Raw genomic sequence first — 116,749 nt, forward strand, 5'->3', positions numbered from 1 at the left:
CATTCTTCACTCAGCTGGAACTGTGTGTTCCTCTCACCTGCCTGGCAAAGCAGAAGTTGGGGTGGCTAATTGGCTCAAAATTTTTGACAGAAAGAGCCCACCAGGTGAGGAAAAGAATCACAGCACATTCTTGGCTGGGTTGGAATTCTTTGGCGTTTTGTCTTTGATTTGGGTTTTTTGTGTTTTTTTTTCTTTTCCAGAAGAACAGATTAAAAAAAAAAAAAGTAGTATCACATCATCAAAGCCTGTTGCACAGACATAAGAAATCTTGATCAAAGTATTTTACTCTCAGATTTTCTAAGTGCTGAGTACAAGCTTGCAGTTTGAATTATGATTTTTTGTAATTGTCTTATGTTTTAAAGAAGCAAATGAAAATAACATTGAAATTCTGTACCTACAGCAACACAGGCAAAAACTAAAGATGAAATTGTTAGATGGACTTGGCCATCTCCAGAATTTCCAGCTCTGTGAACAGCTGCCAGCAGCAACAGGCTGTGATCCTGCAGAGAGGTGAGCTAGAGGGGCTAACTGGCACTAAAGGCAGGTGAAACTCCTTGCCAGCTGTTTTTACAGACAGCTCCTGACAGCAAAGGAGCAACGTGTGTTTGGACAAATTCTGGAATCTTGAGCTTTGCTCTGGCCTGTGAAGTGTATTGTCAAGACCAAGCCTTTCCTCCCATCTCCTTTCCTTTAGTCTTGCATTGTGTCTGTTCTCTGCTGTGGCATTGCTCTCCTTTATGATCCATTTCAACAATACCTTTCAAAATTTTCCATGGTTCATCACAGCCTTTGTGTAGCAACTCAAAAATTCACTTTTTGAAAGTGAAGGACAGAAAAATTTTAATTTATGTGGTATTCAGACTCCATACTAGCAAGACTGAATCAACAATGGCCAGACCTCTGCGAATTGCAGAATATCACTGTTGTTACTCTAAAATATTCAAGTGCTGAAGCAGACCATGCTGTTCTGCATGTCTTTTTTTTTTTTTAATAAAAAAAAACCTAAACAAAACAAAATTAAAAAAAGAGGAATTCTGGCATAAAGCATGTACAGGCTGTTTTAGGACTCTCACCATTTTTTTGAGATTGAAAGGACGAAAAGCTTTGGAAACCATAGTTTGTGATTCAGTCATTCAGGCAGCTGTTCAGAGGGCTAACATTCCTTGCCATGGACCAGAGCAGTTCCAGAGATAAAGAGCCATTCAGAAAAGCTTACCATATCAGAAACCCTACTGTTAGATCCAGGTAAAAAAGCTTCTTTTACTAGGAATTAGTGAAAATGAAGAAATAGAACATTTAAGTGCATACATCCATCACAGCATTTTTAATCTACAAGACAAATAGAGACTCTTGTCCAACAAAATATCAGTCTAAGATTTTTATTCCAGCAGCTTGGTCTACAGAGATTGCTTTCAATCACAGAGGCTTTACCCTTTAAGCAGAAGGCTGTCGTTTGTCTCCTTGAAGCTCGGGAGCCTGCTTTTGCCTCTGCATTATTCCAGTTATCCCTAAGCAGGTCCAGGAGGAACAGGCTATATCTTTGGTGGAACACTACTGTAATTTGCTTTATGGTGGGGGAAGGAGCACGGGTTGCTTTGTGCCATGTGTAGGAGGATGCTGTTGTTTCTCTTTCAACACTTTCCAAACTTGTACTTGAAGAGAAGAGTCAGACAGGCCTTATGAAACACGCTTTCTATACAAATAGTACCTAATATACCTTATTTGGCTGTGGTTTAGAGCCATTGCCGTTCTGTGATGGCTGCAATGGGCTCTCAGATGCACACTCATGCACGTAGCACGGTGGAGGGCTGGGAGCACAGTGGCATCCACACCTGCTATTCATAATAATTGTATTTTTTAATGAAGCAAATGCTGAGAAAACAAGGTTATTTAGCTATTTGGTTCTTTCTTAGTCCCTAAGAATGCCTGTCCATTTGAGCACCTGCTGCATGGCCCTTCGCAGGGATTTTGCTCTCTGCGTGCAAGTGCTTAGAGACAGGCAGACAGGCTGTGCCATGGCCTAAGGGGCTGGTGGTTTGTGCCAGCTGGAAGGTTTATAGCAAACTTTTATGTTGTTACACTGCCACTACGTGCCACTGCCAAGACAGGGCAGCACAGAGAGACCACAGCAAGCTGCATGAGATGTGGGAGGAGCAGAGCCAGCACACCCAAGGCAGGAGACAGCCACCACTTTGATACATCATGACAATGCCCATCAGTGCTATTTTGATTGCCAGGCTATCAAGTACCTACAGCTACTGCTTGCAAACAGGTTTTCTTCCCAAAGCAGGAGCCTTAAAGTGTTTACTCCTGGATGTTACTGTGCAAGGAATGGGAGCATCTGGAATGTTTATGCAGGGGGAAAATTAGGTCATGTGCAGCCAGATGTCCTATGCTTACAATCACAAATCAAAACTCAGGAGCAAACACGTTGTTATTTTCCCTGTGATCTAATTTTAAAATGCTAACAGGTACTTTTATAATATTTTGGCTTGATTTTAAAACCTTTTGCTTGCATTTTAGCACGGAATGTTACAAACGTATAACTATGCACAACAGTTTGGACCAAAAGTAAGAAATCAATGTACACATCAGGAGGACAATGACACAGAGGGAGTTCATCTGGCATCACACTGCTTCTCTTAGCACATGTGTTTAGGACATGCTGAGTGGCTTGGCTGGATGCTACTCTCTACAGCAGAGGTGTCAGTCACAGAAGCGTTTCTCTAGGCAGCACAATGCACCTCTTGCAGCCCTGAATAGTGGCCACAATGACCAATGTGTGCCAGGACAAACTGCACAGTTTCTTTTATGCCTTCAAGGAAGAGTAAGAGGTTTCACACAGGAATCAGCTGGTCGATTGCCACAAATATTTGCATTAAACTTTCCAAAGGCGTCCACACTGTTTACTGGGGAAAAAGAAAAAAAAAATCTGATTTAGAGGAAAGAACAGTAAATGGTGTTTAGCAACAGACACCATTCAGCAGGTGATTTTCTTTGCAAACATTCAAAGCACACTGTGAATTTGACTGCAGGTTACAGTTAATGGAGTACAGAGTTCACGTTCATCCACATTGCTCAGGCATAAGTGAATTCCCCTGCATGCTGGACTTCTACAAATTGTTACAGGCTTGAATTTAAGCCCAAGGTAAACCAGTTGTATGTGCTGAGATTACTGACACAAGTAGTTCCACAGCAGCATCAATAGGGGCCCAATAGCCACACTCAGTAGAATGGCTGAACATCTTTACTCAGGCATGCTCTGAGCATCAGTTTAGGGCTTTATCTGAGGATGCAATCCACTACTACTCCCTCTATCCCTTCACCAAATAATCAGTTGGTTTTTTTTCAAAGTCGTTTTTTTTCACTAGATAGTGATTTGATTCTCATGTCAACATTCTTTTAATTTCATTTTCTTTGCCTTGAATTCATTAAAAAGTACGATGTGTTTTAATGCAAAGTCAGAGTTGAGCTTCATACTCCAAAGTGTTTACAATCAAAACACCAAAAAAAACCCCCCCCAAAAAAAAAAACAAACCAAAAACCCCATAAAATTATTTCCTGACTAGGAATGCAGTGTGGTTTGAGACTTGCAAACTGGTCAAATGACCAGTAATCTTCCAGCATCAAATAGTAAAATATTTCATCAATCATTTTCCCCCTGCCAACAAGATCAAATTGAAACTCAGTGAGAGGCCCTTTTGTAAACTTGTGTTGCTATACGCATAAAAAGTAATCTTTTTGTCAAAAGGAGTCCAAGCAGTTTAAGCAGAATTGAGTGAACCTGTACACTAGTAGGAGATTAATCTATTTTTTCATCTATTTTCAATTTGTTACATCAGAGATGTTTCCTACAGCTTGCCTTCCCTGCCACCCCCACCCTTTTCAGTTACCGTCTCAGCCTTCATTAATTGAGTTGGCTATAGATGGTATTTGTTGTCTAAATCAAAATCTGGAAGAGCAACAATTTGTAGGGTTTGTCAGATGTTTACAAGGAAAAACAAAGATACCTAACTCAATTGCCTTCTCTTTACCACAGCATTTATGTGTTCCAGAGTAGAAAGAATTTCTTGGTTATTTGGTTTTCTGATGTGGTACCCTCAGGTACTCTTAGCTTTCAATTTGAGCAAAAATAAAAACATTGAGAGGCACACGCTTGCAACTTTTCTGACAATAAAATAATAAATAAAGCCACATGAGAAAGACACTAGCAAAATAGAAAGAATATTTAGAATTTTTCATTAGCACAAATTGCAAGTGCAGAGAGACTAATAATGAAAAAATTTATTTAAAATAAAACAGTCCAGGGGGCTATTGCTTTATTGTATAGAACAATAATCCAGAAGTCCAGTAGCCACACATAATTTAAACCAAATATCCAAAGGATGCTTTTTGCTTGGAAGAAAGCTACAACTCTCAGGTCTTTATCCAGTTTGCATGGGACTAAGATAAAGCTGTAAATAAACACACACTGTGACAATTTATATAGGGTTTGCTCCCTAGCCCCTTGAAGATGCCGGCAGTGGTTCCCAAAAAATAAGAAATACTTCAATAAAGTTATTTTTTGTTGAGAGCAGAAATACAAATTCACCAAAACAGTGCATGTCCATTTACCACATCCTGCAACTGGCACTAAGTTAGAACAAAAGATAGGTGAAGAGCAGAAAACCACATGCTGCAACTGTACTGTGTACCTTTAGGGCTCTTCAGCAACTTCTTCAGCTGTCTTCTCTTCCTCAGAAACTGCAAATGGAGACAGAACACCCATGAGAAACACTGGAAATTATTTCTTCAATGGCAAATAGTCAACTGAGTTGGTTCCCTTAGTCCAAAATATCCTTGGACTAAAGGGGTAGAATTTACAAAGCTATATTAGGTATGCAGGCATTTTTCTTTTTATCTTTTTAATTCTAATTTTAAAAGAGTTTAGAGGCCAGACCTTCTAAACTCCTGCTTAAAATCTCAACAGTGATGATTCTAACACACATTTTTCTTTGCATTCAATTACATCATTCAGCTTCAAAAGCAATAACAGATTGTTTATAGTTGCATCAAAGCACTGCAAGCTTTATCCATACCACATGCACTATATTTTTCTTTACACCGATGCCATTTAGGAAAATTCTGTCTTTCAAATCAAGACAGATGTTGATAAAATGTGTTATATGCAGCACAAGGGGAATTTTTTGTTCTTGATGAAGTTCACATCCAGCCACTCACTGAGCAGGGCGCTGAGCTCACCACACTGCCACGACCAAATTTAGCAACCTACTTCTACTGCACCACAGATAATTTGAAAACTGGATTTTCTGCTAAGGCTGTGATGCCCAACACAGCCATCACGGGCAGCCACACAGCATCACTCGAGTTCTGCATGCTCTTGCAGCTGCTTCAGTGCACACAGCTGCCAGCACTTCAGACACCAACACTTCAGAGCCAGCTGGACTCTGGCACCCCCTGAGGCTCACCACAGCTCCTCAGCATCCTTGTCCTGGCTCTCTGAGTGTGTACCAGAAAGCTCTGGGGCTGCTGGGGCTACTCCTTCCTTGTCATTAAGTTTTCCTCGTGGGCAGAAGAAGGTGCAACACCCAAGACTCTACTTAAAAGATCCTTGTCTTCTCTTTCCATTCACAATCGTAAATGAGGGTGAGCAACCAAGGCTCACAAAGCATGAAGTACCTGCCCAGCATATATGCTTGAAGTGGCTGAACACAACAGGATCTAGCAGATGATTAAATTTTGTCATGCAAATAAAACTTTGGAATTCCAGGGAAAGTCTGCCTCTTTCCAGCCCTGGAGCAGAAACCTATAAACTGGAACTCTTTTCATGTATATAGACATAGGCAAATATTCTCTAATGTATAAATTATCTCTTGTAGATACTGTTGCTTTGTTTTCTGATTTCTGTCTAATTCATAGGACATTACATCTACACTCCAGATACCCTTGGAAACACATCATGGGTAGTTTTAATGTAAAAATATTCTAGCATCAGGCTGAAGATTCAGGCTGCAATTCAGGCTGCAGTGGCCAACTGGCCATTTTCCAATACTCCTTGAAGCAGAAAGCAGTCTGTCTCTATAAAAAGCCTCTAACAGGTAATATTTACTAGTAGGCAGTCTCTATAGAGAGAACCCATCACCCAGCAGCTGCATGTTAAATTTTACTGGAGTAAATTCTCTCGTGTCCTGTTCTTCTTCCTGTCAGAGATCTCCATCATCACACGCTTTAACTGCTCCGTCAGAGGTTTGTCTCTGTCTTGTTTCATCCTACACCAAGCTACATGTCCATTAAACAGCTTCTTTAGGAGTTTTATAGAGCTAGCATCCCATATATTCCCCCAAATATCACCTTACAGCTAGTTCAATACAGTATATTCTGAACATCAATTATTTCACTTTACTTTTCAGAATGCTTTCTGGATTTTGAAGAAGCAACAGGAAAAGAAAGGCTCAGGAATTGGCACTTTTGCCTTTATAGGGAAAAGCCATGCAATAGAAATAGTACATTTGAAATGTGGAACTTTGGATATTTTACAGCAAGCAATACTTGATGTAATGCCATATATTCACTATGGTAACAAGCTTCTGGGTTTCAGTTTGTAACATCAAACATTCAGCTTATATTACCAAAAGTTCTTTCTCTGGCTGATAGTATTTATTTTTTTTTCCTTGTGAGTATTCTAATTTCTTTTGCACTAAGAAGAGTAGATCAGTAGGCAACTAGAGGGAGCACCATGGTCTTTTCTGCTTTTTAATAAAACCTCATTTCCTTTGGATGGGAATTGTGTTTATTTGTCTTCTACATGAATACCTGCCTTAAAACCAAACATTAACCACTTGTACTGAAAAAATTGTCTCTGGTCTGAATTATTCTTTATGGCAATCAGAAAGGCAATCTAATGCAAAAAATGTGGATTCCTCCCAAGGTGTTCATCCATGTCTCTGTGGAGTAGCTGTCACTGCCTGAAACACAAAGGGTCTTGTGGCAGGCATTGCATTTTGGATACCTGTGTTTGTCTGTAGAATGGGTGCAGTATGTTCATGCACAGAATTGCCCTCGGTTAGGGCACACATCTTGTACTGGAGTGCCTTTGAGCACTTTGTTCCTTGAGCAGTGTGACTGGAGCCCCCTTCCAGGTGCCACAGGTGTTTAGGGGGAGAACGGTGGCAGCAGCTGCTGGTGCCATGTCCACGCTCACGGCAGCTCGCACTGGGTCCCTCTCCTTCAGGCCTTGTCTCCAGCAAAGTCTCAGCCTGCCTGGTGAAGATCATCTTTGCTCTTTGCCATACTGCATACTGTCCGAGTGTCCTCTAGTGTTTTGGATTAGGGAGCAGTCTCTGGCCTCCCGATGGCTGCCCTGAGCGTTCACCTGACACCAGCACCAATCTCGGCCTGTTTCTGGGTGCCTTGGACACGTCCTGGAACAAACGCTCTGCGTCCCATCCCAAGGCCAGCACATCTTTCTCTGTCCAAGGGAACTGCTGCCATCCCAGGGCAAAGCCAGATGAACGACGCCCCGGCAGGCTGAGAATGAACCCCCTGCCCATCTCAGATGTGGGGCTGTCCCGCAGGGTCCTTCTGCACGAGGAACATCAGACAAACCGCCCGAGGCCTCACTGATGAGCTGGTGGCACAAAGTGTGACAAAATAGGGCATTTCTCCTTTGTGTTTCCCTGTTTCCCAGTGCTATTCACACCCTCTATCTTTTGTTTTTTAATCTGCATGCATTTCATATTTTTTCAATCCAGTTTAATCTCTTGCAATTGCTCCATGTAAAATCCTGCAGTAACACCCTATTTCATACAAGATACTTTAATCTCTGCCTGGTACAATGGTGACTCATTTTCCATAATCCTTGGATGAAGGATTTTCTGTCTGTTAAATCATTGTTAATAAGCCTTTCATGAACTCTGCAGCAAATAACGGATATAACTAAAATCACTCCTAACTTTTGTTAGTTCAAATACTAAAATATTAAGCTTCTTTATTTTTTCAAAATATTTGCAGAGGAGTTACAGCATCTTCACTTGGTTCTGTGTTGTTTCCTGAATGATGATTAGTTTGAAAACCTGGAGTCCCTGCATTTTTTCATGCAGTGATGATTATGACCCATTTTGTCTGTTTATGCCAGATTTCTTACAATTTCCACAGGCTGTAAGTGAACAAAACAATCTGAATTGTGCAACTGCTTCTCTGCAATGAGGACACATGGTGTTTAATGTTATGCTTTCCACTGAATGCCCAGCTGCTGTATTATCCTTATAGAACAATACCACTCCAGCTCCTTGACATCTTTACCAAAACACCCACTTGCAGCATTCCTGCCAAATAGATCTCAGTCAAGGGATAATTCCATCCTGACCCATACAATTTAAAGCCTGCCAAAAAATTATTTTGTTTCCCTTCATATCCACAAAAGTGGGGCTCACTGGGCTCCTTCTTAATTCTCTGGGGGAAACTTGCCCCTGCACACACATATCCTCCATCAAAAGCTCTGGAGTGAAATGGCTTCACAATTTTCCTGCTTCGTTTGGTGTGCTGTGATTCCCCCCATCCTAGCAGGGTCTATTACTCTACAGAATACACAGAATATTACTCTACCCTGTACAGAAGGATTACTTCACAGTTTCATACAAAGTGTTATATTGGCAGCAAAAAACCTCACCCTCTGTGTATATTTTTTTTCTTTCTGAAAGTTTATTTTTTTTCTCTTCCAGGTCTGAATTAGGACCTTAACTTGGCTGTGATTTCAACAAAAGGCAATATAAAAGAACCGAAAGCCTCAGAGGAATCAAAGTGATCACATTTGCTAACTGTAGCCACGGGACTGTGCATGTTGCATCAACAGCTGGTGCCAAAGCACTCAGGATTTGGACACAGCAGGGATTCTGAGGGCAAGCATGCCCAAGGTTAGGCAGAGCCACAACATACACACACTGCCCAACCAGTAGTGCAGAACATCTGTGCAGTGCCCACTGCTGATGTCTCACAGGGAATCCCAACCCAAACATGTCCTGCTCCTGCCCAGGGGGGCTGCAGGCACTCCCAGGCAGCCCTTAGCTCCTCTGCTTTAGGGGATAACCATTTGGAGAAGAAATGCAGCCTCCCAAATTGCACCTGCAGAACAGAACGTGGCTGGGCAACATTACACATCCACCAAACGCAATATCAAACCACTTGTGTGCTGGAAACAAATCTGGCTTGAGTTGAACAAATACAGAACAGGAAATTGATTTTACAGACAAAAGAAAATTGTGGATTTGTTCTGAAAGCTTGCATTTAATTGGGTTTTTTTTGGGGTCTTGTGGGTTTGTTTTTTTTTTTTTAAATAAGGCATCAGATTTAGGAAGCTCCAGTAGCTTATTAGCACAATATCCAACATTTCACCTAGAAATGTCACTTTTAGAAAACTACCCCTATCATTTCAGTGAAAAAAAACCCACCAAAACCTGCCTCCTCTGTAAAGCAGTAATTCCTGCAGTCTTTAAGGACGATTTCTACAAGCACTGAACTTGCAGCCCTGAGAGTGAGTGCAGAGCTATACACTTCTGTGCAGTTAGAGCAGAAAACAGCCCAAATGCAGAGGGATTCTGCATGCTCATGATGGTCACTTTGAACTGTGTGAATATTTGTGAGCTCAGCAGAACAGAGTGACAAGATAAGCAGGGACTTGTGTGCCCTGTGTGACTGACTCATCCCTGCTGCAGCTGATAATAAAAAATAGCATGCCCAGGCTGACTTTCTCCTGCTAATAATAAAGGAAACCCCAGGCAAGTGCATTGGCTTCCAGAGCCCAGATCCTACTGCTCGCACAGCCTCTTCCCCAAAAGCCTTCAAGCTTTTAAACCAAGCTTTCCAGCTTTCCTGGGGCAGTTTCCATGCAGAAACAGCCTGGAGTTCTGTCTGGGGTGTAAAGCCCTAGTGCAAAATTTGGCCAGCTTACAATGGCAGTCATGTCCTACAATCTAGCAGAAAACATGGTATAAGATGACCTTGAAACAAGGAAGAGATAGAAACTGATTTGTATATTATTTTTTTAATCTTACTGGATCTTAAACTTCTACCTTGCATTTTTAAGTGGTTTTCTAAGTACGTTTTCCTGATTTACAATAGAGAATAAGAAGATAGCTGTTCCAGATTTTAAAATGAAAGCTGTATTCAGTCTTTTCCTTGCCTGGGGAGAGGTGGGGATTCCTTCCAGCAGGACAGAAGTTTTATAACGAGGTTATACAAGATAACCCAGCCTGCTCAGGAGTTCAGCCTGTATTTCTTCCCTCAGTTTTGCATTTCCTTACCAACCCATTTAAAGCTAACATATTTTGATTCTAATCCTAATTCTTTGATTAATTTAAAAGTGATCTTTCCATTTAGAAACAACAACAACAACAAATTAAACAGGCACTGGTATCCTGCAATTTTTAAAGATATTTAAAAATACACCTTTCTGAGTGAATTACTTTACTTGAAGCAGTATCCTTCATATGATCAATTTTTTTTTCTAGGCAGTCAAGATGAGGCTGGTACCTGTAATGCCAAACACCAGGTTCAATTACTTTAAAAATACTCTTTGCAGAACAATTTGGTTTTATAATGCTAAAATAACACAAGTTAGCCAGCATCATACAAATGGAATCCACCTGGAACACGCAAACCAAAGCTGGAGTGCAAAACAAGGCTTTGATAACTCAAGCTGCCTGCAACATATCCAGTGTCACACACTAATTCCAAAGGTGGGCAGGGAGAAGGGGGAAAGTCAACTTTAATTGTGAAATTAGAAACAGTATTTAATTTACAGTCTTTTAGGGACCATCTTACATTAGAATGTGATGCTTCTGTTTAGAGAAAGCTTCCTCAGTTAGGTACATTGAAGGTCTCAGGATGCCCCCTGAAATGTTAAGATAAGCAGAGCAGAATATTCCTGGTTCATTTTAATAGTTTAAAGACCTGCTAATGGAAAACTGGCAGTGAAGTAGAATTGACTTTTAAAGAGTCAAATTCTGTCACGTTGGAAAAGTAATTCAAGAATTTGAGAAGACCTGCAAAACAGAGCACAGGAAGCAGGGGTACCTGGCTCACTCAGATCTAATCCAGGGGAGAGCACAGCAGTAGCAGCAAGAAGCTGTCATTCCCTTTAAGAGGAACTCCACGTATTTTGGTTCCATCAGCCTGAGGGGAAATGGAAAGGTAAATTGTTCCAAATCCTGAGGTGGTGATGGCAGCCCATGGGCATCAGGAGTTTAGTCCCTGTGGCATTCCAGCTATTGCACAGGATGAACACAAACCAAAGGCTCAGAGCCCAAGGTCTTTGGGAAACTGATGAGCAAAGGAAAGCTGGGCTGTCTAATAAACCTGCCACCACACAAATATGACATATTCTCCTTTTTGCAAACCATCCCAAGCAATCCAGATAAAGATCACGAGGTCCAGCTGAGGGCCTAAACCATGGCATTATGAAGCCCATTGTGAAGAATAAAAATTGTCACCACTCCATAGAGAAAGAGAAACGTGTTCAATGAGCCAAGCACATCTCAGGTTGTTTGTGTCTGATGTAGGTCATCAGTTCCCAAGAAAAGCCTCATTAGTTCCTACTAATGACCAGAAGATTCCCTTGAGGAGAGTTTACTCTGCAGTCGATGATTAGAAAAAGATTCCGAGATGCCTATTATGGTCACAATAAAAGCATAACAGTGCGTGTCACATTAATCCAGAATAGTTTATAATACCTCACAAATTTCAGGAATATTGATTTATATTCTGTAGCATGGAACTGTAGCAATGAGAAGCAACTCACATTGCTTGTTTGTTTGTTTGTTTTAAACACTGAACAATCTTTAGTTACTGATGGGAATGGATCACAAGGAAAACTAGCATAAGTTAATATGCACCGTGTGTATGAAAAACACCCCAATAATTTGATGTATTAAATCCTTTGGGAATTCTAAAAACACTTCTAATCAAGACATTTTCTTGAACATTGCTCATACAAAGTAATGCACCAAGTTTTATCCACTTTATCCACAATTTTTAAAGGAGCAAAGTTGTTGTTCGCAAAGGATGTTTTTCTCTGCTACAGGAAACATTGCCCAAAAATTAACTTCAAAATCCCCATCGTTGCCATTCTGGTTTGAACTGCCACCATGGGAAAACAGCAAGGGGTCCCTGTTGCCATCTTTTCTCTAAATGAGGAGACCAGCAGTATTCCTGTGATTGTTGTATTTACAGGAAAATTTCAAACACAGGTGATACTATGTACAGTACATTAAATGCTAACAGATTTTGTTGTAAAAAGTGAGTTGTTGCTTTGCAATTTAAATACATAAAGTTATTTTAAGGGTTTTTTTAAGTCTTGACAATGAGCTATGAATACTAGTAAAAGCAGTACATCTATTTTCTCATTAACAGTGACATTCATTTGGGCATTATTATTCACTGCATGTCCTTCCACCATTTTTGAGAAGCCACTTGCCCCCTTGTTCTAGAACAGACAAATAGGAAGACAGTTATTTTAGGCACTTCTCTCCCACTTATTTGTTTGCACTCAGCTGGGAACTTCCAGGGGTTTTTCCATTTTACCAAAATCTTCCTCCCCAGCCCAGTGCACACTGTAAGATTCTTTTTGGCTAAGCTGATCAAAACTGAACAGACTCTCCATGGACCGGCTGGGGTCTTCAACTCTGAACTCTTGTGAGCTCTTCAATGTTCACAGCTTTTACAGAATTTTTTTCCTAAATATTGCTCACTTTCTTCCAACAGAGATTTTCCAGTTATGTTATGATGACTCATCTAAAACTCAGTTTTATGAAGGAAAATCAGGAGGAAGAAGAAGAGACTAGTGGCCAATGGATGGCAATCAGGTAAGTGCAGCAGCCCAAGAGACAGATAAAAGAAAGCGATGAATGTCAAACAGAACTACCCAACACATGTTCCAGATACAGATGCTTCCCCCATATGATAATATTTACATAATTCAACTTCTTAGGTCCTAATTTAGTTAGATCAGCCAATCACAATCAGTAAAAAGTCCTCATTCCTCCACCTCACACAAACAGATGCCTAGAATGGTGTGCCTGTTCTACTGAGCAACATCATTCTGAAAGCCTCTGAATAATTATGAGCAATTGCAGACCACCCTGAGGACTCCTCAGTAATTTTCTAAGTACTAACAGTGTCAGCACACCCAGAATTTGGGAGCACTGACTGTATCAGGTGCTTTTGTGTGCTTGGCATCACTGTATGATGGGCTCAGCACAAGTCCTGTCCTGAGAGCAGCAGCTCCTGTGCAGAGCAGCCTCCAGTTGTTTCTCTAGGCTGCAGACAGCTGCCATGGCAGTGTGTTTGGAGCTCAGCATGGAAAACACTGGCACATTCACACACTAATCCTCCCAGACCCAGGCACTCACTCAAATGGCCTTGGGAATAACAAACACAGACCGTGCCCTGCAATACTTTAAAGAATAAAAAAAAAAAACCTGTTAGAGAAGTCAGGAAGAAATCTGGAAAAGCACAGTTTGGGGCTAATTGCTTCTCTTATTTCAGTTGATAATGCCAAAACCTCAAGCCTCAATACCAGAGTTGGAGAAGAATTTATGGTGGCAACCCAAACACCAGAAGTCACAGATCCCTAATCCAAATAGCACTTGGCCAATCAGTGAATTTTACAGCATTCGGATTGTCTGAAGAAAAATTTAATTTATGGTCCCACACACAGACTACACTGTGAAAGGAGAACAACAGGAATTTAACCAGTAACCAAGAACGACAGCTCAAGCAATAAAAAGGTAGAGAGAATTAGAGGAAGTTAAAACCTCGGGAACAGAGTAACATAGTTCAGTACTTTTTCTGGTAACAGTATTTCACAGAACTCCAGATTGGAATTGTGGATTGTAAATTGCTTAACTTGAGGCAAGGAGAACATTCCGGGCAGGTACCATTGTTAGCTGTCTGAAATGGAAATGATCCTGATTCAGTATTAAGCATCCGCCTCCAAGGTTGGGTTGGTTTTTTGTTTGTTTGTTTGTTTGTTTGTTTGGTATCTGTTTTGGTTTAGGTGGGGGGTTTTCTGCACATCCATGTAAAATAACACATTTACATGTTCTGTATACAGGAGCTGGAGACAAGCATCCCTTCACAGCTTGCACCTCCAAACATTAGAGAAAGCTTTATGGATTAAAAGCTTTATAGATTAGAAGAAACAAAGGCATTTGAAAAAGCAGAGGTTCACTGGTAACAATAAAAATACTTACACCTTCATCTGTAGAAGTAACACCAAGTTGCCAACAAAACTAGTTAAAGTTACTTAAATATATACTTTTTTTCCAAAGTTCTGAAAGAAAAATCTTCTCTACCTCAGTACAAGTAGAGCTATGCTACTTTTTCCCTCTAAATGGAGATAACATGAATGATAAAGATGGTTAAGTCCAAAACTGAAAGTTACATCCAGAAGGATTTTCATTAGAATTTTTTTAAGCCCAATAGCTGTTGGCTGCAAGTAGACACTGAACTGAGTGGCAGAGAGAAAGCAGAGACCTTTTGAAACAAACCCTCACCTTGTTGTGAGCATGATGCCAATGGAACCTTGTTCTAATGCAGCTTAGAGGAAAGGGACGCTGGTTTGGGCCGGTGTGTCAGGCCATGTGCTGCTGGTGGCCTCCCTTCCATGGGCAGGAGCTCAGGAAGAGCTGCCCTGGGCCGCTGCTGCTCTCCTGCAGGCAGGAGCAGGGCCAGGGGAGCTGGGCCAGGGAGCAGGGAGTGCTGAGCCTGTCCAGCCTCCCGGGCCAGGACCTGGGTCACACGGGGGTCACCTCGTGTGAGCCACGGGGAGGGCCCCAGGGTCACCACCTGGTCACACCCGTCACCAGCAGCTGCTCACAGCCATGGGCACTGGGCTCCATGGCACAGGACAGCTGGGCTCAGGAGTAAGCTCTAACATCCCAGGAGCACCCAAGAGATCAGGCAAGGAGAGCGCCCCTTGGCTTCAACTTCTTGACCATTTTACATCCCAAAGCTTTGTTTCTGCTGGCTTTACCACCCAGCCCAGAAAAACCACAGCAGCAAGGTTTGGTAGGAGGCACCTGGGATGACCCTCAGGCTCCCTAACAACTTCCAGCATAACACAAATCTGGACTAGGTCTTAGAAATCAGTAATTTCTAAAGAGCTGCTCCACTTGCAGGAAATACCAGCAGGAACTAACAATTACAAGGCATATTCCTTCTTATCAAATAGTGATCACAAAGTACATGACATCAACATGTCCAGAATGAGATCCTCAGACTTAATCACAGAATCACCACAGAGTGATTTGGGTTGGAAAGGACCTTAAATGAAATCTCATTCCAACCATCTGCCATGGGCAGGGACACCTTCCACTAAACCAGGTTCTTCAGAGCCCCATGCAACCTGGCCTTGAGCACTTCCAACAGTGGGGCATCCACAGCTGCTCTGGGAAACCGTTCCAATGCCTCACTACCCTCACAAGAAATACTTTATGCCTAATATCTAATCAATTTATACACCATGTTTCACAGGGAAGATCCCAGCTGCCCTTTCTCAGGGAAGAGCCTCTTCAATAAAATGGCAGAAGTATTTACCATACAGAAGATCCTACCTTATCCAACAATGGACAGTTATTCATAGATAAGCACTGTCAAAGGAATACACAACCACCTCCAGACACAAGCAAGTGCTTAGGAAATTAAAGGGAAATTTTGCAATTGCTCTCTAGAGCAAAAAATGCTGTAATACATTTTTAAACATATCTCTTAATGGCTCTAATTCACCAAATTTAACATAAAACAGACTACTTCCTTTCAAAATGAAGTGGTCTACATATTCCATAGAAATGGAAATTTTTAGGGCTCTAGGTATTTTAACTTCTACCTTATAAATATTTCTATATGTAAGCAGTAATAATCACAGCCAAGGTACTCACTTCTACTTTCTATAAACTGTATTACAGCAGATCAGACTAAGAATTGTTTTAAAATGTTATTTGTAATAGATGGTTTCAGAGACAAGCACAGGAACTAATCACATTTGAATTAAAATCAAATTCATACACAGACCTTGCATAAAACTCAGCAACTAGAAGTGCTGCACTATCTCTCAAGTTTGTTAAAAAGGCAATTAAGATGCATCCATTCCTCACTGGAGTCACCAAGAAAAAAGTGAGAATCATTCCAAATCTGCTAATGCCATTGATGGTACTGTGATAAACGCCCATGGATTAGCAGTCAAAATATTTTTAATCTCAGTTTGATCTGTGTTTTAGACATATCCAGATATATTCAGAACCCACAACACACACACACTCAAAAACTACATTCATAAATTAACCTTGAACTGCAGCAGCTTCTGAATTATCAGCAAGTTCCAAATTAGCATCAGCTTCTGAATTAGCAGCAGCTTCCTGCTGTGCTTCCTCCATGGCATGGGATTCCTCTGGAGGCAGTAAGTCATCCTCCCCTCCAGCTCCTGGGGGTACCCCAGCAGTCTCCTCCTGTGCTGTGGGTGCAGCACTCTCCTCCTGTGCTGCAGGTTCCACAGCAGCTGCTGCCTCAGCTTCCCCCGTGGTCTTCTCTGCTCCAGTGACTTCCTCCACCTCTTCTGCATCACCTTCTAAGGATTTATTCAATACAGTAAAGAGAGTAAAATGCATGCATGCAACAAAAAAATTCACCAAATACTTTTTATCATCATCATCCTCATTTAAATTTGAAGTGGAAAGCTAAGATTTGGGATCAGAATTGACGAAAAGATCAATAATGAATCCCCCATATTGTCTAATGTGGCATAAAAAAGCTATGTTTATAAGATGAGGAAACCATATTCTTAATTACTGATTTCATTACACGTTTCAGTGCAGTAAGAAAATAAACTTAAAGCAGGTGTTGGGGGTGCAGTGAAGGATAAAAAGGACAGTGTCAAGTGTTGCTTCCAAGCCCTCTGCTGAAGGGCCAGTGATGGTACACACACAGGTGCCAGAGGGAGCATGGCTCTGTGGAATTACCACGTGGGGAACAAGACATTTGGTCTTACATAGGTAAGAAAATAACTTGCTAATTTCCAGTGGTCAGAGCTCGCTTTTTTAGATATATGACCACTTATGACTGACTATTTTCTTTTTATAACTCACAACTCCCTTTTAAAGACTTGTTTACACCACTATGGGTCCAACTCCTTAGAACCTGAAAAACAGTGTTTTCCAGTCATGCATCACTTCAAATTCAGCTGAGACAAGTCATGAAAAACTAACAGCACAAAGCAACAGAGATGCTAAACCACCATGCAAACATGCACTAACATCAAGTTCACAAAGGAAAAGTTATACACCAACTGTTCATCACAAGTTCACCACTAGAACCAACTCACCATGCAAAAAAAAAAAAAAAAAAAAGAACTGGAAATAAATTTGTAACCAAGTGTAAACCATGTGAGAATTTAAACAAAAGAGCTTAAAGAGACATAGTCAGAGTTTGTTTGATTCTTTTGTATCTGTTTAAAAACCAAACAGATCAGTTTCATTTCTATGCCAGTGAAAGCCTATAATTTGGTGCTCAGGTTTCAAGACAAGTCCATTCATTGCTCGGTAAATATCAAAACTTTGCATTATGCAACCTGACCATGTCCCTTTAAGGAAACATTGTTTTAAAAACCCCCTTAATTCATTACACAAAGAACAGGCTAACAGCCAAGATCAGCATTCAGTACACTTTATTGGACAGTCAAATATAGAGTGCATTCACTCAGAGCAGCCAGCTTCTCCATCTCAGAACTGCCTCCTACAAAGCAGATTCAGTAATAAGCTCAATATGGTTTGGCCTTGCAAACATAGGTAGCTCTTTAAAAGTCTCACACAAAAGGAGTTTTACAATAGAAGGTACAAAGTCATCCCAAGGTAGGCTGCAATGTACTCAATGGTACACGATTGTCCTTTGTTTGTATTTAACTTCCTCAGGTTTGCAAAGAGATTTCCCTTGTGTCTGGAAAGTGTAAAAGCAGAGCATACATTAGAAAGTCTGGAAAGTGTGAAAGCAGAGTATAGATTAGAAAGATTGAATCAGCTTACAACAAGTTAAAAAGAAAAGTCATAGCTAAAAAAAAAAGAAATCAGGAACAATCTTAAAGGACACAAACAACAAACGGAAGACAAAACTCACTAAATAAGCAAGGAGAACATCCTGCAAGCCAAACATCATTTTACATTTGAAATGATGTCCCAGATTTTCTACTGCTACTTTGAGTCAGGCCTCTTCCAGGGGCTTTTTAAATCCCTCCCTAATTTGAGAGTAGCTTTCAGTTAAAACGAGCCACAGAAAATCTGCTATCAGATCTCTTTCTAAATGTCTGTTATCATTAATTAAATATTAATTAAATATTAATAAATTCGACCCTCTAATAAACAAAGAACCCTAGTATGATTCTTTCTCTTGTTTTGACAGACATGTTTGCTTTGTGCAGTTCTCTGTAACAGACATTTTGGGTTCGGGCATAAGGGGAGAATTTTCTCCCACATGAGAAATCACAAAAATCCTATCAAAGAAATCTCTGATCAGCTGCTCTCTAGCATTAAGTTCTTCCACCTAGGAAGTTCTTTCACCAGAGGCAGCAAATATGCCATGAACATGCTGCTTGGCATACTGCTTTTCTATCCATCGCTTCATAGGGTTACCAGCTCTGCTTTAGAGCTTATTTTAAGCTTGATTTAATGTGCCCCTAAAAAAGTATCAGGATACTTTGAGAACAGAATTTTTAACTGCTCTCATCAGCAATGCTTACTGGTAAAAAGTATTAAGGACTGACTCTAAAGAATGCACAGGGAAAGAAACTGCAATGGCACTTGTGGGAAAAGCAATACTATTCCAACACTCTGTGACAAGATAAACACACAAATATGGCTCTGCAGGGAACAGGAGAAAAAAGGGCAGGAAGAGGGATGTTAACTCTTTTGAGAATGCACACAGAGGATTCCGTAGGAAAAGTAAGAACAGAACTGATGCTCATTCTTTATGTTCTGTTCTCTTGGGTGCACACAGCTGGGAATGAAGAAGGGTTTAAAAAAGGAGCTGATTCAACGGTGGTTTTGTACTGTGAATTGGAATGAACTACTCAGAAGTCCAACTAAAAACTCTGGGTTGAGCATTTATTCAGAAGTCAAATATTGAAAATAATACAGGAAACAAGTTTCAACTGTATTCACTGAATGGCCTTAGAAGCATTTTGGACTTGTTACTATCAGTAAAAAGGGAGGCAGCAATCATCTGCCACTGGTTGTGACATTTATGTGACTTATTAAGCAGCAGGTGATGGGATGTCTGCAGAGTACCCAAGATCAGCTGCTGAGCACTCAGTGCTGTGGGTATTTCACTCCAGCATGTGGAGAGGCCAGGGCCAAAACTCAGTGCACCTTAGGAGAAAAGAGACATCACTGGGAATATGTGGGAAGGTGTGCTTAATGCTCCCCCATTCTCCCACTGTGGCAGTCAGAACGTAATGAGGGTAATCCTCACTTGTGTCCTGAACAGCAGGACACCAGGTCCCTGGAGAGATCTGCTTTGGTCCTCATTACATTTTCTATTTTAGGGACAAGGAACGATTGCAAATTGTGGCTGAATTCTCAGCATTTATTTTAACAATTGAGTTTTAAAACTAAACTGCTTTCTTTTTTTGGAAATTAAGATATTTTACTACTTTAAATCTTAAGGTCTGTAGTTTTAATGTTCTGAAACTAAAGCATGTGTTGTAGAAGTTCAAGGCTAACAACCTCTAAAGGAATAATTATAGAGGCAGACAATTTAAACCATGCTCTCACACTGAAGACAAAATTTAAACTCCTGATACTTTAATCAAATGTATTCTTTGTGTGCATGCAAATATATTAAAGCAGTTCTTAGAAGTCAACAGTATAAAAAAGAAAGGAAGAGCTTCAAGTGCTCTGGCTTCAATGCTTAATTCTTTTAAATAACAACCAAAAAAATATTTAAATATCCTTAAGAAATTTTCCTAACTGTTTTCCTAGCAAGGCCATGCTTGCCAAAGTTCTACCTTTTACATTAATGTGAACTTAACATCAATTAACACTAATTGATGTAGACAGGGACAACATTCCCTTACAAGTATTTGAACTAACACAGTCTAATTATTCAAGCATGAAGAGCTAAGTAAGGATTTGCTATACATTTAGGTAATGCCTGCATTTCATCTAACCCCAAATGGGAAAAGACAAAATCAAAGCTGTAGGACAAAAAATTGATGCAAGCTAATTTTTTAATGTAGGTTATTTTCCTCTATTGAACTGTATTTCCTGATGGCATGTGGCCTGAAGCCAACCTGTTGACTAAGAAAAGATATTATCTTCTCCCCCCACTGAAAACAAAAGAACAAAATTGATTTTGACAGCATTATGTATTCAGTCAAGTTTCATTAAGCTTCCAGTAAATCAAATAGCCATTATACAATTAATGGTATTCACACATCAACTCTTCCCATTCAAAGAGGCTCCACAGGTGGATCAAAGACCAGATTAATGCCTGAACGCTAAGGCCACGACCAAAATCCGTGCAGCAGCAGCAGCTTTGTAACAGAGCAATACTGTACAAGCAGCCCTGCCTTCAGTCCCACTCACACAGTTCAGACAAGGACGTGGACAGTGCTAAAGCCTGATTAGACAATACAGAAATCTGTTCCAAATCCTCATGTACCCAGGGAACAAGAGAAAGCAGCTCAACTCACCCTTTCTTGACCAAGGATTGCTTTTCTGCTCCTCGGCTCTCTCAGGAAGAATATTTGTATTTTCAACAAACTTGCTGCGGGGTGAACTGACTACTCTGTAGGCCTGAAAGGGAATTATACCTGAGTTTACAGCTACATCCCTACAAATTAGCCAAACACAAAGAGGGAAGAGGGAGAGAAGGGATTTTCAGCAAGTGCTACTGCCCATCTTAAAATGTATATAAAATTTATCCAAAGCAAGGTTTAAAAAATTAATAATCTGCTAAACTAATATCTTTATGTATTTCATATTTCTCCATTGTTAGAAAGCAAATACAATATACCATGCAGCTTTTGAAGTGCTGCAGGGTTTCAGGAACTGAAAACAGCATTTTAAAAGATAATTACATTAAGATTTCTATGTTTGTAATGTGGCAAAAATGTGACAGGAAGAGACTATGCTATTCATCCAGAAATGCAATCATATGCGTTTGATATTTTGAACAAATAGCTACTTACCATTCAAGAGGATTATTTTGTGGGACAGGGGAATATGTACATCTCTGGGGTGTGCTAGGCACTATCTCAGATCTTGGGGGAGAGGGACAGAGGTGAGCTATAGAACGGAGGATTTAGGGATGTGAAGCACAGAATCACATACATTTAGAAGCAGGGAGGAGAATGGTTACTGAAAAGCTTAACAAGACCAGGTGCTTACAAAACTTTAACACGCTTCCCTGAAGTAACTAATGCTGTTATCTTCCTTTTTTGTGCCCAAATTAACAAGGCTCGTATCTTCCCCTTGCAGCTGCAGATTGCTTATTTCACATCTGCCTCGCCCCCTTTGAAACACTGCTCATGTTTCTGGTGGACAAGACAAGGCGAGGGCTTAGAGACAGGTGCCTCACTCAGTCTTTGGACACGTTCATTTCACATAGTTTTAAACATGCTTTCCACCAGGAGTGACCCAGCACTACTTCTCAGAGTAACAGTAAACCAGGCAAGCAATAGGCTTTCACCTTCACTAAATCCTCCTAAGCTGATTTCTAAGTTAGGCTGCACTTAGCTACGATATCTGCGCTCTTTGATGGTTTGCATCTTGACCATACTCTAACCCATCACACACCTTCCACCACGCCAGCTCAGAAAGCACAAACAGCTCCGTCCCCAAACACTTACATAAAATAAACCACCAAAAGCAGCAACACCAGCAAGGAGATAGATCATCATGCTGTCTCTGGAAGAGCCAGGAACACTCCCAGATGACATCTGCCGAGGAGGCGCTACAAAAACCATCAGGTAAAGTGATGTAAAGTGCTGCTAAAATACGATCACAAAAAACAATTATGGAACCTGAACTCTGTATGGGAAAGGATGATTGAAAAAGGTTATAAAAACAGATGTTGATGCATATTAATGTATCCTATGACTGAGTAACACAGGGTGTGGTGCTCCATGGCTGAGCTCTTCCTAAGAGGTGTTTTTCTGTGAACAATGCTGTCTACCATCAGCTTCCCAGTACTGGGCACAGTCTATATAGACTAAGGAATGTTTAAAAAAAAAAGAAGGAATGTAAAAAGCTCCTGACTAAGTTAGGTAAAGTAATTATCAGTCCTGATTCCTTATGATCAGCAGAAGTAATGAATTCTCTCTTCAGGGCAATAACAGGGAATCTTTTAAAAAGCTTTTTCATTTGAATTCGTGTTCTTTCACTCTCAGACTGCTGACACTTTGATCCATACCCTTCACCTCGTGAATTGGCCAACAGAGCAGAGAGGCAGAACTACAGAGTTTTTCACCTGACTCGATACATATTAACTGTAACAGCAGTGCTACCCATTCATTTGTTATGAACTGATTCTTACTACAGTCTTGGATTCATCTGTACACCTCAAAAAGAGAACCATGAAAAACACACGTAATTCTCTTGGTCAACAATGCTTTCTGCGGAATTTTGTGACTCGATCCCAGATGAGAAATGTCTCATTGAAAAAGTGCTAATGAAAAATAAAATAGCTCTGAGCATTGCAATTGACAGCTGCAAAAACCATCGCAATGTCAAAACATTGCCATCGTGTGCTAGGTTATGTTTAGCATCATCTGTCTCATGACACAATTCTCAGACTCCAATAGCCGGGCATCCTCATGGATTTGCATACATTTATATTTTCGTTCAGCAGCAGTGTGTCTTTAACCCTCCGCCCTGGGGCAGGCAGCTATAGGACAGTGATCAGCAAGCTGCCATCGCCCAACGCGGCTGGCAGAGGGTTTTTTTGCCAGTGGTTACACAACCCCTGATGCGCCAAAAGCCATGGTTGTGGCGCACCGGGTCTGCTCCCGCTCCCTGCCGCGGCCCCGCCGCTCCGGCTGCCCCACCGGGGGGGTGCACCCCGCTATTTTATAAGGAAGGGAAGGCAGCAGCGGCCAGCGCTTTGCCATGGGGCGGAGGGTCCCGGCCCGGCTCGGCTGCTCGGCGGAGGGCTGCAGAGGGCAGCGCCGGAGCCCCGGGTGACCGAGCAGCCGTGCCCGGCTGCCGCCCGCCCCCGCCGCACCTGTCCCGGCCCCGCGTCGCCCCCGCCCGCGACCTGGGCGCATCCCCCGCGCCGCCGCCACCCGGAGGGCGCCCCGTCCCGGCACCCCGGGCCCGCTCCCCGGCCCCGCGTACCACGCTGCTGGAGGCGGCTGGCGGCGGCAGGAGCCCTGCTCAGGCGGGCGGCCAGCGCCTGCGAGGCGGCCCTGCACAGGGACATGGTGGCGGAGCAGAGCGCTCGAAGCCGGCTCTCAGCTGCCCGTGGCGGCGGGGATGCGGCGGCGGAGCCCGGTCCCGCCTCGGGTGCCGGGGGCGGGCCGAGCCGCAGCCCCGCCCCGCGCACCTGGGCGCCGCTGCCGGCCGGCGCTGCCGCGGGCACGGCGGGGACGGAGCGGAGACCCGGCTGCGGCGGGAGGGGAAAGCGGAGCGCACATGGGCCGGGGCCGCGGCTGCCCACAGCCACCTGCCCCGCGGCAAGCAAGCGGCGTTCGGTACCGACCGCAACAAATGACCCGCGATCATAGGGATGGCACGGAGCAAGGACAGGGACGATAGGGAGCAACTGCTGTTTTACTTAAAAAGGAATTTCTCCAGGAGAAAAAACCCCAAAAACAAATCAAAGAAGAAATGAAGTAAATTGACGGCGGCGAAGGGCACTGGGGTTAAGCACGGTGCCAAAGGCGGTCGGGGCTGGCAGTGAATCGCTGCTCTGGGACCATGGCCTCTGCCACAGTGAAGGGGGGGTCTCCGGGTCAAACCTGCGCAGCTCCCCTTGTCCCAGCTACATTGCTAGGCAGGAGCCCTGTTTGTCCTCCTTTCTCTGTACAGAGCTTCCCTAATGATCATCTAATGCCATCGCAGTCTGCCATGATGGCCTCTTTCCAGCCTTTGTCCTTCACTGACCTTGATGCACAGAGAGAAGGCACAAGTGTTCAAAGGCAGTGCTCACACCCAACACTGACATGGGCTGTGCAGTCCTGCCCCTTTCAGGCATGGCCAGTCCCCAAAAGGCTCACAGGAAAATGCATATTGTAGCATTTATACAGATCCTATTCTTATATTTGCTTATTTAACAGTGAAAACGACGGCAGAGCAAGACTACACTTCTGGAATATTTACTGAGCTTCATCTGAACTGATGTTTAATTTTACAATATACCTTCCAGAACAGCAAAGACAGTTTGGAAAATAAGACTGATAAACTATGAAATGGAAATGGAAACATAAAACAACTTCAACCAGCAGAATGAAATATTAATGGTAAAGAAAGTAGTTTCAGGTTTCTTCTAGACTTGATAATTTATTTTTAATTATGCACATGAAATGTATGAACACACATGTAATTAGATAACTTTATACTTCTTCTGTGCTCATTTATTCATAGGACAACAACCATATACACTTGGCTCCGTAGTGCACATCTCTTTGTGACCATGTCATCAGCCTAAAAAAAGAAAAGAAAAAATTCTTGGCAATAAGAAAAATAGATGTGATCAAAGTGGCAAGAAACATCTCATAACATCCTGCATTTTTATCTGGAGAGGAATGTTTGTGGGGAAAAACAACCACAGCACCACACGTTTTTCTATAGTATAAGGACTTTTATCATGTTAATTCATTCCTCTGAGGCCATAATCCCCCAAGACTTCTTAGCTGGCAGAAATACAAATTACGTTTCTTTTACTGGAAAGGGACAATGACCACACACACTTTGCCCTATAGTGCACATCTACAGGCACAGACCCCACTGTACACATGTTAAAAGGAAAACCAAGGTGAAAAGAGAAGCTATCATTAGTCACTCTTGTTTCCTTGCCACTGAGCCATTTATAAGGCATTCAATTTACAACCTTTATTTATTGCAGACACTCTAAGAGATCTGTTATTTTCGAAGAGTTTGCATGTTCAAGATGGAAAGCTAAGAGGGAATACACACACAAGTGAATATATGAAAATACAGATCAGCCACCTTATCATTTTAAAGCTGGGAATGATTTAAAAGAATAGCAAAATCCAAAATGCAAAGTACTGAGGAAAAAAGAAGACTAGAAGTCAGCTGAGTATCTTGACTCGTAAAAGATGTCAAAGATGCTCAGAATTTGTGTTCAGCTAAGTCAGAAGCATTGGTATGTGTGTACTTACTATGAACATTGTTTACACTTATGTGCTGTGGCTTTTCTTCTTTCATACTCCATGACATCTTCATTATGCTGCTTGATAAGCTATAAAAGAGCAGAATATGACAAACAACTATACCATTCACAGCTGGATCCAGACATTACAGAATATCAAACACCTGGTATCAGCATGCAAACCAGTACGTAACTGGGACAGTCCAGAACACAACACACCTAAATTAACAACTGAAAAAGCTGTGAGAACAAGGCCTCACAGGACAAACGTTTCCTCTTGACCACAGGGCGGGGGGATCCCACTGCCAATTAATTCACCACCCCCAACAAAGGGGGAAACCCTGAAGGGACTCCATCCCAGCCTGAAAACACTGTCACCGTGGGGAGTGCTGGTGGTCCTGCACGGTTCTTCCTGAGGGCTACTGCACCCTGCTTTAACACCATCAAGTCCGTGAGCTCCCTGAAACAGAGAGGATCTTACAGCTGCACTCTGCTCAGGAAAAAGGGGTCCTAATCTACTGAATTTAGCTAAAACCACCTTAACCAGCTGAAAAGTGAGAAGAGAATGCATTGGTAGTCTGATAAACACAACATTATCTGGGCACATCCCTAAGTCCTCTCTCTTTTTGGAAAGACCATGGGGAAAATAATGCCAAAGCATTAATCCAACAGGCTTGAAGAAGTAATTCTGTTGCAGCTGTTTTCAGTTTGCAACAGAGAGAAGCTTAAGAAGTTTTTTATTTCTTAAAATAAGAGCACAACATAAAGCTGGGAAAACATAAATAATGAACATAATCATGCTTCATACTTGACACCTGCTATGACCATCCATTACCTCAGTAAACTCAGTAGTTTGCAGTCACTGCATTCGTGTCACTATTATGATTTTTAAGGAATAGTTAAGTTCAACAAAACCAAATGAAAACACTTACGAAAGCCCACAAAGCAGCACTGGTGCCAAACGCCAAGCCAACCCCCAGCCAGTTCGGCTGGGCATTATTCGCTTTTCTCACAACAAATGCAGAACGAGTGAAAGCTAAAAAGGCACAAGAATACAAATACATTAACATTCCTCAGGGTTAAACTACCAGGCTCTTACTGACATCCGTGCAATCAGGGAACACAACCAGACCACAACAATAAACCCCGGACGAACGCAATGATGAAGTGGTGTCCATGACACTGCTAGAGCCGACCCGCTCATAGGATCCCCGCAGCACACGCTCCCTGACCCGCCACAGAGGGGACGGGGGGGCTGCCAACAACTCGAAAGCAGCGCTTTTTTGCCCGATCCGCACCCACAATAACAATTTCCCCCCGCCTCTCCTGCTCTATAAAGATGCCTCTCAATGTCCCCTGCCCAAAGCCCCCAGCCTTCCCCACCTGCGATCCCCGCTAACCAAGCGCGCTACGGGCACAGCCTGCCAGGGAAAGGCCGGCACCACCATCGCGGCGAGACATGGTGAGCCCTCCCCCCGGCCTGCAAGCAACACCAACTTAAAACAGATAAATAAACGATTTGAAAATAACTAATGAGCTTCGATTAAAAACAGTAAAAGGAGAGAAGCTACCACCGCAGCTTCCTCTAACGCCAGACGCGAACTGGCTGGGGGGACGCCCCCGCCTGCCCAGGCAGCAGAGCTCCCGCGGCCCTAGGTCAGAGGGCCGGGGCGAGGCAAAGCCCACCAGCCTGCCCGCCCCGAAGGGGATCTCCTCCCGCCGCTGCCGCCGCCGCTCACCAAGGCTGGGCGGTGCCGCCACCAGCCCCCAACGCCTCACCGCCCTCAGGCCCGCCGCCATCTTGTCGACCGGACCCGGCTCCGCCCGCGGGGGTGGGACTACCCCGCCCCGCCCGTGCCCCGGCACCCGGGTAGGCGAGCTCCGCCGCGCGAGACCCGGCGGGCCCTGCGCAGCCAGATGGCTCTCCGCTCTTTCCCGCCCGCCGCCGGCACCGGGCGGTGGCGCCGCCGCTCCGGAACCACGCCGGGCCGGCCGCGGCTCCGCGGCGGAGCCCGCACAATCGGCGGGGCGGGGCCGGCGCGGGGCCGCGGCGCATGCGCGGGGCCGCCGTGACCCGGCTGGGGAAGCGCCGCGCTGCCATTTTGGCGGCGGCTCGGCGGCCGCTCGGGACCACGTGAGCGCGCCCGGGGCTGGCGCGGGGAGCCCGGCGCGCGCGGCGGCCGGAGGGGCCGGGAAGGACCGGGAAGGGCCGGGCCCGCGGGCGGCAGGCGGCGGGAGCGGCCGAATTCCAGCGGGGAGGCTCGCGGCGGCCGCGGCCGAGCGGCGGAGACGGGACGTAGCCCGCCCGCCCGCCCACTCAGTCTCCTCCTCGGAACCCCTCGGCGGCGCCGGAGCCGGCGGCGGGGAGGATGCCGTCCGTGAGCCTGCCGCCCAAGGAAAACGCGCTCTTCAAGCGCATCCTGGTGAGTGGTGGAGCGGGAGGCCCGGGCTCGGCGGCGGGGAGCGGAGGGTTGAGGAGGCCCCGGCTCGTAGCCCGAGCCGGCGGGGAGCGGAGTCCCGGCGCCACCGCCCCGGCCGCGGCTCCCTCCGGCCGGGGCGGGCCGGGGCAGGGCCGCCCGCCACCCGCGCCCTGTCCCGCCCGGCCGGGCAGCGCCGGGGCCGCCGCGTCCGCCCGCTCGCCCGGCGGGTCCCGGCGCTGGCCGCAGTGAGGCACCCCGGGCTCCGGGAAATGCCCCGCGGCCGCTTCATTCATCGCAGAGCCGCTGTCCTGCCGAACACCCACCCTGGGTTCGCTTTATTTTTTAGTGTTTTTTCTTTTATAACTCACTGTTTTGCTGTAGGTGATAACCAGGTTTGTTGGTCGGTGAGAAGATGGCTTTCGGAGGAGGAAGTGGAGAATGATGAAGGTTTTCAAGTCTTCTTGAAGTTTAATTAGCAGCCAACTCCTATGGAAATTTGTCAATCGATTTTGCTGGGTAGCGGCTGGCATATGGCTGAGACAACATTTAGTGTAATTTAGGCAAGAAGCCTGGTTTTCAGAATGAGGTTAAGATTGTCTACAGTCCTAATACCAGCAAAGTGGGCCCAATTCAGCTACATCTTAAGGAACTTGTTTCAGCTTTCATGCGGTGTTGCTGGGACATTATCTTTCTAAGGACTGGGGTTGAATTGGAAGTGTCTTAAGTTTGTTAGTGAGCGGCTTCGGTGGATTTATTTATGAGATTCCGTATCTAGATCAAGCTGTTTTCTCTCAGAAGAAGTCAGTTTTGTCTAAAAATCTCATGTTGTCTTTCAGAAGGACTTAGACTACTATTTTGAGTCATTCCCAAGATCAGAAGTAAGATGAGTACTGTTGTCCTGTTGGAGGAACAGCATTCTTAAGGTTCTGTAAACTTCTGCCACTTAAGTGGGAGGGATGTGTACAGTCTTCTGTCACTTCTGTTTCCAAAATATTTTGTGGAAACTGAGCATGTAGAGCTAGAAAGCCCTGTGCACAGGCGTGTGGCCATGAGACATGCAGTTTCTGTTAGGGTGAAGAAGTAAATATGAGCTATAAATCTTTGAAAAGATTCAGTCGTGCTTTCGAGTTGGTATGACCTTGTACCGAGTGTGTAGTTTTTCATGTGTTATGGGCTGGCTCAGTGATCCATCCTCCTTTGCATTGAGGATGGTTTGTGTGATTACAGGGTACACTGAATCAAGGAGCTTCTCCCTCTTTATATCTGAGCGGGTTTGGTTGGTTTTTTGTTCCTTCCCTTTTTTTTTTTTCTTTAATTTTTCCCTTTGCTTGGATGTCTCTGAGGATATGTGTGGAGGGCAGGAACAAATAAGGAAAAAGAGTGTCTTTGGAGAAAGTGCTGGCTCAGCAGCCTGGCATTCATAACTTGATTCAGACCAGAAAAGGTGTGCCCCAGTGCAAGCAGGTTTCTGTGCCCTTTTTTTTTAACTGCAGATCTTGAAGGAAAATCGTGGAGTTTGAGGTATCTGGATAGGTTAAAGCTGTTGTGCCATTGTGATCTTTTCCTGTGTCTCACAGGGATGAGCCTGGGAGACAGATGTGTAGTCTGCTATTTAAGGCTGCCTTGTGATGTGGTATCTTCATAACACATGGTGAATAGAAGAGGCTCAAAGCTGGTTTTCATCACACTGAGAGTTTTGCTGATGAACTACTTGTATGTCCTACTACGGATGTTTTAGTTTTGTGTTTGACTTGAATTAGTGAGACATCTTTTAGGAAGTCCTAAGTGCAGGCCATAACAAAAATTACTTCTCTTCTGTGCCTTCACTCTTCCCTTCACACGTCGGTCATCCTGCAGCCTCTCCTCGTTCTGCACATCTTTTCTGGAGACTGTAGCACTTGTATTTCTGCCTCACCTTGCAGTGTTCCGTGGGAAGGTGGGCAGCAGCAGGAGGAGCTGCCTGTGCAGCTCTGAGCCCCCTGCCAGGAAGGGTAAAGCCGTGCTGCCTCCTGGCCCCTACAGGCCGTGTGTCCTGCTCAGCATGCCTGCGTGAGGTTCTTCAGCAGGTGCTTTGGGCACTGGCCCAAGTGTTACTGACAGGATGCAATACCTTACAGATAGGTGATTGCTGGTACACAGGCTGTTAATGCAAGTATAAACCCTTTCCCATTCTGAATTTCGTGGAGATAATAAACTCAGGAGCTAAGTGGATAAGTGCCTTGTATTTTTGCAAGTGAAACATAAAGTTGGAGTGTTTTTCAATCTGTTTTGCGTGTGTTTTCAATTCCTGAGGCCCCTTTTTTTTTAAGATATATACCTGTAACACAAATGTTACCAACCTGGCCAGCTTTGCATAGCAAAGGGCAATAGTTAGCTTTTAGAGTTTGGTTGGTTCAGTAGCGAGCATCTTGCATGGTCAGTACCTTTCTCATGTGTATGGGTTTGCTCACAAGCCAGCATTTCCACTTCCCTGACAAATTCTGAGTTCAGAAGTGTGTACGCTTTGTCTCTGCGTGTTCAACACACTGTAACTAGACTAACCTCTTCTAGTCACTTTACTGGCATGTGGAGTTTCTAATAGAAACGTTTTTCCATTTGAAAGACATTTTACAATTCAGAGTTCCTGTAGTACAGCAGGAAAGAGATCTGCATAATTAGCTTGAATAAAAAAAAACACCCACAGGATTAGCAATCACTGTTCTCCTTAAACCTGCACTTTCATTTAAAAAAAAGTGTCTAGCTCATATAGTTTTTATAGTTTTAACTATTTGCTGGTTTGTCTACAAGTAGATGTTCTATTGCTCAGAGATTCTGAGGAATTTAGAGCAAAAGTGGATCTCAACATTTGAACATCTAAAACAATTGAGTCTTTATGGTTCTTTTGAACACACATAATTTCTAGCCAGTCCAGGAATTACTGGAGAATAATTCAGGTGGAGGCAGGGGAAAGGGTAGAATAGCAGAGAGAGCACAGTAATGGTTAAGTTGGCGTTTTGGTGCACAGAAGGCTGGATGCACTATGAAGTAATGGAAAAAGAGATGTATTCCATTTCCTTCTCCCCCCATGCCCCTTAGCATCAACTGTAGAACTAGTAGTTGTAGGATGTAAGATTGACTGATTTTTAATTAAATAGCACTGATGAACATTCCTTAGCCCTTCCTGGAATTTTGCCAAATTATTCATCCGCTTTGTCTGGTCAGGTAGAGTTAATCAATGATGTTCAGTTCTTTTCACAAATCCCAAAGATAATACTCAATTAAGTTTTCTTTGGACGCAAAAGTTATATATATTTACTGAAAAGGTGTTGAAGAAAAATTAAATATAGAGCTGTTATATAGATAGTATAGAGCTGGGTGCCATCTATTTTGTAGAAGAGTTTTTTCAGTCTCTTGAAAGATCAGGATGAAGTTCTTGGAGTTGTGGCAGGCTAAGGTGGTGTGAGTATTTTTCACCCTGCATAGTGAGCTTAGCTTTTAGTGAGCAAAGAGGAGAAAAGTGCAGGTACTTCAGAAGTGAAACAAGGTTGTGTTTTATGTTGGAAACAGGCAGTTGAGCTGTGTGAGTGTGTGCAGCCCTGGTTCAAACAGTCCCTCTGGCTCACAGCTCTGTTTGGTGCCCTCGAAGCCATGGACTAAGGCAGGAGATGCCGTGCTGCTCTGAGCTGGCGTGTGTTGCATTGTGTGAGGATCAGTTTCCCTGTTCAGGACTGGGGATCAGCCATGGCCATTCTGCCATGTGGAAGCTGTTCCTCTTGCCTCTCTGTCCTTTCCCTAGGGGCAGTGCAGGCTCGATGGGCATGGCCAGAAGGCATGTGCTGCTGCAGTGCAGTGAGCAGAGTGTCTGCTGTGGGACAGGGACACAGTTTGCTCTTCACTGGTCATTTGTACCTTCACACTGCAGTGGTTCGGGGCACTGACTCTGAGCTGGTGGGCCTCCTTTCCATGCTGGCTTTGACAGGTGCTCTACCAAGTGATGTAGGGACTTCCTGGTGATAAAAAGCCTGTTGAACAACCTCTCTTCCGTGCCTCTGCTGTAAAGATGCCAAGGCCCTCGTGCTGGGCCACCTTCCTGTTTCTTCATTCCAGAATCTACTCCCTGTCCCTGCACTTTGAAACTAGACAGACCAGTGCTTCTTCTTTACTAACACTTGCATCAGCATGAATCCTTTGAAAATTGCTTCTGTCATAGCAATTCAGGTGCTGATTTTAAGATTGCTGAGGTGACAAGACTTGGAAATCTCTTCTTAAGTCATCTTAATTCAAGATTTAAGACTTGATTTCCAGAATTTCACTTTTATCAGTAACCAAGTAAATTAGTTTGTTTGCAATCATTGCTGCATTTGCATGGCTGTTCAGTAATCAAGTATGCACACCACTGGAATTTTATCATATATTGTCTTTCTGTTGAGATATGGAATTACTAACATGGCTCTTCCAGTAGCTTGTCTGTTGAGATGTCAATTACTTCATTTTTCCTTGCCAAGAGGAATACCCTGCTTGGTCAGTAGCAGTAGGAAGAGAAATGGTGTCATGGCAGAAACACTGGAATGGAAGTACAGCATAGGCTTGCTGCTTTAAGGAGAATCACTGATCTTATTTTTCAGAACTATTTCTCAGAGCTGCTCAAGAAATTAATTACTGTTTGAGACTTTAGGATGCCATGGAGGATTCACTTGAGCAATGCATGTTACTAAAGCCCGTTCATGAAATTAGGCCATTTTTTGTCACTGGAGCTGTCAGAAATTGTAGAAACATGATCCACTGCTGTAAATTTCCAAGGAGCAGCATAATTTTATCTGTTTTGCTGGTGAAAATAAAAGACTCATTAACAAAAGCATTGTCAGTTGTAAGATTATAGCCAGTCTTACATTGTTAAGGCTATAGATACTCTTAATCGAACCCAAAGTGGTTTCAGCTGGGGCAAGGGAGTTAATTATTTATATGCTACTACCCTTTATTTTGCTTAGAATTTGCTGCAGCTGTGTTGATTACTGTTTTTGAAAGGTTTTGGTAATGAGATTTTGTTGACTGGACTTTATCTGGATGTCTCAGGTTTGAATCTCTTGTCTGCCACAGCACTGTGTCAGTGCAGCCGGAGCGGGCGTACGGAATTATGCATTTTCTGATTTTGCTGATAGGGGATTTAGGGAAAATTAACAATTATTCACTGCCACCCTTAAAAGTGAGGTCAGTGGGACTTGCTGCAGGGGTTTCTGTTGGCTTTTGTGATAGCACAGAATCAAGTTAGGTTGTTCTTTAACGTTGCAAGGTTTGCTTTCTTATCTTAATAGACCCATTTAACTATTTCTCAATGCTCAGTGCTGCCAGACCTCATCTTGCATATCTCAGTGCTAAGGGTGAGGAGTACTCTAGGTGTAATACATGGGTAGGAAATGCTGGTAGCCTTGCCATCTTGGATCATTTGGTATCTTGGATTCTTTTGCGATATACATGGATACTGCAGCTCAGGTCTCGGTCCAGAACAGCCGAGGCTCCTTGAGACATTTTTATGCCACATCTTGGAATTGGAATTGGTACGCTTTGTTGTTTCAGATGATCATTAAAAACCAAATGTGTCCTATGCATCCTGGATCTCTTGTGAGGCCCAGTCAGTTTCTTGATGAGTTCAGGGATGAAACCTGAATGTGGGGGCTCCAGGGTTGTGAACAGAAATCAGTGTACTTTAGTTGACAGGGCCAAATTCATGGTCCTTCTCCCCAGGAAGAGATTAATGTAAGCAAGTACAGGCCAACAGAACTGATTTTGAATAATGGATTTTTTCAGCAAGTCTGTCTTCAGTGAGGATGTCTAGTCTTCTAGAAGAACTGTAGTTATCTATTTATCAGCTCCTGTTTCCAGCTGAATTTTCTGAAATAAAGGAATAAGACCAATTCACAAGCATAGACATAGCATAGGGTTTTTTTCTGCCTTAGTATTAAATGAAAAGGTACACATATTTCTTAGATTCTTCCTAACTAATTTGAATTTCAACTTTTTCTATTCCTCTCGTTGTATGCTACCAAGCACTGCTAGTTAGGAATATATCAGTGACTTACAAAAGGTAAAGCATGCTGTGCAGAGGAGGATTTATTAATCCCTTGAACCAGGCAATTGTTGAAGCTGTTTGTTACACTGAACAGTTCAATTAATTAACACTTCAGAGCAGTGAAAGAGGATAGTTTGTTTCGATTTGACAGCAGAAAACGATGCCAGTTTGCTCCAGAGCTTTTCAGCGTTAACACGGCTGCAAGATTTGTGTGGTTTCCTCAGTCCTTGGGTTTATGTATCTCGTGTTTGTCATGAAATTGAATCGGTGTGGAGTATCTTTGGCCTGGAGCTGCTGAGCTGTTTGATATGGTTACTGCTCAAAGAACCCGCTAATTCATGGTGAGTAGTAGCTCCTAATGCTTCAGCATCTTCTTGACTGCATTTGGCTTGAATTAGTGCACTTCAGTGACTTGACCTGGTCTCGTCTACCTGTAGAGAGGAATTGTGCTGGAAAACAGCCTTGAGCTGCCCAGCACCTGGGTTTACTGTCTGCTAAGTGCTGTCTCTGGACCGTGCTGGAAGAAATAGATGGAATCAGAGTGGCAGATGTGCACCTACAGTGCAGGATATGCACACCTTGGGTAGTTCCAAGGCCAGGGATTCCAGTGCTGCCTGCTGCCAGAGATCTCACAGCATCGTAGTTGCCAGCGTTGCCATGGGATGCCCCAAGTGTACATCCATGACTGCCACTGGGAGAAACTGTCGGGTCCCCTGAGAGCACACTGCTGTAGTTGGAAGGCTTTGTTGTGCAATCATAGAATAATTGGGGGACCAGTAATTTGGTTGGAAGAGGCCTTTGAAGGTCGTCTAGTCCAACTCTTCTTCCATCAGGGATCAGCTCAAGCCTCAGAACCCTGGGGAAGAGGACAGCAGTGCCAAATCTGTGAGTTGCTTTGTTTGAGCAGCTCCTGCTTCGTTGTACTTCTTCCTGGGGCCTTGCAGGTAAGATGTTCACCTGTGCCCATGTGTAGATCAGCTGTGCTGGTAACTCTTGTACATGATGGGGAATAGTCTGCAATGTGCTTCCACTGGTGGTGACACTGGCTGTGTCACTTGCTGAAGGAGAGGGGCTGAGTACAGTCAACTCCAGGGAAGTTCAGTTTGCAGCTTTGATGTCTTCTGGGGTTTAATCTCAAGGAGATCATGTTCTTCAGCTGGTCTGTCACAGCACTGACTAAATTAGGATGCTTCTTCTGCAGCATTATTTCTCGGTGAGAAGAGATTTCCTGTGGGGGTTTTGGTGGGGCTTTTTGGTTGGTTGGTTTGGGTTGATTGTTTTGAAGTATTGGGGCATTAGGTAGTTTACATTCGTTTTACTTCTGTTAAATTGCAGATGTGCTGTGTTAGGTTGGAGTAAAAAGTGTGACCTGGTAAAACACGGAGTCTTAGAAAACAGTTATAAGTTCTTTATGCTGTTTTTTCTAAAATCCTGTCTCTTTAATGGAAATTACACACTATTTTTGGTTTCTGTTCGATTTCAAAGGGCATAACAATTGGTAATGTGATCCCATTCCACCCACCTGGTTCTGCTATATTGATTTAATTCTCACACTGCTCTTTCTTGTGCTGATTCAAGTAAGAATAAAAAGAAAGCAGTCAATAATGCCCCAGTGCTCCCACTTGTGAGCTTGGAGAATAGATGGTACCTTCTTGTCTTTGATAATTACTCTTGAGGAAAAACCTCTCGTCTTGCTTGCTTGCAGGTGAGATGACAAAGGTGGTTTCTCCTTTATGTTGGCCTTGTGTGACTGTCTTCATCTTGCTCATGAAACACTTCTGGGTCTGCTTCTCACCTGTTTAATCAGCTGCAAAATCCAGGCTGGGTAGACTCCTGTGAGGGTTTTTTGTTTTCTTTCACTGCTGCAAATGAGTTTTAAAACACTCTTGAATCAGTTAGGTTGTACCTGTGCATTGAGTCTCGAGTGTCCCTGCTTGAAAGGGAGTTTTCTACTTTATATTATGATTGAGGTGATTCTTTGTGTAGCTTGAGTGGTGCTTGGTGCCACTGTAGATTCACTGTGAAGCTTCTAATCAGGCTCATGGTAACACCTGGTGTTGTGCTGAGCTAGAGCTGTGAGCTGATCTTAACTCTTGGTGTTACTGAACATACAACACACTCCAGTCTGCAGTGTAGTTTTTATAAAAGTTCTTATAAATAGCACGTTTAAGTCTGGATGGCTATTAAATAATTTACCTTAGTCTTCAAATGTTTGGAGGATGTGAAGACTGCTTTGTGATAAAAGGATTTGCACTCCTGGGTGTGAATATGTGCAAAATATTTCATGTATACAATGGCAGAGTTCAGTCTGCTCTGTGCTATGTCCCCTGAGGGACATATCTGCTTGTCAGAATGCTTCACTTGACTAATATCCTTTAGTTTTGGTTGGGAGCACATGTGTTTGACCATTAAAATGTCCAGTTTGAGAGGGAAGAATTGCTTGGGAGGTACAATACACTGCTTGCTCATAGGTAGCTGTTGTGGGTTTGATGCTGGCCAAATGCCAGTGCACCCACAAAAAATCATTCACTCATTCTCCTCTGGTACAGTTGAGCAGAGGAGGGGGAAAGAACAATTTAAAAGAGGTCATGAGCTGAGGTAAGGATTGGGAAGAAGCATTTTAAGGGCAAAACAGTCATAAAACTTACAAAGGTATAAATAAACAAAATATCTGTTAACAGACCTAAAAGAGTATAATGAGAAGTAAAACCTTTAGAATACCTTTTCTCTCCTCCAGCCCTTCTTTCCTTTCTCTCTGTTCAGACCTCTCAGCAGACCCCAGCTTTTCAGCATCTGCATGCTCCAGTGCAGGCACCTTTTCTGCACAGGCTGCCAGTGAGTTCTGCATCCCCCCATGCAATTAATGAATTACAGGGAAACGATGTGTTCTATTCCAGTCCTCATCGTGGCTTGCAGAAGAATCTCAGCTCTGATGTCCAGAGCACCTCCCCCTGCCCATCCCTCTTTTGCACCAACCTTCGTGTCACCATGTTGTTATCTTCATGTGTTTTCACCTTTTCCTTTCCTCCAGCTCAAGGGAGAATTGGTATTCAGTCATCAGAGCCTTTAGGAATTGGCTCTGCTGCTGGGCATAGGACAAGTTTTTTGGGTTTGTTTTTTTTTTTCAGAAGTAGGCTCTGTGGCTTCCTCTGCCACCACTAAAAGCCAGGTTGTGTTAACCTAACACAGTAGCAAACAGTTACAGAGCCTAGTTGTGTAAATTTCAAAAACATAAAGTCTCTGAAATGCTCTGGTGACAGTGTATTTGCTTATATGGTATATAAAGAAAACAGTGCTGAATTAAGTTTGGATGCAAGTCATTTCTGCTGTTGTAAGCACCTCTGAGTGTTGCTGTAATCAGTAGCATGGCCCTTGTATAACAACCTTGTGGTTACCTTGTTCAGGAATCCATGTCAGTGTTCACTGCCTGTGGGTTTGGCAGCAAAGTTTAGAGAGTAGATGGGAGAAGATTCAAAAGTGGAAAACTGGGGCAAGGAGGGAACAAACTCCATGCAGCCATGAGCTGTGTGACTCGATGTGGATAAGCTGTAAATAGTAGGAGTCTGTTCACCTTTCCTCATGGCAGCCCCCAAAGGAGGATTGGGGAGAAATTTATTCACATTTGACACAGTGAGCCGTGTGTGTGTGTAAGGCACCTGCTGGCCAGAGACTGAGTCTGCACAGGTGCCTTCATGCAGTTTAGGGAACATCAGAATACAAGCCCTCCTTCCACCTCAGACTTGGAATTCTAGAGAATATGGGCCATCTTTTTCTTGCAATTTCCATGGCAGTCTGTCTAGTAATGGCTGTGCATTCTGATCCATGGAATAAATACGTGGTGCTGGGGGAAGCAATGGAAATGCAAATTGTCACTTACCTCCTGTAGTCTTGCATGATTTTGAAGGAATCAGACTTTGCCTGCCTCATCTTAGTAATTCTTTGTGCAGTTGTATTAAAGCAGCTGTTATTTCCTTCCTATAAAGATAGAAAATTAGGTAAGGGATATAAAAAGCATCTTGGTGTGTTTAGAATAGGTTTTAATTCTGGCCACAGCATGTATACAAAAGTTTGTCAGATGTCTTAAAAGATCTGGTAACTTGCTAAACGAAAAGCTTTGAAGGGCAGGAAATGTGTAATAGATTGAGCACTGATGTAGAGTCAGGTTCTGTTCTTCTGAAGCATTAGCCTTCTTACCCTTACTCTTTTCAAGTTTAGCTTTTATCTTTTCTCATGGCATGATGTCACAGGCTGTAGCTGCAGCCCTTGTCTGTCAGGCATCACAAGCACGCTCTCCCTGTTGGCTTTCAAGTTTATATGTGCAGGAATTGAGCCTAGTGCAGGCAGCTGTGCTCTTCCAGCCATCTCTGGAGCAGAGAAATGTGTCACTTCTGCAGAACATCTGTCCTGAAGCAAGGGCTGCAGCTCTGGGAATCACTGCTACAAGCTATTCATCTGGGAGGAAGCAAGCTACCCAGATGGATAAAATTCCTGTTTCCAGGAAGCCTCTATCTTCATGTCCCAAGAACACTTGACATGTCACCATTCCTACTTCTGTGATGTTTTCTTTTTTTTTTTTTTTAATTTATTTGCTTGTTCTTTTTTCCTCTCTCACTCAGAAACTACTTACTTGCTTAAGGATCTTCTTTCCCAGGCTGTGTGTATATTTTCTGTCTCCTTTTTGTTAAAAGATTTTTGTTTGAATTGTCTGTTCCTTGAAACTATAGGTTCACTGATGTTTGTAACAGCCATGGTTGCAAATGCTTCTATCCTGTCTTCCTTGTGTCTCATTCCCAGCTTAATTTAAGCTTGCAGGTCCATGATCTCTCTGGAGGATGAGTTAAGTATGTGCACAGCTTGAGGCAGGGGAATCTCCATTTGCTGTTGGGCCCACTATGAGGAAACAGTCTCTTCTTTTTTGGAGAGCTAAATGTGACCTCAGTTTCATTTGTTCCCTTCCTTCCATTGTCAAAACATACAGTATGCTCATAGAACACATACACAGAATAAGGAAACTCATAAAAAGCCACAGTTTCAAGTGTTGGCATTAACAGAATGAAATAACCTTGAAAGTATTAACAAGAAAACTTGGTGAAATTGTATACAGGAAACCATTCCAACTTGTCTTGATCTAGAACTGACTTGTCAAAGGAGACCTTTGATGCTTCACTGGGGACTATACACAGCTCTGTCTATGTACAGAGCTATATTCTGGAGATAAAAGTATATCCAGATTGTTTCCTGATCATTTGTTGGCCTATCCAGGTAGTTTCTGGGTTATGAGATGCAAGTGGATATAAACTTGTAAATCTTTGCTCCATGAAGCCTAAAGGAAGAATTTGTTACAATTCTCAGCGACTTTGCTCTGTTCCAAACTACCTTGCATTATAAGCTCTGTATCACCCTAGAAAATTTCATGTGCAAATATTTCCAGTCTTTAGCATATATCCCATGTGACTTTGCCTAAACCTCAAGGTGAGAGCCTGGTTGTTAGAATAGATGAAGTGGAACCATTTGGCGATGAGCTGCCACGTTCACAGGCAGCATCTGAGCAAGCCGTGCTCAGGGCCAGCGTGCAGAAACCCGGCGTGCCCCATCTGCCTGTGTCAGTGCAGGCCCGTTCTGCAGCTCCCGTGGCTGCTCCCCTTCTGTGACAGGTTCTGCTGCTTTGCACAGCTGCCTGGGTGGGGGCACCTGGCCGCTCTGCTTTTCAGGGAGGAGGCCTGCCTCCAACATTTATGACTGATGGTTTCAATTAAAAAAAAAAAAAAAAGAAAAAGTCTGTCAGCTCTGACTAGTTGGCTGATTATAGTGACTCAGCCAGCTGCTTGAAAGCTGATAATGACTGGAAGGTGTAAGTAACACCCAGTCAAGTTTAATAGGAAAAAAATGAAGTTGCCTGTACAGATTTCCTCTTCCCTAACCCTTACAATGTTCCTTTGCAGTGCTGGCTTGTGCTGTCCTTGGCGAACAGAGGGAGTTGTCTTTGGGCAGTGTTCACAGCCAGGGTTGGATGGGGCTTTGAACAGCGTGGTGTGGGGTGTTTCTGCCCCTGGGGGTGGGTGGAACTAGGTGGCCTTTGAAGGTCTGCTCGAGTTCAAACCATCTCTGTTCCTCTTTGAGTGCATCTTGCTTGCTCTCTCTGGGCTCTTCTGCTCCTTCTGTTTCCTTGTGAGCAATTCCCTTTCTCCAAAGGGTGACAGTGTCGGGGGAGCCAGACAGGTGGTTAGTGATGCATCTTGGTCTGCAGTCATAGTACTTCACCTGTATGGCTTTAATACTAGAAAGTAATGCATGTGCTTAGTGTTCTGCCACTTTTTATACCTTTGAAATTTATTGTGGGTATTTCCAAGGGAAAACTAGACACTAGACATCATCTTTCATTATGAAGAGCAGCATAAAACACAGAAGTTGTAAATATGCCATTTTCTTTTTTAAGCATTTCCCCTAACATTCATGTAACTTTTTACAGTTTTATTTTTAGAACTGTCTGATTGAAGGGAAGACCTCTTGGGTCTGCCTTTCCTAAATAATTGTGTTGAGAGTGGTTTGAGGACACATGGTGTCCATATGTGCTTATGAATGCCCTTGGATAATTACTTTGGAGCAGTGTGAGGAAAGATGGAATCCTGAGCAACAACTTATTTAGAAGGACCTGAAAACTGAGCTGTACCCGATTTTTACAGCCCTGCCCACCACCCTGCTACCAGAACGGATCAACCAGAGTCAGGGAGATCCTGTTAGGAATGACTTTGTAATTAATAACAGGATTAATAGGATTTGGGCTGGTGCTCAGTCAGTGTGTACTCCTGGGCTCTTAAATGTTTATTTCATTAAAAAAAATTCAATGTAAGAGGTTCCAAGCATTTGCTGAAGTGACCTAAAGTATATGAATTGGTGTTTGTAATGTTACTTCTTCTGCCTTATATTTAAATATGAGCACAAGAAGTATATTTACATAAATAAAACACTAAAAGTGGTTTTAAAAGGTCGTGCTGTGTTCTGCAGTGCATTGTGGTCACCTTGCATAAGCAGTGAGGCTCAGACAAAACAGTTGGACTAAGAAAACAGTAGAGGAATGTTTCAATTCCCAGTATGGCAAGATATTGTTACTGTGCACTAGTTTTGAGAGTTGGGGGGTGTGAGATACATGTTGTAATCAAGCTCATCCCTAGAGCTTGCTTTCAGAGGTAGTTTAAGCCGAGTTCCAATGGTTTCTGTCTTTCCAGCCTGTGTGCTTGTTGGAGGTTGTCTCGTGGGTTTCTGTTCAGGGTAATTGGCCAAAGTGGGTTCAGTGCTTATCAGTGTTCAAACTTAAGGTTTGCTTTTGTGCTAAGGGAGAGTTGAATCTCTTCAGGCACTTGAGCTTCCTGTGGTGTCTCACTTGTGAATCTGCTGTATGATAATATGTCTCCACTTGTACATTTTAACTCATGGTGTTGCTAACACCTTTTTTTTTTTCCTGTCAATGGAAAGAATTTTTAAACACAGGAAGCTCAATGAACAGGATTCATTAAAATATTAGTACATTTTCTAACATCTGTAGCTGTACTGATGCTTCATTTCAGGCATGCATCAACACTTCCACTCTATAAATTTTTTGAAAAAACTTATTTTGTTTTTCAACAGAGGTGTTATGAACATAAGCAGTATAGAAATGGGCTGAAGTTCTGTAAGCAGATCCTTTCCAATCCCAAGTTTGCAGAACATGGAGGTAAGTGTTCAAATGGCATGTGCTCTCTTTTTCACTGTACTTTACAGTAATTATTTTAGTTTTTTAACCCTTCACTGTTAAGTTTTTGCCCATAAAGCAGTTAGAGCATCCAGAAACGTGTATTAAGCACTTAGTGTTGGTAAGATTTGTCATTTTAAAGACTGGTCTTACCAGTAGTCAGAGCTTCCCATTCTTTATCATTCAAGTCTAAGATTCACGGAGCAAGTTTCCTAATACAAGTACGCATTAATAAAATCACTTATCGTGGGAAATGGATATTCACTCACATAAAAGTGAAAAACAAAAGGAAGAGGCTGAATATTGTTCAGTGTTCTGTCAGCTGCGGGCTGCTACTTTTCTGAAGGAATAGTCGTACTTTAAAAAAAGAAAAAGGTATTTATTCCTTCACTGTATTTTTAGTCAGCTCTTGCTACTTAGTGAAAGTCTCTTTGCACTGTTCAGAAATGCTTTGTAGGTTTTTTGCAACTACTTTGGTATGGGTGGATGTGTAGAAATATCAGAGTTGTGAATAAAAACATCTCCCAAAGCTTGTAGAACAGACAGGTTTAAAATATAGCATTACTTCATCTTTTCATGGAAGTAATATAAAAGGTTTATTGCTGTGTATGATATACTTAAGTGAATAATTTGACAGTAGAATTTTCTGTGTGAGAAAAGAATGAAATCTTGGTAGTGAGAACTGAATCTAAATTTGCATTTATACTATGTTTAGGGTTGCTATATGGAGCTTAAAACCCATGAAATGAATAAAAAATTAAATAATCTTTTTCTTTCTTTCTTTCCTTGTTAGAAACCTTGGCAATGAAAGGACTAACCCTGAACTGTCTAGGGAAGAAGGAGGAAGCTTATGAACTTGTGCGCAGAGGCTTGAGGAATGACCTCAAGAGTCATGTCTGTATCCTTTTTGAAACAGGGCTTTTGATGATGAGTTGAAAAATTGAAAAGCTTCATTTCTGCATATGCTTGATTCATAGAATAGCAATACAAACCAGTTTAAACTTCAAACTGGAAGTTCAGGGTTTTCAATTTCCACTAATTTTTTTGTCTAAGCTATCCAAAGGGCAAATGCTTTGCAGTCACAGTTTTACACTCCCAGTTAGCTTACATATTATTCTGGCATGAAGTGTGTGTTTTTTATCATTAATCTGCAACTGTAAACCCATGGTGGGCATTTAAGCATGTGATGTGCTTTGGAAGCATGAGTGGCTGCCATTACATTGTTAAAAGAATGCTCATACACGTAGAGTTCAGGAAATATCAGCACTTCAGGTGTCTAAAGTTGTGTTTGAGTAAGCCTAAGAGTGTTTTCAGAGATCCTGTTACTTTATTTCTTCCCCCAGTGTGTGAAAAGTAACCTTTACATGCTAGTAGCATATTATACAGATTGTATACATATAACTGGCAAAGTCCTGACAAAAGGAGTTGTACTGTTCCTGCCCATTTGTAAAACAGCTTGAGAGCTTGTTGCCAGCTGTTCTGTCACTGCCATGTTGGAGCTCATTTGTCCCTGCTCAAATTCAGAGGAAGCCTTAATAGAGTTTTCCAGGTTGGCATGTCTATGGCCTTCTTCAGAGGTCAGACAAGAAATATGATGAAGCTATCAAATGCTATAGAAATGCACTGAAATGGGACAAAGACAATCTTCAAATCCTGAGAGACCTTTCTCTGCTGCAGATTCAAATGAGGGATCTTGAAGGGTACAGGGTGAGTATGCATACTGCGTTTCATGAGCAGCTGGGGAACTGCAGCACAGGGGGCACACTGATTAATGACACTTGAGGAAAAAATAGTCAGCTCCAGAGGGTTAAAACTGTCTGCCACTCTTTCACTTCATGGAAGTAAAAGCACATGTGCTACTGAGCAATTTCTATAAAATACAAAGATGTAATGGCAAATTAAATTATGCATTTTCAGCTCAGTGCAGAATTGTTTACTTTACTGAGGTTTTGTTTTTGGTGCTGTATAACCCAGGTGTAGACAATCTCCAATCTTGTTCTTTTCTTGAAAGGATTCCTGTAGGTAAGAGGCAATGTGTTCAGAATTTGCCTTTTATTCAGGCAAAGGAGTTTGTATTTTTTAGTAACTTTGTACCATATATCCCTGCACCTTTATATCAGTGACCCCTGTTTGCTCTTAGCAGTAGGTGCTAACTGAAAAAGCAGTGTGCTGCTTGAAAGATCATACCTGGTTCCTTGCCAGCTTGGGCATTAGTGAGCGACAGCTCAATTTTTTTGTCAGGTTTTCATCTTTTTAGGTTTCCCTTGCACCTCTAAAGTCGTGTTGTTTAAAACACTTTAGTTGGTCTCTTCATGTAATGCTTCCTTTTCAAATTAGGGTAACGTTAGTTACAGCCAGGAGAAAATCAGAGTTGTGTGGAACCATCAGCTAGCAAAGGTCCTCAGAGAACTTACTCCTGACTCAGGACAATTCTTAATCACTGATTGTTTCACCTTAATTTCTTTCATTTAGGAATTTGGTTCCGCTCTTGCCAAGACAAGATAGCTAAAACTTAGTGTAGGTGCCAAAATGCACATTTGCAAAATGTGTTTGCAAATTTCTATTTTCTTGGCTTCCGGATAAATGTGAATGCAAATTCTGTAATCTCTAAACATACAAGTAACACATGGTTGCCAAATGCATTAAGGATTAAATGTTAGGATGCTTAGAAGTCAGTAGTTCATGGCTACTCATATGCTGGTCTCTGAAGAATGTGAATTTGCTCTCAAAATTGGGAATTAGATTGTGTTTTGGTTGATTTTTTTTTTCCTTTGCTTAAATTCCAGCCTTCACTACGTGAAAATATCTTGAGTGCTCATCATTCTATTCAACCAGCTGTAACTAGTTTTTGTTCTTTGTTACTCCCTACTTTTGACAGTTGAGGCATTTTTCAATAGGAAGTAACTTTTTTCCTTTAAGTTACTTGAAAATGCCTTTCAGCAGTCTATAACAAAACAAGTTATGGCATTGAAATTGCGTGATACCAAGGAAATCTGTTGTCTTTTCCAGCTGTAATTATCCTCTTGCCAAAGAGTAGCAATGTGTTTGCGTGACCTGTGTTGCCTAAGAACACTTCCAATTATTTAAATACATATGTACTTTCAAGGTTAATTTGAAACACCAGTCCATGTTCCTGCAATTCAGGCCAAGTATCCTTAATTATGTTCTGTTCATAGGTGGTTAGACAGGAAAAGCATGTGTGTCATGCATTAACAAAGTTAGTCTGACTCATCAGGATTTGGTTGGACGTGTTATTTTGTGAAGGCTTACTTTTTTTTCAGTGAACACCATTGCAATTCCAAGTTTATTCTTTCTCTGGTGAATAAAATGCATATACAAAACTATTTCGCAGTGACTCCTTAAATAGTAGAATATTGAAGACAGAGTCTTGCCTAATGGATTCTAGAGAGTATCAGAGTAAAATCAGCAGCTACTGTTTTGCAGGAAACAAGATACCAGTTGCTTCAGCTGCGACCTGCACAGCGAGCATCATGGATCGGCTATGCCATCGCTTACCATTTGCTGGAAGACTATGAAATGGCAGCAAAAATTCTAGAGGAGTTTAGGAAGACACAGCAGGTAAGAGGAGAACATGAAATTGCTATATGGAGTGCTGCTAAAGCCAAAAATAAAACATGCCTTTCGTGATGAGAAAACTTCATGCATGACTCAACTTTGTTTAGTCAAATGAATTTGTTCCCCAATTTTCCAATGACAAGGCTGATCTGTGTGCTGTGCCTGGCTTTCCTATGCAGACATCACCTGACAAAGTGGACTATGAGTACAGTGAACTGCTGCTCTATCAAAACCAAGTCCTCCGGGAAGCAGGGCTCTTTAAGGAAGCCTTGGAGCATCTCTGTACCTATGAAAAGCAGATCTGTGATAAACTGGCAGTTGAAGAAACTAAAGGTAATCACTTGCTCAAGATACATTGAAACACGTAGTGTACAATGGGATTCTGTACTGTCAACTTTTCCCATCTTTTGGAACCCAGATTTGGTTTTAGCTTAATTTATTTAATTTTGCTGCTATAAATGACTGCTTGTCTCACAGCTTATTCAGTCCTGTCATGCTCTTGTCCCAAGCTGGTAACTCATCAGTGAGGTACAGGCATGCTGTTCTGAAACTTGTAAGCAACTGGGTGTTTCAGGCAGGAGATGCTGAACTGATGTCCTGAAGTCTGTCTGAGCAGTGTCCCCTGTGCTGTTACAGCTTTGATAGTGGCCCTGACAAGGACAGCACGTGCTGCCAAGGAACAGTCAGCTTTGGGGCAGCAGAAGGCTTTTCAGTGTCCTCAGTCACCCTTGCAGCATGTAGGAATTGACCACTCAGTGAGGCTGGGGGAGCTTCTGCTGCACTGTTACAAACCTGGAGTATAATACTGTAGCAGATCAATACAGCAGTGTAGCTTATATTGCACAGATGGAATTGCACAGTGATACAAGTTCATTCCAGCAGCTCCATTAACAGGTGCACTTGGTTAAAGCATGCTTTGTTCCTCTCCTACTTGATGCTTGTACAGTCTTGCTGTGAAACTGCCAATCTGCTGAGGTACTGCTTGTTCTCGGCTCACACTGGAATCTGTTTGGATGGTTGCTTAAAGAGAAGAAATCCTTCTACTCTAGTTTAGTTTGTTCATGTAGATGTTGCAGCCAGTTCCTATTTCTGCTAATAGTAACCTCAGTGTCTTGCAGAAGGAGCCTAGGAATGGAGTAGTGACAGTCATGGTAGGTGTGATGTTTCCTCAAGGAGATGGATGGCAGATGACTCTCCGTGGTAGCTGAATATCTTACTTGGTTTGCGTATGAAAGGAGATGGATATAGAGACTGCAATATCACAGATCATTTTGGAAACACAATAGTGGCACTTTTGGGGGTAGGAGGGGTTTTTTTGTGACTTTATTTTTCTATCTGAAGGATCTTGTGATGTACTTGATGTTCTGTGATGATGTATTATGTGACATACTTAGTGTTTGAAGGTCCAAAGTCTGGGATGAAAATGAGTTTTGCAAATAGGACTTCATGAAAAATAAACCTGAGACCAAAACACAAAACCTCCTTAGGAAGTTACCGGACAAAAGGATGGGAATACTCTTGGCAGTCTGTGTGCTTTCAGCAGGGTACAAGTCATTAATTTTTTGGGCACAGCTCCCATTGTGTTGTTTGGACTGGCTTGGCTGCTGTGTATTCTCTGTTGGAATAAATGAGTGTGTGCAAGTTTTAAACACACATGCAAAAGCCTCTGTGGATGAAGTACAACTGAAAAACACTGAAACTTGTGCTGGCATTTGCTGCTCTTAGATAGGAAAAAAATTAACTTTCACCTCAGAGAAAGAATTTAAGGTTTGTTTTCCCAATTCTGTCATTCTCAGTGAGTGAACTTTTTCCTGGGCACTAGATTCAGTGTGTAGTCCTCAAGTTACTCTTAACTGTGGAAAGCAGCATCTCTTGACAAAACTGCATGTTAATTGTGTGACATAGGGAAGAAGAAAGGTAAATTTGCATTTTCCTCTTTTAAATTGGGTAAAAAAATCTTGCTTTAGTCTAGACAAATATTGTTCACCTCTGGTGTGTCATCTGTTCTTGCCTAGCATTTCCCAATAGCAAAGCTTTGTTAAATAGTTTTCCATTGTGAAATAGGAAATCTACTCCTGTTGCAGTTCCAGCATTAACAAAGATGCTTATACAATTGTTAGAGCTGATCTTTATCAATTTTCATTTGTATTGAAGTATCATGAAAAGGAAACTTGTTGGCATAATCGTGAAAATTCATCCATCTAATCAATGGCTTGATTAAAAACACTGAAGTTAGTTTCATGAAATACCAGATTGAAGAACCATTCTCTTGCTTGCAGTTCTGCAGTTTGTTTGGTTTTCAAGATGCTCTATACATCAAGTACCATGTGCTGCTTTTAATTGCCTTCTGCAGTAAAAACTGCACTTAAAGTAACCAGTCCCTTCAGGAAGTGAGGAAAAAAGCCCAAATCATATGCATTTTGCATTAAATTTTCAAGTAAGTTTCGGGAATAATGGGCCGAGTTGTAAAATAATCTTACTTTAACTGCAGCTATTGTCCAAGTAAAGCATATCTGTCAACTAGTTTGTAGTGCTCTATGTAGTGCTTATGTTTTCTATGAAATGAGACTGTGGATGGAGCTAAGGATTATCCAGCCTTTTAGTGTAGAGGGATAAATGTTACCCTGCTTTAGTACCTTGTTACCTGAATTTAAGCCATCCTGTGTTTCACACAGGAGAACTGCTGCTGCAGCTTGGCAGACTTGAAGAAGCAGTTGAAGTCTACAAGGGACTGCAAGAAAGAAATCCTGAAAACTGGGCTTACTACAAAGGCTTGGAAAAGGCACTTAAGCCAGGTAATGATTTGATATCTTTTAGTCAATAAGCTTTTTCTATATATTTAAAATTACTACGTGTATGAAAAGCTTGTATTGCTTTAAATACTAAAACTATTATTTTAAAAATCCCCATTTAAATTTTGCTTTTCAGTCAGAGTGTGTACATACTGTCATAATGTTGGGGTTTCTTAAGAAAGACAGGAAATGTTTCTTGCATTGTTGTTACCCTGTCTTATCTAAAATCATAGAATCATAAAATTGCAATTCTCTTTGTGTGTGGTTGAAAGAATAGAATTATTTCTTAGATGACAGTTTTAATTTTGACTTTTTCCTTTACTGCTTCTGTTATCTTAATCTTGTGTTGTAGCTAATACACCTGACTGGCCTTGTTTGAAGGTTTTAGACAGCAATAAGGCAGGAGCTGTTTTTAAGAGGAGAGATAAGCAGTTAGTGTTCTAGTGCTGGAAGAGGAATTAGCAGATACTGTGTACCTTGGAGTCATTCCATTCATTGCTTTTAATAAGGAGGAAATTCTTTTCTTTAGGAAGCCATTATATTTATATTATATTACAGTTGTTATATATTCTGATTCTTTTTTTAGTCAGGTATAAATCACTTTCCCCTTTTCCTTCTTGCCAGAGTGGAAGGGGAAAGTAAACTGTAACATTCTCTTCCAGCTAATATGATGGAGAGACTAAAGATCTATGAGGAGGCCTGGACTAAATACCCCAGGGGACTAGTTCCAAGGAGATTACCATTAAACTTTCTGTCTGGTAAGTGCATGTTCTGCTGAGCAGGTAGTGATCAACACTTGTGCTTCTTAGATTCTGATTGCAAGGTAGAAACAATTGCAATTGATGAGTAATGTCTGGTAAAACAAAATCAACAGGTCTTTTTCCTCTCAAGGTGAAAAGTTTAAGGAATGTCTGGACAAGTTCTTAAGGATGAATTTCAGCAAAGGTTGCCCACCAGTCTTCAATACTTTGAGGTCATTATATAAAGACAAAGAGAAGGTGAGTGTTCTAACCAGTTTTTATGTGTCCATGCCTGCATTGGAGAGATGAGGGAAACCATTGTTCTGCAGTGTTCTCCCCATGAGCACTGCTTTAGGCGACCTGATACGGTGGAGAGAAGAAAGAAGTACAAATGTGGGCATGCATGTGCCAAGTTGGTAAATGTAAAAAAACTTAAGATTTAGTCATTTTAAGCTGTGCAAGTGTTCACCAAGGGAGGCCTGGTTTTAATTTGTTAAAAACAAAGTGAGGTTGAGTACATTTTCAAATGTAATGTAATTCAGGATATTGCAAGGTTTTCTTAGCAGAATAACTAGTTTGGGTCACACCAAGTAGCTCAAGTGGAAATAAAATCCTATCTGGCCTACAGATTGTTTTTTCTGTGTCTCATCTTGTCTGTGTAGGTGGCCATCATAGAAGAGCTGGTGATAGGTTATGAGACCTCTCTAAGAAGCTGCAGGTTATTTAACCCAAATGGTGAGTGCTGAGACTGTTGGGCTTCATGGAAGCAGTGCCTGCTTAGAAGTGCTGTGTGTCCATTCAGAGGTGGGGAAATGGGGAGGGAAGAAACAGAGGTGATGGGTGGTTTGTGTTTTTCCCCTAATGCAGAACTGAACCTCAGCTGTCAAATAGAAAGTCTGTATTCAAAATACAGTCACTTGCTCCAAATTGCTTTCCTGGATCCATGAATTTAGTCATGTCTTTGCAGTTTTGAGTTCAAGTATGCTATTTTCAAGATTTGAGTTGATCACTGTTCAGAAAACTGAAGTTTGACAGCTGTGTGAAATCTATAACTACAGAAATGCCAAACAAAAGGCAATATACTGGTAGTACAATCTTCAAGGAAAAGTGGAGTTTTGGAGCTTTTGTTGGGGACTGTGTTTTGTGTTCTTGGAGGTTTTGCCTATCTGACTGCCATAAGCAAATGGTTGGAACAGAGTGCATCTGCTTTTGACCCAGCAACTCCCTTTTCCTTAAAACCACAGAGGGAGAAGGACATGCCTGGGTCTTGGATGGACTTAAAAGCTGGTGTACGTACCCAGGGCCAGTAGTTTGAAAGCTCTGCTAGGTGTGATAGAGAGACAGAATTAATTTCAGTGGCTGTGCTTAGAGCGTTTTGCTCCTGGTATGTTGTTCTAGTAATTAAGTGAACCAACAACCCCTCTCCATTTTGCTCCTGGCAGATGATGGTAAAGAAGAACCTCCAACCACTTTACTCTGGGTCCAGTATTACTTGGCTCAGCACTATGATAAAATTGGACTGCCATCGCTGGCTCTAGAATATATAAATGCTGCTATAGAAAGTACTCCCACTTTGATAGAACTCTTCCTTGTGAAGGCAAAAATCTATAAGGTAAGTTTGGCTTTATTCTTAGTGACCAAATGTTATTTGTTTGTTAGGAACTCTAGCGAGTTTCTAGGTAAGGGTATTGTTAAGCTATTTGACATGGGGTTTTCTGCTGCATATGAAAAAGCCACTCTGTAGGTTTCTAACTCAGTAAAGAAGAAATGTGAATTCTTTGTTTAAAAATCACACTGATAAATTAAATTGAGTCTTTCATTTGTTCTTACCCCCTGTTTTTGTAGCTGCTTAAAACAATTTCTCAGGCTGCACTATGATACTGTATCAGAATGGGATTATCTAAACTGGTTCTTTAAGCATTTTCAGGACAAACATTCAGTGCTAAAAGACCAGTAATTCCATAATGAGGAAAGGTATTTAACTGCTTTTTTTTTTTTTTTTTTTCTTCAAGGTCTCTTGCTTTTGAAGTAAGCTATTTATTTTTTTAAGAGTCTAAAGAAAAACCTATTTATATCAAGCAGCGAGTAGATAAAACATTCGTGTTTTACAGTTACTCAATCCAACTTAAATTTCTATCTTTATAGCATGCTGGAAATATTAAAGAAGCTGCAAGGTGGATGGATGAAGCTCAGGCTTTGGACACGGCAGACAGATTTATCAACTCCAAATGTGCAAAATATATGTTGAAAGCAAACTCCATTAAAGAAGCCGAAGAAATGTGTTCTAAGTTTACACGGGTTTGTTGCACTTTACTAGAAGTCTTTGGAATAATGTGGGCCTAATCCCTTGTGGAATAACTTTTTTTTTTTTTTTAACTTTGTAGTCTGCTTCACTATCATATTTAAATTCTGTTTCAGAGCAGCTATGGTTGCTTGCTTCAGTTATAGTAGTCCATAGCAGGGTTTGAATTAATCGTGGATAAGCACAATGCCACAGGAATAAGTGAAAACTCTATAAAGCTTGGGTTTGGTTAGTTTTGCTAGGTAGGAAAAATACAGCATGCCTGTTTTAGAGAGAACATGTGAGAAAATAATTTTTGCACAATAATCTTTGGGTTTAATGTTGGTTCTGTAGGATACTTGAAAGACCTGGTCAAGTTGTCCATGACTCTTTTTTTCTAATGGTAGTAAGTTAGAGATTTCAGATGTCTCTTGGAACATGATTTTTGTGTGGCTAACAGCTGAGAGCCTTTGTGAGGTGTCTTCCTTGTGTGAACAACATTTCATCCCCCAGTCTGTGTTTATCAGTGATGAAGGAAAGCTGCATGTTACACCTTGTTTCTTTTATTTTTCCATTTTCTTGCCCATGGCCAGTTACCTGGAGTTGAAATGTTGTGTTATGGGAATTGCATGATTGCATGTGTCACTTTCTGTCCCTGCTGTAGCCCCATTTTGATAGGTCTGATGGTCACACATAGTTACTTTTTGTAATGTACTACTTTGGTACTATCCTTTCATAACTGCAAGCCAAAACAGCTCAGTGAAGTCTCTCCAGACTATTTGTCCAATTACAGTTTGGGAATGCTGGCAGTGTCATTTGTGTGTTGTCTGTGGGAGACAGGCAGCAAGCCTTTGGGATCTACCTGCTGAAGTAAAGCCTTGTCTGTTTGTTTGTCCCATTTTGTCCTCTCTTAAAGAGCAGGGGAAACCTGCAATGTCAGGTAGGTTGAATGGAGAGAAGGGGGAATGGTGTTTATAAAGGAAGCCTGAAGGACCTTGTGAAATGAAGGCTGTGTGCAGGCCGGCATGAGGGGAGAGTGAGTTCTGTTTTATGTATGCTCAGTAGCTCAGTGTGGGAGTTGTGATGCAAACCCACTATGAATTTAGGTTAATTTGACCTCCCTCAATGCCTTAAGCAGCTCTAAGATGATGTTAAAAGGAAGCATGCCAGTTACCCAAAACTGAACTTGAAAAATACTGAAAAATTTTGATCAACTTGCTCTTTACATTCTTAATTATTTCTATTTGATGTTATGTCTAGTGCTCAAATACAGGCTTCTTAATTAAAAACCCCAATAATTAGAGGAGTCCTAGGTTAAGCATAATGAAAATAGAACTGATGCTTTTCCTCATTTTCAGTTGCCTAAGTCAGGCTGTTTTGAGCACTGCCTTTCTCTGTCATTGCCAAGTTCTGTGGATCTGTGCAAGTATATATCAGATTTGAAAGACAACTGTAATCCCATTTTTTGAACCAGAAGGTGTCAAACTGAAGTGTGTTCCTTTTGCCTTGCCTTACTCTCTAGTACTGACTGCATTGGAAATAATCATCTACTGCTGCTCTGAGGATGCTTAGCTCAATCAGCAGTTCTCTGAGAGATGCACATGGCAGTGTTAGTTGAGGGGGAAAAAATCCTGCAGCATTTCTTGCAGGTGTCAGTGTCTTGTTGTGGGCTGGAACCTTTCTTTTGTCGTTTTTTCCTTGTTGCCATGTGTTCCTTACATGCACACAGTATTAAAAACACTGAATGAAGGGCTCTCCTAACCTAAAGATTAGCAGCTGTCACAGTGAAATGGTCACTGCCTGGCTCTTCCTTGTGTCTTTCTGACTCTTCCAGTGGGTGTAACCAAGATTTTTATATTTGTATTTTATATTAATCAACAAAGCTAGTCAGTTTTAACTGTGGCATTTTCCACTTTCAAGACTCCAGTTCTAAGATTGAACATTCATTTTCTTTAACTGTGCTTTTAATTAGGACAAGATAAAAGAAGTAGCAGCTGATGACTCCAATGAGATTTATTTTTTGTATAATGCTGTTTTTGTTTTTAGGAAGGAACCTCGGCAGTAGAGAACCTTAATGAAATGCAGTGCATGTGGTTTCAGACAGAATGTGCACAAGCCTACAAAGCAATGAACAAATTTGGAGAAGCACTTAAGAAATGCCATGAAATTGAGAGAGTACGTATTCAGCTCAATGGCTTACATTGGAAATCATTGGTTTGAGTTTACCTTGCTGATGTGTCACTTTTCTGAGCAGTAAGGGTGCATTTCATGGTGGATACTGGCAAGCTGATATAGTTGCATTTCCTCCTAAAAGTGCCATTGTAAACTGTGTTTTATGAAAAGATTTTACAAAGTTAGTTAAAGATCCAGATGAGAGGCGAGAACTGTCAAAAATAATCTCAGTTCTGGCAGTGTACATAAGAAATGGGTATTTAGATACAAATGAAGAGTATGTGCACTTGAAGTCCAAAAATAAGTGGATGAGCTGACAAGCCCATCCTTAAGTAAAGGACAGATATCAGTTACTATTGAGGCACTGTTTTAGAGGTACACAATAAATGTTTAAAATATTACCAAAAATATTAACTATCTTCTCCTTTTAAAAAAAGCTACAGTTTAAAAGAAGCTATTGCCAAGTAGCAATGGCTTCTTCTTGAAGTTAGTTTTATTTCAAAGGGGGAACACTTGCACATTAAATGTAGATATCCATAGTGAGGTAAACAACAAAATTTGGATGCACAGCTTTAAAAAGAAGCAGGTATGAATTAGGGTTTTTTTTTAAGCACATTCAAGTCTAGAGGAGAGACCAGACAGCTGAGGGTGTAAAAGAAGTGCTGAAAGAGCAGAACTTGGTAGGAAGCTGTGCCTCTTTGCACCTAGAGAGGCATTAGGGGATTTCAGCACTGCTGCTCTTCTGCAGGGAGGACTCAGCTCTGGAATATTCTGATTTGAAGAAAGTGATGTAAAATTTCCCAAGTAACCTGGTCTAGTGAAAGGTGTCCCTGCCCATGGCAGAGGATTGGAAACAGATGACCTTGAAGGTCCCTTCCAATCCACACCGGTTTGTGGTTTACCAGGATTGTGTTTTGTTTGCACAAATCCTTTAAATCAATTAGTGAAAGATTTTATTGTAGAAGAAACTATTGGTCTTACAAATTGTCTTAGGCACCAGAAGAGGTCAGCAAATGAAGTGATAACTTAAGCCACCACCACAAAGAGTATTTCTAAGCATTTAAGTCACTGTGTTTAATTTATTTATTGGATGAATTGAAGGTGTAGCAAAGTTCAACAATAAGATAATCAAATGTGTTGAATTCAGAAGCCATCAACAAAGCTTTTGTAAGGAAAAGCAGTGCCTTCTAGATCTTTTAGAGGGACCAGTTATGCAAAGGGGGCAGTCTGGTTGATGAAATGTGTTCTGGTTTTCAGAAGCACTTTTTATCTGATACTTTAGCACCGTAAAGGATCTAAAGTGTCTCAGGAAAAGTGGGGAATCTGATCTCATGGATGTAATAGCTGATTGATGGCTGGGGAAACAGAGTGGGAGCAAATAATCAGCTTTTGCAAGAAAAGGAGTTTATCGTGGAGATTATGAAGGCATCTCTATAGAGTCTACATTATTTCATCAATATGTGATCACAGGAACAGACTGAAAGCTGCAAGGACAGCACCTGCTCTGTCTCAGTACTAAATGATTAAGCAGCCCATGAAATACCATGTTCACAGTGTAGTCAGTGACAAATTCTCTGCCTCTGCATAAGTAGTAAAAGGTCCTACAATATTGCTGCTCAGGAATCCTAAAAACTATTAAAGATGATGCTGCAGAACCTTCTGTGCAGGTGTGGAGCAGCAGTCCAAAGGACACGTGGGGAATTAAAACTCAAAGTAGTGCTTTCCTTCCATTATGTACATCTGTCACAGGGTTCACATCTGAGTGTCACATCTCAAACATGTGCCAGTACATCACCAGCTGGGCTAACTTCCAAAGGAGGAGACCACAACTAGCTTGTTGGGCTTACTCTTCTATCCTGAGCTTTGGCAAACAAAGCTGAGTTTAGGGTAAAGTTACATCAGATCCTAAGTACTTGGAGAAGTTCAACAGGGGAATGACTTTTTTACTGCCTCTTAAACAAAGACAAAGGGACATCAGATGGTGTGGAAAGCAGAGCTTGAACAAAAGCAAGTGCTTTCTCACGTCTGATTAAGAGTGAGATTCAATATTGCCATAGTATTAGTAGAAATCAGAATTAATTTTTTTGAATAAAAAAAAATAGAGCAGTTCATAGAAGAAAAACTCCTTGAATGATGTTTAAGTGCAATGACTTCAGGACATTTATCTGTTAAACTGGAGATTCTCTGAGGTAGTTACTTGTGAGATCCTGAAATTGATGTATTTTCGTTCTGGGCTAAGATACCTTCCATTGTTTTCACTGTGACTTTATTGCTGGAGGGTTTTGCTAATGTTTGTAATAGTTAGGTTGTATTTGTCAAACAGTAGGCTGTTATTGAATTATTATTTTGAGTCCAGGTTGGTATCTCGTGGTTAATACTTGCTAACTGATGTTCTGTTACCCTGTGACAGCATTTTGTAGAGATCACGGATGACCAGTTTGACTTCCACACGTACTGTATGAGGAAGATCACCCTTAGGTCTTACGTGGATTTGTTAAAACTAGAGGATGTGCTTCGACAGCATCCCTTCTACTTCAAGGCAGCACGCATTGCCATAGAGATCTACCTGAAACTGCATGATAATCCCCTGACAGATGAAAATAAAGAGCACGAGGCTGATACAGGTACGCAACCCTCAGCATTCATTCATCACAGTGCAGGTTCACTAATTACTGGGGACTTTTGGTAGGTCTGTGATAGCAAAAAACAGAGTTCTGCACAACTCACAGTAGGCAAATGGCAGCTTGGACTGCATGGTCAAGTACATCTTCTGCTGGAAATTAAACTAATGCATGCTTTTATGGTGGTTATTACAAAACAATGACGGGTTTGTAGTGAGAGTTGCAATTCTTAAGTAAAAATATTTGTGGTACAGAATGACTGCAAAAACATGAATTCTTGTGTTGGTTGGTCCATGGAATAGGAGATGGAAGCAGATGTGCTTGGTACTAACTTTTCTAAGCATTTTATCAGTGTGCAGAAAATTCACTTGGTAGCAACGTAAATTTTACCATCTCTTGCTTCTGATGTAAAAATCATGTTTAAATCATCTATTTTTTCCCCTCACATTTCTGATTTGAGAGCAGCTTAAGCAGTTATGGCTTGGGGCATCTCAAATGGTACAAATAGAGGATCCTTCATGAGAGAATCCTTTGAGAGGAATTTGTCAAGTTTTAGTACTTTTCATCTCATTATACTGTTATTTTAGTTTCTGTCCCTTGATTCCACTTAGGAATTTGAGGATTATGAAGCATCAGTATAGACTACAAAACAATTTATCCATAGTAAATAAGCTTTTACAAAGGTAATGAGAGCACTGCTTGTCAGTAGATACAGTTTAAAAAAGGCGGTGCTGTCTGACATCTGCGTGATGCTGTTAATTATGAGACATCAGTGTTGCGTGTGTCCTTTGTGTGTGTACAGCAAATATGTCTGACAAGGAGCTAAAGAAGCTACGAAATAAGCAGAGAAGGGCCCAGAAGAAAGCACAACTGGAGGAGGAGAAGAAAAATGCTGAGAAGGAGAAGCAACAGAGGAATCAGAAAAAGAAGAAAGATGATGATGATGAAGAAATTGGAGGACCGAAAGAGGAACTGATCCCTGAGAAACTGGCAAAGGTGCTTACCAATGTAATAATAAAGGCTTAGAAATTTCTAGAAAAGTTGCAGGAAGCACACATAAGACTTCAAAGCCATTCAAATAACTTGTACATTTTTTTGGGTGGCATCTCTTCACAGGCAGTGTTTAAAAAATAATTCCTTTCTAGGGCTAGTTGGTTAGATACAGTGTCAGTAGTGTGGAAATCACAGTTTTTGTGCCTAGTTCTCAAAGGCAATAATTGAAGTCATAAACTTTTGCTACATGTGGAATTATCTCCATATGTCTGCTGCACTACCTTGTTGATTGTACCCTATTTCTAGCTGGTGGTGTGCAAGTCTTTCTGTCCTGTATGGAAGGTCATTATTATTCATTCTTTCATGCCCCCTGATGTTCTTGTTTGTTTTATTTCTTTATTCTCTTCACATAGTCAGTCTGTCCAAGAGGAGACACTGAAGCACTGAATGCTTTAACGAGATTTGTTTGCACATGTTTTGAATGGGGGGAAAAGGAATCAAGAAGCTGCAGTAGTAAATAGTAGACTAGACTGAGATGGATTTAGAGATCTGGATTAAGAGCTATAGAGAGATATAAAACGGAGGTGAGTCAGAAGACTCTTCCTTTAGCAGAAGTTATACCTGTAAGGAGCAGGAAAACACTCAAAAATGTAAGGGCAAGATAAGGAAATTACAGAGACTGGAAAACTAATTTATAGCAATAGTAGTGTAGATGGCAAGTCTTAATAGATCCAGTATTCTGGATCTATATTCCTACTTTTCACACTGCAGTGAGTTGTGTTTGCTCTTGAAGGGATATTTGCAAGTTGAGCCAGTGAACTTCACTCTGTAGCCAAGAAACAAGTGACTTGAACTTGAGTAGTTATTAAGAATATTGCTGGTATTTCCATTGTGTAGTTCACTGGCTGCAAGAAGCAGAACTAACTGCAATGCTGACCAAGATGGAAATGCAGCAGCATTTATTGAAATGGAGTTCTGTAGTAGAGGAATGTCGTGGGGTACCCGTGAAAAATCTAGCCAGTCCCCAAGATTGTAAGGAACAGCTGCAGCTGTATAATGCATTTCCTTGGCAAATCTAGTTATGTCTGTAATATACAGATGTGAATATAATATAATTCCAAATTCAATACCACAATCATGATATATATAGCGGTTTCCAAATGCGGCTGGTGCCCCAAGACCATTTTTCACAGTTAGGCACTTGGAAATAGTTGTCCTGAAACAGCTGCCCCTAGACTTGTTTGGATATGTATCTTCAGTACTGGAGGCATGGCTTTGAAATGGGGTTTTAGAGGTTCCAAATAGTTGATGTGCACACTGTGTATGTAAAATCAGCAGCAGCACACGGAAGTGATGTGAGTGTTTTAAAGATGCTGTAGTTAGATTTAACCGGAGGGTGTCTATTGCAATCTTCAACTCAAGTTACTTGCAACTAAGTCTATCACTTCAGCATTGCTGAATTGGTATTGGCACACAACAACATTTGTATTTGCTTCTTAGAGAGTAGTTTCTGTTAATAAAAAAAAATTAAGGACAGCAGACAGTTCTTGTTTGAGTAATGCCAAACCTCTGTGTGCAAGACACTTGTCTGTAAAGAACCTGCACAGAATTAATTTCTGTGAAAGCTGTCCATTTGCTGGATTACACTAGCTAAGATCAGGAGACCTTTTTCAATATCTAACTACTTCCAGCTTGCTGTTGGTGTTTTGGCTGGGACTGTCACTGTGATCTGGCAGCTTGTAGGAGCCTGTCTGAAGCTCACGTGAGCAGAATTTTTTGTCAGTCATTTCCCTCAGGCCCAGGTACGCAGGTGGGTGTGGGCAGCCACACTGCCCTTTCCAGGGCAGGTCCAGCTCCAGGTGTGTTCATGCTGGTGTATGACAGAAGGAAAAGAATTGGATCTCTCTAGCAGAACGTGACTTGTAGCCATCAGAAAGCAAATACTTTTGACTTGTTAGTCTGTGTTTAGACATTGAGTGAAGGTTGCAGAATTTGTAACAGAAGAGGTTCTAAGCATCTTCTGCACTGCCTTAGGAGAGTAACTCTCTGATGTGACTCAGCAATTGCTGGTTTTTGTTGTTGTAGTCACTAGGTTTCAACTTTGACTTGGTTGTGTGTCACTCCCTTGAATCTGTAGGTTGAAGCACCTTTGGAAGAAGCCATTAAATTTTTAACACCCTTGAAGAATTTAGTGAAGAACAAAATAGAGACTCATCTTTTTGCCTTTGAGATATATTTTCGAAAAGGTAAGTGAGGACACTTAATGAAAGCAGGCAATATGTGAATTGTAAAGGTGTATATTGGAACTTAAGCAGCAATTACTGATGAAGTGTGAGGAGCCCATCCCTGTCACGGCACAGAACTTCTCACTGGGCCAACACTCCAGCAATGAGCAGTATGTGCAAACCAAAGCTGGAACATTTGGTGATTATGCACTTAATTCACTGGTTAAATAGATGCGTGTTATTAAAAATGGCTTTTGCCACAAACTCAGCTGTGAATTCTTCTGATCATTCTAATTTCAAACACTAAATACTCCTGTAACACAATGCAGTGATTTCCTGCCACAGGTTTTTGAGCACTTGTCCACACTTGGTTTTTCTTTCCAGAGAAGTTCCTTCTGATGCTGCAGTCTGTGAAGAGAGCCTTTGCTATTGATTCCAGTCATCCTTGGCTCCACGAGTGTATGATTCATCTCTTCAGCAGTGGTATGTGTCTGTTGGGTAGGACTCCTTCTGTGCACACTGCCAGGTGATGCCCCTAGCCTTGCAGTCATCGATCTTTAGCACAATCAATTCCAAATATTTGAAGCATGTATCAGAAAACTGATTGATGCTGAAATTAATTATGGTTATTATGGTTGCATCTGGATTTAGGAGTCATTCCAGTATTGTTAAGAGTTTTTAAGACTGTGAGCAGTATGTGAGGCCTGAAAGAGAGAGGCAGTGAAGAAATGGGAATTGCAGAGTGAGGAGTGGGGCTTTTCTGCTGACAGCCTGTGTAAGCATGCACGGAGAGGGCTTAGAATTCTGTCCTTGCTGGTAAAAGTTGGGAGAATTCTCTCCCTTCCCCTGCCCCAGAGGTCACCCTTTCTGATGGGGGCTACAGAGTAGACTCACTTAAAAACAGACCTATATGATATTAACCTCTGAGCCTAATAGGTTTTAATTAGTAAGGGGGAGAGTATATTAATGTAAAAAAGCTCTGACTTTTTCTAAGCATCAGGTAAGTGCCACAGTTAAGCTTCTTCTAACCACATCCAGTATTATCTGATCAAATTTCATGCATCTTCCTTTGAGATACTTTCCAATTATATTAATGATGTAAACATGAAAAATACTAAAATAAATACATAAATCATATTTTACTATTACTACCTGTGCTCACCTCAACTTCTTTTTTCCAACAGTATCTGAAAGTAAGGATCTGCCTGATGCTGTTAGAACAGTGTTAAACCAAGAAATGAATCGGCTTTTTGGAGCAACTAATCCAAAGAACTTCAATGAAGCTTTCCTTAAAAGGAACTATGACTCACTGCCACATAGGTTATCAGGTATTTTGTCTTTTTCCTTGTTCTGCCTTTGTTGTACATGTTCTGTGCTTCTCTGGCACTGGTATCTCAGTACCAGCCCCAGTGATGTGGCAATCACTCCTTTCCTCTGGAGTGCCTTTCTTCTCTGGTTGTGTTTTACTGACAACATGATCGCCAGGTTGTCTGTGGTTTCCCTTAATTTTCTCTTTGTGCTGCTGGAGTGGAAATGTGGGGACCTCTGCCCCATTGTTTCTGATGTGTGCGGAATGTTTGTTTTAATGCTCTGTTTGGAGCTTCCCTTTGACCTGCTTAGGTATCAGGCTTTATGCTCCAAGTTGGTTCCATGTGGAACTACTGCTGGAGAGTTCAGTCCACCCCTCTTCCTCATATCATCCCTGTTTTCTGTTTGTGTATAAGATGACTTTGGCCATCCACTGGGTGATGACTCTTCCTTTTCCTCCTGTAGCTGCCAAAATGATGTACTATTTAGATCCTTCCAGTCAGAAAAGGGCAGTGGAACTGGCAATGACCCTGGATGAATCCCTTATTAACAGAAATCTTCAGGTAAAGTATTTATAAATTGTAGACACCTTCTGTTTTATCTGTGGAAGCTTTAAGCGAAATTTGGAGGTAAGAGGAAGCTGAAATCATTGCTGTGCCTTATCATAACACACAAAAAGGTTGAGTTGTGAAAGAAAGGGATGTCAGGTTCATCTGAACTGAAATATTTAATATCCTTTTTGCACATTTAAATTATTTAGTTTTGTGCTAATAGGAAAATAGCAGCAGTGGAAGCCATATTATTGCTGCAGGTAATGGGGAAACGTATTAAACTTGAGAGCATTCACAGGGCAGAAGAAAAGGTGCTAGTTTGTCTGAGCCTTGGCTGCCACACAGGCAGCTGTTCACAAAAAGAGGAGTGGCACAGACTCTGGGAAGGCTTTCCATGGTCAGCTTCCTGCAAGCTGTGGGGATTCCCACAGGTTCAATAAAAGCTGCATATGCCCAGTTCTGCCCTAGCATGTAGTTAAGTGAAGAGCTCACCAATGAGTCTTTGAGTTTTTCAAAAAACATCTCTTAGGAGATGTAGTGGCTTCAATAGAACTTTATTTGTGAAGGATTTTAAGTTATAGCAGAATTTTTGGATCAGATAGAGGTGGGGAGAAAGAGACAATAAAGGACAATTTGCCTTGGTTTGACTGGTTTAGGATGGTAAAGATTCAGAACCTTTATCTATTCTAGCTGTTGTGGTCTGGGACACAAACTCATGTCTTTTATATTCTAAGTACATATTTAGCATTTTTCATCAACTTGTCTTGTTTGGGTGTTGGTTTTTGGGTGATTTGGTTTCTTTCTGTTTGAGTGGTCTCAAAGAGTTTAATCTAGATTATAAGTAGATTTAGAAAACAAAAATTAATTTGCCTTCTATTTGCTGGTTTTTGCCTGTGAGTGGAATTCTGGGAATTGGCCTGGGGAAAGATGAAGTGTAACCAATGAAGTGTATTGGTTGTTCTGGAGGTGCAGAGTTGCTAAGACTAGAAGAAGCTTTTTCCAACTCAGCAGTGCATAAATGCACTCCTGTACACTGAAAATGTTGACTTAAAGCATGTTTGATGCCAGCATGAAGGAAGAGTTGGACTTCCACTGAACTTGTAGATGAGAAATTAAAAGTGCCCTAAAAATGGAGGAGGATCTAAAGGAGTCTAGGTGTTGTTGAAGGGCATTTTTGTATGCAAAGAGGTCAAATTTATTACATTTCATTGCATAAAGAGCCGGTGTCTCAGGGAACACTGCAGCTGTAAAACCCGATCTATTTGACCTTTGGAGGATGCCAGTGTTACCAAGAGCAGATGTGAGGAAAAGGGGTCCTTGAGGAGGGCTCCATAACCCCTCAGCAGGAGGACAGAGCAGTTGATCCCAGGCCACAGGAGAAACCAAAACTGTACTCAATGTCAGAGGGGCAGGAGAAGACTGCCTGGCTCTGCTAATGCCTGCACACAGCCACGGGCAGGTGTGAAATGCTGCCAGGCTTTAGTGGAGCTCACTAGGTTGGCTTCTCATGCTTGGAATGCAGGCTGAAAAAAATTGCACAGGAAATGCCCTTTTTCTCTTCTAAATCGTGAGCAAAAATCTGAAAAATGTGGTAATATCAGTCATTTGGTGTGATTGAAAGGTATGTTATGTGTTGCTGAAATGGTCAGTGTGTCCCAAGAATGGGGGGGGTCTTAGGAAAAAGAAACAGGTGGCAAATGACTATTTCATTTTACAGTCAATATTTCTAGCTGTGTTTGAGATCCCTTTTTCAAGTGCATTCTTTCAAATCAGACTACATTGGTATTTCATGCTGTGCTTAGTTAGAATGTCACTGGATCTTGAAAGGTGTGTGGCCTTTGGAGCAGGTCTGTGTCAGAAATACTGTTTTCAGTGTGTCTTGGGAAATTATTCTTACCTCAGACAGCACAGCTGCTGTGTGAAACCTGCGTTGTGCGTGTTCAGCTGAAGGTTGAAGAAACCCTAACCCTTGTTTATTTTTCTCTTTCATTAGACTTGTATGGAGGTATTAGAAGCTTTATGTGATGGTAGCCTTGGAGACTGTAAAGAAGCATCTGAAACTTACAGAGCAAATTGTCATAAGCTTTTCCCTTATGCTTTGGCTTTCATGCCCCCTGGATATGAAGAGGATATGAAGATCACAGTTAATGGAGATAGTTCTGCAGAACCTGAAGAACTGGCCAATGAAATATGAACAACTTGATTGCAAAAATATGACGTTGGACCATATCTGGTGTATAATATTTTTGTCACGCACCTGCTGAATTGTTCTAACTTACACAAAGAACAGAAGGAAAAAAAATCCCGTTGCCTTCAAATAGTTTTACTTTTTTTTTATCCTGCTGACAAAGTATATATATAAAATATCTAACATATTAGTGGTTATAGGTTGTTTGGTTTCTTAAAAATTAAAAGCTGCTAAAATTGAAAAAAAGGAAAAAATAAACAACCCTCTTCCTCACCTACCCACCCATGTTTTTAAACTAATTTATATGAGACCTGGAGGTGTAGAGCCCTCAGAGCAGGTGTGTGGCAGAAATATTAAATTTAAATTTGTCTTGTGAGATTACTGTTATCTCAGACAGCAAAACTGCTGTTTTAGCACTGGATTCTTTCACTGAGCACAAAGAGTTGATGGGGCTTTAGCATCTGACTGATTTTGATACGGGGGATGATTGTGTCCATAGGAAGTATGCAATGTGAATCAGACTATAGAGAGGAACCTGCGACGTGCTTGTTGCGTTGGGGTGCTTGGACATACGGCTGTCAACCGGAATTAAGAAACATAGTGTGTTCAACAAGCTTGTTGTGTCTCTGAAATTCACTGTACACCATCAGTTCGGTGTTCTTGCACCACAGTTTTTACCTGAAGGAACCAGTTCAAGTGGTCTCTCTTGGAATTGACCTTGGGGTGGGGAGGGGAGAATCAGCACTGCTGTTCTGGAGATGAACCTATCGGTGCAGGTTGGCCAAACTTTTTAAAACTGTAATGCAAGAACCAAATAAAATTATGCACTGTGATGTGGCACCAATTAGAAAGATCGCATGCATTTTTCACGTAGAGTGAAAACAAAATGAGAACATACTATGGCTTGAAGTTGCAAAGAGGAAAACTCCTGACTACCATTTTGACTGATCAAGAGACTAATAGATTAAAACCTCAGCAGGCCTTGTTCACGTTATGCAGAAAAAAAAAAAAGTGCTGCAGTTTAGATACCTCTGGAACTTTTCCACAGTGTCACAGGTTTGTAATACTTGAAGCCCTACATTTATAAGAATATATTTCTTGCTCAGTTGTTTCAGGCAAGCCCAAGACTTTGTAACTTTTAAGGGGCCCAAGATTTTTTTTTCAATAACAGACCAGCTTCTTATTCCTGCAGTTACAGATGTAATTTCCTTTGTCAAACATAAGGTACCAAATATAATGCAATAAAACGTTTTGAAAAACAACTGTGTGAATATTCAAACCAATCTATGTTGTACTCTGACAGTGAATGGGTTTGCTGGAGTGCAGCTCAGGGCTGGCTTACTGTGCTGTCCAGTCATGCTAACAGTGTCACTGCTGCTGATGGGTGGGCATTGAGTATCAAGTGCAAATGCGTTCTCTGTAAATACTGAATGTCTGGGAAGTCCTATAACAAAATGCTTTGCTACTCGGCTCTTGAGTTCCACCAGTGTTTCCAAGTCAAGCTTCAGTCTATAAGTCTACTGTGTTAATAATAGAGATAAGTACTCAAATGTTTTCTTTTGTAGGCTCATCATATAAAAGAGCAGAAATAAACTACAGCTTACAAAGTGAGTGCCTTCTTTGCTGCAGGAGTTGAGTTACAGACTATCTGTTTTGTGGATACACAGCCTTGCATGTACAGTTAGGAGATCCTAGAAGACTGACTGGGGTTTGTAGGTTGCTGACTGTCAGAACAACAGGCTTTTCTTTACTGTGTCTGCATCTCCCCTTCTGTTCATGGGTAGCCTGTCCTGGTGTGTGTTTGCAGTGTAGTTCCCATCACAACTGTGGGCTGCTGTATTTGTGTATTTGCCTGCTGGGCTCTTGGGGACTAGAATACCTGCAGAGCCTACTAGTGACTCTGGTGTTGGTGTCTGGATCTCAGTTGTTTCTGCAGCCTGAGGTACTTGGACTGCATCTCTTCTGCAACTCCTGGAGATGGTTCAGTCTTGCCTACACAAGCTGTGAGATTTTGGCCTTGCCTCTTGACTATTGCTGCCCATTTCTTGGCTGCCGATGCTTAAGCTGGAGGCACATGAGTGCTCACTCGTAACAGATTGTGGATTGCATCAAGCAAATGCTTGTTTTTCCAGATGCACTGGGGCTTTTGGGTGCTGCCTATCAATGGGATTACTTCTTTTACTTTTTCACTGCCTGTTTTTGCATTGAAATGGATGAACTAAAAGCTGGAAGTTACTCGTTGTCTTTAATTATGCAAATGGAGAACAGGATTCTTCAGTGGGCCTTCCAGAAGTCTTCCTCTACACATCTCTTTTGAGTTTCCCAAAGACACTTCACAGCCTTGCTGAAAGGCATCCACACTGCCTCAGAGATGGTGCTTTTGGATTAAAGAGGTTGCTCATCCCCTCCAGAAGACTGCCAGCCCAGGACAGAAAACTAAGCCAAGAGTTTGCCTGAAAATGGAGGTGCTTTAATTGGCAAAGAAATTGTTATTCCTTCATCTCCACATCCGTTCTGTTGGATGCAAGCCTGACTTGTGAGGAAGAGCTTTTAGAGCTGGCAATGAAGTTGAAATCCAGCGCAGTCTTCTCTGTGCTGCAGTGGAAGCTTTCCCTTGTGTGCTGAGATGCAAAATGATAATCACTGGTGCTTGGCTGCCAGAGCAGGTGAGCAGGGAATGCAGGTGTGGTCAGTGACCTGGAGCACTGGCATGACACAATTTAGTTTGATTCTTCATGATTTTCACTGGAGAAGGAAAATGTCACCGTCAGTGAAGGCACTGCTGATGACACATGATACGGGTATCTTTCCTGGCTACAAAAATATTTCCTGGGTACGAAATCAATTTTGCCTGGATCAGAGAAGATGGTGCACACTGCATGAAGCAATGCCAGAGTTCTTCATGGGCTTAAATTGTAGGGAACTGGAAGTTATGGTTTGCCCTGTGATGGTGGGTGAGGTACTTGATTCCTCGGGGCAGAGAGCAAAGCATGCAGGCACATGTGTGAACAACCAGGTAAAATAGCCTCCAAATTACCTATTCATTCATTAATTTCTTTGCATATTAAATGCCTTCAAAGCTATATTTGACTTTTTATTTTGGCTGCGTTCTGAATATTTGCATGTTCACAGGGACAAGGCTTGTCCTGATGCCTGCTGTGTCAGCCAGAACAGAGGGAAGTTTGTCACCCAGATTTCCCCCTAGCATAGGGAGCAAATTCATGTGTCCCAGGGAGCTCCCTGGGGCTAGATAAGGTGTTCATGATCAGCCTGTTACATCTTCCTTTAGCATCTGGGTTTGCAAGGTTTGGAGGTGCTGCAGCCACAACAGTGGACTCAGGAAGCTGGTGTAGAAACTCAGGGATTGAATTATATTTTCCCTGAAAGAAAACACCCATGAGGGCAGGGGGAGATCAGGCTGAGGAGCCAGAGGTGCACACACAATTTCAGTATCATGTGAGCAAGAAAAATCAGAAGAATTAAGGTGTCTGTCTAATGTGATGCCTTTGGGGGCTGGAGCAGTGGTGCCATCATTCCTGCAGCAGCATTCACATGTTGGTGCCACAGTTCTGCTTTGGACATGTACTACCAATGCCAACAAAACCACCTGATACCATAATCCAGCTCAACAGACCCGGATAAAAATTGTGTTTTCCCCTTTCTGTGATTGCTTTAACTGTTTTTCTAAGTGTTCTGTGCAGAGTATCTAGCTGGCTTTGAAATCTTTTCCCCTAAGGAACTGTGCTTTACGAATGCCATTTTTACTGCAGTGTAATGTAAAATAGCTTGAACTGTGTGGAAGTCAGAGTGACACTCGTGTGGGTCACACAGTGCCGTGGGGCCCTGTGAAGGAAAAGGGTGCAAAGGTAGTGTAATTAGAGATGGTTGTGCAATTGATCCAAGCCATCTATCAGCTCATCAATGAGAGGGCAGCTGCCACTTGGAGCAAAGTGGTTGCTGAGCCTGAGGAAAGGCTTTTGCTTCCAGGAGCCTTCCAGTAATCAGCTGTCCTGGGATGAAGTGGGGCACAAAGGGTCTATGATTTTACACAACCTCTGGCTGTGCCATCATGATTCTGTTTGCTGGAAATGAAAGCTGCACTCTGCAAACACTAATTTTAATGGCTGTGTTGGGCAGAGACTCTTTCCAGGAGCATGCAGCCAGCAGTGGGAATGGCAGGGAGCAACTGATAGAGCAGCTCGCCAAAAGAAGGCTGAAGTGAGCTATAAGGAGCTGGCATAACAGAAATTCCGTTTTAGATGAAATATAAAATGGCTTTTTTATTGCTAGGAAGATGACTGGAGCTGTAAATACTAGAAATGCAGTCTCCCCATGCCAAGGAAGCTGTGGATGTGTATTCCGGAGTGGTACAAGCAAAAGCAGTAGTTATGTGCACAAAGACCAACCTTGTATGTTACTCTTCATGCAAATTGTGGCAGAAAACTGGAAGGACAAAAATTGTCCACTTTACAAGAGACACTATCAAAGAGTTTGTAACACTGCAAAAGAAATATTGCTACAAAATCCAAAGCATCTTAGAATAGCTTCCCTAAGATGTTTTCATTAAAAGTGTTAAACCTGCTAACTGTTCATAATGAAAGATGAAGAAGAACTTTCACAAAATATTTCTGCCTGGCACTGCCCATTCAATATCTACCTCTACTAGTCCTAGTCTAGTTTGGCTACTGCATAATTTTAGCATTTAGCATAAAACATGTGAAGAAGTGTCATTTACCTGGCTGGTGAATGTATGACGAGGGATAACATTTGGTTTTACACTGTAATGCAATAAACCCCCAAGTTAGTGATTAAATCCTGCTGTTGGTTCAGTGCAGCAGCATATTGACTGCTTCGTTGCTGATCCGTTCAAAGAAATCTGAATTCTAAATTGCACCAAGTTACTTGCAATTGTACTGGCACTTGCTTTCCCTTCCAGCCTTCCTAACTGGTTGACAATGTTGTACTGTGTTTTTACGCTCTCCTCTGGTGGTAGCAAATAGCAGAACTAGCAGAAGTCAATCTAAGAATAAAAATGCTGAGTTCTGTTTGTAAATGAGTACCAGCGTTTCCTTGTAGGGTTCAGCGTCCTCCTTGGCTGCCCCACCCGCTCGGTAATAAAGGATCCCGTAATCTGCCGGTTCCCTTCATTCCCTCTGTCTCCTTCCAGGCTGATGAGCTGTTAATGGGGGTGCAGCTCCCAAAAAAGGAAAAGCAGGTCTGTAGGAAAAGGCTGAGACTCCCTTTGGAGTCAGCCTGGAAAAGAACCAGCCTGGTAAGGAGCTGTCTGTCCTAGCCCAGAAACAAACTCTATGTACAACAGAAACCATCCTTCGATCCTTCAGGCTGCTCAGAGCCAATAGGGGATTTGGATAAATGGGTGTTCAGAGGCAAGCTGAATGAAGAAGCATTTGCTGCTTTCCTCAGATATAACTTTTGGGGATTAAATAAAATAAGGCTTCTCTTCCCCACCATAAGCCCACCTGATCCCACAGTTTTCCTGACTCAGTGTGTCCCAGAGTATCTTGTGAGTTTAATCAATTACCATGCAGAATAACATGATGATGCTGACAAACTGTAGTACAAGTAGCTGAGCAGCCTGCTGATACTGCAGTACAGGAACCTACAGCGTGCTGTGCACCTGGCATTTCAGATTACCGAGGGAAAAAGTTAGTTAATTACCGTGTGTAAGGAATAACAGCTCTGATGAACCCTGCCTGCAGGGAGGGTGGGTGTGATACTCAAGTGATGGCAGCAATATCCTCACACTGACCCCTGTGGATGGGAAAGGGGAGCTTGTTGCTGGAAGGGCTCCTTTTGTGCCCTACTGAAAACCACCAGCCCTAAAAAACAGCATCCCTTCCTTATCCGTGCCCTCATAACTCCATTGTTCTTCTGTGGGAGGGAAAGGGCACTTGTGCTGGGAAACTGCCTGCCTTGAACTTGTCACAACTGGAAACTGCCCCCTTCCGTTCCTGGGAACAGCTCCTCATGATTGGAAGCACAGATCCATGAGGAGCTAAGGTAGCCTGGCAGCTTAGGCATTACTTTATCTGCATAAATATTTCAGTTTTGGCTTTCCATCAGGTGTAAAAGATCTTCCCACCTTGTCATTATGCCTCTGCAATCTGCCCCATGTGCAGTAGCAGAAAGACCACACCTCTCTCTGGCCCCTCTTGTCCCTCAAAATGCAGGAGTGCATGCCAAGCGCCCTTTATTCCAAATTCCCCTTCGTGGAATGAACCCAAGGGATGTGTAAATGTTTTTTTCCTTGGAGGGAGGTAAATGGGGAGCAATGATGTGGCTGTTGAGTGGATCATGCAGCAGGACTGGCATTTCCATGGTAAATGCAGGTGGTGGGTTTGTGGGGGCTCTTTCAGTGTCTGCTATTTTCTCCTCAACTTCCCAAATCCAAGAGCCAGGGCCTCATTCTTCTAAGAGGACCACAGAGATGTCCCTGGAAGTAGGAACAGTTTTGTTCCCCTGCATGTTTTTTGTATGATTTCATTGCAAAAATGTGAACCTGTAAACCAGACACTCCTTATAATCAATTAAGCTGCTTTTATTAATTATTTGCTATTTTCTCTTACTGTTGTCTTTATAATCTGCAAGAATTTGTATAAAATTTTGGCTTCTGACTGTTTATATCATGCATTGCAAGTATTTCTTTTCCTCACTGGAATCACCAAACATTCACAATTCTGCATCTCACTTCACTTGCAGTATTAGTCAAATATCTCAGTGAAGTGTAACTGTTTGAGCCGGGGAAAAAACCCCAATCTTTGCTTTACTGAAGAGTGAACTTGCTTGTTCTTTTGAATTCTTGTTTTGTCCCTTGATGAGCACCTTTTCACCGTGTCCTTTATGTTCTGTTTAGTACTGCAGGACCCTGCTGGCACCAAAACCATCCTGTCTTTTCTAAATTATTGACAGGTACACAGATTGCACAGAAGCTATGTGAGCAATGTATGGTGACCTAAATTGACCTAAATGGAGGAAAATCCTTGTGCTGCAGCTAAACTGAAGCTGAGGAGGCACGCTGAGCTTAGAGCCAGGCTGCAGGCACTGGCTGTTGCCAGGTGTTAACAAGAGAGAAAAGACCAAGGCCACTGGAATAAGTAATGAACAAGCAGTATTCATCCTTCTAAGGGTATCCTTAGAAGGATTATACTCTGAATAGAGTAAAAAAGTGTATAAATCTCATATCTGAAAGGAAATCTTAGCAAACCACCAGGAAAATAAGCTTGTGTCTCATACCTATGTATACTATCAGATGCATGGGCCCCATCTGTTTTGGGGATGTTTTTTTTTTCATTTTCTGCATACATTATAAATTGTTCTTCCTGGTGAGATCCCAGCATTTTCAATAGCACAAGTACATCCCAGTATTTGCTTTTGAATATTCCCCCACCTGCAGCCCTCTCCAAGAGCAGCTATTTGTGGCTGACACCTTAAAGACTGATGTTCCTTCAGAGGGGGTGTCCAGAGGCTGCTATGGGGCTGGTTAGGATTTGTGCTGAACACAGGGTTGATAACACAGAGAAGTTTTTGTTATTGCTGAGCAGGGCCCACACAGAGCCAAGGCCTTCTCTGCTTCTTGTGCTGCCACCCCGGTGAGGGAGGGAGGAGGCTCAGCCCAGAGAGGTGATCCCAGCTGACCAAAGGGATTCTCCAGACCATGTGGCATCATGCTAGAATATAAAGTGAGGGAAGAAGGAAAGGGGACACATTGGAGTGATGGTGTTGGTCTTCCCAAGTGTATTGTTTTGGCAAGGCCTGGTTTTTGGTAGTAGGGGGGGGCACAGAGACGGCTCCTGTGGGAAGCTTCTGGAAGCTTCCACCATGTCCAGCAGAGCCAATCCCGGATGACTCTGAAGGTGGACATGCTGCTGGCCAAGGCTGGGCCAAGGAGAGAGGCTGGCAATGCCTCATATTTGAGAAGAAAATCAAAACAAAGTGCACAAAGTTTTTTTTTCTCCTAGCCAGAGAAGAGGAGGAGGTGAGAACACGTGAGGGAAACAACGTGGAGACACCCGTTCCCGTTCCCGTTGCTCGGAGATACCTGAGCGGATCCCGTTCCCGCTGCTCGGAGATTCCCGAGGGGATCCCGATCCCGTTCCCGCTGCTCGGAGATTCCCGAGGGGATCCCGATCCCGATCCCGTTCCCGCTCTCGCCCGCCGTCCCCTCAGCGCCGCGCGCGCAGCGCCCCCTGCCGGCGGCAGCGCCCACGCGCGCACGGGCCCCGCCCGCGGGTCTCGGCCGCCGCGCTCTCGCGAGAGCGGCCCGCGTGGGCCCGTGACGGCGGCGGCTCCGCCCCGGGGCTGCTCCGCGGCGCTGCCGGGGCCGCCATGGCGGCGGGGGACGTGGAGTCCTCGCTGGAGCTGAGCCTGACGGGCTCCGGGGCGCTGCCCGGCGCGCTGCCCCCCGCCCGCTCGCGCATCTTCAAGATCATCGTCATCGGGGACTCCAACGTGGGCAAGACGTGCCTCACCTACCGCTTCTGCGCCGGCCGCTTCCCGCAGCGCACCGAGGCCACCATCGGCGTGGACTTCCGCGAGAGGGCCGTCACCATCGACGGCGAGCGCATCAAGGTACCCGGGCCCGGGCCGGGCTGGGGGGCAGCGCCTGGCACAGCGCTCCAGCGGCCGGGAGAGCGGGATGGCAGAGCGGCCGGGCCGGGCCGCGGCCCTGGCAGGGCTCTGCCGGCCTCCGCCGTTGCCCGGAGGCTCGGCTCGGCTCGGTTCGGTTCGGCGGGGTCGCGGCGCCAGCAGCCGCGGCTGTGCCTGCCCTGAAACTGTTCCGCTGCCGGCCCTGCTCCTTTGGAAAGGTCGCCACGGTGCAGGGGTCTGGGATGTGAACTGATGGCTGTCCCTAGGCCAGACCTTCTCCTGTCTTCGATCAGATGCTGATCGGTAATTCATCCTGACAGTGCACTTGTATATAGATCTCTTAGCAGTAGCTTAGTCTTACGTGTCCCCGTTATCAGCAGCGTTTTGCCTCCGAGAAATTTTGCATCTTTGTTCATCAGACACCACAGTGTTTTAACCTTCAGCACCACAGAGCTATGTAGGTGCCACTGTTATGATCACTTTGCATTAAAAATATTAGGAAATTGAATATTGGTCAGTATTGAGCAGTGTGTTTCAACTTCTAATTTTTAGGACTCTGTGAAGTTTGCCGTGTGATGATTGTAAGCATCATTTTCAGAATACTCTGTAACAGCTTACAGATGCAGTTTGTTTACTAACGTGGTTTTAAACAGAATCCCCATCTGCTTCTCTAATACAGCTTGTTTCTATGAGGAAAGCTCAGTTGTGCAAAAAAAGGAAGTTAACAGTGGCCTTGAGCTTGTACTTGGACATTTATTATCATCAGGCCTTATAATTACAGCTCATAGTTATGTAGCCAAAAGCTATGGTTTTTCCTTGCTCATTTACTGATTAAAGAGATTATGGAGGATACGTAAGAATAGGAGAACCAATTTGCTTTCCTACTCCTGTGGGATTTTTATCTCATATCCTTTTTCAACTAAACAAGAATTTCTCTGACAGCTGAAATTTTGTACTCCTGTGTCCCGACAGAGGAGAGACCTCCTGAGGGATATTGTCTTGTCAGCACCATCTTATTCCCTGGCATTTTCATCACGTCTGAATGATGCCTGACCTTTGTTGGAGAGAAGTAAAGAACGTGGCATAATCCACAGCTCTTAGGTGCTTCACATAGGTTATTGTGCCATTCTGAGATATGTGTTTCTATAGATTGTTTTGCTGCATTTTTTGAGAGTATCATCTGTAAAAGAAAGCAGTTCTGGTTGAGGAAGGTGGAGAAGTGAAGGAGGCTGTTCCGAGACACATTGCCTTGTGTGAGTTCTGTTTCAGCATTAAAGGAATAAATGTTATCCTTGTGGCCAGGACCCTAGTTCCCAGTGGGAGTGTGGTCAGGTTGGAACTGATTCTGGGTGGTTTTGGCAGCTTCTCTCGCTGCTCTTCACCTTTCTCACATGAAGCAGTCAGCTCCAGCAGCACCAGCAGCACCAGGAGAGAGGAGCTCTGATGAACTAAATTATTGTAGTCCTTGCATCCAAGGAGGTTATAAAGTAGTGTCTTCTCCCTTCCCCCAGCCAGCTGGGTGGTTCTTTCCTGTGCTGCTACAGCAGGAACTGTTTCCTTCACAGCTGGGAAAGTGCTGTGTCATTGGCAGGGACACAAGCACCGTTCTTCTCGCTGGTGGTCTCCCACACGGCGATTGTGTAGCATTCCGAGGCATGGGAACAAGTCTATTCCTTGTACAGCAGGCTGACAGCTTCATATCTCACGCTGATGCCTAAACATGATGAGTGAATTAAAACTTTCAACAAATGCATCTGCTGCCTTCTAAATTTTCTTCTTCCTCAGTTGATCTAAGCATTGAAAATTGAAGAAAACAATGATGTCAGTCTTCACTGACCTACATTAGAGAGCAAAACACAAATGAAATTCAAATAAGAAAGTCTGAACATCGTGTTCTGTACCTTTGAGCTATTCCAAATTTTCTCCCTTTTTAAAGGAGACATAGCATCAAGGCCAGTTATGTTTTTACCAGTGTGTTATAAACCACACGTACAAAGCGAGTCCTTGTTTAGAAAAGAGCCTTTCTGGATCCACAAATCAGAATCAGAAGGTGGGCTGTGATAGCTGAGTCAGTGTATTTAATGTTTTTATGCCATTTGTCTTTCCTAGGGAATGTGACCAAGTGGTTCTGTCCAGTTTTATTACATGAATTATGCTATTAAACCAAATATTCAAACTGCATATTTTAAAGGGCTGTGATAAAAACTATGGTTCCCTGAAGATGGGTGTTACTGGACTAGCAATGAAATAGTAATCTTAATGTTCCTTCATCCGTGCACACCCATTAACCCATGAACATTTTCAATGTTGTTTTCCAGAAGAGAAAATATTTGGGGTGAGAGGCAGAAACGGAACCATTTCCTCAAGTTCACCTTGAACAAGGAAAAAAAGAAACTTCTGAAGTGTGTAGTTTTCAACATTGGGAAAGGATTTACTTCTCAGTGCAAATGACTCAGTTGATAATGCCCTTCAAGCTTGAATGCTGCATGTAAATGAAATTTTGGAAGAGCTATAGTTTCAGCTTCACTTGCAAGTTCTGTAAACCTTTAATTTAATTTCTCTAAAATGAGACAGGTTGCAACTGAGTACCATTTCATGAGATCAGAGCCAGGGAAAGTTGCCTTGCTTTTCCTGACACTCCTAATGACCCCCTCAGAAGCAGCACACAGGTCTTTGTAGGTGTCTGGACCAAAAGCTGCAGAGAACTGGACTGGGCTACCAAAGCCAAGCTGCTCTGATGTTCTCATGCAAATTCTCAGCTCCCCTGTTGCAGCCAGTAGCTGCCATTCCCACCTGCCCTGCTCTGAGGTTTTTCTTTGAGGATGGGTGACCAGGGCTGAACATAATACTGCAGAAAAAGTCACACCATCTGAAACATCTTTTACTCTTTTTTCTCAGTCTGTCACATGGCTGATTCATAACATCCTGTGATTGACTCGTGCATCTGGATTGTCATCCTTTTAATAATTTCCGACCTGAGGAACGCTGTGCTAAAGAAAAACTCCTTATTGTCACTCACTGGTATCAAGACTGCATCTGCTTCTATTCAGTTTCACTGCATTTCCATTGTTGTAGCTTTCAAAACAATTTTATTTGATACTCTCTATCACTGATCCATCTTCTTGCTCTTGGCAGATTTCCCTTGCACTTGGGCTTCCTTTTTTAATATAAAAAGTCACTGGTTAAAGTGGTGAACAAGACAACTTGCAAGATACTTGCAGTTTCTAAATAAGTTCTACTGAAACTTTTGGATCAAAGGAATGCAGAGCTATGGTAATGGGAGAACAGTTTCAACAATTACATAGTGCCTGTGACTTTCATGAGAACAGATTAAATTTCAAATTTATCTTCACTGTTTGCAGAGCACTTAGTATTCCTTGAGTTCTGAGTCTCAAGGAAAACTCCTTTTCATTCCCAGGGAGAAAAAGCTTGATGCTCAAAAGCCGCAGTACTAATCCAAGTGCCTCAGCCATCAGTGATCAGCTGTACAGGACAGACAGGGAGCCAGGACTCAGCTTTTTCCCAAGAAATCAAATGTCTTTCAGGTGTTTCATTATCACCAAGGTGTGTGTGACAGAGCCACACACCAGTTTATTTCTGACAGTGTACAGGTGCTGTGGTGCTGTGGGTGAGGGCGTTCTGACTGCTGTGCACTGCATTCTTGTCTCCTGAAGAGCAAGTTTGTGCAAACATTGCTGTCCACAGCTCTGCAGCGTTCTGTACGTGTCTGAGGACTCCAGGCTTCCATTACACAGGATGATTCATGTATTTAAAGTTTCTACTAGCTGTTGCTTACATCTGCTGGTGCTACAAAGCTTGTTTTGTTTTGTTTTGTTTTATTTTGTTTCAATCTGGACCCCAGAAATTTGAAAGTATGTCAGCTCTTCTGAATGTCTTTCTGTTCTGACTATGCTTCTAGCACCTGTGCTCAGTCTGGTTTGGACAGAAGGGTGTGTACCTGGAAATGTCAGTCACATGTTACGTTAACAGGAGGTTTATGGTTTTCCTTTTTTTTAAAATTTTTTTCTTTTCTGCATGCCTTGGTACTACAAACCACAGTATGGTCCCAGTTAAAGCACTAAATAAGCAGGTTAGATGTTCATCGCAGGAGAGTTTGATTCCAACACACTGCAGAGAAAGATTTCTTTGTCCTGTCTTTGTTGGTGATGTTGAAATCAAGCATGGTTTGATTTCTTCCTGCTTTTACATGGCAGTTAACATCATGCTAACTACAAAATTTTGGGGAAGATGAGATTATTTTTGGAAATAACAAAAATCGTATCAGCTGATGGTTGTATTGGGAAGTAACACTTACTTAATTTTCAAATGGAAGTGCTATTGCTAAGACTTCAGGATTTATTTTTATAAAAATCTTTAAAAATACGGGCTCCAATAAACTTTCAGAAATTTGTAGTTTCTCTCAAGTGTCACCATTCCTCCTGGCCTCACTCGTGAGCAGCTTTGAAAGTTAAAGCTTCTGAAAGTGTGTGAATACAGCAGTTGCCTTCAGCAGCAAGTTGTCAATATCATTAATTCAGAGGAGTAGATTTCTGTGATCGTGTAACTCTTCTCACTCCAGGTGATTTGTGTTATTTTCCGAGATGAGGAATGAAACATGTTTTGCCCTCCTTGTCTCTGTGCTTTCAGATCCAGCTATGGGATACTGCAGGCCAGGAGCGCTTCAGGAAGAGCATGGTGCAGCACTACTACAGGAACGTCCATGCTGTGGTGTTTGTGTATGACATGACAAACATTGCCAGTTTCCACAGCCTGCCCTCCTGGATCGAGGAATGCAAACAGCACCTCCTTGCCAACGATATTCCACGGATTCTGGTTGGCAATAAATGTGACCTGAGAAGTGCTATTCAGGTGCCCACGGACCTGGCCCAGAAGTTTGCTGACACTCACAGCATGCCATTGTTCGAAACCTCTGCCAAGAACCCCAATGACAATGACCATGTGGAGGCCATATTCATGACGCTGGCTCACAAGCTTAAAAGTCACAAGCCATTAATGCTTAGTCAACCCCCAGATCATGATGAAATTCATATAAAGCCCGAACCAAAACCTATCACACCCTGCTGGTGTTAGGCCACATTGTCACTGGTTATCACCTTGTCTTGTTTGCAAGTGCTTCAAAATTATGATCTTTGGCAAAGTTACAGGTTTTGGTAGCAACTATAGCAAATCTCTTTGGCACTTTAATGTGTTTTTTATTTTTATTTTTCTTGGTGTAGATGTGCCCATCTTATGCTCTTGCACTTTGTAATTGTACTTTCTGAATTACTAAAGTTTCACTATAAGTGTATGGGAACATACTTTGTCAAGTTTTGACAAAGCACTCCTAGTTGAGCTCTTGCTGCCTGAGGTTGTTCTCATCATTGTGGTAAGATTATAACTAGTGTGCCAGTTTACTAATACTTTTGGTTGCTACTTGTGTTGGAATAATGTAGGAGAAAGAGCCTTTTGTGACCACCAGGGAACTTGGGTTTTGGGTCAGCAGGTGGGGAGATTTTTGGCATGTGAAGGAATATTAGGTGGCTACTTGGAAATTAGAAAGCAGGTACCTTTTTATTATAAAAGCAAAAAAAAAACAGGTCTGTGAAAGTTTGCGCTGCCAGTGTCAGTGCAAACTGCTAGGCTTTGGCCTGTCCTTCCACTATGAACTTGGTCTGTTTCTTCATGGCAGTGGTAATGGAATTAACCAACTTCTCCCTACCTCTACACAGTTATTTGATACTTAAAACTTCATTAATTTTTCATAATTAGCACGTGATACCAAACGATGTTATGTTAACCCATATTATGGAAATTACTGTAGCACAGGATTTGGGGTGAAACTGGGACTCCACCTGTCCACAAGTTCTCTGATCTTACTAAAATTAAGTTACATATTTCTGAAGGTGCTGTATTTGAGTCGGGTGTCTCAGGGGAAGTAAAAACTGGAGTAAGTAAAAGATGTAGGGAATTTGGCAGAAGCATGCTGCTTTTCAAAGATGGGGTTTGCAGGGCTTTAAGATATCAGGAGTGCTTCTCAGATATCTTGAAAAGCCAACTTGATAATATATTTCAGGAATGGGAATGCTTAGGAATATGGTACGTTCTTAAAATATTTCCAAACACAAACTAAATTTGGTCTTGAAATATGGAATAAATGTACCAACGACATCATCTGTTACAGATTTTTGAGGGAAAACCTGCATGTATAATGTTGTGACTGTATGTAGGGCATCCTTGGCATTACTAATGTGAGCTAGTAGGGATTAGATGAGGGAAAAAATTCCTCTTGGACCACCTTTTTCTGTGTTCTCATAGTTGCAACTGCTTTTCTCCAGTCCTCTCTGAAGATCAAGTTTCATAATAAAAATGGTGCTGAGTTGCACATAGCTGCATAAAGTGAAATGTAGGCCATAGAGTGCAATCTGTGACTTCATTCACGTGCCATGTCAAACAATGCTTTGTGACTTAGTTTTTGAAGTATAAATGAACATTTTTTTTTTTAGTTGGCAGTGTGTAGCATGTGTTGCTTACTGGAAACTCAGTGGAAGGGCTAGTTGAGAAGCTGCCACCCTAATGATCACATTAGAAACAAATTACTGAAACAAGATACCTGTTATTATGTAAACTATTACAGTTCCTAAGATGTAATTTCATTGCAACTTATACAGAAAAAATGCATTGACTTTTTTCTAGATTTTGGAAGACCCTTTAATTTGGTCTTATATGATTAAGATGTTTAAAAAGGATCTAAACAAAAGGTAGTACTTTTTCCTGTATAAAGCTGCTTCAATTGTGACAGTATTTTTGCTTAGGAAACATTTGTAAAAGGAAGCTTTTGTATTCACTCTGAACCTTACATGACTAGAATTTACAGTCGTTTCAGAAACAATCACCTTTTTAACACTAGTGTCCTTAATGATTTCTTTAAGAAGATTATTGATTTTAAAATGATGTTTATACTATGGTATAAATATGGTTTACAGTCCTGTTGGACAAATTGTTTTTCACTCATGTCCTTAATCCTTTTTCTGAGGATCCTTCTTAATTATTTGTATACTAAATATGTCAGCAAGTTTTTGTGGGTTTTTTTTGTTTGTTTGTTTTTGTTTGGTTTTTGTTTGCTTTATTTGTTTGTTTTAATAAAATATCCCAGAATTAAGAATTTTAAAGTCAGGTTGGGGGTTGGGGTAAGAAAATCATGTAGCTGCAGTGTTCCTGTTAAATTTGATCTGAAACACCTGCACATCTTTTAAGTTTTATTTGACTTACCACAACTTGTAAATAAGGGCCCTCATGTCATGAAAATTGTGTGCAAATGGTGTGCAAGTGTGTAATTCCATGTTCAGCACAAAGCATGTTGTAATGGTTCTGCCATGGAGGCAGCGTGGTCAGTAATGCAGGGTTCAGTGTTGCTCCCTGGCTTTCAGTGGTGATGTTCTGCCCACAGGATGGATATCAGAGTACTGAATACTCTGTCTGTGTATTTACACCTTACCAGAGTACTGTAAAGTTGTGTTCTTTTGTATGTGCTGGGGGCAGGCAAGGCACAGTCCCAGGAAACTAATAAACGGGCTTTGCCACAAACTGTTACCACTTGTTTTCAATTATTATAATAGAAATGATAATATAATTCCATATGGTTCAGAAATGCTGTGAGGGAGTTAAAGGAGTTTCTAGTTTCTGTCTGTGTGGGTGACAGTTTTTACATAAAAGACTGTCACAATACTTGGACTACTGTCACTGCTTTCTTGCAATGACTCCGGGTGATTTTGGGGCATCTGAAGCACGCACCTGATGCTTCAGAGGTGTGTTCAGTATTTATTTCAGATTCCAGAAGAATGGGAGGTGAAACAACAGTTACAAAAAGAGCAATTACTGACCCTTGGATGTAAATCAAGACTCCATTACTCTTGTTCTCGTCTCAGCTTGTTCAGAAATAAAACCTCTTTAACTTTTATAAAGTTGTTGAAAATCATATTTCGTGTCCCCTCGGAGTATTTTCACTTCACCAGAATGTATAATTCTAATACTCTTTTTTTTCCCCAGAGTCCTACTTTTGAGGTCATTGACTGGTGTTGCTTAACATTGCAATTCCCACATAAATGTAGAGCCATATGTTATTTAAAATAATAGCAATATTACTTATAAATGGCAGTCTGGTTTTTCTGGGGAAATCAACACAACACCGAGACGTAATCTTAAATCTAAAGTCATAAATAACATCAGAAGTTGCCATTACTCTAGGACTCACAAAAAATACCGCTGTTGTGAGGATGTGGGGTTTTTTTTCTCCCTCCTCTGTTGATGCAGGGTTCCCAAAGGAGGCCTCAGTTACCCAGCTGAATGGATCATCAGTGAGGGCTGTGAAGAGGCATTGAGAGAGGAAGAATGGCTGCTGGTGTCCAGGGGTGTCCTGGGATGCACTGGGCTCTGCACAGCCTCCCACCTGCCAAACAGAAGCACGTGCTGAAGGCAGCTCCTTGTAGTTCTGGAAGCTATTTCCAGAGCTCAGAGAAGGGCAGGTGAGAGTACTGGTAACCTAGGGACATGCCCTGAGGGGCACAGTCCCTGACATGAGTTGTTTTCTGCCTTGCTGAATCATCACTGCTTAATGGGAATCACAGATTACTGAATCCTTAGCTAATCATTTGGAATTAACGGAACACAAATTTCCCAGCAATCCCAGTGATCGTTACAAAACCCCAAAGCAGAGCACAGTCCTCTCCCTGGTCTGCATTTAACAAATAGGCTGCTCTGCTTAGGAAGAAGCTCTTCCCTCTGAGGGTGGCGAGGCACTGGCACAGGTTGCCCTGAGCATCTGTGGATGCCCTAGAAGTGTTCCAGGCCAGGCTGGGTGAAGCTCTTTGCATATGAAAACCAAGAGTCATAAGACCCTGATCTTAGCTCAGTACTTCCTTTTCTGTTATTATTTTTTACTGTTTGCACTGCCCCTTTGGAAAGGTCACAGGCAGAAGAAAGACTGGTGTGAGGCAATATGCTAAACTCCCTCTTTCTGAAAATAGTTAGTGATTTACTGCTGAAAACATCATGCTGGGCCTCTAAATCGGGACTCATAAAGCAGAAGCTGCATTTGCAAACCATGTATCCTCTCCAAAGCCTGGTCATCCTCACATCCTTCACACCCACTCCTCCACAGGAAAGCATTTGAAATGCTCAGGGGGCTTTGAGGCGCTCCTTGCCCTTCATAGTCCTCTGTCCCTCAGGCCTTTGTTCAACTGAGGAAGGGCAGACACAGAGAAAAAGACTCAACTGACCCTAAAATACATGAAACAGCTTTTCTATTTACTTCAAGTTATTTTTAACACACTCAAAATAGAGACAGTGAAGAGCTTCTGGCTTCAGCAACCACAGATTCAGCTGTAGATTAAGAAAAGCATGTGCTCATCAGAGAGGGTGTTCAAGTTCCTGTGGATCCTCATGACTACCTTGGGGTGCTAGCTGCTTCAATTCTGAGCTAATACCTGAGTCACTGTGATGCTGCTGTTAGAAAGCACAAATGCTGGCAGCCCTTGTCTTTGGCTTCAAGGCTCACAGTGCTCTTGTCAAATTGCATCTGACCTGAAAGAGCTGATTTCACTACTTTCATCTTTCATTTCAATACTTTCATCTGTCATTAAATAGGTACATTTCATTTCTATGCATGATGAGAGTAGAGGGTAAATCAAGACAGTAAGATATATTGGCTCTATATATCTAAAATGATGGCCAGAAAACATGTGTATTCACATCACCATAGCATGCACACTTGTGCCTCATAATGCAACACTTGAGGGAGTGCTGTGTGGAATTCCAACCCTTTGATGTGTGCTCCATGACACTGGTGGGATTCAGCTCTAGCAGCTGCTTTGAGGCTCCAGCTCTCAGGCTTTATGGGTGAAGAACCATTGAATGAAGCAAAAACTTGGGTCACTTGGGGCTGGGAGGCTGCCTGCATCAGGCAAAATTAGAAACACAGAAGCAACTGCTCTAAGATATGCTTAGAGCAAAGAATTTGGAAGCTGAAAACACCATCTGTCATCCTGAATCGGTCCTGTGGTTGTTGGGTGGGGAGAAAGGGCTTAGCAGTATTGGCATGTACTGTTCCACCATAAACATAACTTATAATAACAACCAATATTGACTAAAGAACAAAGTGATGAGTGTAGTCAAAAACATGTAGTGGACAGAAGCCAAAGGATGAAAGATGAACCATGAAACAAAGTAATTTTAAATTAAGATGGCGTAAATGTCAAGTCAATGAAAGAGAACACACATTTCTGTAACTTGAAGGAAAAGAAAAGAGAGGAAAAGAGAGGGAGGAAAAGAGAGGGAGGAGACATTATTGCAACAGCTTAGAAAGTGCAAGTGAAACTGCAGTTGGTTAATGTCCTTGGGTTAGATGTACCTGAAGAGGTGCAGGACAAAGCACTTCCTCTTTTTATGGAGAAGCACCTAAGGAAGGCTGGGAAATGCTTTAATGGGCATCCCTCCTCAAGTTAGAGGTAAATTAGAGGGAAATTTAGCAACTTTTCCCCATACTTACACACTGTTGCTGCTGGAGAATCAAGGAATCATATCTCACTTTGGAAGGGACCGATAAGGATCAGTGGTTGGACTCACTGATATTAAAGATCCTTTCCAACATAAAGAAGTCTGTGGTTCTGTGATCCTAGGAAACAAGAAATCACATAGTCTGACTCCAAAAAATGCATGTTGTGTGTCTTATCTTAGATGGGGTTTCTACTGAGTATAAAAACCAAAAACCAAACAAAAAAAAAAAACAAAAAAGGGCAAAAAAGGGAATATTCCTCCTCTCAGGTGCAGGCAAATACCACTTCCTGTTTTCAGGATATATCTGTATTTTGATTAATTGGTACTACTGCCATCCTTTCCCAGCTCTTTTAAGGCTCTCTTCTGTGGACTGCCTTGCATGCTTAATGAGCAAGACCTATTGTGTTCCCCACCCAAAATGTTTTAGGCCAGTTCAATCTACCTGTAGTGAAGATTTACTTCAATCACCAACTGCTTCATGCAAAACCAGGGTGGGCTATGGGGATACACAACTGTGACTTTGTATCCCCTGTTTTCTTTGCCAGCAAAGGGGAAACACACTTGTGCCCAGCAAAGGCTGCCCTGAGCCTGAGCTGCACCAGCAGCTCAGCAGCACCAGGGAGGAACTGCACCAAACATGTATCTAGGAAAAATAGAAACTCAGATACCAATAAATAAATAAGTAGAAATAAATATGTCTATTTTAAAAATCCCAAACGAGCTCGCTGTCAAAGATGCGCCTGAAAGGGTTCCCTGATCCTCACCAGGATGGAGATCCCTCCTCTTTCCCTCCTCCTCCCCTCCTCCTCTGCACCTCCTGCCCCTTCTGTTGGGGAAATGACTTCAAAAAATACCTTGCCCTTAGTTGAACATTAACTTCCAGAACCAGCTTCCCTGATTAACCTCCTGATTACACGGGGTGATTAGCTCTGGCCACTGCTAATGGCAGGCTGGCAGGCTCTGCCTTTATCCCCCCGTGGATACTGTGTGCCTTGTCCTGTGCGTCAGGGAGCAGGGCCATGTTTGTCTCAGCCTACCAGAGGTGGGGAAGCTTTTTCTGATGTAAATGCCCTGCCTTTGTCTTAAAACAAGCAGGGCTGACACCAGGTGAGCACAAAATGCTTGGGTCCATAACAGGGGTCTGTAACTCCACCTGACTGACTCCCAGCAGCGGAAGCTGGGCGTGACACAAGCCATGGAATATCCCCGGAGATGCAGGCAGGCTCTGGGAAGGTGCTGCACCTCGCATGCTAAATATAGCCCTGGAAACTGCAGTCGGGAATTTATTTTCTGCAACACTAACCAAAGAGGGGTTAACATCAAACTGATAATCAGTTTCCACCAATTTCCATTCTGCAGCTGTCCTTTTTCTGGAAACCCCCACTTTTGTAGAAAGAACTGTGGAAATCATCTGTCTATGAGTGACCTGCAATACTTGCACCACTGGAGGGACTGTGTTAGAAATAAACCACCTTATAGCTGCTGATAAATCAATTGCAGACATTTTTATTCAGAAGCAGCACGGAGCATACTCCTCTTTTGCACCCCAAGAGTTCAGTATGTGCTGCGAAGGCTGTTTCACCTGCCACACCTGTCACTTAATGCCACGCCAAAGGCTTTCAGAGCTGGGCTGGGTACTTGGATTGTGTCCCAGAGCTGTGCCAGGAGCACCTGACCTGACCTGCAGCAGCCATGGTGGCACTGCCACCCTCCTCCCAGGAGCTATATCTGCCTGTGCTGATGGAAACAGCACAGCACCAGAGAAAGGACTGGGGACGTGTTGCTCTGCACTCTCACAGTAAAAAGCAAATTGCCCTGTTCAATCAGCAGTCAAACGCTGTTGAATTATGCTCAGTACATCACACTGCAAGGACCGGCTACAGAACAGCACTTCTGGATGGGACCATAACGCCCAGAAATTATGCACAGGCTGAGCAGTGCATTGTAGCAATGTAAAATCTGTTCTAGACTGACCAGAGCCACTGCTTTCAGCTACCAGTGAGCCCAATACCCTGTGAGGGTGTCTGACTTTCTTTTAAGAAGAGCAGTTTGTGTTAAACAAGCAGAAACTCCCCAGCATTCCATTGCAGATGGTGTGGAGCTGTGCCAGAAGCATCTGAGGACAGGGAGAGCAGTCACACTGGGTGCTTTGATGCCTGTTGACAGGCACTATTTCAGAGGAAAAAGCACAGCATCCCATTTTGAATCACAACATTTGAATTAATATATTAAAGCAATTCAGACATTAACACCTTCAAATGAACAAGACACCAGCAGTGTTTTGGCTGGCACAGGAGGGGACTGGACCAGGTTATCCCCAAACATCCCTTCCAACCTCAACCCTTCTGTGGCTCTGCAGGCAAGGTAATGAAGGTATTTAGAGCCACAGTCGGGAAGAATGTGGCTACAGTGGCACATAACCAAGCCTCCAGCTGCCAGAGCAGGGCCTGCAGGCCCAAGTTAAGCTGGGGACAGCTTCCCTGGACGAAGCTGGGCAGTGGAAGAAGCAATATGTGACCTGAGAAGGGCTGTGGAGGGAGCCTGGTGGTTAGGGCTTCTCTCTCAACCTGAGATATTCCCAGACATTGATAACTGTAATGGTTAAAGTCAGCAACAGGTACACTTGGCAAGCACCTTACACACACAGAGGGGTGTCTCTGTTCACTGGGACTTCCTCAACATGTGGCTAAGAGTATTTCTCTGTTCCAGATCACTAAAAAAAGCTGTGTAACATCTTTGCAGAATGCTCACAGAATCACAGAATTGTTTGGAAGAGACCTGAAAGGTCATCTCATCCTGACCCCTCTACCACAAGCAGGGACACCTTCCCCTAGACCAGGCTGCTCAGAGCCCCATCCAGCCTGGCTTTGAGCTTTCAGGGATAGGGCATACACAGCTTCTCTGGGCAATCTATGCCAATGTGTCACCACCATCACAGAAAATAAAATCTTCCCAATGTCTAACCTAAACCCACACTCTTTGGTTTAAAGCCATTTAGGTATTGGAGTCCCTTTACCAGTATTATGAAAAGGACCTCAGTCTTTAGAGAAAAAAAAATACATCAATAACAACTCTTCTCTTGGGACCATGAAAGGCACCTTACTTGCTGCAATTAGAGAAGTTTTATATGAGATCACTCCTGGAGTTCCATGCCTCATGGTGGGTATCACTTATCTACTACCCACTTTCTCAAGATGGGAGCTTATTTCCCAGGCCCTGTTCAAATGCTGTGCTAATCTGCACCAAGGGTTAAGTCATCTACCACTCCCTGCTCAAGGCCTGCAGGCAAGATCAACACTTGACATTCACCTAAAAGCGAAACAGAAAGAACAAATGGGAGTTCTGTGTACTTCTGAAAATCACAGAACCTGACTGGAAGCTGTAGTTCCTTGGTCTAGAGGGACTACAAGAGGTCCCCTAAAGAAAATACACAAAACACTTTTGTCTAGATCTGTAATGCATTTTAGCAGAATAGGCCCTAAAATAAGGATTTCTTTTAAACTTGCAATCTACAAAGTCAAAATTGGAAAACTTGTACTGAATTTAGAGTATTCAAGTTACTTTATAAGAGGAGCTACAGCAGCACCAGTTCCTGCCACATTCTATAGTTACACTTCAGTGCTAGAACTAATCAAGTACACCCCACACAAGCCATATTTTGATAGAGGTATCTGAATGGCACTATTAAGGTTGCATATCAAAAACTTTACTTGCCCCCATTCCTACCAAGAACAAAAGGAAAACACTCTGAAGCTCAAGGATGAAGGGTGTCCTTCATTGTCATCCAAATAATTCATGCACTAAGAGGGAGAAATCAAGATAGCAGTCGAAGAAAAAGGACTTGTATTTAATACTTAAATGCCTAAGGCTAACAGCTATACAAATTACATGATGAATTCTAGTGAAATAAGACATGATTTAAGTACAAAAGCTGGACTAAAAAATGCACTCACTTTCCAGAAGCAATGAAGTATTTTCACTGTACAAATTCTGAAAGTTCAAAATCACCTGCAGATGTTTCCCTCTGCACTGTGATCTCTGCTCAGTGCTGGACATTCACTAGCTCACTCTGTGTGTGTTTTTCAAATGGCCAAGGAAAAGCGCATAACCACCTTTAGAGATTAAGAACTGATTGCATCTCTCTTGCCACATTTGAACAAAATGTTCAGCCACTTTTTCAAGTCATTCTGATGTATGGTGGAGGTTTGGATGTGTCTTCTTCTGCATCTGCATCCTGGGCTGGAAACCGATCTGTGAAGGTAAAAATTCTCCCCCCCGGGCCTGTGTGAGAAAAGAAAGTGAAAAACATTAAAAATGCTATAGACATCTGCACAAAAGCCTGAGTTCCTTTTGGTTATCAGGATTTTGGCCTGGGATGTAAACCTTATTCAGAATGCTCCTTCCTCATCCCTGGTGAACATCCAGATACGTGGAGGCAAAGCAGTTACTCACTTGGTACAGCACAAATCATTTCCACAGCCTGGTTTTGGTCCTCACTAGGCTGCAACCATTCCTATGGAGAAAACAGCACCATCAAATACCTCTCCTGGAAATTTGTTCAAGAAGATACACCTGAACTTATTTTAAAAGCCCATGCAGTCCACACCTCCTAACACGTTTTAGTTTTAAAGTTTAAAGCAACCTCACATTACCCATCAATGGTCAGGAACAGCTGCCTTGTGGCCTGCACCCTTTGATTCCTTACCAAACCAAATGGCTGGATGCACATGTTTGATACACAGCACCAGAACTGCTCTAGCAGAGAAGCAGTTAGTGTTTACTTATTTATTTACTGAGCTCACTTAGCAGAGATGCTGTGGGCCCCATCACTTGAGGTAGAGCCCTTAGGAATGAGGAGTAAATTACACATATCAGCACCCCAACACTGCACACACAGCGCTGGAGATGCTTTTATTACTGGATTTGAAGTTCCAGCATCTAAGTACCACTAAGTCTTTGTAATGCTGCACCAGAAGCAACTGGTGGCTCAGAGATGAGAGGAACAGTTTTTGAGGATAGCAAAATTCATAGGAAACGTGGCCACAGTAGCTTCAGCACAAATGGTTTGGAAAATAGAGATAACTTATATTAGGTCTTAGATGAGACTGTAAATTAGAGGGAGATATTAAAAGGAAAAAATATAAGAGATATAAAACCCTTCTAATATCCCACCTAATTTCTTAGAATTAGGCCTGCATGACTGTATTGCTATAGGACACGAGAGAACACAAGCGCACACCGCTGTTCTCAAGGTGAAGGAAAAGGGGAAGTTTATTTTCTGACTCTAACATTTATAGATTTCCAAGAGTGACAGCGGATTGGAGGGTGACAGTGCCACCTCTCCAATGACACTGGACAAACCAACAGTCTATCAGCTTTCTTTTCCTCCATAAAGGAATGCAAAACAATGGGTTATTTACAGCAAGTGTGTGACAAAGTTTGCTACAAGAATGTCAACATGAGAAGGCTTGGAAAACCTTAAAAGCCCAGGGTGACATGCCTAAGGTAGGATCTGCGGCTGGGTTCATAGGAGAAAAGCCCACCTTGCCCCGGGTTTCTTGCCCTCCACCAACAGTGAGTAGGGATCAGCCTGTGCCCTGGGCTCCCCACTCACCATGCCAGTGAGGCTGTCATAGCAGGAGCAGCGGGGAAGGCTCCGGCAGCCCAGGTACGCCATGGCCAGCACAGCAAAGGCACTGCAGACGGACACAGCCAGCATGGCTATGTTAGCGCCCTGGACAACCTTACTGAGCACGAACCTCTGCAAACATCAACAGAGATGGTAAGGCCACATTCAACAAGTGACACACCCCACCAACAGGAAATCTAGTGACTGCCAGAATGCTGTGATTGCGTGATAGATTGATTCATAGTCAGTGTTATTTGAGATTTCTCTGTGCTCTGAAAAACAAACCAAGTAGGAACCTCAAACTGAGCAAGCAGGGAAATAAGGCTGCTGATGAAATGTGAGATGCTACGCAATGGCAATTAGGTTTGGAAATAGCTTTGACAATGAGTAAAACCCAAAGAATGGCTGTTCTTCTTCACACCGAGCATGAGAAACATTGCTTTGCTGCACTGCACCTTATAGCAGCCTGGCCTTTTGATTTTGTCCTGCAATAAACTAATGCTCATCTTGATCTCTCTGGAACGCCTTTATCCCTACAGCGAGCAACTGCTTGTAGACTGGAGACACAAAAGGGCTTCATTCCTTCTCTACAGCTGTTCTGGGGAGGATACACTTGAAATAACACCAGGTTTAACCAGCTGACCCATAACTGCTGTTACTTCATCACCTGAGGTGCTTGTTGGAAAGATTCCAGCCTTGCAACCACATCTCAAAGCAGGCCAGGGATGCTCTCAGCACCTCTCCCTGGGCAACACCAGTATTTTTTCATGGCTCAGCCCACACCTCCCCTTTGCACAAAGATGCAAAAGCAGCCAACCTGACCTAGTGTCAGCCCTCCTACAAGTCTGGTTCTGTCTGTAAGCCACATCTGGCATTGCCTGCAGATTAAGCGTGGCATGTTCCCCAGTAACAATCATGGTATCAGTACTTACAGTATGGATAACATGGACTGGGGCAGAACTCAGCTCCTCCTCTTCACCATAGCTCAGTGTCAAGGAGCTATAAACTATTACAATGAAGATGGCGACACAAGAGATTATGGAAGCAACTACCAGTACATTCACCTAGACAGACAGAGAATTTCAGTGAGAAAAAGAAGGGGAGCAGGAATCAAAGCTGTCCTTGGGCAAATACAAGCATTACACTTGTATGGTAGCCTCTGACCATCCATAACACTGCAACATCCCCAGGAAAAACAGGCACTCAGAAGCCAAACACAGAGAAGTGGAGGTTTTCATAATATTGAGTTTCTGAGTTACAGCTGAGTCCTGAATATTAATCAGAGGTGCCACTCAAAGACCTCTAATTTGCATACAATATCCTCCCTTGGAGTTTACACAGCTCGAGAAACCCACCTAGGAAATGCAAACCTCTTAACTCATTTCAAATTTTAGTGTACACAGTGCTTAAGAACATGAAGGACCACCAAAAGAAAACCATTGAAATGAAGGGTTTTTACAGAGTTTTGCTTTTTATTAGGCCCAGTGCCTGTCTGCTGCAGCAGAAAGCAAGGTAACGCTGCATCCTCCTCTTGGTTTATAAAGACAGCAGCCTTTATGAAGATAACTCAAATAAGCTCTTAATTCTGCAGGAGAACCAGTCAGCTCATTCCCTCCTCAAACTGTTTTTGATTGCCCCAGCATTTTTCCCCTGTCCCATGCACACAAACACCCATCTGCCCCTCTAGCTCACAAGAACTGGATTCTTCCTCTGCGAGGAGAACAAAGCCAGGACGCCTGGGACTCCCATCACCTGCAGAGCACAAAAGGAGATGGTAGCTTAGGAGACCAGCATCAATTCAGAAGATAAACTGCTACAGAGTAATGAAAAGTAATGAAAAGCATTTTCAAGGCTTGGATCAGAGTAACTGCTGCATCAGAAATGGGAATAGAATTGTTCATTTCTTCTGTTTTCCTCTGCATCATCTCCTGGATGCAGGACATGGGTGACACACGCCTTGCCCACTTGCCACCCACACAGCCTTACTACTGCTGACCCAGAGCTTCGTAGGTCAGGCAAAATAATGAAACTGATTGAATAGCTCTGATTTAAGGTGCTGAAAATGCACCTTGCTTTGCCAAGTCCATGTGCACCTTGGAAAGCAAACAAAGATGCTAATGAGAGGAGCTAGGCAGCCTCTGCCCTGGAGACAGCTCTTCAGTGTCATTTCCTTGCAGCATGGCTCAGCAGGGTCAATCAGGGTGCTGAATGCCAGGGAGCAGAGATAGCTCTTGCCCACACCTCACTGCAGTACCAAAATTAGGGGCACTGTGCTGTGGGACACAGGGTCATCTACCTGAGCAGAGGATAAGGTGTTCCCCTCCTCATCTTTGGTGGCCCCTCTGTGGTCACTATGCTTCTGCCAAAAAACCCCAGTCAACTGTCACTATGTCCCATTTTCTACATTATCCAGCAGAAATGTATTTAATTTAGTTCCTTCAGAGGAAAGTCTGCTTACACTCTTCTGCCTATACCATTAAAAGGAAACTTTTATTAATTGAGTTCAAAGCATAAAACACGGGAAGAGCCAGCAAGAAATCCTGGCTTGCCACCCACCCCCAATATGAGTACTAGTGGGTAGCAGTGGGGGAAAAAAAACACGGCAAAACAAAACATAGAAAACATAGAAGTTTACCATGCCAGCCCAAATTGGAGCTCTGGTTTTGCCCAGCTGGGACTCTGTTCTAAAAATGCCATCTATAAACCCACTGGTGACACAGACGGTGCTGAAGGCAAGCTGGAACATCCCCAGCACAACCATGCTCCTCTGGTTAAAGATGAAATATCGATACCGATCCATTCTGCTCCGATTCCCACACAAACCCTTGAACACGGAGACTGGCGAGCTGCACCAGGCCCTTGCAGGCTCAGAGAAAGCAAGGCTCTTCCTAGGCAGGGGAGAGAGAAGGGACGGGATCATCGGCTGCTGCTCGCTGCCGGGAGCAGAGCTCAGAGCTCCCTCCTCAGTGTCCGAGGGCAAGCGGCCTTTTGGGAAATCCCCGGGGCCGCCGCTCTGGGCCAGGAGGCTGGAACATCATTCATTCCCTGCCGCTGGAGCGGAATGTGCGACCGTCACCTCAGACCCAGCGCTGACCTTCCCCCGCCGGGGTTTCTGCTACCCCCAGAGCTCAGGGGTGCCCAGGCTCTCTCCCAGCCTGGTTCCTGCTGCCCTCAGAGCTCAGGGGGGCCCAGGCTCTCTCCCATCCTGGTTCCTGCTGCCCTCAGAGCTCAGGGGTGCCCAGGCCCTCCCCCGCCGGGGTTTCTGCTGCCCTCAGAGCTCAGGGGTGCCCAGGCTCTCTCCCATCCTGGTTCCTGCTGCCCTCAGAGCTCAGGGGTGCCCCGGCTCTCTCCCCCGCCGGGGTTTCTGCTGCCCTCAGAGCTCAGGAGGTGCCCCGGCTCTCTCCCAGCCTGGTTTCTGCTGCCCTCAGAGCTCAGGGGTGCCCAGGCTCTCTCCCAGCCTGGTTCCTGCTGCCCTCAGAGCTCAGGGGTGCCCAGGCTCTCTCCCCCGCCGGGGTTTCTGCTGCCCTCAGAGCTCAGGAGGTGCCCCGGCTCTCTCCCAGCCTGGTTCCTGCTGCCCTCAGAGCTCAGGGGTGCCCAAGCTCTCTCCCCCGCCAGGGTTTCTGCTGCCCTCAGAGCTCAGGGGTGCCCCGGCTCTCTCCCGTCCTGGTTCCTGCTGCCCTCAGAGCTCAGGGGTGCCCAGGCCCTCCCCCGCCGGGGTTTCTGCTGCCCTCAGAGCTCAGGGGGGCCCAGGCTCTCTCCCGTCCTGGTTCCTGCTGCCCTCAGAGCTCAGGGGTGCCCAGGCTCTCTCCCATCCTGGTTCCTGTTGCCCTCAGAGCTCAGGGGTGCCCAGGCTCTCTCCCATACTGGTTCCTGCTGCCCTCAGAGCTCAGGGGGTGCCCCGGCTCTCTCCCAGCCTGGTTTCTGCTGCCCTCGGAGCTCAGGAGGTGCCCCGGCTCTCTCCCAGCCTGGTTTCTGCTGCCCTCGGAGCTCAGGGGGTGCCCCGGCTCTCTCCCAGCCTGGTTTCTGCTGCCCTCGGAGCTCAGGGGGTGCCCCGGCTCTCTCCCAGCCTAGTTCCTGCTGCCCTCAGAGCGCAGGGAATGCCCAGGCTCTCTCCCATGAGGAACTAAAGCTCCGCACCTCTCCATGAAGGCACTGCTGCTCCCTTGGGGCGGCCAGCACCGAGCCCCGATGCTCCCCGTGGCTGCTGCCGCTCATCGCACGCCCTCTCCAGGGGCGGCTCCAGCTCCGTCTCCCGTATGCCCCCGTGTGCCCTTGTTCCGTTCCGGTCCCACCACGCCCTCACCTGCAGCGGCAGCGGCCCGGCCGGCGCTCCCCGGGCAGCGTCGGGAGAGCTCCTGCTCCTGCTCGGCGGCCGGGGAAGGGAATTTCCTGCCTGTGTCCTAAGAGGCCCCCGACCCGTGCCCTGACCAGGCAGGGCCGCGGCTCCTCCGCCCGCCCTGTCCCGCCCTGCCGGGAGCGGCTGCCCCGCCCCAGGCACTCTCGCGCTGCCGGGACTGGGCCTGCCACCCATTCCTGCTCCACAGCAACTGAGCCTTGTTTATCTCTTTACTTCTCCCTGCCGCTGTAAGCGCTGCTTCACACGATACACATTTGCAATACTGTGAGCTGGGGAAGGTGGCACAGGTTGCTCAGAGCTCCTGTTGGATGCAACATGCCTGAAAGTGCTGAAGGCCAGGCTGCATGGGGTTTTGGGTAACCTGGTCTAGTAGAAGGTCGGGGAGCAGAACTAGATCACCTCTAAGTGTCACAGATATCTTGTATGAAAAATCCTTTCCTTAGGATTTTTCCTCCTGAGAAGCTGAGAGGCCTCTGGAACAAAATGTAAACATTGATTATCTGCCTGCTGTGGAATGCAACAGGTGGATCTGGGATTGGCCCATGTTAGATGTTCATAATTAATGGCCAAGCACAGTGAGCTGGCTCAGACAGAGAGTCCAAGACAGCGGCCTTTGTTATCGTTCTTTCCTATTCTATTCTTAGCTAGCCTTCTGATTAAATCCTTTCTTCTATTCTTTTAGTATAGTTTTAATGTAATATGTATCATAAAATAATAAATCAAGTCTTCTGAAACATGGAATCAGATCCTTGTCTCTTCCCTCAACCTGAGACCCCTGTGAACACCATCACATCTAAGATCTGTCCCAATCTAAGGCATATTCTAAGAGTCCATGAAACTCCACACATATTGTTAATGACTTCTATGATGGGTTCTTTAGATTGACAGGCAAAGGTTCCCCTGGCACATCAGCGCCCACTCTCTGTCGGAAAGAGCAAAAGAACCTGTGCTGCTGACAAGAAAGAGCCTGGGAGTGCCCTTGATATAGCATGAACCAGTGTGTGCCCAGGTAGCCAAGAAGGCCAAGGGCATCCTGGCTTCTATCTGGGATAGGGCAGATAGCAGGACCAGGGAAGGGATCATCCCCCTTACTTGGCACTGCTCAGGCCACACCTCAAGTGCTGTGCTCAGCTGTGTGCCACCCACTTGAAAAATGATTTTGAGGTACTGGATTGTGTCCAGAGAAGGGCAAAAAAGCTCATGAAAGGCATAGAAAACACATCTTACCTTTGAGGGAGCTGGCGTTGTTCAGTCTCAAGAGAAGGTGCAGGGAGGACATCATCACTCTCTCCAACTCCCTCAAGGGAGGCAGTAATAAGGTGGGCATCAGTCTGTGCTACTGTGTCTGCAGTGAGAGCACCAGAGGAAATGGCCTTAAACTGAGACAGGGAAAATTCAGATTAGATATTAGAAAATTTTTTCACTGTTAGGGCAATTAGGTGTTGGAATAGGTTTTCCAGAGAGGCAGTGGAGTCACGCTCCCTGGAGGTGTTCAAGAGGCATCTGGGTGAGGTAGTTTAGGGGTTACAGGGGTAGTGGGAGGGGGATGGTTGGACTGGTTAACCTTGAATGTCTCTCCCAACCTTGACAATTCAACAATTCTATGATTCTAACATCCCCCCAGCACCTCCAGCCAAATCCTGACAAGCACACCACTAAAACCTATCCCAGAAACATTTTAAAGAAACCAGCTCACAGGTCAGGCGCAGTTTCTTTACATAAACCCACCGCACCTCCACAGGGTACGGGGCTGTTACACCAGGGCAGGACTCACACACAGCCGGGGGGGAAGGCAGGGCAGGCTCTGGAAGCGCTGCCCCCTTCCTCACCACTTGTTGGGACCAGGACATTGCTCTGGCTGCCCTGGGTGATACAAGGCCCTGGCAAGGGGCTCAGAGACCTTGGCATGGAGTAAAAAACACCTGTGCCGTGAATTTTAACCCATGGAAACAACTTTGTGTCAAGATTTACAAGCTACAAGAGTTAGAGTAGAATAATAGTTAAGTTGTCACAGGGTGAAAAATAAGAATTTTGGGGATTTAGGATGGGGGTTCAAGAGGCAAGATGGAGGAATCTGGGCATGTCCTATCCTCCTTCTTCTTGTCCACCATCTTCTGCTGCGATGGTGGCACTTCTGGATTGGTTTAGAGCAGAGACAGACTGTGATAGGTACTGGAAAATTATTGTAAATAAAGTACACCCAGTTCTTAGTTTAAAAATCTAACACCACCCCAAGGGCAGTGGCTGTGCCACAACCTCACCTGCTGGACAGATCTCAGCAGGTGGAAAAAGAATGTATAGATAAGAGAAAATAAACAACCTTGAAAAGCAGAACCGATGGATCTCGACTTCCTCCTTGGTCGTGGGGGTGGTTAAAAAGGCCTTCTAATAGCTCAAGCACAGAAACCCGAGAACCACTCACCCAGCAGGACGTGTACATGGAAGCAGGAGGCAGAGGAATAGGTTACCTGGCTGGAAGGGACCCTGCTGCACCGTCCCACTGCCTCAGAGGAAAACACACCACACTTGAAAACACCAGTTAATGACACCTTGCATGGGATGTTCTTCCATACCACAACACAGCTGAAGCCCATGTTATGGGCACTGAAAAAGAAGAGTAAGAAAAGCAGCAGAGCTGACAGAAAAAACAAGTGGTATCAGGTGTTCATTCACTACTTACATAATGTGGCCTAGATGTGTGTAACTGTGTGAAATCCTGCTCCTGTGCATGAGCAAAAACTGTGCTCACACAGGACACAAGGAAGGGGAGAGGTCAGAGGATGCCCAAAACGGTGACAAATAACCAGGAGAGACAATGGTTTTCTGTTGAGTATTTTATTTTTGCATTGCCTTCATAGCGCAATTAAAGCAATCTTTAAAATTCACTTATTACAAATGTTTGTCAAGTCTGTTTTTCCCCAGAAACACCTCTCTTGCTTCCTTGCACATACGCCCAAACACACTATAAAAACCCCATTCATAACATGAAAGGAAGGGCAAACATCATTCATGTAAACATCTTCCTTGTAGTTATCCATTTTTTAAAAGTCATGAATAAACTTCAGATGTTCAGTAAGGCTCATAGTTCGAGTACAAATGTCATAAAACACCTATCAAGTACTGTACACAAGTTGAATACTCCGGGGTTAACTGTTAACACATGTACAAGCTCACCCCAAAGATTATTCTTTAGCACTTAGTTCCTCAGAACAGAGACACCCAGTAATTATGGGCTAGAGAGTATTAAAATAGCAGGAGGCCCAGCAGCAACTGTTAAGTAATACACAATTTTAGTCTGGTTCTTAGCTCAGAGTTAAACTTGTTACAGCTGCAGTAGGAAAAGTTTTCTAGAAGGGGATCTACAGGAAGGAGGGATGGGTTGTTTGTAGGGTATCATCAAGAGACAAGCTGAGAGGTACGTCCTGAAAACGTCACTAGCCTTGCTACTGCAATTATTTATGGCGGCTGCACATAATGCTGCAGAAATACCTCCCCGAAGAGCAGAAACAACCATTTGTCATTTTAAGGATCATTTGTTGCATCTCCCCTTAAAAAAAAAATAAAATTATCTACTTACTGGTAATCAATTAGACTTGCATCTTACAAAAAGACACCCCTTGAAATCTGGTTTTGATCTTACTGGAACTTTTTTGTTTAAATAGTCTTTCTACCATGAAAATATTGCATACAAACACCATTTTACATACAAATGTTAAAACTCGTAAAGAGAGTCTTCCCACACTCGTGATTTTATGGCTTGAACTTGTAATTGCTTATAGTTTTTGTACAGATATTTCTCCTAGGGGAAAAAAAGTATTACAGTAAAACGGAAAAAAGAAAAAAGGGTGGGAAGTTATACTGCCCGAAGACAGAGGAAGGTCACTCAAGACAGAGCGACCTTAGTCTTCAAACCTTTGATCTGGGACAAGTAAACATGCACTTAATCTTGCACCTCTTTTTTTCCTTAAAAAAATCCCTTATAAGACTGCTTAGAAATACTTTGTCCAAAAATGCAGTTCTCATGATTCCATGACATGAAGCATAAGGAACAGGTTCACTGCAGGTGAAGCTCACTTCCACTTGCAGATGAAGCTGCTCCCACCTGCTTTCCTCGCATGGATGCCCTTGGCACACATCAGAGCAGTGGAAGTGAGGAACAGGCAGCACCCCAGCCTATAAGAAGATCCTTCAGTACCACTGTGTCCAAAGCCATTTGGTTTTTTTAAGTGCTTGGAGGTGAAGCCCTCAGGCACCCCCAGCTCCAGCAATTCTGCTGGGCCACAGGAGAACAAAGCAGCAGATACTTGGCTCTGTGTAGTGTTACCTCATCACAACAGCAGCATTTTCCTCAAGACCATCACACTGAGTCAAAGGACACAGATCACAGAGGTCTCTGGGACAGAAGCAACCCCACTGCACCCTGGCACAACCCAAGGGGTGAGCGCTGGTTTGACTGGAGGACAAGGGCAGCTGGGAAGCAAACAACAAAGTGTCCATTTCCCTAATTTATGAGTTTCTCTTACCAGATGCGAAATGTTGACTACCCTGCTCCTCCAGTGCCTGACAGAGGGTCAGAAATCCCTGACAGAGCTCTTGCTCCTTGCACCATGTTGCTTCCAGCTTCTAGCAACAGGCTCCAGGACCCCTGGGACAAAACTCGCTGCCATCTGTGTGCAACACTTCCACATCTGGAAGGGCTGTGCCAAGGAAAAGCCTGCCTAGTCACTCCCAAAACATGAAGCCTCACCCCATGGCTCCCAAAGCTTCCAAAACCTCCCCAGGAGCTTCACCCGATTAAAAGCATGGGACATCCTAGGAGATACTAGGAGGGATCACGGCAACTGTAGAAAAAGGCAAAAAACTCTCACAGCTGGAAAGCCATATCCATGTATCTCCTTTGACTTTTTCAGTAGTCAAACTTAACAGGTATTTATGTAGGCTAAGTTTTTTATAATTACTATTTTTTAAACAAGGGAATAAAAAGCCTTTTCAGGTTCGTTAAAAGAAAAAGTCAGGATCCCCAAAAGTAAAATTATAGCACAAGACTCAACTTCAGACATCCCCTCCATGGCCTAAGCCCTTTTCTTCGCTTCTTATCCCGTGGAGTGACCCCAGGAGCAGGCAGCTCTGAGCTGCAACTTTTCTGGCTCTCATCTCCAACAGAAGCCACTTGCTGAAAACAAAGCCTCTGTATTCTTGGTGACAAAACCCTGTGCTGCCATCACAGCAAGATCCACTTCAGATTTTATTTTTCCAGAGACAATGAGCAGCCTCTAATACAGCGTGAGACAGGCTTCTCATAAAGCAGCCCAAGTAACCCTCCCATCACAGAGAAGCCATGTTCAGCACTGCAGACCAAAGGCAGATTTTGGGAACTGACCTGTACCTGAAAAATGCAGCAATACCAGGTTTTCCTATGCTATTCTTTATTCCCAGTGGGTATCCCAAGAGCCAGACGCTCATTCAGGCTCAGCTGACAGCCACCAGCTCTCCTCCCAGTTCAGTACCAACAGGAAAGGTCTTTGGCCAGACTCTAAAAAGTGAAGCTTCTTTACTTATTGCATATTCACCAGTAGTCAGCTGCATCCTACAGACCCAAGAAGATGGCTGTGCAAGGTGATACTTCCTCTGCCCCAGATGAAAACCACGGCTGGGTGTGGGTCTTGGTCTATGGATGTCATCCCACTACCAATGAGGAGCTTGGTGAAGCTGGTCTTGCTCTCTGGTGAGCTCCCAGAAAATGAGCTGCAACAACACTGACCAAGTTAAGGCATTATTTGGAGTTCTGTAAGTAACCTGTGTTTGAACCAGGGGATGCCAGCTCACACCTCTGAAGGACACACCGAGCTTTTTCACCACCCAGTGGCAAAAGCCATCTCCACGCTAGCAGACCAGGAAGAGAGAAAAAACAAAGAGGAGTTCAAAGGCTTGGTCCTGAATCAAGCCAAAGCAGCTCTGTAATCACAACTATTATAGCAGGTTGGTCGCTGAAGAAGGGAGCTATAGAAGGACCAACAGATTTTACAGAGCTGAGAAGGACAGCAGAGATAACAGAGACAACAGCCACAGCTGTGGCATGCTACCTACCAGGCTACACACATGTACAAAAGAATCTCCTGGACTCTCACCAATTTTTTTGAGAAGACACAGGACACCTCAGTGCCTTTTTTTCCCTAGAATTTTTTATTTTAGGAGACAATCTTCAAGCCTGATGCACAAAGAGCACCTATATTCTATTTATCTCAAAATCAGGCAATATGAAGACTGACAAATCTATTAAAACATAAGCAACTCCACACAGGAGATTAGCAGAGGAATCAGAGACTGATCAGAAATGAAGGCAAAGGACCTCCAGAGATCAGAACATTTTAGACAAAATTCCCCAGTGAGCACAGAGAGGCCAGCAGTCCAAAGCAGGTAACCAAGATTGTGGAAGAGTTACCATCCTGTCCCAGCAGGGTTCAGTCACATCTTCCCTCTGCTCTTTGCTGCACCTCAACTCAAGCCTCAGCTTTGCCAACTTCATGATCCTGGTGCAGTAACTCCCAAGAGACACCTAAGAGCTCCCTACCAGAGGCTTTCCTGCAAGAGGCTGATGACCTAAAGCGATGATCCATGGGCAGGCAGGGACAGATGAAGTCACGCATGTTTCTCTTGGAGAATCATTTAGTGAAGCTGAGCAGCTGACTGACCTTGGCCAGCTCTCCATCACCTGTGAGGTTGGCTGTCTCTGCACCCTCAGGTGAGCCCCTGACCTGTCACCTCTGCCATGGAGGGGACATGCAGCTGTGACCTGAGCGTGCAGCACGAGGAGATGGGAAGTGTCACAGCTCATGGGCAGATCACTGCTCAAAGCGTGTCACAACACCCTGAGCCTGCCTGTCCCCCGCCTCAGCACACGCACAGAGCAGCTTCTGTGCAAACTGAAATGATGAGGAGATGGAAAAGGCTTGAGAGAAGCCACAGGGACTAAACAGAGCCCAGGCTTTTATGAGTAATTCCTAACTTTGCTCAGGTACAAAAGCAAGGATTCTCAGACTGCACTTAACAGCAGCCTCATCCTTCCACCAGCAGGTACCCAACACACCCTCCCTGCCCAGCTCCCCAGACAGCCAGATGCCTCCAACAGTTCAAGCAAGAACCAAAATGTGTTGCAATAGAAAGGTAGGTCTGATTCTCAAATCATTTATGTTACATATATACAAACTTTTTAAAACTACAAACATTTAAAGAAAGTGCTGCAAATGCGTTTGAGTTTGTCCTAAGCTGCTAAACCCAAAAGAGAACATCAGAGTCCCAGAAAGACTCCAGTATCCAGATCAAGACAATGCATGATTTCTCTCTTCTACAGCATTAGGCAAGACTGGTACTGTATCTGAAAAAACAGACAATTTCCCTACCCCTGAAAAACCCCAGAACATAGCCCTGCACATGAATATTCACAAGCCCCCACTGCTGGCTGCAACAAAGCTATGGATTGACTGCTGTTTATGAATATGAGCATCAAGTGATGTTTTTACATTCATTGTTTGTCTTTCAAAAACAATCTTTTCATATCTTTTCGTAAAAAAAAAAAAAATCTTCTTTTGATACCTCGTATTATATTAATTCACTGTGTCATAAACCAGAACTACTAAAAGATGGCTGTAAGGCTATGTTGTTCCATCAAGTGAACATCAAGTGAAAAGATACAGCTCTCCTTCAGCAAGGACTACAGCCTGCCCCCAGACACACGCACCTCCTTTCAGAGAATCCACGGAGATCCAAGCATCTTTTGCCTTGAGAACTGGCCACTTGAACAGGTGAAAACACACAAACCAACTCATGAACACGGATGCAAGTCATGTGTTTGCCGCCCAAAATGTGTACTTCTGCAAGTCTTTCAACAGCAAGCCTGTTTTCTCCTTTTCACAAAATCTTCATGCAAAGAACAGCTTCATTTGCATGTCATAATAATAAATTAAATAAAATAAGCCAGCCGTACAGGCTAGATAAATATTAGGTTTAGCCATGTTGCTATACTATTTAGAGAGCCACAGAGACCAACACACAGCACTCTCACATACACACACAAGCCTTTCCACTAGTTAGAAAGGATTTTCTCCTGCAAAAGAGGATTTGTAGAAAGAACAACGTTCAGACAAGAGGAAAGGGGAGTTAAAACCCAGCCTCCTATATGCTAATAAATAAACTGCTCTATTGCAAGATTCAGATCAAAGATTTAAAAAGGCAAAATTATGCTACTATTAGAGAATATCAAAATATTACTGTTATCATCACAAGTGGCATATATGCAAAATGCAGTTGCACAATAATGCCTAGGCAGGTAAGAGAGCAACACTAAGTCTGCCGACTAAAAGTGAACAATACACCCACTTTAGTTTCTTTCTAGTCTTTTGGCATCTTTGCATATGGTGCAAAAGCAGAAGCTACCAAAGAATACCACATCTTGTATAGAATATTAAATAATGTCTTCAGATAAGACTGGTGCAACACTAGCTAATTTTTAAATCTGCTATGAGTAACACAGTCAAACCTAGTTAGTATCCAAGGAACTTATCTCTTAACACAGAATGCAAGGTTATGATGCAACAGCATGAACAATCCCTGGTTGTCCAGTTTTCAGTATAAAGGTAGTGCATAGATCCAAGTTTCTGTTTCAGTTTGCTGAATGGAGAAGGTGCTCCCATGTCACTTTTGCTGGGCAGCCTGGAAAGCTTTCAGTTCCAGCTGGTACCACTCTGGTGCTTCAGGCCCATTCTGCCCCACAGGGTTGTGATCGTACCCGTAAGCCACTGTCAACTCCTCATCCTTCTCCACAGCCCTGATGGTACGGATACACTTGATGGGCCCAAAACGAGGATGAACAAACCTAGGGGAAAAACATCTTGGCTAGCCTCAGCTGTCAATTCCCATACTCTGCCAGCCCCTTGAACAGCTCCAGAATTCACTCACTTCAGAGCAATACTGCATAATCTGATATTGAATTAGCAGACTTGAGTCAACCTCATCAGTATTTAAAAATATGAGCAAAAATATTGATTTATCAAAGCATTGGCAGTTCAGCAAATACAGCGTGGTTCCAGCCAAACTAGGATTTAGAGACCTGTGATGATGCATTTTACAATTCAGAGGCAACTCAAACTTCATGACAAAACAAACAAGTTGCAAACCTCAAGATCCTCCATGCTAAGTCCCAACAGACATCAAGCACCATAATGCTAGCCCATTTCCACCTCAGCTCAGGTGAGCACAGCTCCTTCAGTGCCCCAGCCCTGTACTCCCAGCCCAGCACTGCTGCTCACCAGCTGCCCAGGGAGCCAGGCAGCCAGGCTGCAGCTCCCACCCTCAAACCCAGGGCTGTACTTACGGCTCGTAGGTGCAGTTCGGAGTGAAGGAATGGTTGGCCTTGTGCCCCAGCGAGGCACAGTACTTGGCAGCGTGGTTGTAGGGCTCTGGCACGTCTATGACTGTTTCATCATCCAGGGATATTGTGTTTCCATTGAGGGCCCAGTCTCTGCTGTCTACCTAGTTTGCAAGGCAAAAATCCCATGTCTGTGTCTAGGAGGGGTCAACTTGGTCAGCAGTTTGAAAGCCAACACTCAAAATACACGCAAATAAAGCTTTTCAAACCTTCCCCCCTGTATGTAATCGAAAAGAACAACACACACTTTTTCAATCTATACATAGGTGAGCATGCACTTTCTTTCAAATAAACTCCATCATGTTAAATCTAGGGTGGGAAGGCAGTAGGTGTTCGATCCTACTATGAAAAGCAAATTTCAGGAGGAGCAATGAAAACTCAGACTGACTTTTTTCTTTTCTTTACCTCCTGGTGGGTGATGCGCACTCCATTATAGAAGGACATCACTGTACTGGCTTCTGCTGCTATTTTTGAAAACAATCCTTCTCCAGCACTGGAAATGAGAGAGACATCCACATACACCCTACAAGAGGAACAGGGCATGGAATCAGTGACTGGCTGCAGTTGTAATTTTCAAGAGGCACAACACTACTGGCATAAAGCCCAACACCTCAGTATAACAATAAAGCTAATAACAAGAAAAAAACCAAAACATCATCATCATCATTCTTATTATAATACAACCTCTTTATGGAATTCCTTTCCTTCCTCTCTTCCATATGTTCCCTCTATTTTGTCAAAACCGAGATTTGGTGGAAAGTGTGGGCTGACTTGGAAAAGTCTTTTTTTTCTTTGAAGGGCCAACCTACTATTACTCCACAATGATGGCTTCAATTCAGGAAGGCCCTCAACAACATACCAGAACCCCAGAAGTCCCCACCAAGCTGGGGTTGCTGGTATGCACATGCAGTGAGGAGCAGGAGTTCTCAGGGTGATGCACCATATCTTCAAGTGCTCAATGCAAATCAAAGCAAGAATTTTACTAATCACTTATTTAGGCATTTCAGAGTATCAGAAAGCACACAGAGTTGAGGTACACACAAGGCTTCCATTTTACAAACCTTGACACATCTTTTAAGTTTTAGATGAGAAAAGATTTGAAAAATTAGACTCTAAATAGGTAACAGTAAAGAAATATGGGGAGAAGAAAAAATAATTACCTCTCTGATTCATAAGGATCAGGAAGAAGGGCATTTGTAGAAATGCAGGATGAAGTGGATTTGTCAAAACTGTACACTGGGCCTAAAAAAAAAAATTCAGACATCAATGAAGGAAACCAGCTAATCGGCAGTACTGAGAGCACGCAATCCTTAACTTAATCAAGACATTGAAAAATAAAATTTTAAAGGCTGCAAAAAATGCTACACTTCCAAAAAAAGCCATTAAACAGGACTGCACCACTACAAAGCCTTAAATAAGATACTGCTTCTTGATTATGTTTTTCCCCTCAACATTCTAGAGTAATACAAAAAGATGATAAATATGTTCTTCAAACTACCAACTTGTAGAGGAGGACTGGATATTCCTTCAAAACTGACCCTCCAAGTGCCTCTAACTATAAATTTAAAGTAAAACAAAACTTAAAAGGATATATTGAACTTGATTACTTCAAATATGAAATATTTTTTAGTCCCGATCCTGAAGAGATTTCAGCCAGAAGATAACATTCAGTAATCAGAAAGCACCCTTGCTAGAGTCCTCTATTTTTTGTCATTAATAAGCAACTTAGTGGTACAAAGTAAGTAATGATACTCTTATATCCCTATCCTCAGTACCAGAGGACTATCTTGGACACAGATTAAGAATGTGAAAATGAGATGGGGAAAAAACCCCACAGAAGAGAATAGTACCAAGTTACATACATATACAAGGCCTTTGCCCCTGGTGTCCAGGATCTGTTCTGGCTGAAGGCAACTTCCTCCTGAGTGTAACTGCATCCTCTCTACAAAGCACAACCATACCCTCCTACAATCTAAGTTTTAAGTTAAAACCTGACTTGCTATCATAACTGAGAGAAAATAAATTCCAATGCATTTGCTTGTCAATACCTTTTCACTGAGCTTTATGTGCCTATTTCATGTCAAGTGAGACAGGTTTTGCTACAAGAGCAATAAACGCATTAGCAGTCCCTGCTTGTTACTGCAGCTTAAGCCACACTCCTCCAAAACATCACCAACACCTCAGAACAACAGACCCACCCCAGAACAATACATGCAAGCAGGTGGAGAAGGCCCCACCCTACCCCTGTGCACTTGACAGCCACTTTGTGCCAGCAGGACCAGACACACAGAGGGGTGCTGGTGAATCAGACCCTTACAAAAGGACTGAATCTGGTGCACTAATTCCAGTCCCAGCCCAGCAACGCGGGTGCCAGAACATTCACAGAGCAAACGTGGACTTGCACAAACCCAGCTGGCAGCTACAACCAAGCCAGGGCCCCACTCTCCTCCCGCAGTCATTTCATGGCAAGAAATACTGCAGCACCATCACCAGGGTGAACGTAGCAGGTTTTTATATCGGGTACAGCAGGTACTGGGATGTGTGACAAGCAGGACTGTGCCCATGAGCACAGGAGGGACAGAAGGGCTATGAAATGCACTTGGGCAGGACCACACAGGGGCCATTTCCCATCTGTTCCCAGGACAAACACTACCCTCCTCTCTGCCCAACTCTGTGACTTGGAAAAGGGCCCCTCACTAACAGCCTGTGCCATCACAGCCAGTGTCCAGTGAGGAACACCACAGGAACCAAGCTGTCTGCAGGCAAGGGTTGCTAGCAGAAATACCAGTTGGTGTTGGCTCAACTTACTGCCTGGAACTACTTCAAACAGAGGTTTCCCATCCTCAACAGCTGTCAGAGTTGCCAGTTTCGCTTCTATCATTTCTCCGTCTATGAACCTTCCAGAATAGGCAGTCTTTCCATCAGGATACACATAGGCTATTTTCTCTCCAGTCATCTCCCCATCTTCATTCACTTCTCCCACAAGGCTGCCTCCATCCTGAGAGCACAGGCAAGAGAGAAAAGGCAAAGCATTTAATTATACTTTACTATGCTCGATGCCCAAGATTTTTAGCTTTTTATGTTTTTCATGCATTTATAACTTCATAGATTGCAGATGCATGGCTGCAGCTTCTATTATTTTTCCTATCCTGTTCCCCTACATTTAGGAACAAGATGCTAACCTTATAAACACATTGCTAAAATGTTCTTTAGTCTCACTCCAAGAAGAGTACCAACTACGAGGACGTTCTGTTTTCCAACAAGATTCTGGACCTGACATAACCAAAGTGGGGCAAAAGAAGCCTGGGGACTGCTTCCAGTGGGGCAGAACCCAAGCAATTATTACCTAATCAACTAACCTTTTAATTTGACAATACATGATAGTTACACTAATTAACAAACCTGAGAAAATTGCGAATTTACTGTACCATGCACAGTTTTTGCCACATTGAGTACCTGACAGCTTTCAAGTAAACGTCTGCTTTTATATTCACTAATGCTGCTGGGAATTCTATTTTCTAGGCAACATTCAGTAAATGAAAAGGGTTTTCCCCAGCTTTTTAAAAATCCACCAGTAAGTTCAGATGTGAAATTAGAAAATGAGAGAGAAACAGGCACATGAAGAAGCTCAATGAAGTCATTCCAGCTAGGATAAAACTGATTGACTATGTTGTTTGGAATAGGTAAAACCCAAGGTCTTTTCTTCCATGTGACACAGCTACACAATTTCACTTGGTGAAAGCTTTATGTGTACAGTGTACAAAACAAGCACCAAAGCCACAAAGATGTCCAAGTTTGATTACTATGATACTGTGCCAGAGGAAAAAATGATTTAACACTACCTTTAACACGGTACCTCTAAAAACTTGACCCTATTGAGGGGAAATGATTGCCAGAATACCCCCCAAGGTCAGGTGGTAACCAATGAGAACAACTGTTGGTGGAAAGCATCAACAGCAACACTTGTCCTCTCCAAAGTTTACGCATTTCAGCCCTGGCCTTTGCCACCTGGGATTTGCCTGCAGCTCAGGTTAGATCTATATGCATACATGAGCATAGGTCTAACCACTTGCTGGGGTTAGGATTTTTCCCTCCATATCTTCCTCTCATGCAATTTTGTCCCATCTGTTGCTACAAAACAATAACTACTGATACTTAAGAGAATACAAGATGTGTGCTGCTGCTCCACTCCTGCACTGCTGCCCGTGCTGAGGGTTCGCCTTCCTTTACATATAAATATATATATTCTGGTAAAGAACTATTACTCCTTTCCCCATACCTTTGCCTGAAAACCCCTTAATTTCCAAGTAATAATAATTCAGAGGGAAGGGGGTCACATGCTTTCCACTCCAAGGGAGGTTCCCACCTTCCTTGGCAGACACCTGTCTTCCAAACCTAGACACCACTTCAAGTATTTATTTCAAAAAAGACAAGGAAGCACCTCCAAATAACACCCTGGAGCAAGACCAGCAGGTGTGCTGTGGAAACAAACTGATTTATATCAGGATCACTGTGCACAGGCTCTATTTCAAAGAGACACCATTTGGTTTAACTCCAAGGATGAGAGAGTTCCAAGCATGCTGTAATAGGGAACACTGAACCTTAAGTCTGAGAAACAAAGTGTGCACATAGCATCCTTAACAGAGTAATGAGAAAACAACTGGTTCTACAGCAAAGGAGTTTTTGGGAACACCTCACATCCTTTAGTCTGGCAAGACAATAATGATTAACAACCTCTAATTATCAACATTTCCAAAAGGTACAGCAACACTTTGTCATCTGGAGATACATGAGGTGAAGGGTGAGCTGTCTATATTTTATACACTAGGACTGACAAAATGTCAGCAGCATACACCAAATTTGCTGATGCCCATACATGCTTAATGGCAATGGTGAAAACCAGTAAATAAAATGAACAGCCAGTGTTGGTAAGCATTTAGAAATCAATCTGCAACTAAAGCTTGTGCCATATGTAGCACAGAATTAGACTGGGTTTTGACCAGCAGCTAAATTACATGCAGACATTACCTCCTTCTTGGCACGAGGTAAGATTGAAAGATTCAACTCTACTGTGTAAGGCTGAATAGGAATTATGTTTTTTAAAAATTTGCATCAAAAACTCCCTAAAAGCTATACAACAGTCACTGCCTTATCCAGCATGTTTGTAAAAGAAGACCAAAACTCAGAAAAATAGAACACTGGCTTGTTTAACTAGCAAATCACTTGTCCACAGCTCCACTCAGAGGCACAGCTCTCACACTAGTCACATCTGATGTATTAGGCAAAGCAGTCTTCACACCATATCCTGTGGAAGCCCGTGAGCCCACTGGGGAGAGAACAACAGTGATGCCCTGGAGAGATGCACCTTCAGCTCTGGGCATTACTCAGCTCAGGGTGAGGAAAGCAGCTTCCCCCAGGGTGCTCTGCAGCACTTGGTTCATCTGCCCCACTTCTGTCCTCACCCACTGGCCTTCCCTACCCCTTTTACCCTCGTATGTTCATGTTCTAGGGAGTTCTCCCTTCCCTGTTTTCCCATGGGTTTGTGTAACCCTGCCCATCCACCCTGGCACTCCCTATTGGTCCCTTTGCTGTGTACCACCCCTGAGCCCTCAGACCATTGGGTCCCTGATGCTCTCTCTCCTCCACCCCCTCTTGCCCTCTATTTATAGCCTGGACCCTCCTTTGTCTTGGTGTTTGGCCCCTGGACCCCTTCAGCATTGTGTGGAATAAAGCATGCTGGAACTCCATGCCTGGACCCTGCTGTGTCTCCACTGCTGAGCTGCTCTGTGTGTGTGTCTGTGCCGGTGCTCTCCTGGCTCCTACCCCTGGGCACAGGGCACTCTGGGGGAAGGCTGCACCCACCACCACCATGGACCTCAACAATATCCTGCAGAAATGGAGACAAAGTCTCTCCCCTTACTGTAATAAGAGCAGTGGGTTGCAATAACTGGCTTGGATTCCACACTCATCACCTGCAGCCAGCACTACAAAGCGACAAAATCATTACTCCAGCCTTCCCAAAGAGATAATGCATAAATTATCACACATCCTATTTCTACATTGCATACAAATTATATATAAATGCACTTCCAAGGGCTGGGTTTCCTGAAAGATGAAATTGTAGAGGGCATGTCGGAGCCTCACTGAATCTCACCTACTGGGCAAACACTGAACACCAATATCTTGTAACTTTGTGTTGGACTACCCAAAATCAGAACGCCCAGACCTTTTACCCAGACCGGTGTGCGCTCACTTTTGGACAGCTGGGTCATGGTGGGTATATCTTTCAGCGGAGGAAAAGGACAGGTAGATAATGCTACAGTGAGAAGAGCAGGGGGTCAGGCTTACCGGGTAATAAATCCAGCAGGTGCCGTGCCGGATGTTGTCTCTGTACTGCCCTTTGAATATCAGCCGCCCGTCACTGTCGTACTCCTGGGCCGGCCCGTTCAGCTCTCCATCCACGTAGGTGCCGTGAAGGACCACTCCATCCTCATAGGTGTAGATTCCCTGGCCTTGCAGGGCATCATCCACATAGTATCCCTCCAGGGTGCTGATGAAGAGAGAAGGAAAACAGCAGTGGAAAACTGTTCACCTCTCAGGGGTGAACCCAAAGCCTCAGTGCACTGGAACACCAAGGGGAAAACCAGACACTTGTTTCTATGGAGCTCCAAAGGCAGAAAACAACTTAGATCACCCTTTCATCAGGGTGTGCTGCACACACACTGAATCACTCATCTCCATCACATGCTAGGCACTTTCTGTAGGCTGGAATAGTCAGCAAATGGACACTCCTGGTCCAAGAAGGAATTCTCGCTCAAGCAGGCTAGTCTTACATTAGGATTTTCTACCTGCTAGATGTGGACCTCCACTGACACATCTCTGGAGAGAGGAACCTGAGCTGCTATACACAGGGAATGAACTGCAACCTGCCAGAGTTCAGCATCACCTCCCCAGCAATACACTCAACAGCCATTCGTACAAGCCCTGCTAAAAGCTGCCCTTTTTCATGTATTTCTCTTAAAATCCAACACAGCCTGTCAAACAGAACTGGTGCTGCACTTGGATTTAAACAAAGAAACATCTCATTTTGGTTTTGTCCTGCAAACCCTTTACTATCACCATAAAAGAGGATCTATTCAGATATTTCTTTCTCATGCTAGGATTAACATAAGGGAGCACAACCTGTTTAGCTTTCGCTTCGGCACATTTAGCTAACAGCCAGCTGTCAGCATACACATATTTTCACTGCAGAATTCTTTTTCAGATGCAGACATCTAAGGTATAAGCTGACACAGTGTCTGTGAGCACCTGACTCCACATGCTTCACCACATAGATTTGCAAGAGTTGTGGAAGAAATCTTTTTTCAGAACTCACTTTCTCGCTTCTAAAGCTTCATGTTCTGTTTTTATGTAACTTGGGCAAACTGGGTGAGGTTTCCATGGGAAAATATATTACAGTAAAAGCCTCCGTGCACACCAGATGCAAAACAACAAGGGGCAGGAAAATAATTTTACTTTTCAGTCAAATGGATTTCTTGATCCATGTTGCTACAGAGCTGCACAGACAGCTATGGCACTAGAGCACAGGGAACAATGAGGGAACCACCAGACATCAGTGCCCTAACTTCACTATAAATAATGCCACTTTCCCCTCTAATTTATCACAGATCACTACATTTTAATTCCATTGTAGTGACAACATACACAGCGTGCACATGTAGGATTACTCTTGAAAAGAAGCAGCCACCCTCAGTTTTTGTAGTCAAAAATTCTGTCTCGTTACCTTTAATTGCACTAGTTGAAGTTAAAACATTGCTAAATTGCAACAGTGCTTCAGCCCTGGAAAGAATATATTTTATTTTAGTGTAACCCAAACTTTTATGTTTTCTCTCTTTGTATTAAGATCCAAACAGTGACCAAAAGATCTCTTTCATCTAAGTAAACCAAAAGGATGATACCTTAAGAAAGAAGTCTGTGTCCATCAAGCTCACTTAAAAAGTCAGGTTCAGAAACTTTTATGATGTTCAGAGTTGCTGAGCCATTTCCACCCTGCTCCTCACTTCACTCTAAGTTCCTCTAAGTTCCCAAAGTATGGTGTCCGCAGCCAGACACAATAACTGCAACTACGACCTGACCAGCACAAAGATTAATAAACAGCTCCTGTGTCTTGCATAAGCAAAACCTTCTTAATACAAACCCTGAAATACCCCGCATGTCTCTGGTTTGCTTCTCAGATGACCATACTACTGACAAGATAAATTCTACCACAGTCAAGACTGATCAGATGTACCGTGCCCATTATCCACTATGCCTTGAAGGGATGGAAGATAATTCTTACCTAACAATTAAACCCATTATATGGACTGGGGGAGGAAATACTTACTCCAATTTCCTTGCAGGGATTATATTAGTTTGTATAGAGACTGACTTTATCTTTCGCTCCCTCTATATGGGAACATAGACAATGTTTTCCCTAAAAATAATAGTTTCCTACTGTGTTCTGGGAGATGCCAGTTTACAGGAGTTTCCAATTAGGGAGGAAGGGCAGCTGCAGCTCTGTGCCAAGCATGGCTCTCATGCCTGCCTTTACAGTGCAAAGAGTTCTGCAAAATGCACCCCAGAACCACTGGCACCAAGGAAAGTAAAAGTCTACAACTCAAAAAACAGTGAGTATGCCAGAGGGCAAACTTCTCTCTCTTATAGCAGATGCTGTGATTTGTCGCATTTTCTCAAAGGGGAAGAAAAAAAAACAACTGATATTTCATAACACGTTTCCATTCCCTTAAATAACCAACAGGAAGGGGCCAGTTATTCCAGTAAAGGGAAGCTTCCTTTACCAAACAAGGCAGCCAGGCAGCCAGTCCCATTCCCCAACACTCAGAAATGAGAATGCTGACACTGCAGCCAGCGCTGTGTTCGACAGGACTCAGCTGCTCCCCAGCAAGAGAGGAACAGCAGTACAGCTGTCAGCCTTTGCTCAGCAGCCTGCCAGGGAAACACACCCACGAGTGCTCAACAGCGAGCCCACTGCACAGCACTCCGCAAAGGGAGAGCTGTGGGGAGACATTCCTGACACTTATTGCTCATCTTCAGCAGCACTCAGCCCTGCCCATGGCATGCTTCATGGAAACAGCATGTCCTGTTCCATGCCAGGTCATTCTTACAAGATGTCATGATTCCTGAACCATCCACTCCAGAAAGCAACTTAGTCTTGCCAGCTGGACATAGATAGATAAATGACATCTCCAATAATTAGCTCAGTTAAGGCTGCTTTAGCTAACTTAATACGTAAAAGTTCATGAAAACATCTCACTTCCCAAAACCACTTTGCAGACTATTTTTGCATATTTCCATTCTGCTAGTTTCTGAAGTTATCAGTGGCCAGCTATTCTACTTTTTTAAGGGTTATGAAAATTGAAGGAGGAAAACAAAGGAAGAAAAAAGAGTTGGCAACACTCAAACAGTACAGAGAAGGCTCAGCAGCAACCTGACTCTTGCCACTAAATGCTGCCTGTACCCTGGATTGCCTGGAGGAGCAGCCCTACAAAGACAACAGTGGGTCAGCTCCCCTGACTCACAATCAGCAGCTACTCTGCTGAGATCACCCACCAGCACAGAAACATTAGGTACATGCGTCCATAGAGATGCTAACAACTTGCACCAAAACTATTTCAGAGAACTCAGCTGCTGGGCAGTACTGATTTCCAGTCACTCAGAGAAGATTTAATAAGGCCACAACCAACAACAGGAAGGATTTTTCTTCACCCAAGCCTGGAGGCCTGATCCCTTTCTACATAACTGAATAAATATATTATCTTTCTCATGAAAAAAACCCCACAATGCCCAGCATGAAGCAAGTGCAAAGGCAAGTAGAGACAAGGAGCTGACTCACTGAGACAGCACAGCACCTCTGCTCCTGCTCACAATTTTGCTGAGCAGGAAGAGAGCAGACCCAGCACGACTGCCAGTTTAACAGGCGCTATTCAGAGCGTCACCAACAGCTGCAAAGCCACGAAGAATCGTGTCATTTCATACATTTGCTGCTCCCTCAGAGCAAGTCCTGAGCAACTGCACACAGCAATGCTGCAGTGGTGCTGGGGCGAAGACCTGCAAGGTGGTCATAATGAGGATCAGAGAAGAAAACGCATGCATAGGCATGGACTAGCCCAATTTCACTGTCACAGTTCCCAGTGAAAAGAAGGGAAATGAGAGGGGGTTTGCTTACTTACAGAAAATCATGCCACAAGCAACTTGCAGAGGATTAACTAGAGCTGCTAACAAACCTGTATTGAACTCAGTCCTTTAACTGATAAACAATTGGACAAAGCACAAGGCAAACCTCACTGTCAAGGTCCCGTATCTGTGTGTGAGGGCTGGCACAGGGAGCTCCCGGTCCAGCTGCACTTTCTGTGCAGCTCTGTAAGGCAAACAAGTCCACCTGAAGTAACAACCTTGGATGTCCAAGTCATTAGCAGCATGGTTTTCAGTAGTTCGGACCATCTCCCATTCCTTATGATTTCTCATCAGCTCCTAACTTTTCAGTGCTACAAGAGCTCACACCACTGCATTCTCCCTCCAAGAAACAGCTACAGGCACCTCATTACACACAAAGCCACCACAGGAATGGCTACAGCAGCAGCAAACTTCACAGCTGCAATTTTTAATGAGAAATCTTATCCAGAAACTCAGCAGTATAAAATCAATGTAGATTAGTTTTGCATCACTACAAGCAGAAGGAAGAACACAGAAGAAAAATCAGAGTGTACCTTCCATCAAAGAAGAAGAATTTGCCGCGGCCATTCTTTTCTCCATGCACAAAATTTCCTTCAAATCTGTCTGTGGATGAGTAGGTTACTGTACAGAATCCATGTGGCAGCCCATCGTCATCTAGATGCCCTGAAATAAAACCCAAACAAAGAGCAACAGAGCACATTAATTATTATGCAAGATTTTATATCTGCTCTCATGATGTAGCTACTTGAACTGCAGTAGCTCCCTAGTACAAAACAGTAATTCAGATCATTGCTGTTAGGAACAGCGATCAGACATCCTGTAAAACTGAAGTTGGTACTTGTCTAACACATAGTTTTAAGTAAAGATAAAATCCAAGGATAAAAGAAAAGGGATGAGAGACAGGATAGAGAAGAGAATAATAAACAAAACTGGTTTCTGAAAGAAACAAGGTTTAGAGTATGCTAACTTGTGTGAATATACATCTTCAAAAGTATTAAAATGATTTATTTAAAAAACGTACTGGTGAGAAAAGGTAAAGTGTTTGATTTTTTCTTTTGCTAAACACATGCCTTATGATAATGTGCATGTGTCACTATACAGCTGTATTCACAGGAATTTAAAGAAATAAAAGTAATATCCATAATGCTTCACCCTTGCCATATGTCAGTCAACGTGGTATTTAATATTTTAAACGCTGCTCTCCAGTGCCTTTCCTCTGCGCTCACTTTACATCCCGCTCCTACCCCCAGCCATATCAGTTTTCCCTCTTCCCACTGCTGCACAGAGGGAAAGCAGAGAAAACACACCTGGATCCTCACCTGCAAGGTTTGTGTTGTATTGAACATAAATGGCCAACTCTACTAAGGTCAAGCATAACAAGGCTCCTATTGCATCTCTCCTTGCCTCTTCAGAGCCAAAGGAAAACAACAGACAAGCGTTGCAAAGGATGGCTATTGCCTGGTTCAGCTGTGTGGGCTCAGGCTGCAGAGCTCAGCAGGGCTGCCCTCAGCACAGGGACACACCTGAACGGGTGACATTTTCTCAGGTATAAATTTTGCATGAAAACCGTAAAATAATTAACAGATAGCCTGTACTCATGTTCTCCTATGCTTCTAACTAAACTGATTCCCTCCCTCACCCTTCCCCTGCATGCTCCACCAAGTTTCCCTCACACCTCCACATGGCCATGCTCTCACTTCCAGTCCCTAGAACAAACTAGATGGAAAACAGGTAAAAGTTCAAGAAGCCAGTAAACCCAATCAGGCACTGATTATCAGTTCACAGTGAGGGAAATAACAGAGTAAAAAGAGAGAGCAAAAGGTGGAAGGGAAAAAGCTTTATCACTAAAGGCTTTCAATTACTTTGAAGAGGAACTCTTTAAACAGAAACTGCTCTTTCCAAAGAGAAAAAAGGCTTTTTTCCCCTCCCATTCTGTCAGGACGCCCCTTTTCGTAGAAAGGACAAATCTTAGCTAAATTTAACCAATTATCATCAATGGTGAAACATTTAATAACCAATAAAATGAATGCCCAATTTAACTAAAAGGTCAATAACATTTCTGATATGGACACCTCTTTTAGACCAAAAACTAAGTCAACATGTATAGTTTAAATTAAAAGCTTTTAAAATTAATTTTCATCAATATGGAAGGGTACAGTGGTGTAAGTTCATGAACTCTAAACAATACAATTCCAAGTTCCCCGTCACTACAGGGGCAAAACTTTTATAAAACACTTGGATTAAAAAAAATACACTGATAATACTGGTACATGATACCATTTAAAAAAAACACCCAAAGCAACAACAAAAACCAACTCTTGCAACTTTGTTCTCTGTGCCTATTCGGCTTTGACGCGATTTTGCTGGAACGCAAAGCCCAACACAAAAGCTGCCATGCCTGTCCAGAGAACACATGTCAGGCCTTTTGCACAGTAGGATACAGACTACCTCAGAGATTTAAAACAGTCAGCTTTGAGCCAGTGCCCTCTATACAGGGTCTTAATCTCTGCCACAATACAAAGAATCCAATTATTCTAATGAGCTAGAAGCTTCCCCTGTTAAGAAAAAATAAAACCATGCCCCCACCACTGCAACAAAACAAGAAACACAGTCTCTCTCAGCCAACAACATGGGAAAAATGCAATTTTAAGTTTCATAACATAAACACAACCTTTTTTTTTGTATGGCTGAGGCCTTTGCCTCTGTTTCAAATTAAGCCAATGGAAAAAATCCTCATTATTTCATGGGGAGCAGTGTGTTCCACTTTGCTTTCTCACCACTTTCCTTCATTTGCAAAAGAATAAACCCCAAAAGTCTAAACATATTTTTAAGTTATTATAAAATCGCGCTTTTGCTGCTTCATTAAGAGTCTCCCAAGACTTCCTCTTAAACTCAGACAATCAACTCAGCAAGAAAAGGAATTACCCTAATAGGGGCCAGTTCACAATGAAGTCACTTACTGAAACCACTGATGTAAACAAATCCAAGACAAAAGCCCTTTACTGTCCGAATCACTATTACTTAAGAGATGACATATAACGTGCATCATCACTAAAAGACTCTGGCCACAAAGATGCCAGATTGTGGACGTTTGGGGGATCACTGCAACAAACCAAACTCCCCCCAACAAAAGTGGAAGTGCTGATTTCTGTATTTCTAACTTCCTCTGGGTAAGTGCAAAATCCTGTTCACCCCCCAAGAGCATCCTGCTCCTGTCTCGCTCAGACAAACACAAAAACTGATATACACTGCTGAAAAAAAAGATGCTTTAAAAATTTTCCTTAGCCCACAGAGATGCCAAACAAATCCAGGATTCAGCAGAACCCTTGGTCTGTGACATAAGGATGAAAACACCATGACTCCTTGCCCCAGACAACTGCAGCCCACAGATCTGAGGAGTGGGAGGGAAGGCAGGGGAAAACCACACCTGCAGGGGGACAGGGCACAGCAGAGCCTCGCCTCGCCTCCCTCAGACCCATGCTCTGTACAATAAGGCTTCTCTAGCTCGGGCACCACACACCGAGACAGCAAAGGGAGCTCCGAGCGGCAGCCGCTCAGCTCGCACCTGCTGTCACACCAAGCTGCCGTGCAAGACACGCACACCTTCCCTGGGGCAACTCGCTTCCAGGCCCGATCCCTCTGCCGCAGGAGGCACACGGCGAACACGGCATTCCCCGCCCCTCAGGCAGCTCCCTGCTCCTGTCCCAGCAGCTGAACATCCCGGATTGCTGCTGCTCCCGGCAGATCGCCCCTCTGCGAGGGACCTCTGGGGAGCCGCTGCTTTCCCACTGAGGGAGATACCATGCTTTGCTTCCCGGCTCCCAGAAGCCTGATGAAGCGTGCTGGGGAGCCGCATCCCTGCCTGCGAAGGTTTTCATCAGCAATTCACCTCCAGAGGACATGTGCCTCTGGGTTTAGTTATCCACACGTGAGAGGCGAACTGCACACAGAGGGTGTATATTAGCTATAAGGTGGCCCACCCCGCTCCCACACGGATGGCTCCAGCCCTGCTGTCCGTGGATATGGCAACAGTGTCTTCCCGGAGTCGCTCTTTCTTTTCCCTTCTCCATTTGCACGTATGTGACTGCAGCCCTGGCTCCCTGGGCTCTCCCCGAGGATGGGCATCCCCCTGTCCCTCAGCCGCCGGGGGAAGGACCGGGCACCGGCCGCACTGCCCAGGGAGCCAGGGCTGCGGGCCACCGCCCGCACGGGGGCACAGCAGCGGCACAAAACCACGGCCGTGACTTATTTGTGACAATAAGAGCGGAGCAGCCGCCATCCCCGCGTCCGGGGCGCGGAGCCTCCCGCTGTGGCCGGAGCGCTCGGCGGCGGGAGGCACCCAGAGCGCCCGCCCGCTACCGGCGCCAGCGCGGCCCCGGCTGCCCCCGGCCGAGCTCCGCCACGTGCGGGGCCCCGGCCCGTCCGTTGCATAAGCCCACTGATGTCATCCGCTGCACCCGACCCCGGCCGCCCAGCTCCGGCCGCCGCCGCCGCCTCCGCCCCCCCAGCTCCCGCAGCAGCGCCCGGCGCCGGCGGGCCCCGCTCCCCGAGCCGCGGCACACGCACCTTCCACGATCTCCTCCAGCGTCTCCTCGTCGCTGTCCATGGCGGCGGCGGGCGCGGGCACGGCGCAGCCGCGGTACCGGGGGCGGGCGCGCGCCCCACGCCCCGCCTCAGGCGCCCTTCCGGGGAAGGGGCCGAGCACCGCCCTGAGGGCGGGGCCTCGCGCCGCCCGTGGCCGAGGGGGACGCTGGGAGAGGCTGGCCCCGCCCCTCGGGAGAACGGCGAGGGGAGCTCGGCCCCGGGCCGCCTCCCTATGGCCTCACGGACGGCACCGAGGGCACGGGAACGCCAGCCCGCTCAGCGCTGCTCCTCCAGCGCCTCCCGTGCTGTCCATCCGCCCGCTGACCCCGACTGGCATTGCTGCAGTTCACC

General features: G+C 43.6%; 6 protein-coding genes across 9 annotated transcripts; 2 read left to right on the forward strand and 4 right to left on the reverse strand.

Moving 5' to 3' along the window:
* Positions 1 to 1,301: 1,301 nt before the first annotated feature.
* MGARP (mitochondria localized glutamic acid rich protein) lies at positions 1,302 to 23,576 on the reverse strand. Its single transcript, XM_071452505.1, has 6 exons — positions 23,376 to 23,576; positions 21,890 to 21,993; positions 20,732 to 20,834; positions 16,337 to 16,618; positions 4,695 to 4,743; positions 1,302 to 2,909 (listed from the first exon to the last, which is right to left on the reverse strand). The coding sequence occupies exons 1-5, from the start codon at positions 23,458 to 23,460 to the stop codon at positions 4,697 to 4,699; spliced, it is 621 nt and encodes a 206-aa protein (XP_071308606.1). The 5' UTR covers positions 23,461 to 23,576; the 3' UTR covers positions 1,302 to 2,909; positions 4,695 to 4,696.
* Positions 23,577 to 24,512: 936 nt separating this feature from the next.
* On the reverse strand, positions 24,513 to 27,412 carry NDUFC1 (NADH:ubiquinone oxidoreductase subunit C1). Its single transcript, XM_071452506.1, has 4 exons — positions 27,111 to 27,412; positions 26,304 to 26,407; positions 25,382 to 25,461; positions 24,513 to 24,683 (listed from the first exon to the last, which is right to left on the reverse strand). Coding segments are annotated over exons 1-4 (246 nt in total). The 5' UTR covers positions 27,172 to 27,412; the 3' UTR covers positions 24,513 to 24,682.
* A 27-nt stretch (positions 27,413 to 27,439) lies between these two features.
* NAA15 (N-alpha-acetyltransferase 15, NatA auxiliary subunit) lies at positions 27,440 to 64,275 on the forward strand. The gene is made up of 20 exons (XM_071452500.1): positions 27,440 to 27,794; positions 41,464 to 41,548; positions 42,360 to 42,464; positions 43,116 to 43,273; positions 45,011 to 45,145; positions 45,322 to 45,475; positions 47,818 to 47,937; positions 48,597 to 48,692; positions 48,826 to 48,932; positions 49,337 to 49,409; positions 50,117 to 50,286; positions 50,820 to 50,972; positions 53,002 to 53,130; positions 55,538 to 55,751; positions 56,551 to 56,744; positions 58,879 to 58,987; positions 59,351 to 59,449; positions 60,151 to 60,294; positions 60,740 to 60,837; positions 62,819 to 64,275. Exons 1-20 carry the CDS (start codon positions 27,741 to 27,743, stop codon positions 63,017 to 63,019), a joined length of 2,598 nt encoding a protein of 865 aa, XP_071308601.1. The 5' UTR covers positions 27,440 to 27,740; the 3' UTR covers positions 63,020 to 64,275.
* A 7,020-nt stretch (positions 64,276 to 71,295) lies between these two features.
* RAB33B (RAB33B, member RAS oncogene family) lies at positions 71,296 to 79,210 on the forward strand. The gene is made up of 2 exons (XM_071452504.1): positions 71,296 to 71,602; positions 76,268 to 79,210. Exons 1-2 carry the CDS (start codon positions 71,360 to 71,362, stop codon positions 76,709 to 76,711), a joined length of 687 nt encoding a protein of 228 aa, XP_071308605.1. The 5' UTR covers positions 71,296 to 71,359; the 3' UTR covers positions 76,712 to 79,210.
* LOC139602573 (uncharacterized) lies at positions 78,694 to 94,462 on the reverse strand. Of its 4 annotated transcripts, none has more exons than XR_011683303.1 (7): positions 90,436 to 91,718; positions 89,493 to 89,552; positions 88,733 to 88,864; positions 87,786 to 87,932; positions 86,624 to 86,684; positions 82,164 to 86,452; positions 78,694 to 80,066 (listed from the first exon to the last, which is right to left on the reverse strand). XR_011683303.1 is itself a non-coding variant. In XM_071452503.1 (7 exons), exons 2-7 carry the CDS (start codon positions 90,598 to 90,600, stop codon positions 86,349 to 86,351), a joined length of 669 nt encoding a protein of 222 aa, XP_071308604.1. In that variant the 5' UTR covers positions 90,601 to 90,688; positions 92,104 to 94,462; the 3' UTR covers positions 78,694 to 86,348. The 4 variants fall into 4 exon arrangements, 2 of the variants coding, with proteins under 2 accessions (XP_071308604.1, XP_071308603.1); XM_071452503.1 differs by adding an exon at positions 92,104 to 94,462 and having other exon boundaries at positions 78,694 to 86,452; positions 90,436 to 90,688; XM_071452502.1 differs by having other exon boundaries at positions 78,694 to 86,452.
* A 514-nt stretch (positions 94,463 to 94,976) lies between these two features.
* SETD7 (SET domain containing 7, histone lysine methyltransferase) lies at positions 94,977 to 116,536 on the reverse strand. The gene is made up of 8 exons (XM_071452501.1): positions 116,381 to 116,536; positions 112,348 to 112,477; positions 107,930 to 108,131; positions 104,390 to 104,579; positions 102,742 to 102,823; positions 101,987 to 102,104; positions 101,528 to 101,685; positions 94,977 to 101,029 (listed from the first exon to the last, which is right to left on the reverse strand). Exons 1-8 carry the CDS (start codon positions 116,418 to 116,420, stop codon positions 100,849 to 100,851), a joined length of 1,101 nt encoding a protein of 366 aa, XP_071308602.1. The 5' UTR covers positions 116,421 to 116,536; the 3' UTR covers positions 94,977 to 100,848.
* Positions 116,537 to 116,749: the final 213 nt, after the last annotated feature.

The sequence above is a fragment of the Agelaius tricolor genome, unplaced genomic scaffold (genome assembly GCF_023055355.1).
Source record: "Agelaius tricolor isolate 1412-34295 unplaced genomic scaffold, bAgeTri1.0.p SCAF_34, whole genome shotgun sequence".
NCBI lineage: Eukaryota > Metazoa > Chordata > Aves > Passeriformes > Icteridae > Agelaius > Agelaius tricolor.

What these genes read in the sequence shown, in the direction of transcription:
- MGARP (XM_071452505.1), bottom strand. Translation starts at nt 23,460, where the DNA reads ATGTCCCTGTGCAGGGCCGCCTCGCAGGCGCTGGCCGCCCGCCTGAGC. An exon ending in CTTTTGGTGGTTTATTTTAT is followed by an intron (nt 20,835 to 21,889) that starts GTAAGTGTTTGG and finishes ATTCCCTTTCAG; the next exon opens with GCCTACAGAGTAGTCAGTTC. An exon ending in AGAAGCTGCTGCAGTTCAAG is followed by an intron (nt 4,744 to 16,336) that starts GTTAATTTATGA and finishes CTCCATTTGCAG; the next exon opens with TTTCTGAGGAAGAGAAGACA.
- SETD7 (XM_071452501.1), bottom strand. Translation starts at nt 116,420, where the DNA reads ATGGACAGCGACGAGGAGACGCTGGAGGAGATCGTGGAAG. An exon ending in GCTGGAGGAGATCGTGGAAG is followed by an intron (nt 112,478 to 116,380) that starts GTGCGTGTGCCG and finishes GTTTTATTTCAG; the next exon opens with GGCATCTAGATGACGATGGG. An exon ending in TGCGCATCACCCACCAGGAG is followed by an intron (nt 101,686 to 101,986) that starts GTAAAGAAAAGA and finishes CTTGCAAACTAG; the next exon opens with GTAGACAGCAGAGACTGGGC.
- NAA15 (XM_071452500.1), top strand. Translation starts at nt 27,741, where the DNA reads ATGCCGTCCGTGAGCCTGCCGCCCAAGGAAAACGCGCTCTTCAAGCGC. An exon ending in GGAAAAGGCACTTAAGCCAG is followed by an intron (nt 47,938 to 48,596) that starts GTAATGATTTGA and finishes ATTCTCTTCCAG; the next exon opens with CTAATATGATGGAGAGACTA. An exon ending in TCCCTGAGAAACTGGCAAAG is followed by an intron (nt 56,745 to 58,878) that starts GTGCTTACCAAT and finishes TTGAATCTGTAG; the next exon opens with GTTGAAGCACCTTTGGAAGA.
- NDUFC1 (XM_071452506.1), bottom strand. Translation starts at nt 27,171, where the DNA reads ATGGCGGCGGGCCTGAGGGCGGTGAGGCGTTGGGGGCTGGTGGCGGCA. An exon ending in GGCGGCACCGCCCAGCCTTG is followed by an intron (nt 26,408 to 27,110) that starts GTGAGCGGCGGC and finishes GTGCCTTTTTAG; the next exon opens with CTTTCACTCGTTCTGCATTT. An exon ending in GTGCTGCTTTGTGGGCTTTC is followed by an intron (nt 25,462 to 26,303) that starts GTAAGTGTTTTC and finishes GCTCTTTTATAG; the next exon opens with CTTATCAAGCAGCATAATGA.
- LOC139602573 (XM_071452502.1), bottom strand. Translation starts at nt 90,720, where the DNA reads ATGATCCCGTCCCTTCTCTCTCCCCTGCCTAGGAAGAGCCTTGCTTTC. An exon ending in AGAGGAAGAATCCAGTTCTT is followed by an intron (nt 88,865 to 89,492) that starts GTGAGCTAGAGG and finishes CTGTCTGTCTAG; the next exon opens with GTGAATGTACTGGTAGTTGC. An exon ending in AATGATTTGTGCTGTACCAA is followed by an intron (nt 86,453 to 86,623) that starts GTGAGTAACTGC and finishes TTTCTCACACAG; the next exon opens with GCCCGGGGGGGAGAATTTTT.
- RAB33B (XM_071452504.1), top strand. Translation starts at nt 71,360, where the DNA reads ATGGCGGCGGGGGACGTGGAGTCCTCGCTGGAGCTGAGCCTGACGGGC. An exon ending in TCGACGGCGAGCGCATCAAG is followed by an intron (nt 71,603 to 76,267) that starts GTACCCGGGCCC and finishes CTGTGCTTTCAG; the next exon opens with ATCCAGCTATGGGATACTGC.